The sequence below is a fragment of the Eupeodes corollae genome, chromosome 2, assembly GCF_945859685.1.
Source record: "Eupeodes corollae chromosome 2, idEupCoro1.1, whole genome shotgun sequence".
NCBI classification, from domain to species: Eukaryota; Metazoa; Arthropoda; class Insecta; order Diptera; family Syrphidae; genus Eupeodes; species Eupeodes corollae.
Window position 1 is genome coordinate 148,031,895 of NC_079148.1, and position 144,179 is coordinate 148,176,073.

At 33.5% G+C, this 144,179-nt stretch overlaps 12 protein-coding genes and 1 long non-coding RNA gene across 19 annotated transcripts; 7 read left to right on the top strand and 6 right to left on the bottom strand.

The window, feature by feature from the left end:
* Positions 1-13,505: 13,505 nt before the first annotated feature.
* Positions 13,506-14,775, bottom strand: LOC129946162 (uncharacterized). The gene is made up of 2 exons (XM_056056240.1): positions 14,701-14,775; positions 13,506-14,648 (listed from the first exon to the last, which is right to left on the bottom strand). Exon 2 carries the CDS (start codon positions 14,623-14,625, stop codon positions 13,951-13,953), a length of 675 nt encoding a protein of 224 aa, XP_055912215.1. The 5' UTR covers positions 14,626-14,648; positions 14,701-14,775; the 3' UTR covers positions 13,506-13,950.
* A 3,873-nt stretch (positions 14,776-18,648) lies between these two features.
* Positions 18,649-45,991, top strand: LOC129945410 (uncharacterized). 4 transcript variants are annotated; one of them, XM_056055149.1, is made up of 4 exons: positions 39,695-39,819; positions 39,910-40,017; positions 40,096-40,950; positions 45,876-45,991. In XM_056055149.1, the coding sequence occupies exons 2-3, from the start codon at positions 39,991-39,993 to the stop codon at positions 40,900-40,902; spliced, it is 834 nt and encodes a 277-aa protein (XP_055911124.1). In that variant the 5' UTR covers positions 39,695-39,819; positions 39,910-39,990; the 3' UTR covers positions 40,903-40,950; positions 45,876-45,991. The 4 variants fall into 4 exon arrangements, with proteins under 4 accessions (XP_055911123.1, XP_055911125.1, XP_055911124.1 ...); XM_056055148.1 differs by lacking the exons at positions 39,695-39,819; positions 45,876-45,991 and adding an exon at positions 18,649-18,785 and having other exon boundaries at positions 40,096-41,291; XM_056055150.1 differs by lacking the exons at positions 39,695-39,819; positions 45,876-45,991 and adding an exon at positions 32,118-32,188 and having other exon boundaries at positions 40,096-41,292.
* A 4,126-nt stretch (positions 45,992-50,117) lies between these two features.
* Positions 50,118-52,334, bottom strand: LOC129945409 (uncharacterized). The gene has a single exon (XM_056055146.1). It carries the CDS (start codon positions 51,208-51,210, stop codon positions 50,248-50,250), a length of 963 nt encoding a protein of 320 aa, XP_055911121.1. The 5' UTR covers positions 51,211-52,334; the 3' UTR covers positions 50,118-50,247.
* A 4,329-nt stretch (positions 52,335-56,663) lies between these two features.
* Positions 56,664-58,403, bottom strand: LOC129945408 (uncharacterized). The gene is made up of 2 exons (XM_056055145.1): positions 57,996-58,403; positions 56,664-57,842 (listed from the first exon to the last, which is right to left on the bottom strand). The coding sequence occupies exons 1-2, from the start codon at positions 58,095-58,097 to the stop codon at positions 56,955-56,957; spliced, it is 990 nt and encodes a 329-aa protein (XP_055911120.1). The 5' UTR covers positions 58,098-58,403; the 3' UTR covers positions 56,664-56,954.
* Positions 58,404-66,267: 7,864 nt separating this feature from the next.
* On the top strand, positions 66,268-72,191 carry LOC129945411 (uncharacterized). The gene is made up of 2 exons (XM_056055151.1): positions 66,268-66,639; positions 71,777-72,191. The coding sequence occupies exons 1-2, from the start codon at positions 66,578-66,580 to the stop codon at positions 72,132-72,134; spliced, it is 420 nt and encodes a 139-aa protein (XP_055911126.1). The 5' UTR covers positions 66,268-66,577; the 3' UTR covers positions 72,135-72,191.
* A 1,986-nt stretch (positions 72,192-74,177) lies between these two features.
* Positions 74,178-75,041, top strand: LOC129948308 (uncharacterized). The gene is made up of 3 exons (XR_008781855.1): positions 74,178-74,397; positions 74,451-74,617; positions 74,672-75,041. It is a non-coding gene; the product is annotated as an uncharacterized LOC129948308 (long non-coding RNA).
* Positions 75,042-77,237: 2,196 nt separating this feature from the next.
* LOC129946704 (uncharacterized) lies at positions 77,238-78,268 on the top strand. Its single transcript, XM_056056987.1, has 2 exons — positions 77,238-77,365; positions 77,450-78,268. The coding sequence occupies exons 1-2, from the start codon at positions 77,291-77,293 to the stop codon at positions 78,128-78,130; spliced, it is 756 nt and encodes a 251-aa protein (XP_055912962.1). The 5' UTR covers positions 77,238-77,290; the 3' UTR covers positions 78,131-78,268.
* A 5,607-nt stretch (positions 78,269-83,875) lies between these two features.
* On the top strand, positions 83,876-106,660 carry LOC129947143 (uncharacterized). 2 transcript variants are annotated; one of them, XM_056057586.1, is made up of 4 exons: positions 83,876-84,165; positions 84,272-84,430; positions 104,763-105,398; positions 105,494-106,660. In XM_056057586.1, exons 1-4 carry the CDS (start codon positions 84,014-84,016, stop codon positions 106,566-106,568), a joined length of 2,022 nt encoding a protein of 673 aa, XP_055913561.1. In that variant the 5' UTR covers positions 83,876-84,013; the 3' UTR covers positions 106,569-106,660. The 2 variants fall into 2 exon arrangements, with proteins under 2 accessions (XP_055913561.1, XP_055913560.1); XM_056057585.1 differs by lacking the exons at positions 83,876-84,165; positions 84,272-84,430 and adding an exon at positions 99,987-100,531.
* Positions 87,548-92,334, top strand: LOC129947144 (myb/SANT-like DNA-binding domain-containing protein 3). The gene is made up of 2 exons (XM_056057587.1): positions 87,548-87,977; positions 91,539-92,334. Exons 1-2 carry the CDS (start codon positions 87,795-87,797, stop codon positions 92,325-92,327), a joined length of 972 nt encoding a protein of 323 aa, XP_055913562.1. The 5' UTR covers positions 87,548-87,794; the 3' UTR covers positions 92,328-92,334.
* Positions 106,661-115,265: 8,605 nt separating the features above from the next.
* Positions 115,266-116,615, bottom strand: LOC129947417 (uncharacterized). The gene is made up of 2 exons (XM_056057959.1): positions 116,361-116,615; positions 115,266-116,226 (listed from the first exon to the last, which is right to left on the bottom strand). Exon 2 carries the CDS (start codon positions 116,168-116,170, stop codon positions 115,394-115,396), a length of 777 nt encoding a protein of 258 aa, XP_055913934.1. The 5' UTR covers positions 116,171-116,226; positions 116,361-116,615; the 3' UTR covers positions 115,266-115,393.
* Positions 116,616-119,450: 2,835 nt separating this feature from the next.
* Positions 119,451-125,894, bottom strand: LOC129947411 (uncharacterized). 2 transcript variants are annotated; one of them, XM_056057951.1, is made up of 2 exons: positions 125,707-125,894; positions 119,451-122,277 (listed from the first exon to the last, which is right to left on the bottom strand). In XM_056057951.1, exon 2 carries the CDS (start codon positions 122,269-122,271, stop codon positions 119,518-119,520), a length of 2,754 nt encoding a protein of 917 aa, XP_055913926.1. In that variant the 5' UTR covers positions 122,272-122,277; positions 125,707-125,894; the 3' UTR covers positions 119,451-119,517. The 2 variants fall into 2 exon arrangements, with proteins under 2 accessions (XP_055913926.1, XP_055913927.1); XM_056057952.1 differs by lacking the exon at positions 125,707-125,894 and adding an exon at positions 124,004-124,293.
* Positions 125,895-128,593: 2,699 nt separating this feature from the next.
* On the top strand, positions 128,594-132,455 carry LOC129947415 (uncharacterized). Of its 2 annotated transcripts, none has more exons than XM_056057956.1 (2): positions 128,594-128,947; positions 131,684-132,455. In XM_056057956.1, exons 1-2 carry the CDS (start codon positions 128,782-128,784, stop codon positions 132,388-132,390), a joined length of 873 nt encoding a protein of 290 aa, XP_055913931.1. In that variant the 5' UTR covers positions 128,594-128,781; the 3' UTR covers positions 132,391-132,455. The 2 variants fall into 2 exon arrangements, with proteins under 2 accessions (XP_055913931.1, XP_055913932.1); XM_056057957.1 differs by having other exon boundaries at positions 128,600-128,938.
* A 94-nt stretch (positions 132,456-132,549) lies between these two features.
* On the bottom strand, positions 132,550-134,422 carry LOC129947412 (uncharacterized). Its single transcript, XM_056057953.1, has 2 exons — positions 132,801-134,422; positions 132,550-132,719 (listed from the first exon to the last, which is right to left on the bottom strand). The coding sequence occupies exons 1-2, from the start codon at positions 134,217-134,219 to the stop codon at positions 132,678-132,680; spliced, it is 1,461 nt and encodes a 486-aa protein (XP_055913928.1). The 5' UTR covers positions 134,220-134,422; the 3' UTR covers positions 132,550-132,677.
* Between the last annotated feature and the right edge of the window lie 9,757 nt (positions 134,423-144,179).

Consider the following 144,179-nt stretch of genomic DNA (forward strand, 5'->3'; position numbering starts at 1 on the left):
GATTGTAGGTGGCCACAGCGTTCGTAGCGTAGCTACTACGTCAAACGTCACGTTTCACGTCTCACGTCGGTTGTAGTCGCTCATAGACATCAACAGGATATAAAACAAAAAGGAATAAGGTCAATCCGCTTATTTGAAACAACTCTTTTATGATCTCTGGTAAAATTAAATAGAGGGCGCTTAATAGGAATCCATTATAAAGCCATACAAATTTTTCATTATATTGCCCAATGCATGACTAATCTTTCTCTAAAGGAACGTTTAAAAATCACTGACGGGACTGACCGCTCCGCGTCTTAATCAATGAAATTTTGATTGACTCCATATTGGGAGGATAGTGTATAATTATTGTCGGGGAAGGGAACCTTCATAGCGAGGCCAGTCAAGGCAAGACCGAGGCATCAGTCAAGTGGTCTTGTTCCCAGTCTCACACTTTGTGCGTGGAATTTTTGTTGTTCCCACCAAAGTGGCCGTGTGAGAATAGCAATTGAGTCAATATCCATTCCAGTCAAACGTCACAATCATATACAGTGTATCTTAAAATTTCTCATCAAGGGCCTTCCATATTATATCGTTCGCTCTGTCACTCTGGCAGTTCTCAGACACACAGTATTATTTAAGTAGCGAGTTAAAGTAGAACAAATTGGGCTTATATGGTCACAAAATAATTGCACCCTCATTATCAAAGAATGACGGTTCACACGTTTGGAATGTTTGCAATGTATTATTTTTATAAGAATTTGGAAAGGGAATGTATTTAGTTACTTTCGTCGCCGCCAGTCGTTTTGATTATTTTTTGGCAGTAACTTAAAAATGTATCTATCATAATGACAGTTCCTCGCAAACGAGCAGTTATTTGCCTCGTTAATCGTAAAAAAGGGCGTCTGTCAATTTGTTTACGGAGATTATTATAACGCAGTGTTCAGTTAAACCGACATTAACCCCTATCTTCATCGCACTGCACTCAAAGACGGAGGAACTAGAACAGGGAAGTTTACTGTTTTATCATTGTCAGTCAATAAAGCCATCATAAATCCTTTGGGCTATTGTTGTTTTGTAGAAAAAAGGGATGATTTTACTCATTAGGGTGACCGACAACGACGACGACTCGACTGCATGTGGGCTGTGGCTCGTGTCTCTGGGTCACGTGTGCGTGGGAAAAATGAACGCTTCCGATTACGATTTAGGTACCTACGACATCAATCAGATAACCAAGCGCGCAGTAGAGTAGATACACAAAAGTGTTGTAGTTGTTATCTGATACACAAACGGATAAAGCATTTTACATTGTTTGGAATCTAAAGAAGCATAAACAGATATTTCCATTGGATTGGATGTGTACATGTGCGTTATTTCACTTCCCATAGGAACTATGTCAGCTGCAAGTTCCGGTGAGAAAATAAAACCGATATAATGAAAATGAAGGGAAAATGTTTTTGTGAGAATAAAGCTGACGATTGTGCATTTTAGTTTTTTTGTTGTTTTGGTTTTGGGTTTGATTTTTGGAGAGTGTAGAGTTTTGAGAGGGGAAATTTTTGTGGTTCACAGTGCACACGATTGAGAGTCTCTCTTTCTCAATAAGTTTTCGATTGACATTCTACTCTTGTGGTTGACGTTTAAAATGTTTTTTTTTTTTAATATAACAATTAACTGGTGCTTCTTGGAAAAAGTAGGAATAGACACACTTGGACTAATATAAAAATTCGATGGTTTGATCTGGAAACAAACATTTTAAACATATCTACAAACATGGCACAAATTTCAAACAAACTATTGTTAAGGGTTTTATCATTTTATGTGTTAGTTAGCAATTTACTTAATAATTAGTATTTTACTTTCTTTTTCAAAATTATAAAACAAAAACATTCAAACAATTTAGGTTACTGAACTCGTCTAAAAAGTGACAGTGGAAAAAAAACAAAGCAAACAAACCTTAATCTGGAGAAAGGACCTGTTTACTTGAAATCAGAACTCGTACGGATTTGAAAATTAATCAAGGTTAACGCAGACATTTTATGATTTTAGTAAGATTTATAATTTAGTAAATGGTTTAAAGTTTAGTGTCAATCTGTCTTAAGAATATCTCCAACAATTTCTTATTTTTTATAGAAACTTTGTAGCATCTATAATTCAAATAATAAAAGTATGTCTTAAACAAATTGTTAAGAATGAAAACCAATACGGCATTCAATTTAAACATATTTTGATCCATTTTCTTTGTGAATATTTCACCAATCGATTCCAAGATTGCAAACGAAACCAACTGTCAAATTAAAAGTTTTGACATTTTATAACGTTTCAAGGTCCATCGAATCTAAATTCATGGTTGTACGTAGTCCTTACGTATGTGATGCAGTTTTTCGACATCTGGTCAACCCGATTTCTTTTTTTTGGTATTCCATAGATAGTAGAGTTAGAAATTGCCAACAAAACGATCCGCAGCAGCCAAAATTTTGTATTTAAAAATTGGCAGAACTGAAAGAAGATCTGTCAGGATAATAATAAAATAAAACACACAAATAGAACAAAGTTTTGTGAAAATCGAATGTGTAAATTAACTAAAAAAAACTAACTAAAACTAATAAAATGGACAATTTTCAAAAAGAAATGATAAGCAAACATCTGGAAATTGAGATTCTATGAAAAACAGTTCATTTAACAATATTGCTTCAAAAAGGGGGTTTGTTCGTAGACTACTACATTAACATGTGGTGTTGAAGCGAGCTTGAAGTTTGCCTCAATTCTTTATATAACTGAATCGAGTTGAAATGAACTCATCCCGTCGGAGATCGGAGTCGAGTCACAATTTGAGATGAAAGACATGTGTGGAGGATTGGGTTTTATATATGTATATGGCATTATGGTCTGTTTATTTGCATGTTTGTGTACTAAAAATATAGTTTTGTTTTAATCAAATAGCAAACAAAAAATTGTACACAGAGTAGGTAGCATATTCTTATATAGTTCTGAACTAATCAGTCCTTCATTGTTTAACACGAATCAAACTTTCTCACTTGCACTTCATAAGAAACATCGAAACACCATTTGCATTTTAGAAAGTGCTGCCAAACTTGATCATTTTTAAATCTTTTTGTGCGGTGGAAACACCAAAAAGATTTATTTATTCTAAACTGAGATAAACCTTTGGTGGAAACATAGCAAAACTTAATTATCTTTTCTATTATTTTCTCTTGCAAAATAAGCCCAGTTAGTCCATGTTCATTAACAAAACTAAATAATATCAACAGTAACAGATTGATTTTTTTCCCCAATGGAAAACACATGATTCCAAATGCACAACTACTCAACGAACACAGCCATCGAGATACAAATGCATTATCAATCGTACCCATATTTGAGAACGAAATAACATAAGATCCATTCGAGTCTCGTATAAATGTCAAAAACCCATCCGTATCAAGATTCTACTTTAACTTTTATCGGTAGTATTCATACTACGGATACTGTTTTTTTATTCGTGTAAAATCCTACTTTACTATTGATAGATTTTCCAGCAAAACACGAGTAATATCATTTTTGAAGTCTATTACATTGATAAGACGTCACTTTCGTGAAGTCAAATTGTGAATTATGTTACGATGTTACGAAAAATACCACAACTTTAGTAAAGTTTTATTTTATTTTTTGTTTTTACAAAAATAAAAACCTAATAAAAATATTATTTAAAATTGACTTTCTACAGAAATTTCTTGAGAGCAAAATATTGTTTTTAATATTTGCTAAAATTTCTTAATAAAGTGTTTCTTACAAAAATTAAAGTGCTGCCAAAAATATTTTTAAATTGATGTCAAATCTCAAACATTTGTTCAAAAACAAACTTCACTTTGATTTTCGATTGCATAATTTTTGAAGTGGAAATTTATAAAAATTATCATTAGTAATTTTTTAAAACCACCAATTAGAAGTTATAAGTTTGGGTCGCTTTCCAGCTTTCCATAAAACCATCCTCTTTTTATTTCCACCAAAAAGTTGAGTCTCTAAAAAATTTGTAAATGTCATGAAACACTTAAAGTCTATGAAAGAAGAATTTCATTGATGGTAAACAAAAATTCCATATTCTACGTTTTTCCCATAAAAAATACAAAAGATGCGTTCATAAAATTACAATAACTTAACTCTTTAAAACTTGTATTTCTTATCAAAATTAATTTAAGCATTATTTTTCTATTTATGTAAAAATACTCAACCGTTGGCGCTGCGGTCGGTGGCGGTTGGCGGGTGTATTGATTATATTATGCTCTCTTTATTTATCTGTCAAATGATAAATACGCCTTCTACCATGTGTCATAAAATTAACGACATCCAATCGTTTGGTTCTATGGTTGCGTTCAAGTTTCAAGTCCATTTAAAAGAAAAATCACATTTCTAGCGAACAGATGTTAAGCACCCACTGAACTTAGCAGAGATTCTTTATGTGCTACGCGTTTGGTTATCTCGTCGAACCGAATTTGACTTATTGCTAGAGTCAAGTGCTGACTCCACTATCTTTAGCATGGCTGCCTCCGCCTGGCCCAAGTCATCTCACACATAAATACTGGTTCGATACTGATGGTACACAAAAGAAAGACCATAGATATATGTATATGAAGGCCGCCACTTCCAGAGGATGACTAATGACCCCATCGGTTATCACGCACAGATATGTCATATGAGCGAATTGAGTTCCATTAACGTATGGATAGGAGTCATCGTCGTCGTCGTACGTTGTCGTTTTGTGGCCATAATCCAAGGCGCTGCATGCAAATTCACAATCCTATCGTTTTTGTTTCCCCACTTTTGTTGTTGTCGTTGGAGCTTCGACTCGACTCTCAATAATAATAATCTTTGAATATATGTACGTTGGGGCAACAAAAAAGTTTCAAATTAATAAACATAAATAAATCTTTAAGTTGCACAGGGGCTCGGAATCGGGCTGTGCTGTATAAATATGCATGCATATAGATATTAAGTGAGATAAAAGGAAGGCAGAGCCCCTTTTGGAATATCTCTAGCTTAGCTACTATACCCACTCTAGCCGCTCCGATACCTTTCGTCATTGCTGTCAGGAAAATTAATTGCTTGTAATTAATTTCTCTATCGCCAATTGATGCAACTGACTGCAGCAACTTCGGCAGCACAAACAGTAGAAGCATCTGCGAAGCGTTACAAGATATCTCGTTTGGAGCAGCATTCATCTGCACCGAGCGATGCGCTGCGCTGGCTGGTTGGTTGGGATATTAGATCCTCCAGTTTGTCCCAGCAACATCACCCCACACCACACCCTTTCCTCGTCATTGGCTTGTGGTGTGGTGGACGAAGTGTTGTGTCGTGTCGATTTGTGAAAATTGATGATTCCAATTATGAAACAGTCACAACGTGCTTAGCAGTGTGTTATTACTTCTTCTACTTGTTTTGGGAACAACTACCGGACGACAAAGACGATGACGACGTGGAGCAACCGAGGAGCTAAAGACAACGACACATGGGACTATGATGATGACGGTGGTGATGACGATGATAATGATGATTATAATGATGATGATGGAAGTGTTGATGGTGGGTTCCAAGTCCCAGTCAGCGGGACTTTATTAAAAAGTTAATAGAACCTACCTACAGGAAATGCAATAAGGCATCTCTGCTCTGCACACCTGGTCTTGAAGCAACTTGATTTGATCGATATTTTTGCATAAAGAAAAAAAAATGATGACGTCTATGTGAAGATGAAGATGTCTCACCTATTAGTTGCTGTCCATTCAAATGGTGTTCATATCACTCATGATGGTCCCGTCGTCGAAACGTGGTCGTCGCGCTCTAGAGTGCCATTGATCTTCTAATCAGAAAGCAGGTGTTTTACTTCTTGTTTCCATTTCCAACTGACTTAAGGAATTTAAATGCTTGCGAGTTTTCGGTTTCTCAACGTTAACCCGTGATTTCGTTTAAAGAGTGCCTACAATTTGACAAATTGAAAAGACACCGTCCAGAATATGAGAGGGGCTTATAGAGAATAGTTATAGTTATCAACATTAAAACCAATCACTGTTTTTTTTTGACAGTTAGTTGATAGCGATAATTGAAATTGAAGATTTCTGTCATTAGACAAAATTTTCTAAACCAAACATTTCTTCTGACAGTAATCTGTCATTGGAATTGTTTGAAGTTGGAACGATTCGTTTTATTTACTAACGAAATAGAATCAGCTGTGTATTTTAATGATGAAGTCATGAGCTGTCAGTAGAAAACTGTCAAAAGATGACTTTCAATCGTCCGATCACAAAGTTTTGTCTGATAGTATTGTCAGAAATGTTAATATCAGGTACTTGTCAGACGGACATCTAACAACAAAATATCAATTATCTTACAATGGCTGCGTTCAATCTCTAATTGGATTTGGATAGGGTATCTTGTATAGGTGGATTCTTAGATACCTAGTTCAACGAGTTGGATAGCTGTCAACAAATAAAAACAACTTTCAGCTGTTCAGAAAAAGCAGAGAAACATTTAAGTTTCGAAGTCAAAATTGTTGTAAGATAAATCATTTAATGGATAATTCAACTGATTCGTCGGACGATAATGAATTGATAGGTACGTAACAATTCAAGTCAATTTGGAAGTTTAAAAAATAGATCATGATTACCTTCCAAAATTCGGAGGCAAAGTACAGAACATCCTCAAATACAACTTCAACTAACATTTTGTATCTTTTTGTTTACCACAGCAAATACAAAAAGATGAAATAAATGTTCAATTTTCTTGAAATTCAACCCTGTGTTGAATCAGATGTTCTGTCAGATACCTAAATACATACCATTGGATTCCTTTTTTGACATCTCAGCTGTTTTTGATCAGCTGTTATTTTACACGTAAAACGCTTACAAAAAGGTATCCGGATACCCTATCTGTCTGAGAGTGAACGCAGCCAATCTTTCAATCGTCTGAACACAGAATTTTGATAATTGACAATTGACCCTCAGGGCATTGCCAAACGCCTTTTGTTTTGTTTATTACAATGGAAAATAAAACAAGAACTGTGAACTAACAATTTTCACCCTGACAATATTTTCAGAAACGTCATTGTCACAAAATAGGCTGCTTACAATGTTATAAGTGTTTGGAACAAGATCTGGCAACCTTGTGACCAGACAATTTTCTATTAAAAGGCAATTAAAAATATTCTCAACTCTTTGACAACTATTGCAAGAGCACTGACAGATCTTACAACATTGTGGTATTTGACAATCGTCTGTATTTAGCTTGAAGCTCGGATTCACAAGATGAAGCCATTGTTTTGACAGTGCCTTAATTTGTAGTGTGCTGTGGTTAATTCAGGTATAATTTACGGTAAACAATAATGTTTGTAAAGCTTTACGAGAAAGCTTTTTTCTGCCAAAAAATAGTGTCCATTGAAGACTCGAAATTCACTGTTTTGACATTTTTAAAATGGCTGCCAAAGTCAAACTTTTTTAACTGTTTTTACTCAATCGTTCTCTAAAGTCGTTCCTTAACTTTACGATTCTGACATTCAATCATTCTGTAAATTATTGTTGAAATGAGAAATATAAACAAAAAATTGCAATCCACAACTCAGCATAATAGATGAACTGAAAGTGTTGAACTGTCAAAGTAAATTATTTGTGAATAAACAAGAAATTTAGTTTGGCTTGGAATGTCTTCATTTTTGTTTTTGTTTATTTTTAGGTTTATGTTTATGTTTATGTTTTTTTATTTTTTGTTTAAATCTAGACATTTCGGAACAATAATAGTTAACGATTGTTAGAAAAAGAATAGACCTTACACGAAACTAAAAACTGTGGGTGCGTTCTTTTAAAATGCAGTTCTTCAAAAAAAAAAAAACATTTAAGGCGATAACGCAATTTGAATAAAATCAACAACGTACTGCTAGTTCTTTACCCTTTGATTTAAGGCTTAATTGTAAACAGTAGGTTTAATCCTGAATTTTTACTGTGTAAACATTAAAACAATTCACCCCTTATTAATAGTTTTATACTTCACGAATTCCAGATGCATTAAATAATTCCACATAACAAATTAACACCTGTGAGTTAAATGTGCGTCACATGTTTTTGGTCAATGATATACTCAAAATTCACCCTTAAATTTAACATTTCGATCCGCACTCACATATGACCTTTTTATTTCGATGGGTATAGAACATAGGTATTTTATAAGCACCCAATTCAAGACTCATAACGGGACAGTTTTATTCAGTAAAGAAAAAAAAAGGTGATATTGCGTTTTAAAAAGTGTGCTGTAGGACATGACATTTGCGCGGTTTGCACTCAAAATGTCACATCTGCCAAAAGTTATACATAGGATTCTAATATGGAAACAGCGACATATGTGCGGTGTAATTCGCTTTCGTATAAAATTCTACAACTCACAGCTGAAAAAAGGGAGAGCAAACAAATAAACTAAAGAATGTCCTCTGCATTTCTATATTATGATCCTTTTATCATTCATTGTTCGGTGAAACGCATTTCGTGTATATTAACACCCTATTTTCGGAACTTGATGCAGCTGATAGAAAAGTCATGAAATAGAGTGATTTCGCGTAGCTAAGCTATGCATTTAAAACAAACCAATCTTTTTTGAAAATAAGAGTTCCGCGCATAAAATTTCATTGTTTCTTTTTTTATTGTATTTTTCTTATGTGAAAACAGGGTAAGATTTAAGAACTTTAAGAACTTGCTGCGTAGTTTTTGTTTTCTTAAGATTCTTTTGTTTGAATAAAAAGAAAATCTTCTTTGTAGAAAGAAGAATTGAATTATTTAAATTCTTGCATTTTTTATTTTACCAAACGGGTTTTAAGGAACTATCAACAGCTTTAAGAAGGTAAGACATCAATAAATGTACATCTGCTAATTTTAACATGAAAACACCTATACATTTTTTATTTTTGTGTATGAATATACTAAAAAGGTCAATTGAATTCAGGCAACGAATTTGAAACGTTTACAATGTTTTAAGATCTCACAGTGGGGCGTTCTTTCTCAAACGATTGGTAGTTGTTGTTATGTCAAACAAAAAATGTTGATGTGTCATAGAAGTTGTTGAAAGCTGTCAAACTACTAGTATTAAATATTACAACTTTAAATGACGAAATTAATAGCAAATTCTTTTAAAAGATATAATAGATCAAATATTTAGTTTTTTTAAGAAAAACATTGGTTTAATATTGTAAATAATGATAATCTAAATGAAAAATTACTTTTTAATTCCTTGGCATTAAATTTTAAACAATATATTGTTAAAGGCTTAACATTTTTTTAGCTGCATTTTTCTAAATATTTAGCAATTTATGAAGCAGTTCAAAAATTTTAAACCTCTTACCTTTCGTTTTGCTAACTAATAAATTGTGAACTCCCTTTTATTAAAAAACAAGCATCCGAACATGTCTAAAAAGTGACAGTTCGTGAAAACAGGACTATCGGCCTGTCATCAGATAATCCAATAGAGATCAACAATTCAACATCCAGTGCATGATTCGGTCATCGCAGTTTGGATTTTTCGAGCGGATCAAGATCCTGTCATCAAATTTGACGTTAGTGTTGTATGTTGTAATGAGCGTCCATTTTCCACAGTCTTTTTGAATAAAAAATTTCACTACGTTTAAAATGTCGAAAAGTGCCTTAATTCATTAACTCAGAGATATCTTTACATGCCACTGAACAGCTTCAAAGCTGTCGACCGATATTCTACGAAAATTCTTATAGTCTGCACCATCCTCCCATAGTAAGTCCTTGAGTAGGTGCGCCTCCAAATAGTGAAGTTCCCTTATTTCGAGAAATGGATTCACCCAAAACCAATAACTACCGACACTAAAGGTAAATCAACAAAAAAGTAAACAACAGATTTACCATTTCTAATGTCAAATGTGACATTTGCAATTGCTCATGGCAAGACATAATATGCCCAGTCAAAAAAAAAAAAAATGGATTGCGGAAGAGAAACTGGATTGGATTGTATTCTTGGGGAGTCTCAGGGTAAGGAGATTAATTGGCTGCGTTCATTCTCGTGTTGGATAGGGTATCTTGGTTAGGTCGATTTCTAGATACCTTGTTGAACGAGTTGGATAACTGTATTAAGGGAGTATTCTGGTCTAGAAATAAAAAAAATCGATTTTTTTTGATATTTTCATAGTTTAACTATTTAAGAATATGTCTACGAGAGGATTTTCCCAAATTCAAATTATTTTCGGAGAAATAAGTATTTTGCTGAGCAGCCATCCAAATCGGTTGGGCTGCAACTAATCGAACAAAAGACATATTGGGGTACTTTAAACGCGTTTTTCTCAGAACTGTCTTTTTGAATTTTATACCCACGATTTCTCAGGTTCTGCCGAACCGATTTACTTGAAATTTAAAAAAGTCTTCTTTAGGGACTTGTCTACGTCCGGAACTACGGCCATACCCAAATTTTCATTTTTACTATTTTTAACAAATCGAAGAATGTTCAAAAAAATGGTATTTTTTTTTTCTTTTGGCAGTCGCCATTTTGTAAAAACAAATGTTTGTAACTTTTCCGTAGTTCCAGACATTGCGACATTATGTAGATTAATAATCCTTTTTAGTTTTTGATTTCAGATTTCTAGGAGAGTTAAAATCGTGGGTATGGTCACGCACCAAATTTTTGAGACGTACCACTCCATCAGCTGATAACTAACGGAATTTTTATTTTTTTTGTATGCTTCTAATGTGAATAAATTATGTATACAAAAATTAATGGTGAAATTGTTGCTTGCCTCTTTCTACAGCACTTCAAAAATTACCTAAAATTCATGTCTCTAGACCAGAATACCCTCTTAACCATTGTATAAATGTCTTTAAGTTAAAGTAGCTATTCCGTAATTTTAACTTCATTAAAATGTCAGGTGTTAAAATCGTTTAAAATTATTTAAATCATATTTTAAGGTTAGTAAATTGCAAACATTAGCTTCAACACTTTAAATACTCATTTAAAATTATGCGTCGGTTTTCTCCTAAGAAAGAAAATTGATTGTTTGTAAGCAAATCATTCACTTTGACAGTTCAATACTTTGAGGTCATCGCCTGAACTGAGTTATGGAGTGTTACAAATTATAACTATTTGACACTAACAATGACTTAAGAAAACGGTGTAATAACGTCACATCTAGAAACAGAGTTCATATTCAATTGACTTTGCAGTAAATTGATGGTTAAGCTCTCTGTATGACAAGGTGTGCCGTTTCGTTGGAACTTAATTTCGTCGACTTTAGTTTGATTAATTTTTCGAAACAAAAGTACAGTTAAAAAGATTCGAAAGCGCTTACTATTTGCTGTAATTCAAAAAATATGGACGGATGATGCTTCCAGCTTGTAAACCGCGCCAAACTGTCAGTTTTAATGGATGTAGTGATGACTGGTTAATGGCTTCAGAATTTTCACCATATACCGCAATTTTACAATTTAATATTTAACCAGAAATGAGTTTTCCACAATTTGTTCTGACGTAAAGCGATTCATGATGAATTGCCAAACATTACTGAAATAAAATGTCAGCACTATTTGACATTCTCATCTGTCACATCAAAGACAAAAACAATCGAATCTTCTCATACACCTAGAAAAACACCCTATATATAAACTCCAGGACGGTTATGTAGCTCCATTTCCTTGGTATGTAGGCAGGGATGAATTCTCTGTTGAGGTAGGTCATTTTTAATTATAAGAACCTATACTTCAAAAATTCTGGTTCTTTCATTGAAAAAGTTTCTATTTGCTTCTTAAAAATTCTTCGAAGCATAGATCGACCCAGGTGCTTAAAAAAAGTATCATTTAGCCCTATTCAAATACAAAAATCACGCAGTTTAAACTTTCTTCTTTGATTTCTTAACAGATGCAGATGGAATTGAAGAAGTTCCTACATACCTACGACAAAAACGACACCCCCAGAAGAGGTAAATTTATAAATGTGACCTATTCATATGGAATGCAACAATCAATTCAATTGTGAATCTTTAAACGATATGGCCCCATAAGAGATTCCTTCAACTCCACTTATAGAAATTAATTTCTTAGATCAAAACAAACAACCAACGGCGGCGGCGTCAATGCTGAGGAATCGATCAAATCCCACGTTAAAAGCAGCAAAACCAAAACCACCGAATTCAATAATTCCAGAACTTGAACTCTCTTCTCTGCTATAATCGAACAGACACAACAAAACCCTTGTTTACAAAAAGATGGATGAATCCACTTCGTTCGATCGGCGGCGGCGCGGCGGTACAGTACCGACGACGCTGCCGCCACTACCGGACGAAGGCCACAGCTGTGCTTGAATTTTTGTTTACTTCTAAAAAAAGACGCAAGGAGTATGATGAAATCGAATTTATTTCGACTTTAGAGAATTGTTCCCTAAATATTTTTTTTTTGGATGTGATGCATATGCATGGAAAACAATCTACGTGAACACGTGTTCAAGAAAGTGTTTATGTTTATTCTCGAGCATTCTTCTATTTTAAGTTGAATTCACTGATCAAGTGAGGTTACCTTAATATGGTAACACCCAATATCTGATTAAGCTCCTCCAAAACACACATTGAGTACTTTTTTAATGTTCTCTTAAAAATGTTTTAGTTTGATATTTGTTCAATCCATAAAAAGCCATACAAATGTTTATGTAACATCGTTTCATATTCTAAGAAAACGAGATATCTTAAAATAAAAATCTTATACAAAAAACTAAAGTGGTAACACTATTTTAAATTAATAAAGAACTCTTGGCAGCACTGACACGTTGTCCTCATTTTTATTGTTATTGTTTATTTTCTCAAAAAACCAACTGAGAATGCAAATAAAGAGAAACATTTCCTTCTCTTCTTTAATACATCATTTTTCTTTAATCTAAAAGAGAGAAAAAAAACTACTTTAGTACCAATACTTAACATTTTTTGAGTAACATAATTTTGCAACCAGCATATTGATGACAGAGCTGTCGTGTTATTTGCATTTAAAATGAAATCTATTTTTTTTAAAATTCTTATCATAGCATAAATTCAATTTTGGGTTATTTATGTACATTCATTTTTTAAAGGTTTTTAGAAAAATTAACATTCTTTTTTTTAATGATACACACAATTTTAGAAGGAAGTAAGCCTAAAACCTAATAAGGACTTAGATTGTTCGTCACATCAATTTATTCATTTTGAAACCATAGAAAATACTATTATTTTACCACGTACTGAAAAAATTACGTTCAATGAATTTGCTTTAAAAAATATAGTATATCCCAAAAAAATGTTTTAAGGTTGTCCAAAATAAAATTATATTCCAAGAACTATAACGTACACTAATATACGACAGCCCTGTCAACTTGGCTTTCCAGCATTATTTTCGTACATAAGGCATTTGTATATAGATGTTGCCATATAAATAAAAACAACATTTCCTTGTTCACTTTTATTTTAAGTACTGCCATGTTAAATTTCTTTGATGGAACTATTTTGAAAGTATTAAATAAAAACGCTATTTTTCTTGAAAAGTATTAAAACCTTAATTTTATTCCTTAGGCAGGGATTTAACAAATAAGCTACGAATTTAATTGTTGTTTTACAAAAGTTTCTATTTGATCCACAAACATGGCAGCTTTAAGATTCCGGGAGGATAAAAAGTAATTTTCAACAAGTACCAAACAATCCAAAACTTCTTCATATGACTTTATCGGTTCATCTAGCACATCCACATCCTCCACTTTTATAGTCTCACATAACGTCACTCTTTGCTCAGATCCTGATAAACCGTTCTGGGATTCAGCTCGTACTCGACACCCTTCCGCAATGTTTATATCTTCTTGTTTGCACAGTACACCAAATCGTAATTTGGTTACCGTTGCAGGTGTTGGATCTTGTTTAAGTTTTTGTTCCTTCTGCCATTCGATATACTTCTTTTCTTCTTCTTTTTGCAGACGAATTTTTTAAGCGTATTTAATTCTCGCAATTTGTTGTTTCTGTGCTTCTTTTACCCATTCCAAATGCTTCTTTTGCTGTTGCAACATATTTTCCAGCTGTTTTTGTTGTGTATCCTCGATTTCCTTAAGTTCCTGTGCCAATTTTTCTTTATGTGTCTCTTTTAAAAGCCTTTTGGTTTCCTTAAACTTATTCTCATCATAATTTCTGTAGAAAGAACTATTTTCTGCATCAATAATTGCTTCAATTTTGAACATTTTACTTTTTCCATATTCGATCATTTGTTTACTTTCTTTCAGCTTTTTCAATTTTTCATGGAATCCCATTATCCAAGTGTTTTCACAAAACAAACTCTTATCCAATTTCATCACATTCACTGCCTCGTTGGCTTTTGCTTTTAAAATATCATCAGGCATTTCAATATTTTTGTAACCTTTTCTTGCACGATGTAACCAAATCATAACGACATGATCAATAAAATCCAAATCTTTTTGATGCAAACGCAATTGACTTAGGTTGTCATCTTTTATTTCTATTGGTTGTGTTTTTGATGCCTGGCAATGCTGTTGCTTTCTTACGCGTTGATAGGTTTTATGTTGTTGCGTAGAAGCAACGCTCATCCCTTGTGGCTTTGGCGCTGGTGGCGTTTCATCATCTGAACTCAAATCAATTATTGTTGTCATTTTTGGATTATTAACTTCTGTATCTGTAAACAAAAAGTTTTAAAAGTCGTATGATGTTAATTTAATAATACTTACAAATTAATTCTTATTTGTTTTCTCACTCAAAGACAAAGCACCGATATTTTGCCTCTTCACTCCAGTGTATTTATTTTTTACTGAATTGTGAGAAAGAGCGCTTTATTAAATTACAAATCTGTATAACTAGAAACTCAAATTTTTCGCTCTTTTAAAACTGTGATTAAGAGTTTGTTTAAGAGAACAAGTGTAATTTTCTTTAAGCAAATAAAAAATCCATTCTCTCCCCATTCACACAAGAAACTTGCTCATAGAGTCAGTGCTGTCGGGGTAAAATAAATACTAATATTCGTTAGGTTCACAATTGGGGACAAAATAATGATACATTTTTATTTTAGTTCAAATTTATTTTAGATAAAAGAAGCTCGAGCTAAAATATAGTTAAAGTTTTTTTCTTCAAAATTCAGCTAAAACCTGAGCTTACAGCAAAACGTTGTTTAAAAAATAGAATTGATCTTTTAAGAAATGCCATCTAAGTTTAAAAACACTATTTAAAACATGTTTTCCAATCTCTTTTAGCAGAAAATGTTATATGTATTTGAATTTATGTTCGAAGTACCATTTTTATTTATTAAAATAAATCTTCGGAGGGTATTCAACCCTGACCCTTTCCATTTTTAGCTACGACTTCCACTTAAATGTCAAAATTTAGCTCGTAATAAATGCACCGAAGAACATTATCAGTCTGCTAAATTTTGACAGCTCTATAATGTACACTATGAAACAAAAATATGAAATTTTAGCTAAAGCTGCGAACCACTCGGCTAAGATGATTTTCTTAGTTTCAGCTTGCTTAATTTACAAAGGGCCTTACCAATAATAAATCGGTAAAGACACGTTTAGGTATCGTTGAGTTATTTTTTTAACAGCGATTTAATTGCGTGTATACTAATAACCAAAATAAACACGTCTTTTACTAATTAGCCTTCTATTACAAATTCTACTACATTCTCAGTGAAAAAGACAGATATTTGATTAACATTAAATTTCCAAATGGATTAGAACGATTCAATAATAGAAGATATAAAGGTCTTGGAAGAAGCTTTAGGCTAAGGAGGAGGGCTGTTTTTCGTTTCAGGTTCTGGTGGATTTGATGAGGAGATATGTTTTCCCTGGAATATCAATCAACTCTTGTGACCTGAAAAGTTAGTTTGTGGCGTCTGCTGTCAAAATGACAGTGCGAACCATGGAGCTTAATTTAACTGTCCGTTCGTAGTTGAGTTTCCCAACAATAAAATTTAACTGGGCGTTATCCCTTAACCTAACTATTAAAATGTTTATTTGTATGGCAAAATATTTAAAACCCAGTTAAATATTTAAGTGAGCTTTTATTTCGATTATTGGTAAGCCCCAAAGAGGTTATTCTAAACGTCTTTTACAACAAAAAATAGAGTTAAAGGGATTTCGAATTTTGAGTGTGTCACAATTATAGAAATCTATTTTACTATTATGAAGCAGTTTTTACGTTCTCCGTAACCGAAAATACAAGTTGGAGGTTAAGATTAAGTCACAAGCGTTGCCGTAGCCACAGGAGGTGCCCTGTAGAGTCTTCCCGATAATATCTTACCAACAACACAGACAATAGCCATCTATCTGTCATAATGAAAACTAATTTATAGGTTATAGTTGATTTTCATGTATATATCTGCATTTGATTTCTGCAAAAAAAAGGGATACAGCACATACAATTAATGTTTGTGAGATAGAGAGGAAAGATCAAAATCTAGAAGATATTTATGACTGAATCACAAACAGCCTTCAGCTTCGTTTACGAGTTCAGCCATAGGAATTCAATGCATGCTATTACAATGAAGCTTAGACCTCACGTTTCGTTTGACAATCGTAACGAAAAGAACGTGATGTAACGTAATGTGACTCCAAACGGAAGCTCTAGTTCAATTATCTGAACATTTGCTTTGTCTGACAGCGCAACAGCTGTACAAAATGCTTTGGAGGGATGAAATAATAGAAATGTCATTCAAAGCAACCTCAAAGCAGGCCCACCGTAACGCAGACGAAGCTGAAGCTGAAGTGTGTTTGAGATTCAGCCATCATTTTCACATCATAGGATATTAGAGAAATAAGCTGAAATCAATATTATTGTTTTTATTATAACATCATCGTGTACATCAATTCTGTTCCAAAGTTACAAATGTAAGAAAAGCTTTAACTAAATTTCTTCTTTATTTTACAATGTTGTTACTTTTGGCGTTTTTCTTTTTTAGTTCACAGCTGAGCACTGAGCAGACTCTGAGCGAACAGAGTAGAGTAGAGTAGAGTTCTGAGCAGAGTATGTTCAGAGCTCTCTGATTTAATTATGAAACAACTTGAGCACTAAACTGTCATGATTTCAAATGTCGTCTGTTAAAAGGCGTTCAAAATTTTCTTTAATCAAATTAATTAAAAAGACAGTCATAGCTGAGAAATAAATTTGATTCATAAAAATGCTATATGCAATTAGTTTATTTTTTCCTTCTGCATTACAGCAACCAGCCTCTTCCGCCAATTTTATTGTTTTGATGATGATTTTTTTTAATTTCCCGGCTTTCAAATATCAAATTTTTGTGTTCAGCATTTTACTCCGTTTACTCTGTTATTTTATTCTGAGCTCACAGAGCGCGCTTAACACGTTCAGAACTTAAAAAGAAACACGAATTTGAAGCTCTGAACAGTCAGAGCTCAGAAAGAAACACAATTATTTGTTTGACAGTTCGAGCTTTGCTGTGAACTAAAAAAGAAAAACGCCATTTGTTACATGTTAGGTTTGTTTGATTTATTTCCGTTTCGTGAAGTCTTGCTGCAACACTAAACTGTCAAAAAGTTATAGTTTTTTATAGGAATTAAAAAAGTGTATTTTTTAACATTTTGGGATTTTGACATATATATGTATATCTGTCTCTCTCCTTTTTTTAATTATACAGATACAAATAAATTTAAACATACTTTTACAGAAATTAACCCAAATAGAAACCACCATCCCAAATTGTATTTTTGTCAATTGTTAAAAAGTAAATTATGGCGCCTTTTATGTAATCCAAAGTAATTTGGATCATTTACTTAAATGCACCCCTCTCTCCCCCCTTAACTTATTTTGCTTATCTATCACTAAATTAATGGGATAAAGTGGCCTATATGCAACGCATTTACCGGGCACAACGCAAAAAGAAGCTGAACTTTAAACTTTTCTTTCCGGCAAGTCCGTTGACAAGAGTTGTCTATTCCAGGCATGTTCAATAACATGGTGCATCGCTGTGCTACGCACACGTTCTAAAGAGGTTTGACCACATTTCTAATTTTTTCTTCAAATTGTTAATTTTTTAATAAATAACGTTTTCTGAAGGTTAATAGAAGGTGTATATGCAAAATAATTATTTCTTTTAAATAATTATAATTGCTTTTAAATATATGACAGCAACTTTTATTTTTTTTTTTTCTGTTTGTTATAAATTATTTTGATAGCCTTATGACGCTCATTCTAACAGTTTTTTTAAATCTAGCAAACACAAACAAATCTGAAATTTGACAGTTATGTACTGGGTTCATCAAATTGAACAGAGCTAGTAATTTAAAGTTTTTATTCTATTCGCACTGTCAAAATAACGCAACGTATAACCCAATCCGTTTCGTACGTTAATGTCAAATGATCTGTTGCCGAAACGCATATGACAGATTCTATGGGTTGTCTTTTTCATCTTGGATTACATTTGATCTATATAAAACATGTTTTCTCCATCTTTTTGAAGACTAGTCAACGCCTCCATTTTCGTTGTTTTAAATCAGTCAACCCTTTAATAGTCAACATTTAGGTATATTGGCAAACTGACGGAAGTCCGACCATGTCGTCTATTATATGGAATAGAGACACGTAGTCCGACCTTTCTACCTCGTTGGAGTCTCATGCATTATAAAGAAAAGCTTCTTATTCTCTTATGAAGTCTTGAGCGAAGAATCTGTTTCATTCTCAGATTTAGTTTACTCGTAGTAGTTCTGTGCAACAGGTCGTACCCAACAATCTTTGAGTTTATCTTTCTGTGCTTCGTAGTATTATTAACATAAACTATAAACATTTACGGTCTGATAATAAGGTAAGTTTATTGTTTGTAGTTTTTTTTTTGAATGGTTATGACTGCTGAACAATGGTGTAGATATTTATAATTTGTTTTTTAATATTTTGAGAGCAAGATAGCGGTAGTCAGCCTTCAAGTCTTCTTAAGTGGCGCGACTTCGTTGATAAGAGTTTGTTTTGTAGACTTCACTCTCATATGCATTTATTTGTACATTTTTTTTTATACATACATAAGTGAGTTTCTTAGCACAATTGAGCTTTTGATTAATGCTGATGCTGAGTAAACGTAAGTCAGCTTTAAAGAAAATTATATAAAGTACTTATAGGTACATAAGTAAGTACCTTCAACGACGATAATAATATACTCTTTTTTTAAATAACAAAAATATAGAATTAGTTTTTCAAACACAATATATTCATTTATACAGCCAAGGTAATAAAATCTAAATTATTTAACTTTTCTTTGTTAGGTGTTTTGTTTGTTTTGATTAAGCAGTAAATCAAAGATGAAAGAAATTAGAACTTTTGAACTATCTGGCTATCCAATATTTCCGTTAAAAGTATTTTTATGATATGAGAAATTAAAATAATTAAATATCTCCAAATGTTTTTTTTTAAATTTTTCAGCCAAAACATAAATTTATAGATTTACTGGTATCGATAGAATATTTAACCTAATTTGTTTTGAAAAATGGAGTTTTCCAAAACAAATAAATAATTTTAAAAGTTTTTTGACGAATTTTATTTGGAAAACAAATTAAATTTGTATTATCAAAGCAAAAACATTCAACTTTTTAAATATGACGTATTTGTATGTACACAGCTGGCCAAAAAATTAGGTGCAATTATTGTGTTTTCATATAAACTCAATTATTTCATATCTTTTAATATTCAAATATTACTTTAGAAATATTTTTTATTGGACTATAAAATATATTTAACAAAATATTAACATTTAACGCTATTTAAATTGAGTTATTATATATATGTATATTTCTAAAAATCAAAAATTGTCGTTTGTATACACATTTTGATGCTTTTTATCATAATTTTCACCTTTTTTTTATACCCCGAATGTCCGCCATTATTTTCCAAAACTTTTTGAAGTCGGCGTGGCATTGACTCTACAAGCTTTTTACCTGTTTTTTGGGGTATAGAATACCATTCCCTCTGAACAACATCCCACAATTGGTTCACATTTATAAAATATTGGCCTCGTGGTTTTCTCTTAAGCTCATTCCACAAGTTCCCAATCGGGTTGAGATCTGGGGATTGACTTGGTCAAGAAACAATGGAGATTTCTTTCTCTCGACACCAATCTCGCACAAGACCCGCCGTATGTTTCGAATAATTATCTTGTTGAATTTCGATCCGAGAGGCATATTCTCTTCTGCAAATGGGAGCATAACATCTTCCAAAATATCCCTATACCCGTGTTTGGTCAGGATGTTATTGATACGGAATATAGTGCCCACACCATACCAGGAAAAACAGCCCCAAACAATAATATTACCTCTAACGCGTTTAATAGTCTTTTTGGTATAGCGTGAGTGTCGAGTGATAGTCCTTTCCATTTGATCGTCGGACATTAAGCCCTGAATCCAATGAGAATAAATTAATTTTTGTTACGTCACTCCAGAGTACATTACACCACTTCTTAGCTCCTTCAGGTCCACTCCAACTTCTATGGCTGGAGGCAAATTCTTTCCGTGATATTATATTATTTGCTCTTAGTAAGGGGACTTTCCTGGCTAATCTTCCTGGTAGATTGAAGTTCTGAAGTCTTCTGCGAATTGTGCGTGCACTGACTTCGTTATTTATTTCGGCGTATATAGTCCGTGATGAAGCAAAAGGATTTTATTTCGCTAAAAAGAGGATCCGGTGATCAGTAGTAATTGGTGTTTTTCCCCCCTTTTCGCGCAATGATACGGCCTTGAGAGCATTTGTTACGAAATTCCGAGGTCTTCGTAGGGCTTCCGCTAAAAATGTATACGTTTTACCTTCATTCCTTAATTACAAAACTATACTTTTTTCTTCAGGTGAACAGTGCAAGTTTCTGCTCATATTAAAACTCGAATATATAAAAAAACTTATGTCTTTAGATGAAAAAATAGTTTTAATAAAGCTACCATAAAAGTTAGTACCAATGACAAATTCTCCAAGAGTAACTCTTGTCATGAAAAAGTGCTTCTTGAATTAGCCGTTCGGATTCGGCATATAAACTGTAGGTCCCCTCCATTCCTGAAAACTTTACTCGCACACAGGAATGGTTGAGAGTTGTAAGTCACTAGGCCCTGGTTCTCAACGGACTGTTGCGCCACCCAATTTATTTATTTATTTATAATTTTACATCAAAGTCAACAGAGGTGAGCAAAAATTCAATCACACCTATTATTTTGACCAGCTGTGTACATACGTAATTGCTTTTGAATGATTACTGTCTAAATTTGATAGTTATCTCTTTGGCTCTTTTATTATCATCTACATCCCACAAAACCCTTAGCATAATTTCTAGGGAACCATTTACAAAAACTAGACTTACGGCTATGTTTGTGCGTAGTTGTCATAGAAGAATCTTCTTCGTATTTTAACCCCATCTAAAAAAGGGGGTGTTTGTCTCTCTATACATAGGGCTCGATTTAGAGGTCTAGAGGTCTCGAGGAAATAAAGGAGCGGAGGCCCCCTCGCCACAAATTATTTTCATAATAAAGTAAACCATTTTTTTTTCACTCGAGTTCATCAATAAATATTTTATTGTAAACCAAGTAGATTCCTTTAGTATTGAACAAACATACATAAATATTAGAGGAAAAATCGAATCGAGGACTTTTCCCTCTTAGAACCGATTGTGAAAACCTCAAATCCACAAGAAGGACTCAACCAAAATAAAGAAAATATAAAAAAATGAACCCTGGTTTGATAAAGAATGTCTAAAAGCTGGTAAAACATGATTTGCGTGGTTGAGGATCTTTCAAAACTGCACCCAAGGATTATTTAAGGGTTTTTACATAAAGACCAATAAGAAGTTTAAAGAGCTTTGTAAGACTAAAAAAAGGTGTAAGCTGAAAAGCAAGCAGTCCGATTAGCATCTTCTAAGAGCTTCGCTGATTTTTGGAAACTGGCTAGGAAACTGAATGGGAAACGTTTTACTATCCCCACAAAACTGTCTTCAAATGTAAAGCTTTCTCATTTCAAGGGTTTTTTAAATCCTATAATAACGCCGACAAAGTGGCAATTAGTAGCACCTAGATTCGAAGTCGACTTTCTGGACTGTGCATTTACATTTAGCGAGTTGGAAGAAAAGTTGAAGACGCATAAAGATGGAAAAGCAGCCGGATCAAATGGTATTCCAGTTTTTTTTTAAATATTGGTCTGTTATTCTGAAAGAGCACCTTATTAACTTTTTAATACAGTTTGGAGAGGGAATTGTGGCCAGATGCTATTATATTTTCAATCCACAAAAAAGGACTGTTGTTTGATGCAGCTTACTACAGAGGGATTTCCTTTTTAAATGCATCTTACAAGATATTTACAACGATAATGGATAAGCGTCTTGTTAGTTGCATTGAGACCGGAAACTTGCTGAGGGAGTTCATGGCTGGATTTAGACCAGGATATTCAGCAATAGATAATTTTTTTATATTCAGGAGCTTGGCAGAGAATTCCTTGAAACAAAGGAAAAAACTGTATGTATTTTGTATCGATTTTAAAGCAGCTTTTGATCGAAAGAGGTGCACTATTCTATAAGCTGTATAGTCTTGAGATTTCATTGAAGTTTGGTCGCTTTCTTGAGCACCACCAGAGAAGAACTCTCAGACTGGTTTGAAACTTCATCGGGAGTGAGACAAGGTTGTACATTAAGCCCTATCTTGTTTGCGTTATTCATTGCTTTTAGACTACCTACCTGGTGGAGTGGATTTCGCAGGGATGCGGATTAAGGTACTTCTGTTCGCAGATGATATAGTCATGTTTGCGCAATCACCGGAAACTCTTCAGCTCATGAATAACAGGGTTTACCAGTATTGTCAGCTATGACATTCAATAGTAAATATAGATAATTCCAAGGTTATGGTTGTTAAAAGTGGTGGTGGACGTACATAATGCATCAAATGAAAAATGGAGCTATGATCGCGAAAATATTGAATGAGGACGAGTAAACAATTATGGATATATATAAGGCGAAAATTGCTATTAATATGACCTTTAACCAATGCTTCATGAATAAGTGTATAGCACGTAGTAGCAAGAATAAAGTATTTGAAGCAGAAGCTGAGAGCATACTTTTATATGGATCGCAGGTATGGGGATGTAAAAGTACAATTCGGTTGAAAAACTCCTAACGCACTTTATAAAAAGAATATTTCATTTGCCGAAAAACACGCCAAACTACGTAATAATGCTGGAAACGGGTCTCTTTCATTTGTTTATAAAAACATTGAAGTTGCAAGCGGACTTCTTGCTTAACGTTTTTAAAATTAATGATTCACGGGTCGTGAAAAAAGTGGCCACAAAAGCCATACAAGATCAAAGCAGTTGGCATCGAGAGTGGCAAGATCTTGCTGAGGAATGTCAAATTAATCAACATCTTGTTTGTAGCGTTAAATCGCTCCAAGATATTGTTCCAAAATGTTGCAAACAAAGCGATTTCGAGACCACTCATCTTTTGTAGAAGGTGAGTTGCTTCATTCCTCACGATGTCTTATTACTCTTTAATAGAAGGTACAAAAAAATACATATCAAAGGAAAAGATGTTTAATAGTATTTACTAGTATTGCAATTTGAAACAAAAATTTTCCGAAGTCTATATTATGGAGGCCCCTTGTTTGTGGAGGCCCCGGGACTTCAGCCACTGTTGCCCTCCCCTCAATCTGGCCGTGTCTATACACATGGATCCCTATGCCATCTAAAGTTTTTTCACGGGTACTGCCTCTTGCGAGGAAGTGACAAATTCTCCAAGAGTAATTCTTGTCATGAAAAAGTGCTTTATCAAATTTGCCGTTCGGCAAAAATGTAGGTCCCCTCCATCCCTGACAACAGTAATCGCACACAGGGATGGTTGAGTCACTAGGCCCTAGTTCTCAACGGACTGTTGCGCCACCCAATTTATTTATGACATACACATTAGAAGTAGACGTTTCATTTCCGCTTTGCAAAACATATTAATTACTTCCACTCTGTTAAATTGTATTATTCTACAATGATCAAAAGAAGTTTTCATAAACTATACCAAATACAAGAAAAGTAGGCGCACACCACGCCCCTTTGATGTATATCCTAATGTTTTTGATGTGTGCCTTTGTGTGCACATCGACTCGTTTAGCTCTGCTTATTTTCACTGTTTTATAACATTTAGAAGTGTTAATTTTAACTCATATTTCGTTTAAAAAAGTAGTTTTACACCACTCCCATGAGTGTATAATTTGTGTGTCTAGATTAATTTTAGTGTTTTCATATGTACACCTACCACTCTACTTAATGACTAGTATATTTTTGTGGGTGAATACCACGCCCCTTAATTGAAAATCACAATTTTTCGATAATTTTCTTTCTTTCCATTACAAAACCATCCTTTGTGTGACTATGCGACATCGAGAAGTGCTTCATAATTTTGAAGATAGGTCAATTAGTAAATTACGGTTTTATGCAAATTTTGAAGTGCTGTATCTCAGAAACGCTGAAAGTATTGGAAGTTTTGGCTTAATTGGTTATCTAGTTAGAGAAGGGTTGCGATTCGAGAGCTAGTCAAACATTTGAGAACGTAAACTCTTCTTAAACTAACAAAATCTGCAACAGTGTAACAGACAATTTTGCATTGTAAAGTATTTGGCTACTGTCAGATTTGACAGTTCTGTAAGATCTGAAAGTATTCTGTACTTAAGTGTAATGTTAAAGAGCTTTTTAATTCATCAAGACAGAAATAACCATACAAAAAAAAACTTAAAGTGTCAACAGAATTTTGAAACCCTCAACAAGATGTGCCTTAAGAACAACCTTAAATTTGTTTAAATATTTACATAATGGCTGCGTTCAATCTCGTGTCGGATAGGGTGTCTTGGATAGGTGGTCTTCAAGAATTTTTGAAATTTCTTGAAGAATTGTTTTTCGCCGGGTTTTTGGGTCTCGGAGCTGATCCTCGCAAAATGGATTTATGTTCCCAAACTTAAAAAAATGGAATATAGTGGTTCTTCTTTGGGGTATTGAATCATCTGAAAGAATAACTTACCTTTCCTTTCAGCGACCTTATTTGCTTGTAGCCCCGCAAGCTGTCCGGCTCTGTCTGCTTTTATACATAAAACCAAAAAAGTTTCAAGTTTGACCTGTAATTTGTTCTACCTCTGGAACAGGATGAGGTTCTTCAACTTCAGAATGCTGGATACTAGACTGGAGGTAACACCTAGCAAAAGGGTCATCTACGAAACGCAACATAATAAGTCAATTTTGAAGTTTAAAAAAATATATCATAAATACCACAGAAATTCTCGGATACTTTTGGATTCCTTTTTCAACATCTCCGTTGATTTTGATCAGCTGTTATTTTACACGAAAAACACTAACAAAAAGGTATCCGGATACCTTATCTGTCTGAGATTGAACGCAGCCAATAGCTTAGTTTAAATCAGGATTAAATTTATAAGCATAGGTATGACTTAACTTGTTTCAATTAATTCACCGATATCTAAATAAATGACAGTTAAGAATTCGATCCGCGGGTCGATCCCATTCGCAACTTTCTCTTTTCCACCTCCATTTTCTGATTCACAGTTAAAAAAAGAACTAAACACTATTAAATATAAAATATCTATACAAGCTAATTAATTAAGTACTGAATTTAATTAATCTCAATTCAAATTCGATCTCGTACATGACAAGCAAACACACAACACAACAACCCCTAACATATGGTGGCAATGGCTTAACAGCAACATTTAGAAGATTGAATATGACAAAACACATGGTTAGGCCATGAATAGGTCGCGATCATTACACTTAGTCATACATTTATTCGAGTACTATGTCATAGTCCAATGCAATACTCCATACAATCTACAATAAACGCGACCAACTTTTTGAATGTCCATGTTGACTGTCGAGCATATGCTTATATGCGCGCTTGCTCTAAATAAGTTCAAGAGCCTATAATCCGACAGTTTTGTTAATGAGTCGTTTCGTTCACCAAAAACCATGCCAACAACTTACGAGTATATCCGAATGGGGGCCAAATGGCAGGCTACCCAACCGTTCATCGAAAAAGGACACTTGAATAAGACTCAAGTGTTAACTTTCAATTAATGCCACGATATTTATAGGCGATGCATAGTAGTAGAAAAGCAAAAGACCAAATGTTAAACGCAGCAGCAATTTTATATCCAAACTGTGTCTTGTCTGTTGCGCCATGTCATTTTTATACATTGAATAGGGTATAGTGGCGAAACACGGAGTGAACATATGTTTGACAGAAGTCTTTATACAAAATATTGGTTGACTGCAAGACTGAGACTATTTATCACTATCCATAAATGAGAGATCTTCATAATAGGAAATTTTTTGACAGCTAAGCTTATACCATGACAGAACTGACACTTCAGGGGTGATCATGTAAACTGAGCATAACGTATTCTATTCATAATGAGAAATGCGCTTGGCATGTGCAGCAAATGGCGCTATCTGTGTAACAGATTTGAAAAACATCTGACAGCAACTGAGTTCTGATGATAATGGGTGTTTTTTTTCAAGTGCTTGAGAATAGAAATAATATTGGTGTAAAGTTTGTATTAGTCAGTACTCAGTAAGCTCGGCAGGTCTTTCATCATTTCTAAAGAAAAAAGAAACGTCTACCAAAACCGAGACGTATACCATCGAGACGTTTCGTGCGACTAGAAAAACACCCTCTATATTTGAAAACATGAAGTGAGTGTTAATGTAGTTAAAGCATGTGAGCCTACATACAAATAAACGAATCCAATAGATAGATAATGTTTTAGTGATTTGTTTCTTAATGGTTCTATAATTCGACCACATAAGTTAAACAAATTTGGAGAAGAATCATTCCACGATTATATTTTAAGAAAAACCTTTAATTTCCATACAAAGCAAGCACATTTTTTTACCCATGTGCTTTTAAGTTCAGAAAATTAAATTGAGTACCAAGACTATGGAATCGCCTAAAGTAAACATAGGTCAGGTTAGGATGTCATAAGGGTCTTAAAGGTAAACCAATATTTTAGTATCAGATTGGAAAGCTCTCAAAAATTTTATTCCAATTAAGGGAACTTCATTGGAAAGTTTACTGGAAAGTAAGTCATGAAAAATCTCCCTAACTGTCAAGTCAAAGACTTACAACTCTCAACCATTCCTGTATGCGAGTAATGTTGTCAGGAACGGAGGGTACCTACAGTTTATATGCCGAATCCGAATGCCTAATTTTGAAAAAGCACTTTTTCATGACAAGAGCATAGACAGGGATCGAACCCAAGACCTCTGGCATGACAGTCCAACGCACTAACCATCATGCCACAGGTCAAGTCTACTAATGTCAAAATGTCAGCTAATAATGGTTTTTTTCAACTGAAAGGTAAATTTTCTTACTTTGTGATTTGTTTGTTAAAGTTTTGTACAAAAGTATTCCTAATCATGTTGGAAAAAGAATAATTACCTGTCCAAACGGTGTTTTTCTAAATAATAATTTAATTGTCAAGTAAAGTTCCAAGTTTGAAATTAATGACTTGTTTTTTGTGTTTTTTTGTGAATTCAATTGACTGCAAGTACATAAAGTCCATTAAGTTGTCTGAACTTGTTGTTTCGTCACTGCCATAGTTCTATGAGCGTTCCAAAACTAATCCTTCAAACATTTTAAATTTTAACGACTTTTGTTACATTCTGTCTGTGGTCTGAAGACCAAGTTCTTCAAGTGTCATTGGCTGCGTTCAAACAGATAGGGTATCCGGATTCCTTTTTGTTAGTTTTTTAAGTATAAAATAACAGCTGATCAACAACAGATGAGATGTCAAAAAAAGAATCCAAAGGTATCCAAGAATTTCTAAGAAGCTATTTGGCTCCGAATTTAAGAAGGTACTTATGATATATTTTTTAATTTTCAAAATTGACTTATTTTGTTCTTGTTTTGTAGATGACCAGTTTGCTAGGTCTTACCTCCAGTCTAGTGTCCAGCATTCTGAAGTTGAAGAACCTCATTCTATTTGAATTTTGACTTCGGAGCCAGGCTTGCCAGATTAGGCTATTTATCGGAAATTGGGCTATCTTTTTTTTGCCGACAGCAATTTCAGTGTGTCAGCCCAATCATAATTGGGCAATAAATAGCCCAAATCTAATCTTTGACGATTTTATTTTCCGTACACATCAATGATTTATATATAAATCACTTTTCTGCCTCTAAACATACCCTTAATGCATTTCACAATTTGCCAACACTTTTTATTCACTGAACATACTCATTGGTTTTTACATGAAAAAGAGAAACGAATACCCGAAAACTACAAAATTTTTAAGAAAATTCGTTATTTTAGTCCGAAAATCGGCCAAATTTTAAGGATCTACCCTTGGAGATAATAAGAAAAAGCAAGAAAACAGTACAGAATATTCAAAATTTGGAAGAACAATGGAATAAGCTCCCTTTATTCGATTGGAGTCCGTTTTTTCCCTCTAAATTTCCAACGAAATTGGAAGAATTTCGGACAGAGTTGACTCTGCATGTAAAAAACATTTCAGGTGCATTAGTTTTCGGGGATTTGGCGTATTTCGTAATACAATTGTTAACTTTACCTGTGAGCAACGCTGTAGTAGAAAGAAACTAGTTCAAAACATGGCAACCCTGTTCGGAGCTTTAATGTTTCTCTGCTTCTTGTGAACAGCTGAAAGTTGTTTTTATTTTTTGACAGCTATCTCAATACAGCTATCCAACTCGTTCAACAAGGTATCTAAAAATCCACCTGTCCAAGATATCCTATCCAACACGAGATTGAACGCAGCCATTGTCACGAATGTTTGGACTTTTTATTTAGTTTTACAGGTCGTTAGAAATTATTGAACTATCAAATTGCAAATATCAAAAATTAAATAACGAAAGAAAAATAATGCTAGTTTGTAAAGAAATAATTCACTTTAACAGTTCAGTTTAGTTGCGGTTTGTTTCAAAGCGTGATTATTTGACACTTTAACAATGAGTTTAGGAACGATGCGATGACGACCAAATATCATTTACTATTTTCCTGCCAGTTTTTAAGCAGCTGATTCTATTTTGTCAACAAATGATTTGTGTCTCAATTTCATTTCAATGCCAGATTTCATTCCAATGACAGATCTCATTTTAATGACAGATACCATTCCAATGACAGATTTCTGACATAGTAAATGTTTTTGGATTTCATGAATTAAATTTCTTCAATGACAAAAATTTGTAATGATCGTTAGAAATGAACTGTCAAAATAATTCTAATGAATGGTTTCAATGATATAAACGATAGCTATAATTTTCCAGTTTCAGAAAACATAAGGGACTTCATTTTTTGAACGTACATTTTGACGACTAGTTAGTTTTTAAGTGTAATGTACTTATTTCAAAATCGCAAACCTTCACTTTAAGTTCATAGTACAAAAATTACCAACAAGATTTTTGTCTACAAAACACTCCTAAGGTAAGCTACAAGTCACGATTTGTATTGTAAGGAAATATTACTTTTTTCTTTTACAAATTGACAAACGAACCCTTTTACAAAAAGCATTGAATGAAGTTGTGCCGAAAATAAATAAATCATAGAGTAATAAAGTTCAGCTTTCAGTTGAATAATAAAAACATTATCAATTGTCTTTTTGACAGAAGTAGATTTGACTTGATAGTTAAGGAGATTGTTCTTGACTAACTTTCCAGTCAGCTGGCAGCTGGCCAATCAGATAATAGAAACCCTAACTTATATATCAGCTGAACCTGCTCAAGCTAAAATCTTTTAAAATTTTTAAATGTCACTAAAAATGTTAGCAAGTAAAATCTCTCCAAACAAAGTTGCATATACATGAAATATGTACCACTTCACGATTGTGCCTTTAAGGAAACTACAATCCAACTCAGAGTGTGGGAAAAGTACCAACATTTTTATATTCCAAACCTTTTAATCGCCCCCATTATGCAGCCGGCTGGATCGTTCGGCGCGGCTTGCATGGGACATGACAGTGATTAAGGTCTGACTATGACGCTAACAACATCCACTGATTATACATCTTATTGTAACTACTTGCATAAAAGAGTGTGAGCAGTCATTATCCCACCCTTAACTACCTTTGCAACGAATGTGCAAATTGGAAGACTCGTTGTCCGCCTTAAACTCAGACTCATCCTCTGCCCCATCCTCATCTTAAGCCTTAGCTAGGATTCTTTTTTATATTCTGATGATGCATCATCCAACTGTAGACTTACACTCCGATTTATTATTTATTCTTGGATGCAGCTCGCAATTGTAGAAAATATATTTTACCTAATCACTCTGTCTTGAGCAAATTGCTTAGCCATTTATCATAGCCAGGATCAGTGCCATCAGTGCTCCAAAGCCAGTGCCAATTCCAGACAAACATATTTGGAAGCCTGTAGATAAATTTATCGACTCACACAGTTCATACCTGCGCAGCCCACAATTGATTATATTAGGTGGGATATTCCGTCTTCGGGGAGTCGTTTCTCTCGCATTCGCACGACGAACCTAGTTAGCGAAGTCTTGAAAAGATCCTATTTTTGTATTTATCTATGCGCCAGCTGGGACTTTTGCTATGCACAAATTCACCTGTGTTTTCCAGAGACGATAATAATAGCAAATGAATAACTTCTTGCACCTGCTCATAAAACTAAAAACATCACCAAGAAGTGAGAAAAAAAGGAACATTTTCAACCGACAGGATGCTGAGGCCAAAGCCAATGCCAAACAGACGGCCTCGACTACGACGATCGACTACGTTATAAAAACTCCTCTCTACCTTCTTAGCCTTAGCTGTCTTTATCGAGCCTGGTGATTATTTATTCTGGCTTTTCTGCAACTTTGATAATAATGATAATAATTGCTTCGTCGGATGCGCGAATGGCAAAACGGGCCTAGCGCATTGGTCCATTGGAATTATTAAGATGCGAAGTCGGCTTTCGCATACCTCTGTAGGCAAAGATAGAAAGACACAAGGTGTTTCTCTCCTAGTCATAGTCCAAGTCCTAGGTAGGTTTATCGTGAACCTATGGTATGACTATTTGCCGGGAAGTTGAGACGTTTGATGGCATTCCATTCTAGACAGATGTTCCGTATTTAGTTTCACCCTTTTGCTAGCTCAATCACAAATCTGTGATGTGATGGCGACGACCAAACGTTGGGAACAACACAGTCAATGGGGTTGAGAGGGAGAAGTCAAAGTCGATAACTATTTGCAGGTGCATTAAGCTATTTTGGTTTATAGAGTGAGTGGATTGCCAACGATTAAATATATCCATGCCAGATGAGCTGAAGAACTCTGCGGAGCTCATATTATATGGAACTGAGATGCAGAGTCATGCAATGGAGAAAAGTGCTACAGCGATCTTCTATACCACAAGGAAACCTTAAATGCCACAATTTAAATGATAGTTTTCGAACCCCATTTTTGGCCGATCATCTGAAAGCTATTTTTTCAAAACTGAAGACATGCGCCCCCCATGACCTATTATAACAACGATAAAAGCATATCATTAATATTTCTATGAATGGTCCAATAATATAAACAACTGCACGTCTTCGGCACCGAGATAAATCTTTTGCTGGCTGCGTGGCGGCGGAGTTCCTACAGCTACAGCTACAGTTTAAAACGAGTGGAATGAATTCTCGCATTAGTCCGCCACATTACAATCATCAGCATTGCCATAATAATTTGTCTTTGAAAATGCTATGGGGTCGTTCATTGTAGAACTTTATTCGGCATTCACGTATATGGCTTCTATTACAGGGTGGATCAACAGCGACGAGTAAGTCAGTTCAATTCAATTTGTTTGGTCTTCTCTAAAGCTTTGGAGTTCATTTTAGTAAATTTTCCAAGTGTGTTGCACAGCGAACCTTAAAAAGAAAAGAAACAAAATCAAAAATAGGAGAATTATTAAAGTTTTTTTACTTTTCAAATTAGTAATTAACCTTTGACCCACCCTGTATATGAATGTAAATGTATTGTGTGCATTATTATGAATATTTGAATATATTTTCCCTTGGCCGACCATGTACTCAATTAATTAAAAAAGTAATAAAAAAAAACGTCCAGGCATATTTCCAGCCGGGTTGTATTCAATAAGTTTTATATGAAATAATTTAGTTGTACACAAACTCTAACGGTTCGTGGACTTACAATAAAAGTACATCTGGGAAGCCCTTTTAAATTTTTTGTTTATTATTTCATCCAGCCAATATTGGGGTTCGTAATTTTGTATTTATTGTCATTTTTCTTAATTTAATAAAAACATTTATTTATAAACTGAGTTTTCTATTCTTAAGCTCTCATTACATCGCTTAGAAATAAAAACGTCAAAAAATAAGTAGTTTGACGTTGAGTTCAATTTAAAAGTCAAATAATTTTTAATAACTGAGTAGTTCAGTTCAGCGTTGTCAAAATTAAATTAAATAAAATTAAATTACAATTTTTTGAAAGAAATTTTATATTTTCTATCAGCTGATTATTATTTGACAGAAAACCTTATTTGTGTTTCAATTTTGTTTTCATCCATGAAAAGAATTCCATTTGAAAAAGTTTTTTTTTCTGACATATTTCAATGAGAAAAGATCTTTGCTGTTATATTTTTTGAATTTTGTACTGACAAATTCTTTCTCATTGTCTGCGTTCATACTCAGACAGATAGGGTATCCGGATACCTTTTTGTTGGTGTTTTACAGCTGATCAAAAACAGCTGAGATGTCAAAGAAAGAATCCGAAAATATCCAAGAATTTCTGGGGTATGTAGGTATCTGACAGAGCAGCTGATTCAAATGGATGAATTTCAATAAACTTGAAAATTGATTTCAGCTTTTTGCATACGTTGGTCAACAAAAAGCTACAAAATGTTTTTGAGGATGTTCTGTACATAATAAACGATGAAGAAGCTATTTACCTCCGAATTTTAGAAAGTAATTATTATCTAGCAACTTCTGCTCATTCGGAAATGATATCGAAATTCTTTCAAACTATATCTAGGTATTGTCACTTCATAATAGTCCTCGTTTCTATTAGGATAGTTTTTTGTTAAACGTAAATCGTTTAAAACCGGAGATTTCGCAAGTAAATTATTAATCGTATAGAATTCCAATTGAGCTAAGAGGAAATTTAACATAGAATACAGATTAAGGTTATCTCTTATTTATTTAATTGTTACGCACATATCAATTTATCATCGTCCGACGAATCAATTAAATTATCCATAAAATGTTTTATCTTACAACAATTTTGATTTCTCTGCTTTATGTGAACAGCTGAAAGTTGTTTTTATTTTTTGACAGCTATCTCAATACAACTATCCACCTCGTTCAAAAACGCAGCCATTGCTTAGGGCGCTTATAGCTATCATTAAAAATGTTTGTCATTTAACAAAATTTCCTCATTAAAATTTACCAAAATATTTTTTCTGGCAGAAATCTGTCATTGGAATTGTGTGAAATTGGAAGACAAATCAGTAGAACGATTTGTTTCTTTTTTAAACATAAAAGTGTCAGCTGTTCAGGAAAATGAACTTCAGTCCGGAAAATAGAAAAATACATTTTTAGAGAAAAATAAATGTGCAACTACACCTTTTTTCTCAAAAAAAAATCGTTGTGTAGTTTCCGATCGATCAGCATACATATAATTTTCATTTCTAATCAAAGGAAAACACTGTCAAATATCGATTCAAAAATTGTTCAGGATTGATTTCAATGGTAGCTATAACTGGCCCCTAAATCAGTTAAAGCTTTCATTGGAATTTTGTTTGACAGTTCGGTTAAAGTGATCATTGGGAATTTCTGATTGGTGTTTCTAATTGACTTAGGTGACAGTTATAGCTATCATTAGCTTTCATTATTAAAAAATTTGTTTCGGGATTTAAAAACCATTAAAAGACTTAAATTTGTTATAGTTGGTGTCGAAATGAAGGAACATAATAATTCCAAACTTATCATTTTTTAGTTTTCAATGATCAACTCTTACTTCAAATGCTTGATTTCAATCAAGAAATTTGTGTTCCATGACAGACATTTTCATGAAAGCGAACTGTCAAAAAAATCAAACGATTTGTTCAATGGTGAAAACAATAGCTATACTGGTTAATTATTGAAAGCAAACTCATTGATATAGGTTTCTATGGAAAATAGGTGTCTATTTAATGAGATGTCATTTTGACATTCGAAAACCAAAATAACGGTAAAATATTCGGTGACGTTGAAAATGGCTTTTGGTGAATGTGCCCCTGTCAATATTTTGAGACATTCAATTGAATTGTTCGGACTCTAGTATATAATAACTCCGATAGTATAGATCACAATTTTTGAATACTTTTGTAAAAACTTTATTAAGTTAACAAAACGAGTTCAGCTAAGCGATTATACAAGTTAAAAGGCTGATAGAAAAGCTGATCACATATTTACCCGTTAATTTTGTTTTTATAGTGATAGGAAAAGGAGGAGTGTGATAGGGAATTTACATTCGTGAAGTACCGCAAAAGAACGGTTCTCTTCTATGAAACTGGCAAAACAACCGAATTTGGACTTGAGGGTACACTGATGAGTATTCATAGAGTATTACTCCGTCTCCATGAATATTCATCAATTAATTATTCATTATTTCACTTGAACCGAATCCATTCAAATAATGTCAATAGAGGAAACCTCAAGCTACATCACGATGATGTAAATCAACAAAGGACTTCATTGTCACCAATATTATTATGAACGTTCTTTCTTAATTGTGTTTTCATTATATTCATGTTTGAGTAAAGTTTCGGAAACATCTCAACTAAATCATAAAATTTCTTTATTTAGAATAATATTTCGAAATGCCAGCAAAGTACCAATAACTAAATATATAGAAATTCATTGAAGAATGATTTGTGGTTCTTTCCCCAAGTTGTTTTTTTTCAACTAAGCTCGGGATGTTAATCAAGAGAGAAATTGGCAATGTGCTCTCTGTATAATCGATTTCTATGAGTACCATTTTCACAGATAAAAAAACAGCATCAAAAAAGGGATACTGGCACACTCCTGGTAAGAAAGTGCTGTAGTTGGGGTTCGAGTTGCATTAGCAACAACCAACAAGTCGTAATTTCAAGTATTATTTCTCTTTCGGAAAATCAATGTTTTGAAAACGACTTAATAAATTTTGTTCTGAACTCGAACAATTCATCTTTTGGTAAGATAATCTCCTAAAAATGTTAACCTTTTTCAAAAAAAAAAACAAAAAAAAAATAATAATACTTTTTTTAAGAACTGCATCAACGATCTTAATAAAATTATAAACAAAATGCAAAATAAAAATGATATTCATAGATTTTCGAAACATTGAAAATTCAATACCTCAAAAACTGGATTTTTGTTTTTTCTTCAAATTTCCATAGCGACATTTTATAGTATCATCTCAGACAACGAAGGGTATTATTATTATTATTATTTATTGAACTATACATAAATGTACAAAACAATACTTAAAAGCTAATAGCTACCAGGGCTTCTAGCTGAAATGGTTAAAGTAGTATTTTTGGATGTTATGATGTTTTAAAAAGGATGGGAAACTTTGTTGAGAAGGTGACGGTGGGTGAGCTGGGTGTGTCCAATCCTCAACCTGGTAAAGAATTTGTTCATAATTGCAGGCGTATAGGTGGGGAAGATAACTTGGCTGCAATTTCGGTTGATGGAAGAATAGTGGTGATGATAACGAGACCAATCTATTATTTTTTGATTATGTAAAATGGAGCAAGTCAATTTTAAAATATCGTTTTTGGTAGGTTGGTATTTTGATATAGCTAAATTTCTGTTCCTAGCGGTTATTTTGGCTTCGTTGTCTGCGTGCTCATTGCCTTTTACACCGATGATGTGACCTGGCCCCCAAAAATGGGGCTAAAGTTAAAAGTTATGACTGTTTTTTTCTTGGATTTGCAGGCGAATTGCGTGGCTTTTAAGACCGCTAAAGCTTCGGTTCAGAAAACAGAGAAGAATATTGGTAGCTTTTCTGTAGAAATAAGATTTTTGTTTCAATCCACAATTGCGAAAGATGTACCTTCTTCACATATTGAACCATCGGTAAAGAGGATATTCCAATTATTTCTGATAAAAGGATTCATCAATTCCTGAAAATGCTAAAGATATACCTCTTTCGGAATTAAATCTTTTTTTAATTTGAGCGAGTGTAGTGTTGATGAATTCCTACACTCGTTTTTTTTTTTTTTTTATTTTTGGTTCAAAGCCGATTTTTCTGGCATACATTAAAGTTATGTAGTGGGCTGATAAATATCTTATATGGACGGATTTACTGTTGACAACCTATGCAAACGAATAAAGGACAACGAACTTCGGATATGCACATGGAATGTTAGGTCCCTTAACAGACCACGTGCGGCCGAAGTATTTCCATCCAGGAAATACGATTGGATGGGCCGGAAAAAAAGGGGAATGAAAACTGCGATATTAACCATGGGGACTGCTACCACGAAAACCAACAGCTCTTATTTGGATGCAGCTTTGTCATTTGAGCCAGACTTAGGCAAGAAGTCTTGAGCTATAGGTGCATCAATGAGTGCCTTATGACCATACGCTTCAAGGCTAAATTCGGCAACATTAGCCTGATATGCGCGCACGCCCCCACAGAAGAGAAGGATGTGACCACCAAATATATGTTCTTCGAGCTCTCAGACAAAACTTATGAGCAGTGTCCTAGCTACGATATTAAAATTGTCCTGGGCGATTTTAATGCCAAGCTAGGAAGGGAAGACATCTTTGGTGGAATAACCGAGAAGAACAGCCTGCACGACAACACTTCCGACAACGGATTCAGGCTCATAGATTTTGCTGCGGGGCGAAACGTCATGGTAGCCAATACGCGTTTTCCACACCTCAACGTCCACAAAGGAATTTGGAGTTCTCCAATTCAATCTACCATCAACCAGATTGACCATATTGCGACCGACGCAAGACACGCTTACAGCATCATGGATGTCCAAACTTTCCGAGGAGCTAACATCGACTCGGACCACTACCTCGTTGTAACCAAGGTAGCACTTCGGGTTTCCAGACCCAAGGCAAAACAAGGAGGTGCTGGGAGAAGGTACAACGTCGAACAGCTACAATAGCAAAAGATCGCCAAATCCTTTTCTGACCGAGTTTGCCGCCAACACAATTAATCGAAAACCAGTGGCAACAAGTGGCCAAGATGCAATCAGAGAATCCGCCTCTTACCTGCTGGGTTTCAAGAAACCACCAACAATGAACCCCTGGTTTGATGAGGAATGTCGGCAGGCAAATGCAGCCAAAAAACAGGCACGCAAAGCGGCGCTGCATAAAAGGACAAGAGCTCTATGAGCTGAAGACGCAAGAGGAACCCCGACTACTCAGAAAGAAAAAAAGAGGGCATCAGAAGAAAAGAAAAAGCAAAGACAAAAGTGGAAACATCATAGTGGAACCGATGTCAATGCTGAGGATATAGAAGGACCACTTCTGCAGACTGTATAACGGGGACGACAAACCGAATTCCGCTATCAGGCAGGATCATCCATTCAACAATCCCGTCCTCCCGACTTAGACGAAGTAAAGATTGCCATATCTAAGCTGAAGTCCAATAAAGCCGCTGGAGCGGATGGCTTACAAGCCGAGGTCTTTAAAGAAGCTAGAGAGAGGTCAAAAAAGTTTTTAAACAAGATGGTGCGCTGTCATGTGATTTTTTTAACATCGTGCTTGAAAGAATAGTGCAGAGCTCACACGTCAATACTAGAGGCACTATCTTTCAAAAGTCAGTCCAATTACTGGCATATGCTGATGACATTGACATAATCGGAAGAACTCAGCGTGATGTCATTGGGGCTTTTGAGAGTATTGAGGCAGAGGCGGCAAAAATGGGTTTAACGGTTAATGAGGTCAAAAGAAAGTACATGCTGTCGTCAAGAAAGGACCTACAACACTTGGTCAAAACGTCACCACCGACAGATGTTACTTTGAGGTAGTCAAGAACTTCGTCTACATAGGCTCCGCTGTAAATGCGGAAAACAACAACATATAAGACCCTCATCATCCACGTCCTGCTATACGTTGCAGAAGCATGGACTATGACAAAAGCGGATGAAAGCACCTTGGGTCAGTTCGATAGAAAAGTTCTTGGTGTGATCTACGGCCCCGTATGCATCGAAGGGGAGTGGAGAAGAAGATGGAACGACGAGCTATACGGGCTGTACAGCGACGTAAACTTAGACAGAAGGGTAAAATTCCAACGACTAATATGGCTGGGTCACGTAGAGCACATGGAAATCAATGCTCCGGCCCGGAAAGTCTTCGAATCCACACCCACAGGACAGCGCAGTAGACGAAAACCACTGATCAGGTGGCGCGCACAAGTGGGAGGTGACCTCACGCAACTTGGAGCGTGAAACTGGAGACATCTAGCTAGGGACCGAGCTAGATGGAGCAGTTTGTTGGGTGAAGATCTAGTTCACACAGGAATGTGGCGTCACCTTATGTAAGTAAGTCTACGAAGTTTGAGTAGCATTAAATTCACATACATTTTCGACCCCAATTTAAGAAACTATCATAAACTTCAATGACTTAAAGCTTAAAAACTATAAATCCTAGGGGTATGGTGCTGAAGCCTTTTTTGTAGAAAATTGAATTTTTTATAAAACTGTACGGCACTTTTTTTCTTATGCTCTTGTCATTTTCAAAATAATGGCCCGAAAATGGGAAGTTTATGAAAAAAGCGGTTTAGTGACACGTGTTGGTAAAATGTAAGAATTAAGCCTTTAATTCTGAGAAAACCCCGTCTTGTAAAGTTATAGGAGCTATTTAAAGAAAAAAGATCAAAGTAGGAAACATTTTGGGGTTTCGTGGGCGATTACTAAATATTAATTTTAAAAGCTTAAATTCTCAGGAAATAAAGTCGCACTCTAATATATGTCCTCCAAAGTCTTATTAATTTTTGCTAAAGTTGTCCAAGACCAAAAAATAATTTAGGTCGTTCAAAGTAACCTCTCCTCCTTATTCACTTTTCCAATAAAAGCTTATTATTATGTTATGCCTCTCAGTATATCGATTATTGTTATTATTGTAGTACAGCCATATAAGTCTTTGGAAAAACAATACCTTTTTGCTCTATACCACCTTTTCAAAGGTCTCTGCTTTGCCACTCCAGTCTTTAAAGTATCCATATCTAAGATATCTCAAGCATGTAAAGTGCACTCGTTTGTCATATTATATACATTGAGTGACGATGATGACGATGACGATACTTCAATGCATAAAGAAATATGATTCCTGATAGCTTTGCCTTCAACAGATAGAAACTATGGACGGACACATTGTAGAACATTATAATCTTTTTTGTTGCATGGGTGCGTGGTGGTTGTGGATAGGGCACGGCCGACCTTCCTGGTCTAAAGTAACTATAGGAATTACTTAACAGGGAATGGTGGTTTTTCAAACTTTATCAGTTTAGGGTAAACAAAAACATAGTGGAAGCTGGGTCTGCCTCGTATAGTGTCACAGAGCTCCAAACACAAAATGTACTTATAATTGGAAAAATCAATAATCCTCTCCATGGAACTCGTATATATGCGCTATACCCACCTACCTACCAAACCTACGTTACTTATGGTATGGCCTTTGGTTGGTTTGTTTTGGTTCCAGAACGCACACGCAAAGAGCACTGGAATCTCTTTTTCCGTCTAGAACCGCGATTTTGTAATATAAATGAGTTGTTGTTATCCACTATCCACCTGGTCGTACTCCAACAGCAAAGAGAGTGGTTCGAGGGTTGTCCTTCTTGGCAGTCAAAGTATTCGGGTTGTTATACGAATTTCGGCAGTGAACAGAAATAGTCTAAGAAAAATTGTAAATTAAATAATTTATCTTTCTTGGTTCTTCTAAATAAATAGAAAATGTTTTTCTTCTTAAATTCAAATATACTTTTGTTGTTTTCAGAGAGTAGAGTACTATAAAGCTTTTTGCCAAAGTCAACTTTTATTGAGGACAACCTAACCATCAGAGCCAGACACACAAAGAATGGGGGAAGAAAATGTCCAACAAAGGGTAAGTGTCATCATTTCTTCACAATATTTGAAAAGTGAATTTGTTTTTTAAATTCTCGATTTATCTGCCTTATTTTAGAAGTCTTCTCGAAAACGTCGAGCACTGCTGTTAAGGGAACGTGTGACAGTCATAGAGATGTACAACACCAGACCACGTCCGAATTATGACACCCTCGCCAGAATGTTCAACTGTGGTCGCAGCCAAATCAAAAACATTCTCCGGCAAAAGGGACAGATTCTTCAGGAATACCACAAGAACCCCGAGTCGGAGAGGGTACGTCGGAGGGTACCTGCAATTCTTTTGACCCTAAATCGATTGGTGGATGAATGGCTTAGAAGAGCCTTGGGTCATAAGATTCGAGTCAGTGCAGAAATGATTCTCCAAAAAGCCGTACAAGTTCAACAATTCCTCGACTATGAGGAATTCGAGCCGACAAAAGCTTGGCTTCGATCTTTTCGACGACGACATGGATACTATCGAATAGACCTGCGCACCCTCGAAGTACCCGAAGACCGAAGTAAATCTCTCAAGATCATGGACATCTTTGAAGAAATCAAAAACAGTATTGATTTTAATGTAAGACGTGAAACCGAACAGAAATTAGTTCGGGAAAATAGTTGTGATCTAATTTTGGACCAAGATTCAGAAATCGATTCGAAAATAATTGTGAAAAACCAGAATTGGGATGATTCCTTAGAAGAATTTCCATCCTCGGAGAATAATGAAAATGAAACAGTTGTGCTAAAGGACAATTCCGATGCACTCGACTACCTTAGACCTCTGGAGGAATTTGCTATGTTAACGGATAATTTTCGTGCAATTGGTCTCATATCGCAATTGGAGGCGATATTTCGATCCAAGGCTAGAGCCACTGAAGATGTTTGATGTGAATATAAGAGATAATTATGTCAAAAAAACATCTGCAAACAAAACGTATGCTTCCAAAAATGTTTGTTTTGAAATTCTTCCGTTTTTGAAAATTCACTTCCATATATTATTATTATTACTATAGAATTGTATGTGAGTTTGTGTGTGTTAATTATAATGTGTACATGTAGATATATTTTTTAAGTTTTTTAATTTTGTTTTTAAATTTTAATTTAGTAAAATAGTAAATATGTATAACAATATCAATATATATACATAATATTTAGTGAAATGCACTTTTATAAGAATACAAACTTGTTTAATTCATTTTTACAAAAAATAGAACAATTTAGCGTACTCGAGTGTTATGTGAGTGTGGATAGAGAAAGCAAAGCAAATTCCTATGTGATAGAAGAGTGGAACTATGTGTTTGTATTTAAAGGGTGTTTTTTCATTAACTTGAGATGCCAATAATTTTTTTACGTTTTAAATAGATATTAAAAATCGGTTAGTGTTTGTTGTCCAAAATTAATCATTATCATTTAATTTTAATTTTTTTAATTTCGTTCTTTTACAAAAATAAATCTCAAGTTACTAAAAAAAATATCCTCTGCAAATGAAAAATATTTCACAGCTTTCGTTACTTAGTCACGAGTTAACTCACAAAAGGTCGAAAATATAAAATAAGTTTTAAATGCATGCTGTTGCCCACATAGATCAACAATCGTAAACTTCCAGTTTTTAAGGTATACTCTCAAAAATTCCCTAGTAATCAAAAACAGAGGCATGCAAGCCTCCTGATAGATCACACTATAGGATTAAAGGTAGGTGCGAAGCTCCTAGATAAAATCTCTAAAAAAGGTGGAATATTGTTTATCTTTTTATTTGTAAAGTTTGTATGTGAAGATTTTGTTTCATTGAGTTTGATACGCCATATTTCGGTCCAAGCTCTCACTCTGGCGACGGCATTTTGTAGTTTTACTGCTGCCTTAGACTTAGAGACACATTTGTCGGGTACCAAAATTGCGGTTTTATCAGCAAAAATAGCTATTGTGGTGTGATTACCAACTGGAATACCCCTTGTGTATAGTAAATACAGGGTAGGACTTAGGTCACTTCCTTGTGGTACACCGGCTTCTATTTTCTTCAATTCCGAATATTCTAAGCAATCGGTCTGAGATGTACGATTTTAATATTTCAAAGTACTGCCTGGGAAGATCCCTTTGCAGTTTGTACTCAAGTCCCTCATGCCAAACCTTGTCAAAAGCTTAAGCAACATCTAAGAAAATAGCTGAACATATTTGTTTTGTCTTCTAATGCTTTTTCTATTACATCTGATATTCTATGAACTTGGTCTATCGTGGAATGTTTATTTCTAAAGCCGAACTGATGGTTTGGGATTAACCTTCTTTCTTCTATGATTTTTCTTAGAGTCTTGAGAAGCAGTTTTTCAAAAACTTTTGCCATAATTGGAATAAGCGATATTGGTCTGTAAGCCGTCACTTCTGTAGGTGGTTTACCTTGCTTTGGTATGACAATTACCTCAGCAATTTTCCAATGGTGCGGGACATACCGTTGCTTAAGGCATGCATTTATTATATATTGGAGTTTTATGAAGGCTTTCAATGGCATATTTTTCATAACCTGAGCAGTAATTAAATCGTAACCTAGTGATTTTTTATTTGATAGTTGATGTAAACACATACTTTTTATTTCTTTAAGTCTTACAATTGGTATTTGATTTTCATCTATGTTATCAACAAACTGTAAGCTATTTTCAGCCGCGTTTGATGAGTATGGCTTAAAAACATTGACAGGATGTTCAGCGAAAAGGTTAGCTTTTTCTTTCTGGTTACCGATCCATTTCCCATCTTGAGATTTCAACGACGAGTTTTGTAACTGCGGTCATTTCAGGCGCTTGGCTGCTTTCCATAGCGAAAAATCGGTTGAAACATCAGTCGTTAAATTCCTTAGGAATGTACTGAGTGAATCATTTTTGAATTTGTAAATTTGTTTTTTAAGATTGTTACTTATACGACTTAACGTTGTTTTATCATCTGGAAATCTAGTATTTTGCCATTTTCTTCGAGCTCTTCTTTTCTCTATTATCAACTCTCTTAGCTGTAAAGGATATTATATTTCATTTTGTCTTCTATTTGAAAATGTTGGAGTACATCAGCAATAAATTGTTCCACTTCATGGTCAATTTGCTCGATTGTATCCATGGGAGATCTTAAATTTATAAAACTTAAAAGCCTTTCTCTAAAATCACTCCAGTTTGTTTTCTCATTTACAAGCTTTGGATTACTTTTTTCTAGTACTTCCGATTCACTTAGTGATAGAATCACAATTACCTTCGACTCTAATGTGATTTCGTTTGATTCCTACGAAAAAGTCAATAAGGTCTGGTATTTTGTTAGTATCGGAAGGCGACCTGGAGGAATAGAATTCGCAATTGTTTTTACGGCCTGCTTGAAAAAGTCTTTTGCCTTTTGTTGATATAAGTCTTGAACTCCAATGGGTGTGTTTCGCATTGAAGTCTCCACCGTCCAAGAAAGTTATGTCCAAGAAGATTAAATAAATCTGTATAGTAATGTCATCTTCTGTCGGGAAGCGCCTTGGTGGGCAGTACATAGCTGCTATCTAAACTCTTTCTTTTTCATACCAATACTAATAATTGTTACTTGCATAATTTCACTAGTAAACTTGGTTACTTCATAATGTTTTAAGCTTTTTTTTATTTGAATCGCCGATCCACCTTTTGCCTTGTCAACAGGATGTGGAGCGTGGTAACATGAATAGTGTTCTATTACATTATCTAGACTTTGTCCATTGGAGAAATGAGTTTCGGACACCAGGCAAATATTGATATGTTCTAGATCTAAAAAGATTTTTAATTCGGACGATTGTTGTATAAGACCGTTTGCATCCCATGTAGCGATCTTAAGTGTTCTGTCCATCATTGTTTTTTAAGAGCGACTTTTTCGATTAGTTGTTTGATATTAAAATCCTGTTTATCAATTCTTTGAAGAATAAGTTGTAGCATTTCTTTTATGGAAGTCTCTTCATTCTTCCACACATTATTAACAATCTGAGAATAGGGTTTCTTTTCATCGCTTTTACTTTGAACAGCCTTTGTAGGCGGTTCCTTCTTAGTATTGTTTTCAGCAGTTAAATCGATATTTATTGTGTTTCTGGGTTTGTCTCTAGCAGATGTATTTTTTTTAACTCTGGGAATTTTTTGGCAACTAGGCAGCCTCTATAGCTTGGCGGGTTATTACCCTGGTAAACGTTTGCACTGCGGAACAACTTTAGAATTCGGAGTGGTTCAATTTTAACAGCTCTGCACAAGATTGATCTTACTTTATAAATCTCGTCGAGACTTTGTTTGCTATCAAAAGTAAGCATGATTAAAGGCAGTAACCTCTTACTTGTCATCGATTCTCCAGAGGAGTTCTTAATTGTTATTATTAATTAAATAGATTGACTGCATCAAGGGCTTGGAAGCCTTTTTGTACAAGATCTTCTACTACTTCCTCGGGAGAGCACAAGGAATAAAGACCTCTGACTACAACTTTTATTGACTTTGTAGCTATGTTCTCATATGAGTGCGATTGTATTTGGTGTTTACTCAGTTCTTCAGTGACAGATCTATACTCGTCAACTTCTTCAACTGTGAATTTCCAGTTGTCTTTGTTGTACAATGTGTATTTGCAAGCTTTTTTAGTACATTTTAATGTATGGCATCACTGAAACAAAAAAAAAGTAAGGAAATGTCAAAATAAAGCATATTTGCGTATGTTTTACTTGTATAAAAATAACGTACAAAAGTTCCGTCTTCTTTAAGGAAAAGTTAAGCCACATATTTTCTCAAATTATTGATATTTCATAATTCATATGTAAAATTCGATCGCATTAAATTCTTTGACACTTGAATCCTTCAGTTTTTAAAGTCACATTATATCAGAAAAGGCTTAGGCACTAACTTTAAGTCTAATAATCCATTTTTGAAAAAGTTTTGAATAAGCTAAGAAGGTCCCTTATTCTGATCCCACCGATTTATTAATTTATAATGGTTTAAGGTCCAAGTACACGTTGCGTGATAGTTGGTGCGTAGGAATATTTTCAAGAGTCCTTAGGTTCAATCCCTTCCGGCTCCACCTAAAGTTTTTTTTCTTGCAAGAATTACCAAAACTCCAACATGTATTTTTTATCATGAAAAATGTTTTCTCATGGGGTTTTCATATGTAAAATCAGATTTCCACCGAAAGTTGATTTTTTTGACGCATGGAACACAATTGGAATTGTTTTTATTTATAATTGTTTTAGTATTAGTGCAAAAAAGGTTAATCTGCCGAAAATCCAGGTCTGCAGATTTGTTCTTAAATAAAGAATAAATCAATTCATTTGTCCTCATGGAATGCAAAAAACAGGAGATTTAAGAGATCTAGATCAAAAATAAGTTGATTTATTCTATGAAAAAACCACATCAGCATAGAAATGTAAATCCGCTCCATTGCTGACACTTGGAAACAGGAATGGTCGACAATCATACTGCTATAAAATTCTTCAAAGATATCTGGTGGTTGAACTTCTGTTGTTAAAATGATAATGACAGATTTCGAGGTTAAAGGGTGTTTTTTTACTAACCTGTGTAGTCCTGACACTATATAGACAAGTTTCCTTTAAAAGAATGATAACTTTTTTAAATATGATTTGTCTCTATTCTCAACACGTATAAATTAAATCAGTTTTCCTAAGAGATGTGTCCAAGTTTTAGCTGCTTCCATTTATGAAGGTAAAATACTTCAGCACTTTACAGGTTTTAAAACACAAACACAAAATACTGTGAGTGAGCATCTAAAAATGTCTAAAAGTATACTTACAGCAAGAGTGAAGTACAGTTTTGTGATGAATGCAGCACTGGTGTTCTAGTTGTTGGCACTAAGTATTAAAAAAATGCAAAGTGACTTATTACTTAGTATTTTCAGAAATCATCACCATGAGGACCTCAAAATGGCCAAAAAAATTTAAAATTCAATTTAAAAACTGGATAGAACATAACATAAGCCACTTCTTTAAGAACATTTTACATAGGTACTCAAAATTTGTTTATGATCTAATAGAAGCATGTTAATAAAGTGAAATACAAAATAAATAAAAGTGTCTGATAGACCATATTCTTGTTGTTGAAAAAGACCTTGACTTTTCAATCATTGATGTGTTAAGCAAAGAGTTCGGGTTTGGGAAAACCGTTCCTTCTACAAAAGATTTTTAAAAGGTTCTCATTTATTCCCTTTAAGTACGAGTATGTTTTTTCAAAGTGTCTTGATTTTAAATTTTCATTTGATAATTTTCTTAGGACTTCCAACATCCATGGCTGCGTTCAATCTCAGACAGGTAGGCTATCCGGATTCCTTTTTGTTAGTGTCTTACGTGTAAATCAACAGCTGATCAAAAACAGCTGAGATGTCAAAAAATGAATCCAAAGGTATCCAAGAATTTCTGGGGTATGTAGGTATCTGACAGAACAGCTGATTCAACACACGGTTGAATCTCAAGAAACTTCAAAGGACCAGCTCCGAAACCCAAAAACCCGGCGAAGAACAATTTTTCAATTGTCAATTTTCGATGAGAAGGAATAAGAAATAAAAATAAAAAATATGAAAAAGCGCTACAATATTATTATAGAAGCTTAAATGTTTCTCTGCTTATTGCGAACAGCTGAAAGTTGTTTTTATTTTTTGACAGCTATCTCAATACAGCTATCCAACTCGTTCAACAAGGTATCTACCTATCTAAGATACCCTATCCAACACAAGATTCAACGCAGCCCATAAGATCTTTGAAGATGGATCTTATTGTGACAGCGGTGTTATATAGCCATCTTTTATACAGGTAAACATTCACTGTCATTTTTCTCCAAACTACAGTTCATTTATTCGATACTGAAATATCATTCAAGCATGTCATAGAAAAGATGACCTCATTTCCTGTGTTGATTAATATTTTTTTAAATATAAAGTGGGTCACAAATGATGAGTTAAAAAGTAAAACATATGGTGTGAAAAGTGTGCTAATATGGATTCTCTTTAAAATGAATTCAATGGTATGTCATCATCTTCTCCTCATCGAAAATTTAACAGTAAAACTCCTTTGAATCGACACACTTTGACGTCTCATAATTTTATGTCGTTTCTACCTACTGGATAATTACATTGGTCAGGTGCAGACGAAATAAGGGAAATAAAGTAAGGCAAGATTCAAGTATCTAATTGGCCAGCTGCCAAAAAAGTATCAAGTCAAGTCCACTTATGTCAAAATGACTGCTAATCATGATTTTTCAATTCACCGAAAGCTGAGCTTTATTACTCTATGAAATATTTATTTTATGCACAATTGCATTTAATGTTTTCTGTAAAAAAGTTCCTTGTCAAATTGAAAGAGGAATAACTTATATTTCTTTACAATACAACATACAAATCGTGTTGGACTTAATCAATCATTATAAGGTACGAGTAGGGCTTGTGAAGTAACGTTCCGAGTTTGAAATGTATGACACTTGAAAAAGTAACTAGTTGACTTGGTCAAAATGTACGTTCAAAGAATGCAGTTGACTGCAAATGAAGTCCCTTATGTTGTCTGAACCTGCCCATTGTGTAAAATCCATCTGTCAATATCTCAAGGAAAAAATGACCAAAGTGAGACCTGGTCAACCGTCAAAGAACTTATTTTGGTAAAGTTTAAAATGGGAAAAAACTACTAGCTTTAATGCACACACAATATTTTGTTCCATGAGAGAACTTTAGATTTTACTTATTTAATATGTACGTACAATGGTAATGAGAAAGTATGATAGACATTTTTAAATTATATAAAAAAAAGGAAATAATGAAACGTCAAAATTAGTTGTTTTAGACAGTCTAAAGGGCATGATCAATATTACTTGTCAATTTAGCTTAAAGGCTCTGGATTAATGTAATATTGATCGTTTTGTAAGTCCATCAATGTTGCTCATAACTAAAGCTGAGCCATTGATGAGCATCAACAAAATTTTTAATTTCTTTAATTTTACTTGGAAGAACTATAATGTTGTGTTGGTGCATCAAGGATTACCTCAATGTTTGTGTTTACATTTGTGAAATGGTACTAATTATTGTGGCAAGGTGTCTCATTTTCGGAAGTCTTCACTTAACTTTTTTTAATGAATTCTATTAATTGAATCATTGTCAATGTTAATTGATACTTGTATTAGTGGATAATTTACTTTACTTGACAGAAAGAGGCGTCACTAGTACTTGGCAATGATAATTGATCGTGTGTAGGGCCCTTTAGTTCAACTAACAGGAAATAATACGGGGCCAATTATACCTATCATTGAAATCAGTCAAACAAATTCCTTAGGCTTCGAAATTTAATACCAACAATAAAATAATTTGCTTTCTTAATCGCTTTCGCAAAACAAAATTTGGAATGATCAAAACCAATGATGGCATCTTATACAAAAACAAAATCAATTTTCAAGTGTGTTCTATTCGACACGAAAAAAATCAATTTTTCCATATTTACCAATGAAAATTTCACTATCAATGGGAACATTTTTTGTGAAAATATTATTTTTCATATTTTATGCTTACAATAACGTCAAAAACTGAAACTTTAAAATTGAAACAATGGGCAGGTTCAGGCAACATAAGGGGTTTCAAAGTTAGGCAAGTTTCTATTATCTGATTGGCCAGCTGCCAAAAAATTACCTTCCAATTAAGGCAACTTTAATGGAAAGTTAGCCGAAAAATCTCCCTAACTTTTAAATTAAGCCTACTTCTACCAAAATGACAGTTGATCGTGTTTTTTCATTCAAGTGAAAGCTGAACTTTATTACTCTATGATTTATTTATTTTCTACACAGCTTCATTTAATGTTTTGTGTAAAAGGTTTGCTTGACAATTTAGAAATAAGAAATATTTCTTTACATCACAAAATACAAATCGTGATGGACTTGCAGTTTGCCTGAAGAGTGTTCTGTAGACACAAGTTCTGAACTTGAAATTCATGACCCTTGAAAAACTAACTATAGTTGCTTTGGTCAAAATTTACGTTCAAAGAATGAAGTTGACTGCAAATGTAGTCCCTTATGTTGCCTGAACCTGCCCAATCTTAAAAACGTTCGTGTATTAACAAATGTCAAAAGGTGTGTGAAGAAATGTCAAAGTCTAAACATAAATTACTATTCTTTGGTTCCTCAAGAACAACAATAGTTTGAAAACTTATGAAGCTCTTCTTCTAACTTCTAACACCGATAAATAAAATATGAAATCTAATTAAAAAATTCAAACTTACAAAATGAGTTTTTATCAGATTGGCAAATTGGATCCACCTACTTCATGTTTTCCTTGTACAGCATCATAAATAATCTCTATTGTTCTGATAAGTAATTACAGACCAATTTAATGTTAAGCATATAAATAAAATGCCAGCTCCACAGCCTCATCCATATGTCTAATGATAACATTTTTATCTGCGCTAAAACACAGATAAGGTACATGCGTACATGACATCTAACAAAGTACATAAATGTTCGACGCCTATACATTTAATACGACCTGTGAAGACTCAATTCGACATCAAAACCCTTAAAACCTTACTTCGCAATATACCCTTTTTAACATGGTAAAGAAGGTATTTCTTGAGAGTCTGTCACTATTCAAAATGCCTTAGAAAACAATTTCTTTGAGCTCTTAAAATATTCTGTCTTTAAAATCTCAAGCCCAAAGACGTCATAAACTTCTTTCTTTGAGAACTCGCAACATATTTTTTTCTGGAAATCCGATTTTATATACATACTTTGAAATGTAATACTCCTACGTACCTAGAAGTCAAGGATTTACATCCAAATATCCCTGCTGTGAGTTTGAGTTCTTGTCCATGTATACATAGAACCCAAAAACGCCTATGCACTATACACACATATACTTTTTCAACCCCTGCTGCTGGTCGATAAATCTCAAGCTCTATGACATCAACACAAACGCCTTGAAAAGTGCTTGAACTAAAGAAAGATTCCACTGAAACTCTTGAGCTCTGAGAGAGCCCCAGATTTCTTCTGCGCAGAAGCTAATTTGGGGGGAAAAAACCTGTACAAAACTTTCGTCACTTGAAATATTGAAAAACAGGAATAAATCTCTGCTAAACATTAAAAAGGCTTCTCAATTTTAGATTCTTTTTTATAAATACTATATTATTTCTTATGCGATAAAACTTACAAAACTAATTACATGTAGAGTTTGTGCTTTAAAATTATTTACATTTACATTTTATTTTATTACAAATAGGTTAGAAATAAAACCTAAATACATTTCTTCTTTACTCCTGCTGCTTGAAAATAGCTTCGAGCTGTGTCAATAAGCCGATAGCCCTGAAATCTTCTTTTTGCAAGGCAAAATCTTCGAGGGGCTTCATATATTTCAAGGCATCCCGGTATGTGGAGATATTTTTCTTCTTATCGCTTGAATCTTCTTCATCGTCCAGGTCCAAGAGTATTGATTGGAGTTTTGGCATTTTAGCTTCGGGCTCGTAGTAGTCTTCGTTTTCTTCGTCCACCGTCACTGAAACCTCAAGCTTTGAGGATAAGTCGGCATAGCTATCGCTGAAATCACCGTCATCATAATCATCATCATCGCTGATTTCGATTGAATTATCAGCTCCCATCAGATGATCTTGAACGGCCTTGAAATCTTGCTCTTGCTGTCTCAAGTCCCGGATGACGTCAGCCATTTGGAGTGACAGACCACACGGTGCGACTTTTCCCAGAAGTTTTGAGCCAGGTGCTGCAATCTCTTCGTTGAAATCCTGCAGCCAAAGTTTGCTGGGCGTGAAGGTTGTAATGTCTAGAAGGTCTGCGGCCTCTTTAGCTTTTGAGAGAAGCACTTTGCCATAGATATCTCGATACGGCCGGTTTCTCAACAGCCATTCTTCCATGACTTTGTTCAAAAACTTCATTTTCTGCTTATTCTCCTGAATCAAGACATACTCCTGCGAGGGGATAAGCCTCAATTTGGGGTACGACCTCGGGTTGAGTCTGCGACCGCCGACATCTTTGGGATCGAAGTGCAGCGAACAGACAAGAGGCTTCTTGAGAACCCGTATTTGATTGTAGGAATCTTTGCAGGCCGACAGCCATACTTTGTAATCCGGTGACTCGGGAAGCGGGAAACGAAAGAACTTCAGATCGGGGTTGGTGATTGAGGATGAACTGCATCCGAAGATAATGCATCTTCTGTTGTTGCGCATTGGCATCTTTTGTTGTGTTTTGTCCATTTTGTCCATTTTCTATATGTATGCGAATTTGTTGTTTGCAATTTTCCAAAATACGCTCAAAAATTATGTACTCGTAAATTCCCTCGCGTCGTCGTTGAACGTCTGCGATATGAAACTAACTCAACCAAAAGACTCCAAAACACTGAAAACCGTTCGAACAAACGAAGAAGACGAACAGGAACAGAAACAGAGTCCGACGCAACGTTTTGTGGATTTATAATATTCTCCTTGATATACTCGACAGTCGACTCGAACACCGTACACCGAAGTACATAAAAGCAAGAGCAACAGCAGCTGGCTGGCTGACAACGACGACGACGGGCTTCAGGCTGGCGTACTTGAAAATGGTTTCACTTCTTCACGTTCGGTTCACACAGCCTTTCCTTTACTTTCCTGTGACTGTGCGCTTGTTTGGTTCTTTCTATCTTGCTGTTGCTGTGCTGTGCCGTTGTAATATCTGCTGTGCTATTGTTGTTGCCTCATCCGGTTTTGCTCTCTGTAGAGTCTCTCGAATTTCGAATCTCGTTGAAATGTTATTCTGGGGTGGTTCTAGTTTGTTCGTCGTTGTGTTTCAGAGACCTGAAAATGTTCAACTGAGAACTGACGGCCGTGACTGGATTTGAATTGCTGCTGCATTGGCTGCTGCTGTGCTGCCTGAGACTGAAACTGAGAGCCTGACGATGGTGATGTCGTAGTCGATGTCGATGGCGGGCTGACGTGATGACTGCTTGAGTTTTGAGTTGTTGTTGTGGTTTACATAGAATTTCCTATATAATAGAAGTTGTCTGTGTATGTACTGGACACTTTACAGGCAGAGGCACCTTGAATTTTGTTGCTGAGGATTTTGGTGAGATTTCCGATGAACTGACTCTGTCTCTGACACAATGTCTGTCATCCCCAAAACCAAAACACAGCTGCGAGTGGCATTGGCAACGGCAAGCTGACAAGGGAAAGGAAAAGGCAAAAAGGAACCGGGAAGACACAAGATTCAAGATTAGTTCACTTGAGTTGGTTGAATTGGCAAAGGGATTGGGAAACAGAAGTAAGGAGCAAACGGCTACGGCAACGGCAAGGGATAAATTCTTATTTCTGTTTTTCGGCTACGGACACGAAGTATTTAGTTTCGTTTTCGCAAAAGTTTTTATAAAATTATGTTCTGTTCATAGTGCCGGACGGAATAGCATCTCTTGAATGGAATATAAGGGTTGCACGAATAAATGTCCTGAAGTACAACTGTGTAAGTATTGGTATGAAGAACTTTGAGCGTTATTAATCACAAAAGGATTTCGATTTTTGAAGGAATAAAACAAGAAGAAGATGCTGAAGGAGAGAATGAAGAATTTCTTTTTAAGAAGGCAAGGAGTGTATCCTTGGGCGAGTATTTTGTATCTATACATATATCTATATATATATCTATATAGGTCACACATCTACATTTATGTTTATCTAGGATATTTTGATGTAAAATATTATGTACCTACCTAAGTACCTATATGTTTCTTTAAGAAAATAAGTTTCCTGTAGAATATAAATACAGGTAGCTAGGAAGATAAAGGTAATTGACCGGTCAGTCAAGTTATTTGTAGACTTTTAATAGGAAATAATTAGGCTTTTACAATTATTAGACATATGTATTTAGGTTGGTGCGTTGCATCCAGGTAGCGAGGATTAAGAAATTAATTAGGATGAATGTAATAATTTTCATAATTTCGCCATAAGAAGGTATGCAAATCTGATCAACGAATTTAGAGTTGATATTTGAGTTTTTAGATAAAGTAGGTCAGGTCCGAGGAAGATGCAGCAGATTAGAGCGATAAAAATAGTGAGTTTATCATAGAGGATTATTAAATTGGTAGTAGGTACCTATCTGTTAGAGGAAAGTAATTAAAAAGTAATTTAAATTCATCAACAAATAGGCAAGGATGTATACCTAAGTACCAATTTGATAGGTACCTACCTATGTGCTTTAAAGTTTTGAATAGATAATGTCCATTACATATTAAAATGCACCTAATAGTCCTTCAAATTATAATTAGTTGACTTATAGCAAGATTTATAACTACCTATAGAAGATTACAGACACATAAGGTAGTCATGGCTTGATTTTAGGAAATGTTGTCACACCTGTCAATTTTTAATATTTTTAAAAAGTGTAACGCGGATTATACTTGGAATGAATTGAGTTATTATACTCTGGGATACATGAGTACATAAAAGAAAGGATAATTTTTTGCAAAGAGGAAAGGAATGGAAAATTGCTAAGTTCCATCATCCTTCCCCTTCGTTCTGAAAATTTATTCAGAACGAAAAATTCCATGAAAAATTAGTCAAGTTCCGTTTAAACTTACCATTAACCATCTTACATACAAAATACTGTTTTTGAGAATTCTGTATAAAACGGTCTGCTCATAATGCTCTACACTATGGGCAAAATAATTGAAACACTTCCTTATTTTTTTAGGCAATATTGAGTTTATAACGTTTAACTTGTTTTGCGAGACCAAAGCTTTGTTGACTTTGCAATATGCTTAGATTCGTTGGCTTCTTGGACTTAAGTTTTGCATATTTGGTACATTTTAGCAAAATAGATCCGCTTTCTTGGAGATCGTGCATGAAGGTTAATAACCTGCAAGTTACGATTAGAAGTGACTGGAGTCCCTATTTATCGCTGCCGATCTTTTGAGGACATAACTGGATTAGTTAAGGATTTTTTCACCAACTTAGCCATTACATTCATTTTACAACGACGCCCTCTGGTTTCATCATTGAAATGATATTTAATGTAGGTATAGACTTTATAATCCAAAGGGTGTTTTCTTAGATGTGAGGTTTTTAAGGAGAAGTATTTCATTTAATCTGTGTGGCCAAAAATATGCATATAGCTTTGTTATAAGGATAAGGGTTTCCTATTATGTTTAAAAATGATTTCGGACAAGTGGCTGGCTCACAAAAACACTAGCCCAAAAGCCCAATTTTAGGCTGTGCCGGGCAAACACGACCCGATGAACCCACACAAAATATCACACAATCAAGGACGCCACCCCACAACGCGAGAAAACCCGCTCACCAAAAGTTTGCACTCACGAACTGAACCATAATTTCTTAAAACGAATTTGCACGATTTTCAAACATTGGGCAGGTGCATCCGGTTCATAAGAGATTTGAAAGTTAGGCAAGTTTCTATTATCTGATTATCTCATTGGCCAGCTGCTAAAAAATTCCAATTAAGGCAACTTTAATGGCAAGTTTACTGGAAAGTTAGTCAAGAAAAATCTTCCTAACTATTAAGTCAAGTCTACTCCTATCAAAATGACAGTTGATCATGTTTTTTCGTTTAACTGAAAGTGAACTTTATTACTCTATGATGTATTTATTTTTTACACAATTCAATTTTATGTTTTCTGTAAAGGGGTTCCTTCGGAATTTAAAAAAGAAATAAGTATTATTTGTTTATAATACAAAATACAAATAGTGATGGATTTTTAGATTGCCTGAGGGATGTTTCGTTGACAATATTTTGTTGGAACTTTTTGCACTAAGAACTTAAAGTAGAGGTTTGCGAAGTAAAGTTCTGAATGTAAAATTCATGACACTTGAAAAACTAACTAGTTGCTTGGTTAAAATGTATGTTCAAAGAATGAAGTTGACTGCAAATGAAGTCCCTTATGTTGCCTGAACCTGCCCATTGCTCAGAAGTAAAGCTATGTAAGTAAACCCGATTGGAAGATCTTCCAATATTGGCCGAACTGTCAAACATCTTCCAATAAATCCAATTAGATGGCAATTGTCAATTTTCTATCAAGTAAAAAGTGTCCACTTGGTTCGTTGGTTGATTTTATCCAAATATTAGACAATTTTTTTGTAAAATAATAGTTGACAATGCCGTCAATTTTTGGTCTTTCAATAAAAAACTAAAAATAATCAATTTTCAAGTTCCTTCAAATTCAACCAGCTGTTCTCTCAGATAACCTCATATACCACAAATTCTTGGACTCTTTTTTTGACACCCCACCTGTTTTAAATCAGCTGCTCTGTGACACGTAAAGGATACTCGAATACCCTATGGTTGCGTTCAATCTCAGACAGATAGGGTGTCCGGATACCATTTTGTTAGTGTTTTGTAAAAAAAACAGCTGATATGTCAAGAAAGGTATCCAAGAATTTCTGGGGTTTGTATGTACGTATCTGACAGAACAGCTGATTCAACACATGGTTGAATTTCAAGAAACTTAAAAATTGAGATCAGTCTTTTGTATTTGTTGGTATACAAAAAGATGCAAAATGTTAGTTGAAGATGTACTTGGGAATGTTTTGTACATAATAGACGATGAAGAAGCTATTTGCCTCCGAATTTTAGAAGGTAATTATGATCTAGCACCTTCTACTCATTCGAAAAAGAGATCGAAATTCTTTCAAACAATATCTAGGTATTGTCGCTTCATAATAGTCCACGTCTCTGTTAAACGTAAATCGTTTAAAACCGGAGATTTCGAAAGTAAATTATTAATCGTATAGAATTCCAATTGAGTTAAGAGGAAATTTAACATAGATTACAGATTAAGGTTATCTCTTATTTATTAAATTGTTACGCACCTATCAATTTATCATCGTCCGACGAATCAGTTAAATTATCCTTTAAATGTTTTATCTTACACCAATTTTGACTTTGAAGCTTAAATGTTTCTCTGCTGTTTGTGAAAGGTTGACAGTTGTTTTTGTTTTTGGACAGCTATCTCAATATAGCTATCCAACTCGTTCAACAAATATACCTATTCAAGATACACTATCCAACACGGTAATGAACGCAACCTATTTGTCTGATATTGAAGGCAGTCATTGAAAGACAGTTTTGCAACGATTGGCTGTCAATTTTTTTTTCTGTCACTCTTGACAGAAAAACTTGTGTGTGTGACAGAAAATTGCTGCGAAAAGCATCCAGTATTGGAAAATTTCTAATCGCTTATATTTAGCTTTAGTCTATTTATTACGAAATGACAAATGAAACTGAGCACAATTAGAGTGACAACTGTCAAAAAGAAAACTCCAGATTAAAAACCAAACGTATAAGAAAAACACCCGTTACACACAATTTTTTGTTATGCACAAGAGCAAAAATACTCCATTAAAATGGAGTATTTTTGCACAACAGTCTTGACTTTTCAATGTTAAACTTTGGAATTTATCAATTGATAGTAGACACTCGATGATTGACTGATAACATGAAGGTTCGTATTTACTTCAACAAGCCCGCTGCTATCCCAAAAACTATGCCCGTATCCGTATTACGACTTAGACGGTTATGGATGACGAGAAGGATTCTATCCATTTCAATTATTTTTATTTTTTCAAGTAGTCTATTGTTGAAAGTAATCTTCCAATTCTCTCTTCTCACTCTGAAAATCCAATAAGGAATTGTTATAAACACTCTTTAAATTCATCTATATTTATTTTCCACATACCTTATTTTAAGATAAATTAATACTAAATTTCAAAATATATATATTGGGATTTATAATCTTTGAGAACTAGGTATAAACTTTATGACTTTTTTAACATAAATATGATTAATAATATGAAATATATATAATTCACACTAAAATTGGAAATTTATGAAAAATTATTGTGCGGTAAGTTTAAAACAGATATAAATAGGTATTAAGTCCACTAATAAGTTTAAAAAGAAAAAACACACACACTTCTTTTGTACTTTGTTTTCTAAAACACTTCGAGATCAAATGGTTGCGTTTACAAACCTAAGATTCCAATTGACCCGTATAAATTTTTTCCAATTGCTCAATTAACCCGATAGCTCTATAATTATCCATCAACATTGAGTACTCTTCCAATTTCTTGAGACAAGCCAAAGCCTGCTGGTCATTGGTTATTGGTTTGTTATTGTCATCGTTATCATTATCGTTGTTGTTGGTGATGGATTCATGCCTTCCATTTCGGGTAAATTGTGTTTCACAAAAGTTTTGACTTTGGCCGTAATCATTATCGTCATCACTATCATCAATTTCACAAACATCATTGTTCGAACTGCTCATTGTATGATCATAATTCATCATGCTATCAAAGCTAAAACATTCCCCAGACCCAGATTGATCCAAAGGTGGCAGCTGAATTAGATCATCATCTTTGTTCAGATCGATGGTATGCTTTATTTCCTCATAGATATCACGCAACTCCAATGATCTTTGAATTCCATCGTAAAAATTCGAATTTGGTGTGAGCAACTCCTCGTTTTTGATGCGATACTTTCTCTTAAACCTGTCCAACCATCTTCGGTTCGGTCTGAATTCACTGTACTTAAACAGGTGCTTGGCTTCGTATGCCTTCTCCAAGATATCAACATCGGTGAGGGGCAATTGGGCGCATTTGCAACGATAAAGCCACTCGTATATCACCTTGTTAGTGGTAATCGATATCGCAGACGGCCGTCTGCGAAGTCTATTCGGGTCGCCATTATTGGCCCACTCCCTGAGGAGTCGTTCCTTCTGCGACAGAATCGACAATATTTGGGTTCGACCGCAATCAAACTTCAATGCCAGCTCCCTTGTGTCACGTCGGGTTTCCGCAATTCTTATAACTTCTATCCGTTCCTTCAGCGACAACACTCGTCGACTTCGCTTTTTTGTTTGCTGAAAAAATTGGTTGAACATTGATTATTCAAAAAATTGTAAGTTTTTAAAGTTAGATAGCAAAACAGTAGGTAAACAGATAACGGTAAGGAATTTGCTCGATATATGTACATAAAAATGAAATACAAACTAAATTAGAAGAAAAAAACTTACTTGTTCCATATTCTCGTATCGGACAACGGTACTATTCATGGTGGTGTTTGGAGTATACTGATAAAATGGCTGGCCAAAATGTAACTGCTGAGGTGACGTCATCGGTGACAGAGCGTCGGACAAGTAAAATGCTGCTTGTCCGTGAGCTGAGCTGAGAAATTATAGACTGATTCATGGCATGCGCACTAAAATTAAATCGCTCTCTATCACCATCGTCGTAGTTCGCAGGTTGCCGTCTACGACCTACGTACATCAACGAACCTTAAGCACCACAATCTATGGAAGAAATTTGGCAGCAATGCGACTCTGGCAACTAAACGGTCGCTCTCTGTTTGTGTATTCAATAGACGGCAGATGATAGAAAGCAGAGTGGACGGGACGGGGAGGCAGTTTGTCCGATAGCTTTACCGATTTGAACGTCGTCGTCGCGTGTCGATTGGGAAGAGTACATGATGGGTCATAGCTTAAAGCTATATAGAGTTTTTGTTGCCTAAAAGCAGCTATGTACATACATTTTATGTGCTGTGGTTGAGGTTGACTGCTTGCTGAAAAAAAAAGATGTGCTATTTGGTTGGTATCGCTTTCGGGGTATATAAGCAGACCGTGCAAGATAAACAAACACGAAGGGGGTTGTTTTACTTGGAACATTGTTAGTGCCTCTCGAGTATTTTTCGCAAATGATGTTTGGAAGTAATCAGCAGTCAGCACTCTTTTTATATAATATTTATTTTTCAGAAAGAATGGAACAGTGAGTTTGTATTTTGTTTTGGGTCGATATGGAGGTACCTGCTTCCTACGTATGTTAGGTAGCTACATAACTACAAGTGTTTGAAAGTTTGAAGAACTTTGGGGTAAATGTTTTGTGTTGGATGGAAAATAATAGGAGAACTCTTTTTGAAAAAGGTAAAGGTAGATACATAGGAACCTAACCCGTATTAAGCATCTTGGGATCTTATTAAATTCATTTTTTTTAAAGGAGTAATGGATGAGTTTGTAAGAAAGTAGGTATGTATGTACAATGTACATATCTTCTATAGGATATTTATTTAAGAGCCTGAGAACTTTAACCAATAATAGGAGCTTACCTACAAGATGGAAATATTAGCTAAATAGCAAATTATAATTAGCACCATGAACTTATCCGGATCAGATCATGATAATAAAACAGCATTGGATCATCATATTTTTTTATTATTTAAAGTTTGGTAACAGTGTCAAATTCGATCTTTCAAAAGTGACATTTCAAAATACAAAATTTGATGAATGTAATAGGAGTTAGGGATATTTATTTACAAATTACCTACAATTTATTCGTGTTTTCCATTTTGTGTGGTTGCAGATTTGGGAATTGTTTGACGTTTAAAGCAGAGTTGCCAAAGAACATTTTATTTGATGAATATTTGTTCGTTGTTCTTTTTAAGGAAGAATGATATCCATTAATTGGGCTAAATATACATTTTTGCTAAAGATAAAAAGTAAATAAAAATGAAATTGCTTACTATCTATTTTAAATATTTTTTTTTCAGTCGGATGGAAATGTAACTATGGCAATATGGGTTATATTTTAAATAGTTGGTAGTGGTACCAACATTTACATGTAATATTACAAATTCCATCCCTCTTTGTGTGAAATAGAGAAATAAATGTTGTATTTCAAATTAAGATCCAAACACAAAGCTGGATCTTGATTTGTTGTTGTAATAAATGTAAATCCATGATTTGGATTAGATCATGGTGATAATAAAACGCTGCTATTATTGAAATTAATTTTGTAATTTTGGCTTATTGACGAAGCTTCATTAAACATAATTCTTAGCACAAAGTGCTTAATAAGCTTTCCAAGCAGATTTATGTATTTATAAGTTTTTACAATTTGAATTGATGTTCTAAAACCTTACTAAACTGAAATGTCAATATGCTGAACTTTCAAAGCATCAAAACTTCGTATGAAGCTATGAAAAAACACCCTTTATTCACTTAAAATAAAACATAAAAGCTTAAGATTGCACCAATACAGATCGTACAAAACATATCACACAAAAAAGAGGTTGTTGTACGAGAAATATTGTTATAGTTTTGGTGTGAGGTGGCGTATGTGGAATATAATAAATTAGATGGCGCAACATTCCGTTGAGTTCTAGGGCCTTTTGACTTGAGGATTTGTTAATTTGTTTGCAATAAATATAGCTACAATTTGTCTTCTCTGAAGAATGGTAGCAACCATATAATTCACAGAAGCTCTATGAAGCTCAGATTATATGGAATCTCGATTTATTCGAAAAAATATGCGTCAAGATAAGGTATAATGGTCATCTTCTGATGAGCCCAACCATTACATCGGGGCGAAACGCATATATGAACACCTATGGTGGTTTATTTTCATTTTCATGATTTTAAATCATATTTATTAAAATAAACGGTGTTCAGAAAAAAACAATTCGACTGTTAACATAGTCAACTATTTCATAGGTATAATATAATTTCTTTAATTCTTTAGGTTAAAAATATCATTTTCAAACTCCATTGCAGTTTAAAACCATGAAAGATAAAAAAAATCTGCAGGCAGTTTCTACATTTGGAAATGTGTTCCCAATTTCCATCTTTATTGAATTCTTTTAGTACGAGGTGCAGGCATTCTACCTCAAGTTCTTCTGCATTAACATTTCTATGGTATTTTTTTTTTTGAAAACTGTTCGCAAGAATTTTGCAACTTCGCTGAAGTCAAATAAGGCAATCGAAAACAATTTGATATTTTAAACTTTTCTTTCCCAATTAGCTGAGCGGGGTGGATGGTGGAGGGCCATCAAAATATGTGACAAGCGAACTATTTTTCGTTGCATTAAATCTTATCTACAATTACAGAGGCATCAGTCTTCTTAACATTGCGTATAAGATCCTCTCTGCCGTATTATGTGAACGTCTGAAGCCATTCGTCAACAACCTGATTGGTCCTTATCAGTGTGGCTTCAGACCAGGAAAGTGCACTATCGACCAAATATTCACACTACAGCAGATCTTGGAAAAAACCCAGGAGCTTCAAATCGATACCCACCATCTCTTTATCGATTTTAAAGCTGCGTATGACAGCATCTATTGGGAAGAGCTCTACCGATCAATGTCTAGTTTTAGCATCCCTGTCAAACTTATCCGTTTGTGCAGAATGACGATGGAGAATGCACGCTGCTCTATCAAGGATCTTACCGATGCATTCGATGTCAAAAAAGGTTTTAGACAAGGCGATGCACTGTCATGCGACTTCTTCAACATCGTTCTGGAAAGAATTGTGCGAAACTCAAGCGTCAACACTAAAAGCACAATCTTCCAAAGGTCCATCCAATTACTCTGATACGCAGATGATATTGACATAATTGGAAGATCAAAGCATGATGTCAGTGGAGCGGTTTTGAGTATTGCGACGGAAGCGAAGAAGATGGGTTTAGTGGTCAATGAGGGCAAGACCAAGTATATACTATCATCAAAAAAGGACACTGAACGACGAAGTCTTGGGCAAAACGTCACCATGGACAGCTATAACTTTGAGGTAGTTAAGGACTTTGTCTACCTAGGCACTGCTATTAATACAGACAACGACACCAGCGCTGAAATCAAACGAAGAATAACTCTTGCAAATCGCTGCTTCTTTGGACTTAGAAGGCAATTGAGAAGTAAAGTCCTTTCTCGAGCATCTAAAATCACCATCTATAAGACACTCATCGTCCAGGTTCTCATTTATGGCGCTGCTGAGGCCTGGACCCTGTCAAAGAAAGATGAGAGCTTCTTAGGATGCTTCGAGAGAAAAATTCTTCGGGTGATTTTTGGTCCCGTACGCATAGATGGAGAATGGAGGAGAAGATATAACGACGAACTGTACGGGCTGTACAGTGACACTGACCTAGATAGCAGAATTAAAGTCCAACGGCTTAGATGGCTAGGTCATGTAGAGCGGATGGACATCAACGATCCAGCCCGGAAAGCCTTCGAATCAAATCCCAAGGGACGGCACAGCAGAGGACGACCGCGAATCAGGTGGCGCACCCAGGTGGGACAGCTAGCTAGGTACCGAGCTGGCTGAGACGCATTTTCATAGCTTTGTTCTCTACAATCCTCTATTGAATTATCATGATTTTCCAGAAATTTCAAGATTGTGATTTATGTTTTTGAATAGGTATACATTTTATGAACCTTACACAATTTTTAGCATACCGAATTACAAAAGTCAACTGGTCGATATGGGAAAGGGCGGGAGTACTGGCAACTCTTGTGCAAAACTGTAGAGTAGAACGAAAGCAGAGTTGTTAAAATAATGTTGACAGCGTGTGCAGGGCAGGTGTATGATTAAGGATGCATGTTGCCAGAACTTTAACATGTTGAGGAGGAGAATTTTCAGGGAACGGAGAGTAAAATGAAACTTGTTTTTCTGTTACTATCTACTAACCTTTTTTCGTTTTCTATATAATTTTTGTATATATTCATTCATTTTGCGTTCGTAGATTTAGGTGCCAAATAATTGCAAAAGACGCCACTGGATTTGTCAAAACATTTTGTTTGTTCTTACATTCCATTGAACAAAATGTGAAGAATCTGAACATCTGGATTTTTTCCACAAATTAACCCCTCTTTACACTTATACTGGGTTATCTATTGTGCGGTTTTAAAAGTAAACGTAAATAAAACGCTCAAAATAATTTTGTTCATGTTTCTTTTTTATTATAAGGTTTGAACGTTGACATCATGTGTCAGATACTACATCATTTAAATGACGACCACACGAACTGTTGCAAGCATCGATTTGGGTAATTTTCGACCACTTTTTGACACATATATATATATTCGCTCGATTTGTGTGGCATGTGACAACGTCTTGTTGAAACCACATATTCTTCAAGTCGTATTTTTAAATTAACGGTGACATTCTTTTCAACGTCGTTTTCAAAGAAGTAAGGTCCAATCACAACTCTGGACCAAAGAGCGCACCAAATAGTGACTTTTTGTGGATGTAATGGCCTCTCTTCAATTACTTGAGGATTCTCAGAACACCAAATACAACCATTTTGTTTAATAACATACCCACCGAGTGAGAAATGTGCTTTTCCGCTAAAGAAAATTTTGTTCGAAAAATCGCCACCCAAGTCGCAAGTAGTTAAAAAAAAAAATAACATTAATACTTACAATTTAGTATTATACGGTTTTTTAAAGCCAACATTCTGTTCTATTAGCCAATTTTTAAATAAAGTCAAAATTATGCAATTATTTTTTAAGTGAACAATTAGCCAATGCCCGAACGTCGCCGCTGTTCGTGAAAGTGTGCACCACAAACCAAACCGAGGCAGTCAATTCGACGCCGCTCACAAGAACTTCGCCGTCGCAGGATAAGCCAAATTACCGGATTTAGGAAGACGACATGACCATCCAATCGATATTCACGAAGTACCGATTCATCTAAATAAAGTCACTGTTTGTGTGGATTTTGGGCGGGGGGCGTTATTGGATGGCCAGGTTATAACCGTCAACGTTGATCGCTATAGTTTGATGATCACCATCTTCTTGTAGCCTGAATTGGAAGATATGAAAACCGAAGAAATATGATTTTAACAGGATGGCGCTGTGTGCCACACAGCTCACAACGAGTTGACTTGAAGATCGTGTGATTTGACCCCTCAAGACTTTTTCCTGTTCGACTTTAAGCCCTAAGTCTTTCCTTATAAGACGCAAACCACCAAAACCCTCAAAGACAACATAATGAATACCATAGTTAAATTCAACCTGATTTATGCGCCAATCATTGAAAACTAGATTTTATCAATGCCCACCACCGAGCGAAGCCACGTCAGTGGCAAATCCAAAATCATTTACATGTCTACGAGTATTTACGTAACGTGTATATTCTTTCAGCAGTTTTAATAATTCTTAAAAGACAAGCCAATTCATCAAAAACAAAGAAAAATCTTTTGAAAAAATATAATTACAACGACATCTCTGTTTCTCTCCCAGCTTTTTAAACCTTACATAAATTTCATTCTCTTTAGCAAACTAAAGTTCTCTTTGAAATCAATAAAAATAAACCCACAGCTGTTCGCCCACATTTATTGTTGTATGTACGGTATTTTGTAGTTATAGTCAAGTCAACCAACGCATCGATTCCGATTGGTGCGGATACCGCTGCCAAAAAGTGGAATTGATAAACAGAAAAAAGTAAACAAAGTGTATTTTTTAAAGTTAACTTATAAGTGTCAAAATTTATGTAAACTATAAACAATTTTTCATTAAACAAATAAAACTCAAAGTGCACCAAAGTTTTTCATCAAAAAATACCCCCCTGTCTACGACTATTTACCTCCCTATTCCTATATTATAAAGAAAAAGGAAATGTCTACCTTAAAAAAAGAAAAACGCCTTTGCTGCGTGAAGGGTTGTTCTACGCCACAGGACTTTGTACGCGAGACATTGTTCATATTCCCAGAAAATTCAACTCGACGCTCCAAGAGATGGTTGGAATTGTATCCCAACAGTTTCGTATTGAAGCCGAATGCCGAGAACTACATATGCGGCCGTCACTTTACCGCCGAGTGTTTCAATAAAAACGGCGCCCTTCTGCACAAGTCCAATCCAAGTGTAAACATCGACACCAGTTATGCTCAAGACATTCTTATGAAATCGTTCATCATGAAAATCATCTACGAATGGGTGCTGAGGAATTGCATTAAAGACTATTTACTTGTGATTTGGGATCGAGTGGAGGAGGCTAAGACCTTATTGGGCATGCAAATATACACCCAACAAAGTATTTGGGTTTCAAGGTTTCGAAATTTTAAATATGCAATACAGAAACACGGAGCACGCTTTGGACAGGGACAAAATGGTCCTAAGGATATACTTGGAATTGTTAAGGATATTCGCCATGAATTGCCAAGTAATTTCTTACTGCCGGCGGATAAGATTGTTCAGGCAAATAGTTCCGCAGAGGAGTCAGTAGTTAAGATTGAACCTGAAGAAGATACGGTTATTGAGGTGAAACTCGAAAACTCCGATCCAGCCGATGAACCGATTTTAGAACAAAACCTAGACGTTGTACCAAATAAAAGCTTGGATACTTATCAAGAGGCGCTTGAACTTTTGGAACCCCTTAGAGATTATGTTAAACGCGTTAACAATGAAAATGCTTCAGTTCGACTGAAGGAAATAGAAAATGTTCTCAAACAAGTCATTAGAAACGATTCTCAACCAAAGAGATCTTTGAGAAAAAGACGAAAGTGATAGAAATAAAATAAATGTAGACAAAATAATATTGCAATAAAATCTGTGTTTAATAATAACATCTATTAAAAACTTCGATTTATCATTTACTTGAAAAAAAAAGCAAATAAATAAGTTCTTTTCACGAATGGCCTACTTCCAAAAACTGCCTAGGACCGTACATGAAGTTGAAATTTGAAATTCATATTTTCTGTTCAAAGAGCAATTTCTGCTGAATACATTAAAATCTCATCATCGTTGGTTTTGTTATGATGAGAGAGGGAATTGAGAAACGTGATTTTAATGTCTCTCGTGTTTTTTCTCTTACCACTACGAAAAACCAATAAATTCTCTATATTTAAACAAACCAGAGCTGTCTTCCAATATTGTTGGAGTTAATGCTATAACAATTTTGTTATTATATGTTCTAAGAGAATTTTGTTCAATATTTGATGATATTTTGTAATATTAGTTTATGATTTTTCAAATTAAAAAAAAATACGGCTTTATAAACTTCAATGCAAACATTTCAAAATAATTCAAGACTTTTAAAGAATTCAAGAGAATTTAAGGACTTTGCAGTATTTTTAAGGTCAAATAATTGGAGAAAAATGATCAGAATCTTTTTATGGTCAAATGATTGGAGATTCCAAAATTGTAAGTGTCAATCTTTAGGCGCCAATTGTAGCTAGCAACAAATATTGGATTTTTTTTGACAAGTCGTTTATAGCTATCATTAAAAATGTCTGCCATTGAAAAATGTTTCCTGATTGAATGTCACCGAAAAATGTTTATTGTCAGAAATCTGTCATTGGTTTTGTGTGAAATTGGAACACAAATTAGTGAAAATTTAGTTAAATCTTTTCCTTTGTTGACAGCACACTACCTGCCCCTTTCTACTGGTAGGTTCTAATAGTAGGTAGGTAGTATAAGAAATAGTACTTATTTGACAGTTGTTGACTTTAAATTCTAAAATTAAAGAGACGAAGAGTATTTATTTTTATTGTTAAATCCAGTAACTCTACTCTGCTTTCTGTGCTTAAGTATTAGTATGTGCATTGCGTCGACGATGGCGGAATTTCAACTTATTTTTGTTTGTTTATAATAAATAAATAGTTATATGGTGTAGTTTACTTTTAATGACTGATTGAGGAGAACGGAAAATATTAGTTTCTTCATAACATTTTTTGTTTTGATTTTGAATTGAGTAATTGTTTTTATTTGCCGCTTAAATAAAACAAAATAAATTAATATCTTTCGTGATTTGATCATTAAATAAGTGTTCCCTTCTCACAAAATTCAATACATATTATAGTACCCATAATAAAAAAGTGCTATACATTTTCAAAATGCCGAAAATAACTCGGCCGCATCAATATTCAAACAGACGTCTACGGAACAAGAACCAAACGTAAGGGTAAACTTAAATTTAGATGTGTCCCACAAATATCAAATTTAATATCGGATAAACCTAATCTAATATATGCTAGAAGAATGTGTCAAATAACATACATACATAAATATAGTTCTACATTTGTTGGTGAATGTTATAAATTCAAAAGAAATCTGACAATTGCGGAGAAAGAAAACGATATTTACAGGGTGATTCCAAATTGAATTATTTTTAATTTTGAAATTTTTTTAAGAAGTACTATAAAATCTTATTAATAAATCCGTACAAGCGAAGGATTAGGCTCAACTCTCTTTTATCGCTCAACGAATTTTCAAAGGCGTTTTTATTATTTGATAATAAGAATAAGAACGAGCAAACATTAAAATCTATTTAAATTTACATTCAAAGTTCATTTGTTCATATAAAACATACAAAAAATAGTTTGTTCTGACGTTTCTTACCTATTTTTTGTTTCAGTGATGCCATACCTTGTTTTTTTGTGATTTCATTGTTTCAAACCAAAAATTGTTTGGTATTATTTCAAATTACTAATGCATTCTACTTTTAAATAAAATTCAATTTATTTTAAGGTATGTGCCTTTTAAATAGAACAAAAGTAAACAAAAAAGGTTTTATGTGGTCTAGTACTAAAATACAAAATAAACTTTGAACATAGCCAACATTTACCCCAAAACCTTTAGTGGGACCGAGATAGGGGGTTGCATCCCTATCTGTTTGTACCCCATACTTTTTCTATTTAAAAAACAAATTGTTTTAGCTGGGTTCAGTAAGGTAAAAATCAAATTAAAAAAAAATAGGGTTGCATTCGAAAAAAAAAAGTCTTTTTTATGAACTAACAGTGTTTCCACCACGAAAACCCATCTTACTGTAAAAAAAAGGACATGACTCGTGCAGCGGTAATGGAAAGCCGCCCCTAAAATAGTTCAACAAAAGCATAAGCTATCGCATTAAAATCGTGTGTAATAATTACACTAGTGGACAAGGCTTTGTTCTTGGCAAATCCAATAGCACTTTTCCAATGGGTGTTAATTCAAATCCGATTTTAAAAATCACTCTTATCACGCCAGGTTTTATGAAATGATTTTAAAATTTGTATAATTTTAAAATTTTGAGGTTAGTTAAATTCATGAAATAGTTTTTCCTCTATAGAATTCGTGATGGTCTTTAAAACCAATAATCCATCTGTATTCAAGAGTCACTTTAAATATTTATGGCAATTCATAAAATTTTCCAAGAATCATAAGTTATCAAACTCAACGTTTCAAAAGTCTATAGTTCCGTCCGGCCTGTATTTTGTTTTAAACACCCATTTAGATTTTATGACTTTCCGGTCAATTGGTCTGTCAGTTTGCATTGCATTTTTCCATTCTATAGCATCTTCCAAAAAAAATACTTCTTTCACATTTTCGGGATCAGTTCGCATCTTATTTGATGTTGCTTGTTGAACGATGTTTTCTTCGAATTCTTTTGCATCTTGCCATTCGTCTGAATCTTTTCTTTCGATGTCATTTTCAAGTTCATTCACTTCATTTTTTGGGGTTTTATTTTCTTCATTGCTTTCCGAATTATTCGAGTTATCTGTGAACGAGAAGTTATAAAAATTACAGCTTTATAGATCGTTGTCTTGGTATTTGACGGTTTGCCCATTGTTGATAAGCCTGATGTCTCTGCTTCGAATTACAATTCGCTTGTTTTTCATCCAAATTCTGTAAGGCTTAGACTCTTCCGCGTAACATACTAAAATTCCTTCTTTGGATCTGTTTTCGATTCACTAATTCAGCCCACATAAATTCGGGAAGTTTGCCTTCATCCATTAAACATCTTGCCATCTCGGTTAAAGTCCGGTTAGCCCTCTCGGCTAAACCATTTTGTTGCGGTTTCTGGTGAAATATTCCGAAATCTTCTACGAATTTTTGGAAGTCATTGTTGCAGTATTCTAATCCGTTGTCCGTTCGGAGTGTTTTAACTTTCTCACCAGATTGAGTTTCAGCAAAAACCTAAATTTTTTTTAATGTTACGAAGGCTTCGCTCTTCCTATTCTAGAAATAAACATAAATCTTTCGTGAAAAGTCATCGATGAATGTTATAAAATATTTTGCTTTTCCCAACGATTCTGTACGCATCGGACCACATATGTCTGAGTGGACAAGTTCTCAGCGACGGGATGTCTTTTTTTCATTGTTGCTTGTAGGAAATGCTGTTAAAGTTTGCTTAGCTCGAATGCAAACAGTACAATCATCGATGTCATCTTTAAATTTATCAGGCAGTCCATGAACCAATTTCTTTGCCAAAAGCTGTTTCAAAGAAATTAAATTTACGTGTCCCAGTCTTTTATGCCAAGACAAGGATCCATAATATATTTCAGATTTTTGTTGTTTCATTTGTTTTATTTGTGACTAATTGTGTTTATTCATTTGTGTGTATATACTACAAATCGTTCTGTTTTAATGCTACTGTGACCAAATTTCCTTTATTATCTAAGATTTTAGCTTCAGATCCTTCAAAAATTACCTTGTATCCATGATCTTTGGCCTTGCTGATTGAGATGAGATTGTCAGTCAATTTTGGAACAAGAAGTGTATTGTACAGATATAGTGGCTGTTTTGAGCTTTTAACATTGATGTTTGACTTAACTGTTCCTGTTCCTTGAACACTTACAAGATCTGCAAGTTTTACATGGTACGCATCTTTGTTTGAATTAAGGGTGATACAACTAGATTCATCAGCGCACATATGTGAGGTTGCCCCACTGTCCAAATACCAAAATCGCTGATACAGTTGTTCATATGGTAGTTTTGAAAACGCTGTACATTCCTGTACGATGAAACCTTGTTCTTGCTTTTCACCATTTTAAGTCAATCTTGTTTGGTCAGTTTAAGTCCAGCAATCCTTATATCCATTTGACCTCGCTTGCCACATTTTCTGCAAGTAAAAGGAAAATTATTGTTTTCGGTTCTAATCTTACATTGAGGTTTCTTGTAATGCTTTTTCGAACGGTAATGCTTGGCACCGAGTACGTTATTTTTCAAAAATTCCTTCTTTCTATCCCCAACTTCAAGTAATCTGGTGAAAACAGTACAAACATCTGGATAATTGCTTTAAAAATCGAACGCAGATCTTATGTCCTTGTAGTCATCGGATAATCCATCGAGAAGAACTACAACTAGTAGATCATCGTCTAATTTGGCCCCCAACTCCCTTAATCGATTGGTTATTGTTTTGAATTCGCGAACGTGTTTCGGAGATAAAATATTTTATTGAACAATATAATGATGTTAAACAAACGAAGAATAAATTAAGAGTAAAAAATATCGATGACAATATTAATTAGAAATCAAAAAAGCTTATAGATGAAAATAAGTTGAGAAAGTGAAAAGTAGTTTAAGTTAAAGTATTTTTACATATAACTAACAATATGTTTAACATCTGTAAAAAGAAAAAAGTATGGAATGTAAAAACATCAATTTTTCTCTGGACACGAATTTAGCACATTTAACAGTTTCTTGGCAAAATTTTACTTACCATTATCAATTGTAAGTTTTTCTTAGTATTTGGTAGGAAACCCTTTGTTTTGCAGTACAGAAGCAATTCTTCTTGGCAAACTTTTAACCAAAGCCTCACATCGTGACCTTGGAATTGCATACCAAGCATTTCGAATCTCTTGTCACAATTTTGTAAAATTGGCTGTTTTTTTTTGCTCAAAGTGTGTTTAGGGTCGTTGTCCTGCATGAAGCGCAATAATAAAGGCGAATTGTCTTCTGTGTAGGGTATCATATGATCCAACAGGATATCTCTGTACACGTTCTGATCCATTTTAGTGCCAATTTTTACGATGGGACCAACGCCGCGCCGTGCCATGAAAAGCAGCCCAGACCATAACGTTGCCTCCACCGTGTTCCATCGTCTTAATAGTGTAAATTGGATCATATTCCCTGTTTTTTGGACGCCATACATATTCTCCCATCCGAACTGAACCGGCAGAATTTGGAATCATCGCTCCAGAACATGTTTTTCCAAAAACTAATTGGTTTGTCTAGGTGAGCTTTGGCAAGCTGTAACCTAGATTTCAGATTTTTTTTGATACAAGTGGTTTTCTCTAAGCAGTCTTCATTTAATCGGCGTCTGGTCCTTGAGGTTATTTACTCCATAGTTTGTTGAAAGTTCGCTTCGAATGGCACTGGAGTTCTTGAACGAATCTTTGGTCGGTAATTTATAAATTCTATCTTCATTTGCAGTTGTCTTTCTGGCCCGAGGGTTTTGTTTAACTTTTTTTAATTACGAAGGGCATTATAAACCAGCTTCCTGCAGCATTCTAACAAATTAGAAATGTCTGTTACCGGCCGCCCTTTTGACTTCGTTTTCAAGATCAGACTTCTTTTTTCCTTTGAGACCAATTTTCCTTTTGTCATGACTAATTCATTTTTTTAATTTTTTTTAATAAAGATCATTTAAGGAATATTTAATTACCTCAAAAATTATTATTTTATTTTAAAAAAAAACACGCAAAAATTAAAAACACACTCTTTGAATGCAAAACGGGCTAAATTTATGTTATTTAAAAAATTTCCAGGAGATCCAGACATTGACATGGCCGTATTTTGTTTCACATTTTGTCAAGGATAAAATTGAAGGTTGTGCTTAGGTTCAACCATTTCGCTTTACTTTCGTTGACGGTCATCTTAATGGCGTCGCCAACGTCTTACCAAACCACATCTCAGGTAGTTAATACTCCGCACAACCTGCGGTCCACAAACTTCGTCGGGTCACAACGTCCTGAATACATTGTTAGGTTCGTTCATGCGTCCAATCCTTTCTTACTTTTTTTGGTATGACTTCTTTTTCGTTATTTTGCTGAAAGGCGACTTTTTATTTATTTCTAGTTTTTAATTTTTTTCAAAACTCTGTAAACTTTTGTTGTTGTTTCCTACTCGAAAACTTTCTGTCAGTTATTTGCATTTTTTACTACTTCACCAAACTTCTTCTAATTTTTAATAATTTTAATTATCAGATACTAAATAAAATTATCAGTTCAATAAACGTTTGTCTTTTATTTTGGAACCACCCTATAAATTTCGAATTTTTTACACTTACAATATGTACCTATAGATATCTATCTATTTTTTTATTTTTATAGGAAAACTGAAACGGTTGATGTACCAGAAACCATCAACACACCTGATACTATCAATCTTCCCGAATCCATCACTTTACCACCTACTGAAGCCACACCTTCTGAAAGTCCAACGGAAAATCAAGAAAAAGAAGAATCCGCTGAAAATGAAGCTCAGGGAAAAGATGTTTTACCAAAAAATGGTCTTACCAGCTATCAAAATTGTGTCGAAGTATTGAAACCACTAAAGGACCACATCAATCGAATTGGAAATAAACAAGCTTTGTTGCGATTGCGTGAAGTTGAAAAAGTTATTAAATATGCTATTAAAAATGAAAAAAGAGCAAGGAAAAGCTTACAAAATACGAGCGTGACAAATTAAATTAATATCTAATAATTTGTATGTAATTTTTTACTAAACATTATTTTTGGAAATATGTAATAAAAAGAATAAATAATAAAAAGGCTTGGAAGTTATTTTAGTTAGAACACAAATCAAAAGGTAAGGCGGATCGTAGAAAATTAGGAAAGGTTCTAACATTTTGTCCAACATTTGTGGCCGTATCACGGCGAAAGTTTTCCTCAAAATAGTAGATCTTCGCGAGCTTGGAGGAGAATTCACAAAACTTTAATCGGAAACGATATCCGTGTTTTGTTGGAAAATCTATCAATAGTATAAAAGAATTTTACACGAATAACACAAACTACTACTGATAAAAGTTAAAGTAGCACCTTACTACGGATGGGTTTTTGACATTTATGCGAGTCTCTAATGGATATTGTGTGATTTTTATTCTAAAATGTTGGTACGATTGATATTGCGTTTGTATCTCGATGGCTGTGTTCGTTGAGTAGTTGTGCATTTGGGATCATGTGTTTTCCATTGGGGAAAAATAAATCTGTTACTGTTTATATTATTTAGTTTTGTTAATGAAAATGGATTAACTGGGCTTATTTTGAAAAGAAAACAATGGAAAAGACAATTAAGTTTTACCATGTTTAAACCAAAGGCCTATCTCAGTTTAGATTAAATAAATCTTTTTGGTGTTTCCACTGCACAAGAAGATTTATAAATGATTAAGTTTGACTTACTTACTGAAGGTGGCACAAAAGTGACAACATAAAATCTACGTAATAAACTTAAATTGAAAGATAATTTGCAGAAAGCTAATGATTCTGATATTGCAATTAACAGTCAAAATTACAGCTTGAGAAAGCGACGTGTAAACACTGCGAATAAACTAATTTTATATTAAAAGCCAGAAAATAATAATATGAGTGCTAGAATAAGTAAGAAAAGTGGGAAAAATTGCGTTGATACAAACTGTGATTTCTCAAACGAAAAAGGTGTGATTTCTCAAACGAAAAGGGTGAATATGATGTAGGAAGTTCCTGTGAATTTGTGAACCAGGAGGATCTTGTAAGTACAACGTGTAAATCAGCATTTGATGGTAGAAATGTGTCAAATTACGATCAAACTGTGTGTGACTGTTTAAGTAAAAAACTTAAAAATTTAGAAATAAGTTTGAAATTTGCAAAAAGCAGAGAACAACGTTCAAGGAGACAAATTTCTCAACGAAAATCAGTAATTAAAGAAAAAAATAAAAAAATTCTATTTTGGAAAGCAAAATATTATAGATTATTATCAAAAAATAAAACCATTAAAAAAGTAAAGACAATAGAATTCGGAAATAGGAAAAAATATACAGTGTAACAATAAAGAGTAAAAAGAAGTTATTGACTGTAGTATAAAAGATTCAATTGACAAATTTATTTTATCAACGCCTATTTTTTAAAACATTTTTATGGCACTCCACATCAATATTCGGCATTTACAAAGTTACAACCAAACTTGCAATTCCACGAAGTGAAACTAATAATCGATTTTTCGGAAAAATTCGTTTGTAAATATTCAAGTGAAGTACAAAGTGTTCATTTCGGAGCATCCAAGGCTCAGTTAACTTTTCCTACCAGATCTGAAAGCTATTTATTTTCAAAGTGATAGGCCATCTAATCAGTACAAAAATAAAACAAATTTCGATCTATTTGAATATCACTGTCGTAAGTTTCAGCTAAATAATGCTACTTGGAACTTAAGCACGCCAGGACACGGAAAAAGTCTTGCTGACGGTTCTGGTGGAACTGCTAAAGCATTGTGTGACCGAGCTGTAGTCAATGGAACAAAAGTTACTTCCGTTAAAGCTGTAATTGGTGTTGTCAGTAAATCGAAAATCAAAATTGTTCATGTTACTGAAGCTGATATTAAAACTAGGTTCCAGAATTCGAGTGAAATGAAAGTGAAATCGAAATTGCAAATCGAGTGAATTAATTTTCAGTGTTCTACATTTCGAACGATTTGGTACCTTCGAGTTTTTTTCGAAATCACTTTTCGTGAAATTGAAATCAGCTGATATCTGTCATTTTTATTTTTGCAAATTGTTTTCCTGTAAATAATTTTTATTTTTCACGCGTTTAAAAATATAAAAGTACTAACTAGCCACTACAGATTATATAACGGATCGTATAATGAGTGCTGCGTTAATCGTTTTGGTCTTGCAGACTGAAAGGAATAAATATGCACTGGAAAAAATAAAAAGACGAAGGCTGCGAGATGTATCTAATCCCTTGGAAATTGCAGATGCCGCGTATGTTGTTAGACGTTAAAGCCTGTCAATTACTAGTTTTTTTGTACATGTAGGTTCATTTCATACTACCGACTTAATAAAAGTGCTTTCTTTATGGTGCTGGAAATTGTTGAGCCACATCTTAAACAATCTTCAATTCCTGCGACGTTGCAGCTAGCCGCAGTTTTGCGTTTTCTTGTCGAGAAATAGAAAGGGTCACTTTTCAATGAATGCAATGATTGTAAGTTGTTTTATTTTTTAAAGATAGTACATTATATACGTTTCTTTTCAACAGATATGCGATTACAACTTAGTAATAAAAGCTGTCGACGCCCGTCGTCCAGGATCAAGTCATGATGCTCTGATCTGGAGCATGAGCAAAGCTTGGAACTATTTCCAAAGAATATATGACGGAGGGGAGCGTTCTTCATGGCTTTTAGGAGATGCTGGTTATGGATAAGAGCCTTTTCTTCTGACGCCCTATAGAGATTCTCAAGCAGGAACCTTAGAGCACTCATTGAACCTAAAACATTCCTCGGCTCAAAACGTAGTAGAGAGGACAATCGGCGTTTTGAAAAATCGTTTCAGGTGTTTAGCTCGGTCTCTTAAATACCAGCCAAATAAAGTGGTGCAAATAATAAATGTTTGTTGTGCATTACACAACATCTGTAGACATTACAAGACACAAAACGAAGATGATGAAAACATTGCGCTAGAAAGCGAAACAAATGAGTTCTTAAAGATACAAAAATACATTTAAAGCCCTTGATAGTCAGTCTTGTGGTCCACTTCCCTTGTAGATATCGAGCTTCATTTCTTTAAGCTCTATTTCCTTCTTTTTTAAAAGAATTTCCTCCAGTCTAAATTTTTCCATTTCAACGTTGTGTCTCTTCGTCTCCTCGTTTCTTGCTTCCAAACAAAAATTAGTTAGAAGCTATTACCTCAAATGTTTGAAAAGATATTTGAGTCGAAAATCAATGTTTACCAACTTTTATTATTTTTTTTGTTAGGTTTTTATTTTTTGTAAAAAATTGTCGATTTTTCTCAACATTTTCCAGAATGTTAAAACAATATTTCTTACAAGAAAAAATAAGTTTGAAGACTAAATTTCAAGTTTTTGAATCGATATTCAATTTTTACCAACTTTGAGTAATGTTTTTTTTAGATTTTTATTTTTTATGAAAAAAAAACTGTCAATTCGATTTTTCTCAACATTTTATCAGATGTCAAAAACATTATTCTTCGTTGCACAAAATTGTTTTGGAGATGAAATCATATTTTAGTCGCAAAATTTTCGAGGTGACAAATTTTTTTTCGGTTTTTTTGATTTATAAAAAAAAAACGGATTTTTTTTCAAAAAAGAATACTTCTTTGATATCACCTTAAAATATATTATATACAATTTAATTCAAGTCTCTAGCGTTTTTGGTTCATAAGATATTTAGGGTCAACCAAAATGTTCACCTTTTTTTCAAGCTGCTATGGTAAAAAACCACCCACGCAATTTTCTTGAGAGCCCCTTCTGCTTCCTCTGCCTTATTATCTGTATAACAAAATTTATTTGAAATCGATATCTCTTCTGGTTCTTGAGGTATGGACGACGAAAAAAACGTCGCGAACGTACAGACTTATGAACGTACGTACACATTTACGCACAGACATCTTCCTAAAAATATTTTATTTCAACTCTAGGGACCTTGAAACGTCGAGAAATGTCAATTTGACAAATCGGACCCATTACAATAACTTCCTATGGAAAGTTGAAAATTTCAATAGTTGAAAATGAAAGATTCTGTGGATATGCCTATATTTTATAAAAAGATTTTACTGTTGGATATCAGAGCCGGTCTAACATTTAGCAAGGAAATAAAAACAGCTACAATTTATCTTCTATGAAGACTTGTAGCAACCATATAATTCGCAGTAGCTCTATGTAGCTCATATTATATGCAATCTCGATTTATTCGAGAAAATGTGCGTCAAGACAAAGTGCAATGGTCATCTTCTGATGAGCCCAACCATTGCACCGGGCGAAACGCATATTTGAACACTATGCTGGTTCATTTTTATTTTCATTTAATGATTTTAAAAATAAAAATATTATTTTCATGATTTTAAATCATATTTACTAACATTTAATCTAAAACCGGAATGAATTTAAAAATTCTCCTTGGAGTAAAACATTGATGAGCCTAATTCCTAATCTTAGACTTCCAAATTTTGGGGCCTATTAAATCGAAGTTCTATCTCAGACTGAGATTTAAATCGGAGTTTTTAAGCTTGAGTTCGAGTTCAAATTTACCAAATCAACCGACTTTTAGAGAATTTTGTTAAGAAATTGGCTGAAAGTAATATTGATCAACAAAAGTTCAAAAATTCAATTAACCAATATTTTACTTTTTTCAAACTTTTAACATCCCATTCATAAATAAATAACACAAAAGTAAACAAAATATTTATTTCGAATTATACTAGACTCGGAATTTAAGTGTTGTCCGGCACACTTCTCTTTATTATCAAGTTCGCAATTAACACTCAATTCGCAACTCTTTAAAAGTTATTGTTTAAGCTTCAAGCTCGTAGATTGTTTACTCAAATTAATATGTAAAAACTTACGTAACGTACCTTTTATATATAATTATTCATACAAATTCCTGCTTAAATATATATGTATGTAAGTCAATGTCTCTCAAAAAGTAACATACCGTACAAAAAACAAACAACAACTCTCAGCTAAAGAGAAAACAAGTTTTTTAAACAGTTTAAAGTATAAACCAAAGAGCAGGTCTCACTGCCACTCGTACTAAAAAATAAAAGATCTCCCAACCCAATCCCAATATCACACATTCTCAATGAGAAGACTGAGTCAGTGAGAGGTGAGTCCCCGACGACGACGAGAAGCATATTATACTAAATGAGATTCAAGATCTCTTGCGTTATGGAGAACAACAACATTAAATCCACACATTCGTTCCATAAACAGAAAAAGGTGAAATATCTTATTTAACTTTCTAAATTATTTTAGTTTAAAAAATCAAAGACAATAATACAAAACTTTTTCTTCCCCATCCAGCTTCGATTTACAAAGCTTCCAATGACAAAGTGCTGTATCTCAGGTTGTCCAGCAATCACAGATTCTTTGGTCTGTTTCCCACCAAAACACACAGAAGAGTATTCATGTTGGTTAAGGGCATGCAAAGAGTCGGAAGCCAATATAATCTTCAAACAGAATCCAATGATCTGTGTGCTCCACTTTAGGAGCATGGACAAAATGCCAATCAGATATGTAACGGCAAAAGATTTAGCAATGTTCAATGACGATGTGGATCGTGTCAATCATTGTGTTACTGAGTGGTTACTTTTGGCGAGGAGAAATGTCCCGGACATAACGATTAGCGACGATGATGTGTTGAAAAAGGCTAAGGAAATCGGGAGGGTCTATCAACTGCCATATTTTGAATTTCACGATGATTTTGGTTGGATTAAAATCTTTGCAAATTATCTTCAGTCAAGGGAAATCGAAATGTGGAATCCTAAATCGAAGGCATACCACATGATGGACAACAACAGTGAGTATGAAGAGTCTTCGATGATAGATGATGGTGAACCTGTACCTGTTGGAGAATCAATCAGAACCTATGATGAAGCACTGAGCAGAGTTAAGATTTTGTATAGTTATTGTAAGAGAACACAAAATAAGAGTGCTTTGGACTTAATTGAGCGGCTAAATCATGTCTTGAAAAAACGGGTGTAGGTGCTCCGCAATTTTTGTTTACTGTAAATATTTACATAAGTATTTTTAAATTATTATATTTGTTAGATACTTAAATCACTTATTTTACGTAGGTGCATATTTTTGTATACAATAGAATTAAAGTTTAATGAATTATAATTTGTCTCTCTTTTGTTTGTTGATAAACTCTGAGATCGAGAAATCCAAAGGTACATTTGTACGAGACGTGGATAATTTCATTCGACATTCCGGTTGTAGGTACTTACAGTGAAAATCCAGTAAGAAGGAAGATCTCTTCGTTTATTTATTAATCTTATTCCTTAAATGTTTATGGATTCCCAGTCGGTGGCGGTTTAAACTTGGCTTGATGTAAATGATGCGTGCAACATACTCCAATTAGAATAAATATTGTGAGCTGCAAACAAGCGTAACATCTATACACTTCTATGTGGGTCGAAGAGTTTCCTGTAACTACATATGTGATTTTAGAACAACCATGCTTAACATTCTTGATTTAAAAGACGTCTTGGCCCATTTAAATTGACATTTTAAAATATTTTAAAAATTTGCATTTTTATTTTATATTGATCTTCGAGTAAATTTAGCCAGGTTTCTGACCTCGAGCGCGGAGCTCAACATTATCAAAATTCTGGAAAAATAAGAAAATATCACGTTTCTTCAATTAGTCCTTTACCCTAAGTTAGGTTTCACGGAGTGATGCATCAGTAGAGGCCGAAAATGTCTCACTTGGAACTCTTTGGATCAATTGGAACATGACGGTTTGTGAGGATTTAGGTTGAGGATGCCATCCTGAACCATCCTGATTTCTGGAAAAATCTCATAATGTCTCTAGGAGGCAAGGACGAGACGTCTTTCAGCTGAAGACAAATTTGTTTTAAAACAATTATGTTCGAAATTAACTAACATTTTTCATGCTGATGATGAAGAAGGTGAAGTACGAAGTTTTGCGTCTGCATCTGCATCTGTAGCCTGAGTTCGTGTTGATGTATGTCTGGATGCAGTCGTCAAAGTATTTGGAAGTAAATTGGGCTGGGAAACACCAATTGGATTTCCGTTCTAGCATCTCAAAAGATAATATTTGCAAATGGGTTGGACCTATTCCAGTTGCTTTTATTTCTTTTGAATTTTGAACTTAAAGTCGACCCAAACATGATTAAAGCAAACATTAAAATATTTTGTACATTAATGAAATAAACGATTCAAACCTTTTGCCTACCATCTCCATCTCTTACTGGAGGACCCTTGCTGTTCAGCTGCTCAGCTATGGAATTCCATTCCCTTTTTATGCCAGTTTTGTTGATTTCCTTAAAACATCCCCTTACCAACTGCTCGTTGCTATTCCATCAGCTCGACTATGGCCTGGAACTGATTCTGATTTGTTAGTTTCGACTGCAAATGTTAACAAATATTTTGTTTTTTATTTATCGCAAATAAGGTACTAATAAATACCATACAATAATTCAACAAGAAAACTTACAGTTTTGCGAACTTCCATTTCTTAGTCGTGAGCAAATTTTCAAACGAGAGATACCGTCGTTTTTTCACTGTCGTCGTTTCCTTTCCTTAGAGATAGAGAATGCTGAATGAAAGCTCTCAACATACTTGACGTTTACACACGACAACAAAACGAGTGAAAAAAGTTGAAAACGCCTTATGGAAAGCAGATTGTGTCGTGTCGTATATTTTGCTGTCGTTTTCGAAATAAATTAAGTGTTCCGACTCGACATTAATGCAACATGTCAAAAATAAACAAATGTAAACCTAATTTCCTCACCATTGAAATAATATTCTACGTTGTCAATGTAACTTTTCATTTGAGCCCAATCCCGTTTCAATTTAATCAATACTTGAAGAAGTTGTTTTTAAGAGTAATATATATCGTTTTATCGAGCTTAGACATTCCATAATTTTTTGTAATCCTAGCCTTAAAAAAAAAATACGCTGTGTAACAATTCACCCCTTAAGAAATACGACTCAAAAGTATTTATACAGGGTGTCCCACAATTATTGTTACAGGTGAGTTTATTTTAAAATGTAACTCATTTCCCTTTACTTATCAACGGGTTTCATAATTTTTTGAATCATTTCTTAAATTGGTTCTAAATTTAAAAAAGAGGATGGGATGCGACCCACACTGATAACTTCCCATCCCTTCTGTCGATTTGTCTGATTTTTATATAAAAATTACTAAATATCGAAAACAATATTTTCTGTGAAATAAAATAAGTTCGAAGCCAATATTTTTGATTTTTGAAAAACTATTTGAGCCGAAAGTAAATTTTTACCAAGTTTTGGTATTGTTTTTTTTTAGAGTTTTATTTTTTGTAAAGAAAATGTCAATTCGATTTTTTTCAAAATTTTATCGAATGTTGAAAACAATATTTCTTATAAGATAAAATTAGTTTATAGCCAATATTTCAAAGTTTTGAAAAGATATTTGAGCCGAAATCAATTTTTACCAACTTTTGTTAAATTTTTTTTTTAGGTTTTTAATTTTTTGTACAAAAAATGTCAATTCGATTTTTTTCAAAACTTTACTGAATGTTAAAAACAATATTTTTTGAAAGATAAATGTAGTTTAAAGCCTATATCTAAAATTTTTGAAAAGATGTTTGAGTCGAAAATCAATTTTTACTAACTTTTATATATTTTTTTTGTTGGTTTTTATTTTTTGTAAAAAAAACTGTCAATTCGATTTTTCTCAAAATTTGTTCTTATGTTGAAAAGAATATTTCTTATAAGAAAAAATTAGTAAGAAGCTATTATCTCAAATTTTTGAAAAGATATTTAAGTCGAAAATCATTTCTTACCCACTTTTGTTAATTTTTTTTTTCGGTTTTTAATTTTTTATACAGAAACTGTTAATTCGTTTTTTTTTTCAAAATTTTTACTGAATGTTGACAGCAATATTGTTTGAAAGATAAAAGTAAATTAAATAAATTAAAGCCGATATCTCAAAGTTTTAAAAAGATATTTGAATCGATATTCAATTTTTACCAACTTTGAGTAATGTTTTTATTTTTTATTAAAAAAAACTGTCAATTCGATTTTTCTCAAAATTTTATCAGATGTCAAAAACATTATTCTTGGTTGCACAGAATTGTTTTGGAGATGAAATCATATTTTAGTCGTAAAATTTTGGAGGTGACAAATTTTTTTTCAGTTTTTTTGATTTATAAAAAAACCGTTAAATGGATTTTTTTTTCAAAAAATAAACTTCTTTTATATCACGTTACAATATATTATATAAAATTTAATTCAACTCTCTAGCGTTTTTGGTTCGTAAGATATTTATGTTCACCTTTATTGCAAACTGCTATGGTAAAAAAACCACCCTCTCAATTTTCTTGAGAGCCCTTTCTGCATCTTTCTGCCTTATTATCTGTATAACAAAATTTATTTGATGTCGATATCCTACTGGTTTTTGAGCTATGGACGACGAAAAAAACGTCGCGAAAAAAAATATATTATTTCGACTCTAGGGACCTTGAAAATTCGAGAAATGTCAAAATTTTCAATTTGACAAATCGGACCCATTACAATAACTTCCTATGGAAAGTTAAAAAAAATGTAATTTTATATAAACAAGAATAAGCAATTGTTTTTATTGTCTCTAAAACGTTTTTTCAATGCGGATAAAGGTTTATAGGTAATTTATTTAAAAAAATGTTCTTAAAGTTTTGTTTGATTTTGTTCGTTTCTCCATAATTTTTTTTCACAAAAATGACACAAATTCCGCCATCGTCAATTTTAAGATGTTGTTGGTTTAAGAAAGTCTTCAAAACTTTGAGGTTTCTCAATTAATTTTCCAAGTAAGATTGTAAATATTTTTTCCATGAAGCAGATGGGTATCTAACCCTTAATTTTAAAAGACGAATATTTTTGTAATTTAAGTTGACTTCAGTTACTGATATAATCCATTAGAACAATACATTTATTGGACTTTTTAGAGTAACACTGAAACAAGGTTTTAGTCCTAGCAGTAAAATTAAATTTTTCCAAATAAGCTTTGAAGGCCTTCATTGAAATCTTACTACAAAATCACTATTACGTCCAGTTTTTGAGATATTAATTTTTAACTGTCTAAAATAGCTAGGGACAGTTGAGGTAGTTGGAGACAGTTTTTGCAATTTCAAAGAGACACAAATTTCAGATTTAAAGAAAAAAATAATACGATCAATTTTTAACTTCAAGAGTATAAATCAAATAATGAGAAGAGTTAATTATCGAATAGCTAAAACACGTTACCTTTGAATATTTAGTGCAATGCTTTGGTGATTTCAATTCCTCCCGAAGCGTTCCCATTTACCCTATTTGCTTTATATAGACTTCGGAATGGGGCAAATGTTAACATTAATGATTCTTCTATAGAATACAACCAGTCTTGTTTATTATAAATAAATGTTTCCATTTACCCCAAATTCATGTTTTTATTTACATCCCACGTTAATTTTACTGGTGTGGGCCTTACCAATAATCAAATAAAGTGACGACTTAAATATTTAAGTGGACTTTAAATAATGAACCATACCAATAATAAAATTTTAGAGTAGAGAAACGCGTGTTTAACTTCGTAATTAAGTGTAAACGTCATTTTTGTGCTGCCATTCTGACAGCTGGTAGCAAAAGAAATTGTTCGTATGTTTCTTTTATCTGTTGCAAATTCATTTTTGGTTGTGACCGTGAGCTCATAAAAATTAACAAAACTAAAAAAGGTAATTAAAATAAACAGATAGATTAATTTATTTTAATTTAAATATATAAGTAATATTTCAATTTATTTCAGAGTAAATTGTTATTCCAATGGCAACAAAGCGAATTCGGTCCGTTAACTGGACACCAGCAATGAAAAAGTTGCTGGTTGAAGCAGTGAAGCTTCATCGTATCGTTGGAACTCATAATTAATTTGTACTTTTAATAATTTTACTTAAAAACTTGTATGCTGACATTTCATAAATAGAACAAAAGCCCGCATTCGGGTATGTAACAAAAGGTATCTAGATTTGTTCGTGTTGTTGTAATTCCTTGTTAAAAAACAGCTGATTCAACAAATACACAAAAGAAATCTGAAATTTTTTTCAGATTCGGATAGGTATCTGTTAGCATCCCAAACGTAGGGAATGTCATTTCGACATCAGCTGTTAGTTTGGCAACAAATGCACATAGTAGATAATGCAATAGAGCAAAGTCTAGTTAAAGACGTGTTTAATTTGGTTATTGGTTAACACACAAATAAACTCGTCTTTAAAGTTTAACGTGGCGTTTATCTAAACGCCTGTTTAGTCAATAATTATTGGAAAGGCCCATTGACTTTGAAACAGAAATTTCAACGTTAAACAGAAAGAAAGGAACCGAAGGCACTGGCTGCACGAAAATTTAAAATGTATGGCTAATATGTTTCTTCAATTTAAATTACTATTTTAACCCCAACCGACCCTGCATAATATCAAAATTCAAAATCTTTACTTAAAATGTACGTACAAAACGTATTTTTCATACCTTCTATTTTACGTACGAAAAGTATTGTTATTGTTGGTACTAAGCAATCTAAAAATCCACGCTCACGCTTTCCTGACAATGACAAAAAGAAACAGCCAAATTACTTTTTCTCATTCTCATATCTCTTTTTAACAACAAACAAGAGTAAGTAAGACAAAAATAGAAGAAATCATCCCTCTATATGCATAGAATATATTTCTCGGATTCAAATATATCGCGCACTCTTTTTGTTGTGTGTTCAGTTCATCAGTTGGTTGTCGTTCACATTACAAATGAAAACAACTCGCCGTGTTCGGGTTTCTATTAATAAAATACCAGAGAAACCTAGAATCGAAATATCTTATTTTTCGCGTTAAATTACTTAAATAAAAACAAAATACATAAATGGCAAAAAGAGAAAAACAACCTAATCCCACCTGTTGCGTCACAAGATGCATAAATAATAAGTTAATTCCGGATAATAAAGAACGTTTCTATAGATTTCCAGTGCAATATAAACAGCGAAGAAAATGGATTGACGCAGTAAGAAAGATAAAGTAAGAAATATTCATAATATATCTACTATAGCTCTTTAACTCTCTTATACAATACAGTAATCTCTCTCTTACTCTACTTAATACTAATACTATTTTTTAATTGCAGTGGTGTCAATAAATATTGGAAATCATGGGAACCAAATTGCTGTACTCTAATTTGTTGTCAACATTTTGTTGGAAGACGCAGATCAGTTAATCCAGAAAAAATACATTATGCTCCAACAATTTTCAAAACAGCTCATCAAATGCAAAAGGATGCCACGAGGTATGTAGGTTTTTGTTTTGTCTGTTAAAAAATCGACTCTATCAAATTTCGCGGAGGTAGCATATTTTTTCTAATCAATCTTAAAAGTGAAGCTGCAAATATTGTCTGTATTTTTTTAAACAAGCAGTGTTTATAAATAATATTATGACATTGGTCTAAATTGTTCAAGTTACCAAACAGACTCACAAAATTATTAACCAAAATTATGACTTTTGTTTTTAAAGTTATGTCATTTTTCTTCAAAAGTGAAGCTTGAAACATTATTTGGAGTTTTCTTTTTAAGGAGTAGATAACTGAGCTGTCAAAAAAAGATCTGTGTTTCTTTCAGACATATCGGAGCAATGGAATTTTGTTTCTTTTGTTCAATAAAAGTAAGTTTGGACTTGAAATCTTAATAAATTGATCAAGCTAAAGTAGTAAGAAGCTGAATGTGTTTGTCTTCATATTTGTTTTGCGTGACAGATGGCAAGTTCAAAAACTATTGACAGTTTAGTTATCAAGTGTGGTGTACTTTACTTTACTTTAGTTGGGGCTACAGGGCATTGTGCTCCTGGGCCTCAAGTAATAACTTTCGCCAAATTATTCGATCTCTAGCTTGCTGCCTCCAGTTTTGAATACTAAGTTGACGTGCGTTGGCCTCAACTTAATCACTCCACCGGAGATAAGGCCTGCCTCTGCTTTTTATTCCCTCAGGCTTGGCGTTGAATACCTTACGGGCTGGAGCTTCGATGTTCGTTCGCTCGACATGCCCTAGCCATCTTAAGCGTTGTACACGCAGGTCTTTGACCAGTGGCAATACGCTGTACAGCTCGTATAACTCCTGATTAAATCTTCTGCACCCTACAGCAAGACTGGGATGGTTAAAGTTTTGTACAGTGTCTCTTTGGCATTCACGATAGGGCCTTGTTCCTCAACTGCTTACATAGGCCAAAGAAACAGCGATTAGCAAGGATAATTCTGCGTTTGATCTCCGCGCTGATGTCATTTGCAGAATTAACAGCAGTGCACAGATAAACCACCTCTAAGTTTTACCTGTCAATTGTCTCATTTTGACCAAGTCACACCGTGAATCGAATCTATTTGATGACAGTAAATACTTTGTTTTGTCCTCTTTAAAGTCAAGACCCATTTTCTTCGCCTCAGACTCGACATTATTGTTATGTTATCTGCATATCCAAGATATTGTGTGGATTTTTGAAAGATGGTGTCTCTTTTATTGACGTTAGTGTTGAACACCACTGTTTCAGGAACAATATTGAAGCAGCTACATGACAGCGCATCGCCTTGTCGAAGTCCTCTGGTGGTTTCGAAGGTTTCGGTCAAGTCTTTTCCAATTTTAACGCAGCAACGAGCATTTCAATTTGGTAGGATACCAAAACTCAACATGGCTCGGTATAGTTCGTTAATGTCTATTCTGTCATAACGTGCTTTAAAATCGGTGAAAAGATGGTGTGATTCGATGTTATGTTCTTGGGTCTTTTCCAGGACTTGGCGTAGAGTGAAAATTTGGTCGATGGTAGATTTTCCAGGCCTGAAGCCACACTGGTAAGGGCCAATCAGTTCGTCAATAATGGGCTTCAGGCGTTCACATAATACGCTGGAAAAGATGTTTAAAAGGCTAATGCCTCTGTAGTTGGCGCAGAGAAGGCGGTCACCTTTTTTATGGATCAGGCAGATGGTGCTTAAGTTCCACTCGTCGGGCATGCTTTCTTCCGACCAAATTTTAGTAACTAGCTGGTGCATGCTCCTTACCAGATCTTCTCCAGCGTACTTAAAAAGCTCCGCCTGCAGACCGTCATTACCGGCCGCTTTGTTCGACTTCAGCCTGGTGATGGCTAGTTTGATCTCAATCTGATCGAGTGGGTGGAACTCTAGATGGTCAACCAAATGGATTTGACGTGGCTGCTTGCTGTCAGAATCGTTGACTTCATCACCATTAAGCATTATCTTTGCAGGCTCCAAGGCGGCTAGTGAATCCCGTTGTTTTCTTCTTGACTCTTCTATAAAAGCTCTTGAAAATTATAAACATGAATTTAAGTTTTTTCTCGAGACTTACAAAATTAAGGCCTCAACAAAAAATGAACATTCCTCAAAATTTCTAAAAAAAATAATATGTAACTTTCCAATATCTCCAAAGAGAAAATCTATGTACATAAAATACTCGTAAATCTTTAAGTATTAAATTTGTATTACCAAACTGACATTTGTCTTTGAACTTCAGGTTACCAAACAGGCATTCAAAAGTACGAAATCTCCAAACAAAAAATGAAATCAACATTAGATAATATCTCCAAGCTAAATCATATAACTTGATATTGTTTCCAAGAAGAAAATCTACATGAAATAAATCTCTAATCAGTCAGTCTTATTGTTAAACTCCAGAAAAAATCTCCAAACGTCTACTGCCACTTTTTCTCTTGTGTCATTTACATGACGTTTTTTTTATCGTGATAACATGATATATCTTCTCTATATTCAGAGAGATTTCGGTTGGGAGCTTTAGGTACAGGGCTTTCAGCTTCTTTCAGCAAAATATTGATGACATAAGATGAATTCTAATGTCAAGTATATTTTAATAATGAAATTAAATTTTTACAGAACAGATGACTGTAAAATAGCAACACAATTCCATTTCGTTTTACTGGTGGTGTTCCAATATTATACTGCTCATTAAAAAATACTGTTAATCCAACACTAAAATCTGTTTCAAGCTCAAAGCTCTAATTTGATGACTCCAATTTACTGATTGCCAATAACGCTCATCAGTAAAACATTTCAGATTTCTCCTGTTTCAAATTTTAATGATGGACTATACTGTTAGCTATTATAACTGGTCCTTAGGGATAATGTCATGGGGAGGGAAAATGTAATCAACCCTTAAAAAATCAACGAGTTATTTATTAAAAGTAACATTATACAAAGCTAACCACTTATAATACTACTTCAATACCAAAGTAAGGGAAGGGATAGTAAAAGGTATTGTTTTTTAAAATCTCTTACTCTCTTTAAAAACATCTTGCTCTCAATTGCATGTGATACATAGGATTTAATAGAAGATGTTATGTGTCTACTGTTTCTCTTTCGTACCTTCACTCATATTGATTCTCCTCCATTTAGTAGTGTTTCTGTTGAGTTAAAACCGCCTTTAAGTATTAGAAACATTTAAATACACTCCATTAAATTTTCATTTAATTTGCTTTTCGTTATGAAGTCGGTCGCAAAAATTGATGAAAACTTTTTATTGAAACAATTTATTTATTGCAAAATCCTTGATGATAAACTTTTAAACTAATTTGTGTATAGTTGTAAAATTGTCCTAAATTTGTGTGTAATTATTTTGTGTGAAATTATTAAAAAGTTTAAAATGTTAAAAAAACGTATGCGTTCATCTAATTTCAACGGGCATGAAGAAGACACCCTTATTAAGTGCATTTTGCGACATGCCTCAGTTATTGAAAATAAAAGAACAGACGCATACACTTTGAGAGAGAAAAAACGCGCCTGGCAAGAAGTCGGACATGAATTTAATTCGTTATGTACAAATGAGGTTGGTATTATGTACTTCTATTGTTATTATTATTAATTTTTTTGAAATTGTTTTCCTTTGGTTTATTTATTTATTTTTGATCTGAAGTTATTGTAAAAATGGGAATTAAAATTTTAAAAATATATGAATTGTATTAAAATTGAGTGATTTTTACACATAAGAAAACAAAGAGATTTGAATGTGTTTTATTAAGCACCATGTTCAATGTACACACATACGTCAAAACAAAAAAGAAAATACACAAAATGTTCGGCTTTTTTGTGGCTAATTGGTTTTGCAGTGTTCACGTTTGATTGTTTTGAGGCTACTTAATTTGACGTTTCATCATTTTATCTCACTCACATTTAATGGTTAAAAAAAAGACAGATAAGTCAGATAGTTAAAAAGGGGATTCAGTAAAATTGAATTGTTTTGAAAAATGAGTGGGGAAGAGATAAAATGATGAAATGTCAAAATGAGTCTTGTCAAAAAAATCTATTGTAAACGTTGTCAAATAGTTAAGGTCAGTTTATATTTCTAAGATCATAAAGATTTCCGTATGCTCAGGATTATGAAAAAAAGTGATCATACAAATTTCTCACTTTTGCCGTGAGAAATCTGAGAACTTGAGAATTTGTATGATTCGAATTCTCTATCTCAAACTTCAAAAAGGATGAGAAGATATGCAAAGCTTATTTGATTGATGTGAGAATTACGGAATTGCGTTTGTATTTTATTCTCCTGGTATATGTCAATCCGTAGAAACTTCTCAAAATTGTTTAAACTATAAACTGGCCAAATGCGACGCCCATAGATTTTAATGATTTATACGGCCAAAAATTATTTTTGGGGTTATTTTAGTTCTAAGTTCAACTAAAATAAAGAAGAGATATGTATATTTCTCAGGTTATAAAGAACAGTAATATTAACAGAGCTATATTCACTAAAAATACAAATTAATGAAAACAGAATTTAAAAGTTTTTAAATATAAAATTACATTAAAAATCGGAATCTTCAGGTTCAGATGTCTCTACTGATTTTGTGTTTGGGTCAGCAGGTAATAAAAGTTTAACCGTTTCAGGTAGAAATGCGTCTTCTTCAATTTTTCTTTCCCTGTATTTTTTACTGGCAGTTCATACGAAAGGTATATAATGCTTTCGAAAATTCAGATCTGGACGTGTGCTACTGACAAGCCAAATTCTAGAATTCCAAAGCTTGGGGGTTTACACTATCGATCGATCATTAAAGGTTTTACAAAAATAGCTCCACAGATGTAGCACTGGGATGTTAACTTTGTGTCTGTGGCTGCGTTGCACACCTTTCCGTCAATCATACTCATTTTGAGTTGGTGCCCGAACGAAAACTCCTCTTCATCCAACGTTTCTTAATGGACTCCTGCACATATTTCTTTAGTTATGTCCGTTGTTTCTTTTACAAATCGGAATTGAATCCGACGGCAAAACCTTGACGAACAAGGAGTTTGATTCTACCAAAAAATTTTACTGCCTTCTTTTTCACAAACAATGCGCAAAGGAACAGATTAATTCATAAAACTGGCTTAGAGAAAACGTAATATGAACTTCTGATATCCGCATCTTCTCTGACAGTCAGGCTGCTATTAAATCTCAAACGGCCCTCGATTGTCGATCGTCTCTTATGGAGATGGCGCTGCAATTTAACATTCACCTATGTTGGGTGCCAGGCCACAGAGACATCACGGGAAATTCTAGGGGCGATGAAGTATGAACTCGCTGAAAATGGAACCGACATGCCTATTTCACCTGAAAGGTATATATATACATACATATGTATACCGATAGCTACATGTAAAGTTATGCTAAAAGAAAGAACTTTTGCGATAGCAAATTCTTGGTTTCTCAATTTACCAACATTCGCAGCCACAAAACTCATATGGCCTTCACTGGACCTAAAGCGCTCTAAAGACTTGTTATCTCAAAACAGACTCCATATTAGCTCCCTAATAGGTGTCCTTATGGGACACTGTCTTATAGGCAGACACGCAATACGACTTGGTGTAGCCTTAAATGACTTCTGCAGGAGCTGTATGGACGAAGAAGAAGGGGAAACAATCTCTCACCCTTTCTGCACTTGCCCTATTCTTTCACTAAGACGCAAACTTCATCTGGGAGACTACTCTTTCGATAATCCCAGTGAACTAGCTAAAAAGGATGATATCAAATATCTTCTTCGCTTTATAAAAAGCTGGTTCGACTAGTAAGAAGTAATTCTTTAGATTCATGTGGTATCACAATGGGCCTTTTCTTTTGGCCTACGTGTTTGGATTCTTAATCCGCAGCCACTTAACCTACTAATCTAGCCTTCGGTGGATAGCACTCTTGTTTTGATTTCAAAACAAGATCATAGCAAGGGAAATGTTTTGGATTTGTTGCCCTTAGAAGCTTCAACAAACATGTTAAGTGCTTGCAGAGGAGTCAATTGAGGTACCTCATCGTTGTTGGTAACTCTACTGTAGGCTTTTCTATATTTACTAGCCCTTGTTGGTGAGATCGTAATATCTTTAAGCATTTTCGAGGTCCTAAGTCCCGTTGTCTGCAACACAGATGTAGCAGCGTGAACAATAACTTCATCACCTACGGAGGCCCTTATTTCTTCCGTTTTTCTTCTTTTCCTACGCTCACTTAGTTCTTCAAAAGTTTTGGATAGTTGACCTCGCATAAGGAGGCTGATTTAATGAGAATCTCGAATGTTCCCTCTAACCATGATTGGTTTATTTTCAGGAAAACATCTTGGTGTTTATTTTGTGATTTTACATAGAAATTCTTTTTTTTTAGTCTTCCTTAGCCTCTTTGTTGTGCCCATAGCGCATAAGGAGAAAATTCTAATAGTCAAGTTTTTCATTTGAAGTTGGTAAATTTTGACTCTTTAGTTGGTCAAATATGTATTGACGAGTCACTACTTTAGTACCCGATGTAGTAGGTAGACCTGAAACGAATAAAAAACAATTTTAATACAAAATATTGACACTCAATATTTCCTATATTTGACAAAGAACCTTTCAAAAGGGCTTAGCTAAAAAAAGCACAATTTTGCGCGGCTATTTCTTATGAAATTAGTTACATATATGAACTATATAGTAGAATGAAAGTTATTACAGGGACGGACTGACAAGTACATTAAAAAGGCACACTTACCATTATAAAGATTTTTAAAAAAGTACTTTTGGCCGTCTGAATCATTAATCATCAAAAGCAGAAACAAAATTGTTTTTGGAGTTTTGCTGTTTTAAATCCAAGCGATATTAAACTTTCTTTCTTTAAAAATTGTTACCTATTATAGAAACTAAAATATTGGTTACGAATGGATTCAAAATTATATTTTGACATTTTTAATATGGCAGAAATGTCAAAACTGACATTTGATTCCCTACTCATCAAATTCTGTGTATTTTTAACACAAAGTTAACAAAAAAGTGATAGTATTAAAATACGAAGACAAAATTCATAAAAATCCCTCTAAAATTTTAGATCAAAAATATTTTTAACCAATGGAAAACGCCTCAAAGATATCATTATTTATAATATTGCACGATTTAATTACAGTCTCGTAATGTCCAAGCTCTAAAGGATAAATACACAAATTTGAAAACATTACTGCGTAAACAACTTGCGACTGACAGAACATACCGCAATTCCACAGGCAATATCAGAGATGTACCAGAATGGCGTCCAAGAAGCGCAGTAATGGCTCAATTGGCCACTTTTTTATCATCTCCAAAACCTGATGCATCGCCACCTATTGGCAATGATTATGATCATTTTGAATGCAATGATTCACATGATGCCATATTGCCATCTGTTGAATCCGCTTATACAATTGAGTCCGATGATGGAGAAAAACCTCTCGATTCCATTAATCTCCAAACTGTTGAGATCCTACCCAACAACAACAACGATGACGACGACGACGAAGACGATGATGATGGTGACAATAAAGAAGCTATTTTCCCTTTAAAAATAACACAAACTTCATCAATCAAATCTTTTCCAAAATATTCACCAACAAGGATACGTAAACCAAATAGATTAAAACAACGGCGTGTTATGTCAAATGTATCGTCATCTTCACAGAACAATAAAGTGGAAAATTCATTACAAAGTTTGAAAAAGCAAATGTTGCAAAGGACATTGGAAATGCGTGAAATCGAACATCAACAGCGTTTGGATCGACAGCAGAGAGAACACGAAGCACGGATGACTTTGTTAGAAGTCCAAAGAATGGATATTGAAACTAGAATTCAGTTGCGGCAGTTGAAAATTGCTAAATTTGCTAACAAAAATAATACAAATAATAATAATAATAATATTAAAACTGAAATTGATTATGAATAAATATTATTCCCAGTATACATTCAAATTCAAATATGTTTTGTTTTTTTAGATTAATTTTTCGAAATGAAATAATCGCTTACGTACGATCGATCAACTTGTCCAGAAAACATTTGAGTTTTCTTAAATTTTAGTTACATACACAGGGGCCTGATTATGAGGCGCGGATCGTTTTCAATTGGACCTTTCGAATTCGACTCGCGTCGTATTTCCTTATTAACGAATTCGCGGCGAAGTGAAGATAGTTCTTAATTTATTCCAGGGATTTGACACTTTTGGTTTGACTTTTTCTTCCTATATTCCAGTGCTTTGACAGCTTTCCACAAATTTTGTTTTGATTGAGTTTGTGAGATTGGAGGTGATTTATTCAAAATTTTATATTTTACTGTAGATAAATTATAAAAAAAATTAAAATAAAGCTATCACACATTTTTATATAATCACAATCAAGAAAGAATCTACGAAATCGAACAGTGAATAATAATAAACACCCTTTCGTCTGTGAATCCGCCAAAAAAAGCTGTCGGATTTCAACTCGCTAACAAAACATTATGACATTTCAAATTCGCCTTTCGCTTTTGCCTTCTTCGTTTTAAATTTGACCAATTAACGAATTCGAAGGCGAATTTGAAATGTCATAATGTTTGTCGGCAAGTTGAAATCCGATAGCTTTTCTTTGGCGGATTCACAGGCGAAAGAGTGTTCATTATTATTCACTGTTCGATTTCCTGGATTCTTTCTTGATTGTAATTACGAGTATATACAAATGTGAGTTAGCTTTATTTAAATTTTTTTATAATTTATCCAAATTCCAAAATAAAATATGTAATAAACTGGAATATAGGAAGAAAAAGTCAAACCAAAAATGTCAAATCACTGGAATATTGGAAGAACTATTTTCGCTTCGCCGCGAATTCGTCAGTAAGGAAATACGACTCGAGTCGAATTTAAAACGATCCACCGCGAACCTCATAATCAGGCCCCTGAGTATCCTTCATTATTATCCAAACGGAGTCCTAGCGGCATTGACTCTATTAACTTTTGGCATGTTTGCTGGGGTATAGAATACCATTCTCTTTTAACCGCTTCCCACAATTGGTTTCCGTTAGTGAAATATAGACCCTCGAACTTAAGCTAAAGCTCATTCCAAAAGTTCCTAATAAGATTGAGATCAGGGGATTGACTTGGTCATGGAATAACGGATACTTGTTTCTCTCGAAACCACTCTTTTACACGACCTGCGGTATGTTAAGGATTGTTATCTTGCTGAAAGTGCCATCGCAGGGGCAAGTAAAACAGTAACTTCCAAAATATCCCTGTATCAGAATAAAGGACCTATTCAATTTACTTTTGTTTCATCACTCCACGGGATATTTTCCCATTTTTGTACGCCCTCTGGTTCGTTACAATTAGCATGGTTTAAGGCGAATTCTTTTCTGTACCTTATATTGCTAGCCCTAAGGAATGGAACTTTTCCGTCGATTCTTCCTGGGAGATACAAATTCTAAAGCCCAATTTGAGAATCTATAGTCCTTGACGAAATAAAAGGATTAGATTTAGCTAGAAATAGTATGAGGCGGTCAGTGGTAGCTGATGTTTTTTTCGGCCGGAATAAGTCGAAGAAATAATTTCCTTTCTTCTGGCGAGCATTGTACTTTACGACCCATATTCAAATACTAATGAATAAAAAACTATTGTTTGAAGCTAATAAAATGATTATAAACAACCCACCTCAAGAGTTTATACCATAAAATAAAGAAATATGTATTTGGAGAACACCTATTTTTATGGTCAACGCAAATTATGTATGTATCTTCTTATAGCATTATATTACTTAAATGCAAAAAGTTTGGAATCCTAAAAGAGAGAATAACAGTTCTTTCTTATAAAATGTTGTTAATATTGCTTGCAGTCAAAACAACCGCTAATCAGCAACAAGTCAACAGTGGATATCAAAAATTTTCTCACACCTATTTTTTTGACCAGCTGTGTAAATCAAATTCAAATCAGAGCAAAGTTTCAGACCGTGGATGAACTGTCAAAAAACATAAGAAGTAAAATTAAAAAAATTAAAACTTTCTTAGTTAAAAATGCAAAGTTGACTTTGATCAATGGTGACACCGGTCTCACGGACCGGTGTTTTCAACTGAAGATTTTTCGAAATGTGTTACTAATATTTAGTGTTTTTTTTTTTAAATATATGCTCCTTGACAGTAAAACAATGATTCATTTTTTTTTGAAAAAAGTTAAAAATAGTGGAGTTATTGCGAATCAAATTGTTCACATCTTCAAAAATTAAAAACTCGAATAATCTCGGCACATAGTTTCAAATTAGTTTCGGTGAAATTAATAAGCTTGGTAGGTAGAGCCACTTTTAGATATATTTAAATTATTTTTGTATAATAAAACTGACAATTAGATGTTTCCAAAATTTTAATACAATGTTAAAAACAATATTTTTGAAAGATAAAATTAGTTTGGAGGCAATATCTTCAGTTGTTCAGATATTTGAGTCGTAAATCAGTATTTACCAACTCACTCCGATTTTTTCTGAAACTTTTACCAGATTCTACAATAAAAATGATCGAATTCGAAAAAACGCAACTCTGTGACTCGATAGCAAATTCTAATAAACGAAAATCGAAAAGCTCTAGTAATGCCAACTATTTTTGTTGTGGTACTACTTAATTCTTATTTAAATGTCAAAGTCATCCGAATTCGTGAATAATCATTCTATATCAAATGTGTTTGCGAGCGGTCGAAACAAGAAGTTTTCTTTCGATATGTAAGTAAATGGAAATTATATATTGTTTATATTTAGTTGAATTATTGAATAAAAATATTTATATATGTACATATGTTTCCTGTTTCAAAAAACCTCAAACACGAATGCCGCACAAGTCGAAATGCTCGTCCTCTATATGACGAAACATCCAGATTTGCCAAAAGGCTATCTCAAAACACCTGAAGCAAGACAAAAGTCCAACCATATATATTAACAGTTCTCTTTTGGTAGAAGAAAATATCGAAAACCCTTTAAATTTGAATAATGAAGTTACCAGAGATCTCATTATTGAAAATGAAGTAAGAGGTATAGAAAATCTGAGTGGTGAAGAAGAAAATATTCCACCCCCGCGAATAACAAAAAAAAACGGCAGATTACACTATAAGAAAAACAAGTCAATGATCAAACATCCTGCCAGATCAATTCCTTGGAAGTGATGAAGGAAGTGAATCAAAATCTGAAAGGAATTTTAAAATATAAAAGAAGAGACTCTGAATTAAAGGAAAAAATATACAAACTTAAAAAAGAAAAACTCGAACTTAAAAAAGAAAAGTTTGAATTCAAAAAGAAAAGTTTTATTGAAAAAAAATATTGATTGTGTTTGAAGTTTCATTCTTTATGTACATAATTTTTTTAAGTTTAGAAATTGAATTCATTTTTACTTTTATAATGTGATTGTTTTAGTTTTTTGAAGTACGTACATTAAACATTTAAATATGTACTATAATGTGTGCTAAAAAAATACTGAATTTTTTTTTTGTTTCGTTCTTTTTTTAATTTTTTAGTATTAAGAGTTGCTTTTCAAAAATAAAAACTTTATGAATTTGTTAAATAACCTTTAATTTTATTTCTTATTCTTTTAGCCAAATTAGAATGTTCCACGGTTTCTAAAGGCTGTTCTTCCAAAGAGAAATGGTTCTCGTCTTCTTCCAAAAATACTTGTATTGAATTTGTGAGTTCAACTCTGAACTTCAAACAGAGATTGTGGAGAGCGAAACACACGTTCATAATTTGAGTAACCTTCTCGGGTGGATAATGAAGTTCCCTGGCTACCAGACAGAAGACATAGAAACCTTGCCTTTAGGATACCAAAACGCGCTCAATTATTGACCTTGAAACTTTAAATTTTTCGTTGAATTTCGATTCCATAAATCCTTCAGCTGCCGTCCTGTACTGTGTCATAATCCAAGGCTCTAACGGATATCCTGAGTCTCCTTAAACAATTTTATTTTATAATGTATGTATGCATAAAGTATAGGTGTATGAATAATGATAAATTGAACACACCACCATCACATTAATACTATGCTTAAGCTTTCTGTTGAAACAAAGTTGTTCTCTGGTAGCAGGCTGAATCAGTTGAATGTGTGTTCCATCGGCAACACCAATCACACCAGGAATTCCAGATTTTTCCCAAAAATGACCCTTTAACTTTCTTTTTTCTTCATCTGACATTTTGAAGGTGATAAGTTGAGGTCAAATTCCTTTTTCTACTGATGTTAAAACCTCTTTTATAATTTTGGATAAAGTTTGTTGAGCAAGCCCAGCATGCATGTCTCCACCGATCTGGTTTTGGTAACAACCTGTTGCCAAAATTTTCAATACGTGCGTTTTGTTCGCATTTCATATATAGTAAAGTGAGAAATTCCCAACAAAACGATCCGCAGTGGCCAGATTTTTGTATTTAAAAATTGGTACAACTGAAAGAAGATCTGTCAAAATAATAATAAAAAACTTCAAAAAGAAGGTTTGTTCGTAGACTACTACAATAACATGTGGTGTTGAAGCGAGCTTGAAGCTCGCCTCAATTCTTTGTATACCTGAAACGAGTTGAGATTTATCTATTCTAAACTGAGATAAACCTTTTTTGGAAACATAAATATATTTTCTATTGTTTTTTCTTGCAAAATAAGCCCAGTGAGTCCATTTGCACTAACAAATCTAAATAATATCAACAGTAATAGATTCTTTTTTTCCGCAAAGGAAACCACACATGATTCCAAATGCAGAACTACTCAAGGAACACAGCCATCGAGATACAAATGCAATATCAATCGTACCAACATTTGAGAACGAAATCACATAAGATCCATTCGAGGCTCGTATAAATGTCAAAAACCTATCCATAGTGAGATTCTACTCTAACTTTTATCCGTGTTATTCTCACTATGGATATTGTTTTTGTTATTCGTGTAAAATCCTACTTTACTATGGATAGATTTCCCAACAAAACACGGGTAATGTAGCTGATAGCTTTATTATGTTGGGAACAGAATTTTGCCTTCTCCGAATATTTATGTAGGTCTGTTGTTATATTGTTAAATAAATACATAAAGGCTTCTTTTGAAAGGCGGTAGTTTTAAACAAAGCTGAAATAAAGTAATTTTTTTGATTAAAAATGCGACGAAAGGTTTCCCTTATTGAGTAGTTATACATCATTTTTATTTGTAATTATTTTCCGAAAATATTGGTCGCCAAATAAACATTTGTTTGTTTTTGTTTTTAACTTAACTAATGTCAAACATAATGCGAGACGCGTTCGAAATACGCAAATTTTTAAGCTAAAGGGTTAGCATTACCAGCATTCGAGTCTACTTTCATAGATAGTTACATTTCAAAGTAGAATCGAAAATAACTTTCGCATAATATCAATATCAAGTCACTAGAGTTATTGGTCCGTGAGACATTTGGTGTCAACCATAAAAAACCTTCCACTCAAATTTTCTTGAAAGCCGTCTGCATTTTTTGATGTTATTATATGTAACACAGCATTTACTTCAATTCGATATCTTTGAGAGTTCTTGAGATATGGCCGACGAAAAAAGGGATAAGGTATCACGAATAAACGGACGTACGAACTTACGTACACACGCACACATAGATATTTCTTTAAAAATCTTTCATTTAGATTCTAAAGACCTTGAAACTTAGCGAAATACAATAACAAAGGAAGTTTATACTAATATCTTGTTCAAGTTTTACAGAATTAGTCGTCACATCGGTTGAAAGTTAATCCTGTGAATGTGTTTTAAAGCAATTGCCTTGTGGATTAACTAACTAAGAAGTCTGTTTACAGCTTTCTCCAAAGGATACAAAGACGCCTGGCAATATGGTTCCCCACCAGTAGCTGTGGAATTTTTTTTTATTTTGAGCAATTTTTGGTTTGAGTTTTACATTGTAGTCCTTCGTTAGCCATATCGGGCTTCGTTTCCATCAATTATACCATCCTAGCAAATTAATTTGCATTTTTCCTTGAAAATACATATAATTTTTGTATTTTCTTTTTTGTTATAATAATAGAAAAAATAATTTGCGAATATCTTTTTCTTTTTTCACTCATTTTAACAAACAAATGGAAAACTTTAAACTCGGTAGGGTTATCACTGAATACTTTCATTCGATAGAATTTGACGTTCGGAGCCGTTAAATTAGCGAAACTTCGCTAATGATAATTTAGCGATAACAAAGTTCGATAATTTTTTGACAGTTGAAGCGAGTTTTTAAGCTCGCTTCGCTAATCATAGAGTGCTCAATGCTCATAGTCCAGATAATAAAGGTTTTCACCTCAAAAACAATCCAACAGTTTCTAAACTTGGCACAATAAGGGATATCTGGTGATGACACAAAAAAAGTCCCCAAGAATCCGACGTGAGCTCTAGCGGCAGTTAAGAGAAACACGGAGTTTGTTTGAAGTTTGAACAAAATTGGACAATTTTGGTTCTTAAAAAATACGGTTTAAGAACTTATAACAGGGATAATTATCCTGGTTTTATTGTATCTCCAATACGTTATTTAAAGCAAAACATGGAAATTAAATGATTATTATTCCAGAAGTCCTTATTATTCGAATGTTTTTAATTTACTACAAAGAATTACTTTGTAAAATTTAAAGTTAGTTAAAGTTAAAGTTAGTTATAGGTTTGAAAATATTTTATGTGTGGGTAGAAAACTAATCAGTTTTAATCAAGGCCTTCAGGCCTTCCATACTAAAACTTTATTTTTTATTTTCAAACTTAAAAAGGTCTACCTGATGAAATTTAGGAGTCGATCACTTAATTTTTTAATCTTCCTCCGAAATTCCGTTTTTTGAGTTTTTGTTAAAAGATGTATTGTTTTGTGTAATCTCATTATATGGAATATCAAAATTTAAAAACTATTGTTTTATTTGGCATTGGCCATCCAAAACAGACTATTTATTTAATTGAAAGTGTGAACCTTGTGTAGTCGACCCCTAAGCTCTAGTAGTTGGCCAATTGAGTTTTCAGTAGTTGGCCCATATGTTTGTTAAGTTTTACATTTTGACGAACGTAAACAATTAAATACAAATTATATCTAAGCAACTTAGCAACTATTTTTATAAAACTTCCAGCGCCATCTATAGATTATATACAAGGATGACAGTCCAAAAGTAGTGGAGCTATAAGTAGCCCAAATCTTATTTTTGAGGATATGACATTTTTCTCTTATGAACTAATTTCAAACAAGTCTGTAATAAATGTTAATTAATCACAAAAAGTTTTTCCAGTTACAGTTAAAAACGTTAACTGTGTTAATATTGATAACTCACCTATTTTGATGAACGAAAACTACGTAGGATTTTTTCCATTGTTATTGTTTAAAAAAAAAATTAAATTCTAATTGAATCAACTAATTTCTCCTTTTCAATGTGCTATTATATCATGGGCTACAAATATTTTTTAATTAGCATATTGAGCTAGTAGAGGCTATGGCAACCCTTTTAATACCACTAATATTCCACAACACAGTTTTTGTTTTTGTGCATATAGGTACCTTTAAATTCAGAAACTTCCATATTACTATTATTTAGTATTTCTCTTACTTGTTGTTAAACGTATATTGCTCTCTATCTCTTTAACGAACTTATGACGTCAATTGTATGGGGAAAAGAAATGAAATGTAGATAATTTTTGTCAGTCTATTTCTGTTGTTATCCTACTCGACTCGTGTCGTACACGTAACGTACTGTGTTTGTTTTCTTTTTACTTTTCAGTTTTTGTTTTATCTATTTAACTAAATTCAACAAGAGACACACAAATAATAAAACAAAAACAATGACGTATTGTGCAGTAGTTGGTTGCAACAACAGCAATGATAAAAGACGAATTAAAAATCCCGTGAATAATGTTGAACCTAGTTTCTGTCGATTCCCGGACGATGAACAGTTACGAAGAGTATGGTTATACAGATGCGGTCGTCCAACTGATTGCACAGCAAAACGTTTGTTTGTTTGCCTAAAACATTTCAAAAGTTCAGACTATGTGCGAAATTTGAGACATGAACTTTTAAATTATCATCCAAAAAATTGCAGGAAGATTAAAATGTATGCGGTACCGTGTTTGTTTTTGCCACCTTCTGTAATTGTTCCAGATTCCGAATTAAATGAAACACCCACGAAAGTAATGTAAGAATTTATTTATTTTTTTAATCTTTTTAAGACTTTTTTTTAGTTTTGTTTCATAGATAGTCGAGAAGAATGAAAGAGAAAGGTGACTCATATGATTAAATTTAAGTTTGTTTTTTACTCTTTGGACTTGTCGACAACTCTTTTTTTATTCTCATTTTGCGTTTATGTGAGTGCGAAAGTGAAACCAGATTTTTTATTTCTTGTTTTCTCCTTTGCACTCGTTCAATTTTGAAAAGAGCTAGAAACACAGTCATTGTGGTTTGTGTGTTAGTTAGATTTAAGATGTTGTTGCATGTGTATATGGAGTAATGATTTGTATAGTGATGAAACTTTAAGACAGGGTTGCCAATTAGCTTAAATTTTAAAATATTTGTAGCCCGAATCGGATTAAAAAAGTAGCCTATTTAAAATAAACAAAGTTTTTTTTACGAGTACTGCCTTTTGCGAAGAATTGACAAATACTCCAAGAATAATTCTGGCCCAACTTTCCATTGCCGCAGCACAAAATTCGATTAGCAGATTTTTTCATTTGATAGATAAGTAATAACTAAATAAATAATAACTATAGCAATTTTATTTCTATTTTAAATTAATTTTCAAAGTTCACTTTTTCACATACAAGACACTTAAATATGGTTGATTTTGACATTTCTTCCATTTTTTTTCTTCAGAGTTGCCATACTTGTTTTTTTTTCTTGGTAATTTCTTTTATTTTAGTGCTCAAATGAAAACGTACTTTGATACTCGCACTCATCCAAAATCCTATAGTGACCCCAAGCAGGGGGGTTGCAGGGGGGGCAGCATGCACCCCCTTACATACCTAGCTGTTAGTACGCCGTGCTATCAATTAAAAAAAAACTCATTTTAGGCTTAAAAAATACAATACAAAAAAAGTAGGGTTAAGTCCGAAAAAGAAAATATTTTTCTTTGTATGACTTAAAGTTGTTTCCTAGCCTTAATATTTAAAACATGTTCTATTGAGACCCCTACCTTACTGTAAAAAAAAATCAGAAGGAAATTCGTACTGCGGTAATGAAAAGTCGCCCCAATACTTCTTGTCATGAAAAGTGCTTTCTCAAATTTTGCGTAGGGATTCGGCATATACGAGTACATATACAGTAAGGTTCAAAACTGTCCCAATTGTGAAAGAAATTCAACTTTCAATAAAAATATAAACCAAAAATTGCTCTTTAATAATTTTATTTTATTTTTTATATATTAGATACAAAATTAAACACAATAAGGAAAAAAAAATAGTTACACTTTCGTTGCGTATTTTAAATCAAGAAATTATATTGGACCACTTTTGCACCGATTTAGAAAAAAATAAATTTAAGACCCCTTAATATTTTGTCCATAAACCTTTTGCCTTTTTTACTGCTGCCAATCGCCTTGGCATACTTTTAACGAGTTTTTCGCAATATTCAGCAGAAATATTATCCCATTGATCTTGAATCCGTTCCCACAGTACTTTGATTGAAGATGGTGGTGATTCATAATTGTTTAACAAAGACTTTTTTAAGTGTGACCACAAATTTTCTATCGGATTTAAGTCTGGGCTTTGTGCCGGCCATTCCAGTACCTGAAAGTCTTGATTTTCATTTTTTCATCTGTACAGTATCTGTTAATTTTTGTTTCGTCTGACCATATGACACGACTCCAATCATCATCTGTCCAGGACGCATACCTTTTTACGAACTCAAGTCGAGCTTTTATATTTTTTTTGAAAGCAAAGGTTTCTTTTTTTTCTCTAAGGCTCTGAAGCCGACCGAATGTAGGGCTCGTTGCACTGTCCACTTGCTTACTTTTTTGCCAGTATCTCTGCAAACTAGGGCTGCTGCTTTTGAAGCCGAAGATGCTTCTCCTGTAGCAAGATATCTGACAACATGTCGAGTATCGGTAGCGTTTAGTACTCTTGGTCTTCCTCCAACATTCTTTTTCAGTTCTCCTTTAAACTTTTTTCTTATTCTCTGCACAGCGCTTTTGCTTACTTTTAACGTTTGCCCAATTTTTCTAACGGAATCTCCTTCCTTTAACTTATTCAATATGCTTTCATTTAAAGATTTTGTAAATAGTTTCATTTTCTCAGTTAGTCACAATGATTTAAATTTTATTGAATAAAACAACTGATAACTGAATTTTAGACCACACTTATAAAATAAAAACTAAATTTTATAGAGAAACAACCAGTTTTGGCCAAGTACTAAACTGAAATGGCGTTCAAAGCATGATCGTTGCATAACTGTCCCAATGTAATGCTGTCTTTTTTTTCACGGATTTCAAAGATAACGGTTATTTTTCTGATTTTTGTTATTGTACCATTCATGACGTAAGTAATTACAAAAATTGAATTCCTTAATACACAAAAACAAAAATAATGGCACGTATGGAAATAAAAAACCGTTGACTTGGGACAATTTTGCACCTTACTGTATATACATAGGAATGGTTGAAAGTTGTAGTTCACTAGTAGACTAGTTCTTTACACCGCATAATTGTATGGACCGATGCTTTATATTTATATTTGTGTATATAATTTAAAAATAAATAAATTAGGTGGTGCGAAAGTCCGCTGAGAACCAGGGCCTAGTGTCTTACGACTCCTCTCAACCATTCTTGTGTGCAAGTAATGTTATAAATTATTTGTTGAAAAAATATGTTTCAAGATACTTCATTTCACCTAAAATTTGTGTCTATTTTTTACATGCGACATATAGGAACTAATGGCAAGTTTAGCATTCGTAAAAAATTTCGAACTCGAGATTTTAATCAAACATGATATTACGATGGTAGAGAAGTAGAAACAAGTTGGTCCCGCAATTCCGTCCGGTCTGTTTTTACTGTCCGTCCAAGCTCCTACAGCCTAAACCATTGGGTCGATTGAGTTCAAACTTAGAAGTTAAAGTATTGAGCAGATTGGCGTTAGGAGTTTTTTTTAGTTTTTTTTTTTTAAGATTAAAACTAACAGTGGCACCCATCAAATTTGTTTGGTCAAAAAACGATTATTGGAATTTTTTTTAAAACAAACCGATAGATTTTCTTTTAATTTTTTTTTAATAAGAAATCAAGGGTTTTTTTCAGCGATTTCTTGTACCTGTTCGAATGCTTGTTTTTTTTAACTTTAACGAACAAATTAAACTGAACGTAATAACTCTATGTTGAAGCTGAAAACTTGTAAGAAAGAATGAATGTGATTGGATTGTAGTCAGCACCTTCTACCACCAATATATTCCTTCGTTATCATCAAAAACATCTTTTTATTTATCTATCTGCATAAAGCTGAAAACGCCAATGAACTATTCTTTATCCATTTATTTATTCTTTGCAAACTGCAGTCGACGAGAGAGATTGCACTAAGAGACATGTGGTTTTTTTTCTCTCAATTCGTCCAAACAAATTTTTTTCACTTAAACGATTTTTAACTGTACTTAAAGACACTTTAATACGATGATCTTGTTCAATTGTATTTTTTATTTTTGGAGCCGTCATGAATGGATCAGCTTTGCTCAGGCGGGCGACGATGGCAATATCAGTTCGAGGGGTGGTTTTTCTTGTCCGATTCTTGCGAATTTTATTTTGAACACTCCCTTCTTCTCGGCAATGGTTAAGAGCATTAATTACCTTCTTCCTTAAACATTCTAATTTCCGCGCTACCTCCAAGTTTGTGTGTCCTTCTTTCTTAAAATCAAGAACTAGTAGCCTGAAGGCTTCTGTTGAGTGTTTGACACGTCCCAAATACTATAATTTATTAATTCAAATTGAAGAATCTACCAAAAAATTTATAAAAAACTCTGAACTTTATCACTTACCTTTTAAAAAGTAAGAATATGTATGAAAACTTTACTTAATTTGCAACGAAAACCATGTGTGCTATTTAAATTGACTTAGCACCTTGGTACCATTTGACTTCCATTTGGCTTACGGTATTGAGAGCTGCCCTTTCTGTTAGAGCCCTAGAGAGAATTTTTAACACAACTGTGCTATTTATTTTGTCGCCACTGTATGTTAAACGTAATCCCAATTTGGAATTTACGAATAGTTAATATCAATTTATTTTTCAAAAGGTAATATCGAAGCAACTTTTAAATAATGATAGGTAATTGCTTTTGAATGATACAGAATCTTCAAACCATCGTCGATTTTTTAATGTATTAAACATTGTAATTTAAAAGCCAATTTGAATAAATTTTTAACAATTTACAACTTAACTTCTCTGACATTTTTTCAGACCAAGTAAAAAATCTTTTGAACCGAATCCAAAAATAAAAAGCAAAACAGACAAAATTGTAGTGTCAACGGCCACTCAAATTATAGCCTCATCCTTAACCTCAACCATAGCCTCAAACTCTACTCCAACTCTAACTCTTAACTCAACTCGAACACCTGTAACGAAAAAGTATTATGCCACATGGGAGAATAAGCCTACCGATGCAGATCGACTGCAATGTGAGTTCATCGATTATGTGGTTATCTCATATTTGAATCGATGCCGATCCCGAGCTGGTAATCCTAATGTTGGCATGCCTGAGTATATTTTAAAAGGAAAAGCTCTGGAAGCAGAGGTTTTATTGGGTGCACGTCTGACAGATCCATTTCATTGGGTTGAAAATTTTAAGCGAAAACTTGCTGAACATGATGCAAAAGGAATAGTCTTATCACCATTGCCTCAATCACTTAACGTGGCCGATATAATAAGTGATGAGTGGCCAAAATTTGCCAAAGAAAAAGGTTTGGATATAGGCGAGGACTCAGAAGAAACTATCAGTGCACATGAGGAAATTTTAAAACCTGTGGTACCTATAAATAATGAGGTTGCTTCACAAAGCAAAAATCAACAAGCAACACATTCTTCAAATTTACCAAGGTATGTTTTGGAACTTATTTTTTAAATTCAAAACAATGATTGGGTTAAATACTTTTTTCTAAGCCAAATATATTTTCTTTTAATTTGTCTTACAGAGCCATAATGCGGCCGAAGCGGGTAATGGAAGAAACTCTCGAAGATCAAAATCAAGTAAAAAACGAAAAGCACGAAGAATTTCTAAGACATGTGTTGATGTCATTTATTAGACGTTTTACTGCAACATGGCCTCATGCTGAAGTTCCCGATATGGTATTGAGTGCAAAGTATAGAGAAGCAGCCATAATTTTGCAAACGAATATCAAAAACAAAAGCGTATGGCTTGCGCAATTAAAAAATACGAGAAGGCACATTCCCGATCAATTCCCTTACACCGTACCCAATCAATCTTTGGACATGGCCGACATTATCGAAGTAGAGCGGTGTAAATTTGATTTTGAAAAACTTATGGCCAACGAAGAAACAAAATTAACTCCAGAAGAAATTGAAATCATCACCAGCGATGACACAGGATTAACTGCGCAAGAAATTCAAATCAACACCAGCGAAGAGACAAGATTAATTGCTGAAGAAATTGAAATCATCACCAGCGAAGAACCAAGATTAACTGCTGAAGAAATTGAAATCATCACCAGCGAAGAGACAAGATTAATTGCTGAAGAAATTGAAATCATCACCAGCGAAGAACCAAGATTAACTGCTGAAGAAATTGAAATTATCACCAGCGGAGACACAACATTAACTGCGTATGAAGATGAAATCATCACCGGACCAAATCAGTCTTTGAACGCGATTATTGAGGATAGTATCAATGAAGAAGATGAAGAAGAAGATAATATAACATTAATTTTAGTAGAAGATAGTGAGCCGGAAGAAGTTGAAGATACTATAACATCAGTTTTATCAAAAGGAAGTCATTCAGAAAAAATTGTAAATAGGAAAACATCAGCTTTAGTAAAAGAAAGTGAGCCGGAGGAAGTCCATGTTATTACCAGCGAAGCATTAAGTATTGTGGATGAAACAGAGGAAACCTCTGATTTAATAGAAACCTATGAAGAGGCACTAGACTGTTTGAGTTTGTTAAATAACTATGCGTTGGAGTTGGGCGATTTCAATGCTTTGACACTTATAAGACAAGTAGACTCATACTTGAGAAGTGATGATTGTAAATAAAAGATGTTAAATTAATCATAAGAAAACTCATATCTTTAAGAAAACATATTTGTATATTTTTTAATTAATAAAATTAAGAAATTGTTACTTTATTTACTCGTCTTGATACTTACTTTTTTTTTAAACTGCTATTTATTTATGTTTAGCAACGGTTTCTTGGATCGTAAGATTTTTATTATCATTTCCTAATTATTCGTTCAAAAACCTTACAGAAAAGGGTTTATGTATTTAGGAAAAGTACCTAGTACACTTTCGAATACCTACCCTTCAAAAGAAAACCGAAATTCCGTTAAATACCCTCAAGTCCCAATTTAAAAGAAAATATCAGTGAGTAAAGGTGAATCGATGGTCGAAAAATTCTTCACCTGTGTGGATTAAAAGTTCGTTTTTTTATAACTATTAATTCTATCTTATTTATTTAAAAAATAAACTTAAAAACGTCTTAAAAATAAATTTTTTGTTTTGACCCTACTCCTCGGTTGGTCGATGATTTTTAAAAATAATCTCCAGTGTTGACAACAAACCGATAACTCGATAATTTTCTTCACGCAACGCAAAATCCTCCAGAGGTTTGAGGTGCTCCAGAGCTTGCTGATATGTTTCAACAATCGGTTCCGACATCACCACCGGACCACTAGTGTCTTCCGAATAAACATCAAAACAACCATCATCATCAACATCATCTTGACTCGTATCAATCGATTCCTTTTTTTCTACTTTAAAGGCAATGTTAGAATTCTTATATTTTGCCTTACCACCATAATATTCCTCCAAAGTTTGTTTAAAAGATTTGTTATGGGCGTATTGGAATTCGTTCTTGCACTCTGAATAATCTACCGGCGGACAGTGGTCAAATGGTTTTCGGTTGTAATTTCTTTTTAGATTAATTTTTTGGCATGCTAATTTTTGTTCTTCATCGACTAAGATTGCAATTTCCTCTTCGCTGGAAATTATGGCATTGGGGTCAATGGATTTTATGATCTCGACCAAATCTAATGATTGGGGTGGCAATGTCACAGCATCATAATGATCGCTATCACTCAAATGTGACTTTCGAAACTTTCTCAGCCAATAGTCGTCTATGTTGAATGTGAGGGTAGCACCTAATAGATTTCGTATCTCTGAACCGATTCGCTGGAGTTCTCGACGCGATGTGCATAGGGTTTTGTCAAACTCTGGATGACATTGAGCCCTCTTTGACCACTCGTAAACCGATTGATTAATCAAATTGTAAAGATTGTCCTTTTTCTTTTGTGCGGCTGCCAATTCCTCTGCCCAGGCTAGTTCCTCTTCGGCGAAGCCCGGTGGTGCCTTAAGGTTTAAAGAGGGTACAGCTCCCAAAGATAAACGTCGGAAACCAACATGCCACGGATGGAAGTGATTAGAGCAGATGTAAGGGCGTTTCAGAGATCGAAGACTGTGCTCTGATTCATGACAGATCGATAGCCAAGTATCGTACAATGGACTATCGCGTGCGGGAAAGTTGAAAAATTTCAAATCCTTATGATCACGAGAGTTACCCCTGCAACCGTATATGGCACATTTTCTTACATCTGGCATTATTTAGTTTGAGGTACTCTTAGGTATAATTTATACAGCAAGAATCTGTGATACTTAAAAATCGATGGCGCTGCACACTTTTAAAACACCCAAACTATCTCGATTTATCAAGAAGAAAAGCCAAAAATAACTTAACGTTCACGGGTTTAACGAAAAAAACAAATGACCACAAAGAAATAATCAAATGAAACAAAAATAAAAACAATTTGCTTGAGTCTTCAGATCCGCACTGACTCAACCAGCAAAGCAACTACTCAAACTCAACGCTAACGCTCGTTCTGTTGTCTCGACTACCAATACCAACCTAAATGATGTAGTTCGCTGACATGGTATGACATCGATAGGTCTCCCTCTTTCACACTGTATTCCTGCCAGCTGGCTCTGTTAGTACGGTCATTTCGATTCAAAAACTTGTTGTTAATGCAGGGGCTTTCGATTATTTTCTCTTTGTTTGGCCGGGGCTGTTACATGCAAAGCAAGTTCTCTGAGTGTGAATGCGATGGCAGCAGACCTATCTACAAAATATATACTCAATTTAGCTGTACCTACATACTTGGGAGTATATAAATTCATGGTACCATAGAAGCTATATACAAAAAGACTGAGCATGAAGCATGAAACGAGGCATTTATTTCTATCGGTAGATACCTAGGAAGATAGGTTTAAGTATACGATGCGAATAAATAGAAAGAAGCTACCTACCTTCCTACCTGCAGTTTATACCTATATTGAGTAGAACTCTATTTTAAATCGGGGATGAAGGCTGTGGAAGACTGGTTTCTTTGAAAATGATGTCTTAGATAGAAGCACGTGAGAAATTTATAATACCGAGCCATGGAAATAGAGTAAGTTGTTATTGTTTTAAGGTTACTTTAGTACCTACTATTTATTTTATATATTTAGGGCTGAAGGGCATTCATCTTACAACATTCACATAGAGGAAGGAACCAAAACATCTTAAGAACGTACCTATATGCATGTATGTAGTACATACCTATGAGATATCTAAAATGACCCTAACATAGTTTTTTGAGAATGCTTGCGAGGGGAAGCGATTATTATGGCTACAGAAATGGTTCAAGTACAAAACTTTCTTAAGCAGAAGGAAAGACAGGGGCATTTCAATTTAAAATTATTTTTGAGGGATTTTTGATTTCTACAGTGAAGAAGACAGAATAGGTAATAATGATAAGTACCTAGTAAATAGTAAATGTGGATAGGTAAGTACAATTTGTTGGAGTACTATTATAATTTATGTTGACCTATTTATTTCAATACAGGGTGTCCCATAAATAAAGGTTTTAACTTAATATTATTAGAGGTCAGGTCATGGTCTAAAAGAATTTGTTATTTTGTCTGTATGGCATCCTAAATGACATTTAAGGAAAATAAACACCTATAGTTTTTGTCAGTTTTTACCTTACTTACCTAATTTTTAATGTTGTTGTAAGTTTAAAATTAACTTATTTTCTGTAGAAAAAATATTGGCATAATCATTTGGCTAATAATAATGAATACGTTAATACATCTTTAAATGTTTATGACTTAATGTTGGTTACTTATTTCAATAACTTTTCTTTATTTTTAAAGATTCTAAAAAAATATAAGTTTTACCCTTTCCTAAGCTCAAATCTAAAGTCAGGTACATACATATTACATATACATACCTTAATTCAAAAGAGATGATTTAAGACCAAATAAAGTGAAAGGATTTTAATTTGGTGACTCAAGTTATTAATTTCGTATTTAATTATTTTCGTGAATTTCACCATTTTACTGTAAGAGCACAATTTTAAACGTTCTTAAACAATTTTTGAAGAAATATTTCGTCTACAGACTAGAACCCAGTCGGACGGGTTTAAGTTCTAAACTGGGCTCCATCGACTGCTTAACTTGAAGATTAAAACTGAAAATGATTAACATCTTCAAGAAAAAGCAATCAATGCAGCCGGAGTGTGTAATTAAAATTAAATGGCAACTTACATTCCTCTTACTTTGATTGTAGCCTTTTTGGATAAAAACTATATTTACGAGAGTAGGCGCAAAACTTTGAAAACCGTAGCCTGATAGCATAAAGTGATGCCTTATTTTTTGTTAAAATATTTTTAATTGCGATAAATAGGAACTACAACCTGTAAAGTAAGAAGTTTCGAACTCAATATTTTAATCAAACACGATATTACGATGTTAGAGAAGTCTAAAGAACTGTGCCCGGCCATTTTGTTAGTCTTTCGGTCATCTTCCCAACAAACTAAACTATTGGATTGATCAAGTTCAAACTTGGATATGATTGTTTTGAACATATCTTTACTATGCATTAATGCCCAAATATGCCCAAAATATTAAAAAAACAAAAATTATTTTTGGACAGCTTGAATCCAAAACTCAATTAAAAATAGAATTCATTTAAAACAACCCTTTCTCAAAAACGACTTGTATGCGGTTTAGAAAAATTAGTATACCAATATTATGTTAGATCATGACCTAATGTTTCACACCATATTCAGTTTAAACAATTTCTTGTGGAACACCCTGTATTCTACATACATAATTAAATAATGCATATTCATTTGGGTTGGTGAGTACTCTCATTCCACCTGTTACTTACTTTGGTGGAACTTAAATAAAAGAGATATTTTATCTGGATAGGCAGACATTTTTTTAGAATCAATTTTCGCAGAAATACCTATAAAACATTTAATAAGACTTAAATTCTGATAACAAAATGTATTTAATCGATATGTCTACATATAATTACATACAGAAAAGAGCATAAGCGAAGGTTATCCTTATGATGGTAAAAGAATTTTTATCAACAATGAAAACTAAGAAAATGGGCAGGTTCAGGCAACATAAGAGACTTTATTTGCAGTTAACTTCGTTCCTTGAAGGTAAATTTTGACTAAGGCAACTAGTTAGTTTTCCAAGTGTCATACATTTAAAATTCAGAACTTTACTTCACAAATCTCTACTTCAAGTTCATAGTACAAAAACTACCAAAAACTTTAGTGTCTACAAAACACTCCTCAGGCAAGTAGTCCAGTAAAAATAGACATTTGACTTAGCCAAAATTCGCATAGAGCTGAAAATTGGCAAAGACGTTAAATACCTCATTATGATTGAAATGTCAAAACTCCTCTTCGAATCGGAAACTTTTTTTCATAAGACTCACCATTCGTGAGATATCGCGGTTTTAAAAATTACAAAATTCAGATTTCACATAATATGCACTTAAATGCAGCCTGAATACGTCATCGGACGTTCAATATAAATAAAAATAAGAAACTATGGTTTGCTTTACTCACACTTCGTTGACTAAGAACCCTTTTTACAGAAAGCATTAAATAAAGTTGTGTAAAAACTAAATAAATCATAGAGTAATAAAGTTCAGTTGAATGAAAAAACATCATCAAGTGTTATTTTGACAGAAGTAGACTTAACAGTAAGGGAGATTTTTCGTGACTAACTTTCCAGACAACTTTCCGTTAAAGTTGCCTTAATTGGAAGGTAATTTTTTGGCAGCTGGCCAATCAGGTACTAGAAACTTGGCTTACTTTTAAGTCCCTCATGTCGCCTGATCCGATCCTGCCCAATGACTATGAATTCTGCCGATGGACGTTAGCTTGAAATAAAACACTACACAATACGCAAGGTTTATTCTATAAATTATTTGTATTTATTCATGAAAAACAAGTTAATTTTTGAATGGGCTAAAAAACTGTGTTTTTAAAATTTAAATTTTCCTCGTAAATTAGCCTTTGTAAAAAAGTATACCTTAGCATGGGCCTTTAATATTGTTTACACATAAAATACTTTAAGTTGATACCTAATACTTGACCTTTTAACCTCGAAACTTCACTTAAATTCTTTAACATTGATTGGATTAGTTTCTCTGTTACTTAGAAGTTTTGTTTTTCATCCCGTGATTCCATATACGTTTTTCCAGAGAGTCCCAAAAGTGTGGTGAATGTGGAGTGTGATAATACCGGATTCACATCTAAAGCACTGATTCAAATCATTGTCTTGTTGGAAATACATTTTTTATTATTAAAAATATTTAAAGAACTAGCTTATTTCCATATTATTGAGTTTCTATAAAACTCATTTTACTGTTAAACTAAGTTTAAGGAAATTTCTAGTTTTTCAAAAATTTGATTTATATGTCGAGGCTGGAATGCGACCCACCATCTCATCGTTTGTCTTGCTTAAAAAATTTATGGGTTCTCATTATCAGTTAAATTATTCTTAAAAAAATAAATAAAAATAATGTTTTCCATATGATTAAAAAGTTTGATTCTAAAATCTTTTTTCGTTAACTAGATTTTTAGTCGGAAACTAATTTTCACTAATTTTACAAATATGAAAAAACTGACTGTTGGATTTTTGGATATTGTCATAAACAATATTTTCTGTGAGATAAAACAAGTTTGAAGCTAATATTTTTAATTTTTGAAAATATATTTGAGTCGAAATTCAATTTTTACCAACTTTTTTTTTTTGGTTTTTATTTTTTGTAAAAAAGTGTCAATTCGTTTTTTCTCAAAATTTTAATGAATGTTGGCAACAATATTTTTTAAAAGATAAAATTAGTTTAAAGGCAATAGCTCAAAGTTTTGAAAATATATTTAAGTCGAAAATCAATTTTTACCAACTTTGAGTAGTGTTTTTAAAATGTTAAAACCTTATTCTTCGTTGCACAAAATTGTTTAGAAAATAAAATCATTTGTTGTTCGTAAGATTTTCGAGGTGAGAAATATTTTTTTTTTTAAATTTATAAAAACCCGTTAATTGGAATTTTTTCCAAAAATATATTTGTTTGGAATCGTAGTACAATATATAATATAATTTAATTCAAGTCTCTAGCGTTATTGGTTCGTGAGGTATTTTGGGTTAACTAAAATTTTGACTTTTTTAAAAATTACTATGGTAAAAAAACAACCGTTCAATTTTGTTTAGAGTCCTTTCTGCATTATTATTTGTATAACAAAATTTATTTGAAGTCGTACAAACGCACGCACAGACATTTCTCTAAAAATCTTTTATTTCGACCCTAGGGACCTTGAAACGTCGAAAAATGTCAAAATTTTCAATTCGACAAATCAGACTTATTAAAAAACTTCTTATAATTTGATTAACATTAAATATTAATCTATTTTCTAAAAAAATTTAAATGTTTGTTAAGAAACTCTATAATATGGTTGTAAATGTACATACAGACATGGACATTAAAATAAGACACGGAGCCAGTTGCTAAGAGTAAAACCAAATTAAAACAACACATCCATTGGAAGTAGTTTTAACCGTTTTCAAACAAAAGTTAGACTTTTTTAGGTATGCAAAATAACATGGGTTTTATTTTTGTTTGCTTTTTGATTGTTTGGAGATCAACCGTTTCTTAGGTAAGACTTGGTTTTTGGTGGACATTAAAGTAGAAACGCATTGGAACACAGAGCTTAATATTTAACTAGTATCAAAAATATTAGTTTTTAATATTTTTGTAACTTTTATAAAACAATAAGTTCACTTTAGGAAGTAAATTCAAATTATTTTAATAATATTACAATTAATTCTAAGGAAAACATGAATCGCGGAAACCATTGTTCCCTAGAAGAGAAAGCTGTAATTTTAGTTCTACGAAGCAAGAGAAATAGTCAGAATAATGAATCAAGTTGATTGCAAAAGCAACTTAACCGCTGAGAGCTAAAAAAAGAGAGGAAAACCAAGCAAAATAAACCAAGAAAGGCTGAAAGATAATTTGCGCCTCAAAAAAATAGTAACAAGTCTTCAAGGGAAATACAAAACAAACTACAGTTTCCAATAAATTACAGAACTGTTTGTAGAAAACTTGTTGAAGCTAACTTACTCAGAAGAATCGCAAGAATAGTGCCCTTTCTAAGGAAAACAAATTTAAAAACGCAGTTTAAATTCGCCAACGATCAATTTTATTGGAGTCGGCCAGAACTCAGAAGGAGGCAAAAACTTGATGAATGTTCAATGTTTTGTGGATGGACTAAGCAAAGATAAATTTGTTCGGAAGTGATGGCAGACAAAACATTAGAAGTCTTAATCTGAAAGAACTTGATCCCAAATACATCCAGAAAACGGTCCAGAATGGTGGCGGCAGTATTATACTTTGGGGTTAATTTTCTTGGTATGGCGTTGGACCAATACATTTGATTGAGATTTAATTGGAAGGAAGGAATTAAATATGAACGTGAATGTCATGAAGGAAACGATGCTGCCTTATGCGGACGAGAATCAGCGACCCAAATGTGTTCTACAGCAGGACAACGACCATTAGCACACATCCAAGTCTGCTCAAAAGTATTTTAGGGACCAACAAATCAGCGTATTGGAGTAGGCGTCCTAATTGCCTGACTTCAATCCTATAGAACATTTTGGGTGAGATTTAAAATGCGCGGTTGGGAAACATTTCATTAAAAATGTGGAGGATGGTTCATCAGGAGTGGTACAATATTTCAATTGACAGATTTCGCCGATTATTTGACTCAATGGCCAACAGATGTCACAATGTATTTAATGCTAAGGCCCAGGCTACCTGATATTAAAATATTTTTTTAATCCGGAGTAGCTTTGCATTAATTTGTTTAAATTATTGTATATCTATTTTAACGTCCACGAAATTCGTTCCTTTTTTAACTTTTATGAATTTAAAATAATTTAAGTTATAATTTTACTACAAAAAGTAGTTAATTTAGTTTGATAGAAAAAAAAATAAGAAAATGAAGACCAAATTTGAAAAAAAAAAAATTAAAGACATTAAGCGAAAATTGTATATTTTTTAAAGTCGTTTTGTAAAATTGATATCAGAAGCTTTAATTTTTTTTATAATAAGCGCACACTTAATAAGATATTACTACCCTTATAAAGACACAGTGTGAGTACTAGGAAGAGGAGAGAGAGGTTTAAACCTTAATTTTTGTATTTCTTTTACTTAATGTGAACTCCTACTTCAAGTTTCTTTTTAATGGATATCGCCTTTCGATTTCTCTCAAGCAGAATCTTAAGATTTTAAATACCTTTTTTGCATACCAACCTCTTTCCCCCCACCGAACAACTCCACCGCTCCACTTTTGTTTCCCAAAAATAATGTAAAAAAAATGTATCATCGAAACATTTTAAAATAAACAATTATTTAAGTTTTTTATTTTAAATCAAAACTTTGAAAATTAATGAAAAATAGAAATAAATGTTTCTTCGTCCTAAGAACTTGTTTAACAATAAATAAATTAAGTAGAAAGTCTTCAAGCAGTCCTTCTTTCAAAGTGATTTTGAAGTCTCTCTACAAATCCAATCAATCGAAAATTCTCCTTACAAAGTGCAAATGATTCCAAAAGCCCTATCAATCTTATAGCTTCATCTTTGGTTTTAATCGATGGTATTTTAGAAAATTTCGTTCCTGAAGTCAACATTCGTAAACTATCAAGTTTTGCTTTATCCCCTTGATCTCTTATAATACTTAATTCTTTATTTATTGGTTCTTCGATTAAAATAGGTTTTATAGTAGAAATTGTATTTCCATTCGTTTCACAATCATATTCAATCTTCACTTCGTCATTTAATTCTAGACTATATTGCATTTGTTGATTTTGTTCGGAGGACTTTTCTTCAAACTCATCTACTTCTTCGATAAGTTCTTGTTTTACAAATGGTTCAATGTTTTCAGATTCTGTTGTCGCTGTCGAACATGGAACTTTACGGGAGTTTGCTCTATCCTTTTTATTGGATTTCTTTATTAAAGTGGTATTTTCCTCGATGCTAAATTTCATCCGTTTTAGCCTGATTTTAAACATTTTTAGTTTGAAATTGGTTTTTTGACTCCTTGCAATGTTTGGCTCTCTTTGTGGGGGACTTCTAATTTTTGTATTTTTAGGGGTTTTTAAGGCTTTCGATTTAGACCCCTTCTTTTCATCTTTCTTAGCATTGCGTCTTGTTGCCGGTGTTGTTTGTTTTACTACCGCACCACACTGTCGCGCCGGGCGACCGCGACGACGCTTTCCAAATTCTGCTGCTTTCGGCATTGCTCTTATTTGGCCCCTTTATTTGAGCACTTCTATTCTTATGAAGTTACGAACACCTGGTTTTTGATAAACAGAAAAATAAGACATAACTTTATCTTCTTCTTTAAATATTTATAAGTAAATATATATGAATAGACATTTTTCAAGGTTTAGGTAAATAAACAATAAATTATTTAAAAGAAACACGTACAATTGAAAAGAGAGAGCACTCAGCACAAATTCTTGTTTTCTCTTAAGTGACTTGGCTTTGTTTACATTTTTTTCACAGCTTTTGCACTAATTTCAAAAAGTAAAATAGGTTTTTAAAGGAGTTTTAATGTTTGTTTTTATTTCTGTGGAACAGGTACTTAAAATTGGACTCCTTTTAGTTCTTTTTAATCAAAAAATATGACGACCAGGTGAGCACACGTCTACTATTCTGCTTACAAAACTTATAATGAAACCAAAATGTTTGTTTTTATTAAGAGATGATGGTGTTCATTGACAGACAGAGCTTGTTCGCATGGGGAGGGAACTGTTGCTATGACGAAAGAGATTAGTCCAGAGATGTCGTTTGAGAAAAAGTATGTGGTTCGTAACTGATTTGTTTTATTTTCAAAGAGTGTGATGCTTGAACACAACATACCAGAATGCTTTAGTGGTGGTAGATTTAGTGGCATTTGCAGATCTTTAAGTCAGGTTACAAAGGGATTTGGTTGAGTTAAAAAAAATAATCACTTTGATTAGAAATCCGATGAGTAGTCTGTGGAGAGAATCAAATGCCAATTTTGACATTTCTAACTTAGTAAAAGTGGGCAGGTTCAGACGACATAAGGGACTTGAAAGTTAGGCAAGTTTCTGATATCTGATTGGCCAGCTGCCAAAAAATTACCTTCCAATTAAGGCAACTTTAATGGAAAGTTAACTGGAAAGTTAGTCAAGAAAAATATCCCTATCTATCAAGTCAAGTCTACTTCTATCAAAATGACAGTTGACAAGGATTCCTTGTCAATTTGGAAAAGAAATAACTAATATTTCTTTACCATACGAAATACAAATCGTTGTGGACTTGTAGCTTTCGTGAGGAGTGTTTTAAATACAGTAATTATGTTCATGACGCTTGAAAAACTAACTAAATGCCTCGGTCAAAATGTACGTTTAAAGAATGAAGTTGACTGCAAAAGAAGTCCCTTATGTTGGCTGAACCTGCCCAGTGCCAACAAGTTGTGATCAATTCATTCATCGGGTTCTAAAGAAGGGTTTTTAAGACGTATGGTTTTCAAGAATAAATAAAACGCTTCTAATTTAATGTTATGAATGACTAATAATAAAGATTCATTATAAAGGTAATGGTTTGCCATTATATTTTAAAAGTAAGTGGCCTGCACGAGTGGGTGGTTCGAATAAGTTTCAGCTGAGAAGCCCAATATCCGAAAACTTTTTCAAGCAACGATTTGCAAACGTTGTTTTGGGGAAAGTCTGTTCACTATAAAATGGCAAACCAATTTGAATATAAATCAAGTGACAACTGTCAAAAAGACTAGTTCCCAAAAGAGTATTGCTAGATTCTTGAAAAGCTTCCACAATCAAAACTCAAACAAAAATTACCAAATCATTTTTCTTTTGCATTAGGTTTTTCAAATATACCTCTATGAAAATGTTCAAAGCAATTACAAACTGAGTTTCTAAGTTCTTAACAACAAATGTTTGTATTGTTTTTCAAACTACAATTCTTTACCGTTTACATACAATTTATATCATTTTAGAATCCTACTTAGTTTCTAGAAATGTTCATTAGTTATGACTATGAGTCTTATTTTCTATACTCTATTTGGGAAATTTTGGAAAACCTTGAATGTAATTCTGTCATGGTTTGCAAAATTACGTTTTAGAGTTAATCTCTAGATCTTATATCTGCTCAAATGTCAACCATTTAACTTATGTATTTGGATGGCTATATAAAAATAAGTCTTAAAGTGGTAACCAAAGTAAAATGGTGATAAGATGATTTCTTGTATTTTACTTAATAATTTGCAATTTTTCCCAACATTTTTCGAAACCACTTGAAGATATCTTAGTTATAGTGGCGTTTAAAGACTTTGACTTTTTTTGTGGTAGGCAGTGTCTCAAAAAAGTTTAGTAACTTTGTTTCATGTATCATAAATATTCTAAAAATATATTCAATTTGGATAAAATTGCACCTATTCGCTCTCAACAGCCGAACATTTCGATGGAGCTTTTCACTCAAAATTTAGAGGTGATCATTCACCTATTCACCTTCACTTAATTTATATAACAACAATTTCATAATTAAATATTCATATTCTCTGTCATCTGTCAAGAAAATTGTCTTTCCATGAGTCTACCAATTTTTTGTTTTTAAAGACTTCCAACCGTGTAAACAAATGTGGGCAACTGTTAGCGAATTTTACCAAAAACGGCAAATTTTCATGTGATAGAAAATTGCTAAATGTTACTTAAGCTATTGGAAGAGGATATCAATCAGGTGACAGCTGTAAAAGATACAAAAATAAGGTTTTTCGTGGTAAATTCTTGACAGATTTATGATGTTGGACTTTGTGACATATGAAACTAATGAATTCTGATACTTACCTCGTTTTGAAATAAAGTCCAATAAAATGAAAGAATATCATTCAATTATGAATAATACAGCGATCGGAATTAGGGTTATCGATTAAGTTGGCGAAAATGATGTTTAATACTCTTTCAATTTCACCACTTTTATTTAACTTTTACCTCTGTCATTAATCTTTCACCCAAGTTTTGAATTTGGAATGAAATTTCAATTTCTAGTTTGTGACAAATGGTTGCACGGTCTTTCCACAACTCACTTACCTGTACTCTGTAATCAGCATGATTTGTTAAAACCACAGCACTGCTTTGCCGCTTCTTTGCTGTTATCTTTCTCTACTACCTTCCCTGCTCTTGAAGATAAAGAGCACCAAATGCAAAGAAAAAAAGAGAGCTGGTGTTTCTTTATAGATATATCGTTTATATTGAGTATTTTAAGTTGCTGAATTGCAATGGAACTCAAAAAATGTGACTTGTGTGCATGTAAAATAAAATCAGTATTATGGTAACCAGTGCTGTCGAATGCAAACAAAAAATATGTATGCAATTTGTTTGTAGGTATTTAAGTCTACAAAATAACCTACAATTTTTAAAGAATCAAAACCACTTACCCACATAGACAAAAATTAGATTTCTGAAATTTCAAATTCTATAAGATATTAATACAAAAATTTACTGTCGATATCCTACAAATTATTATAAGCTCAAGTCAATTTCAATATAATATATAATTTATTTACTTAGCTAACTTAACAAAATATTAAAGTTTTGTTTATTTATTTATTATTAGAAATATGCTTTTCAAGCCTTTCCAAAAATCCTATCAATCGAAAATTTTCATTCATCATTGCAAAATCTTCTATCAGTTTTATACACTTAGAGACTTCTTCCTGATTTTTGAGAGGTGCCCTCCGAGCAAATTTAGTTCCTTTTTTAGCAGTGGCACTAGCCGCATCTGAGATTTGAGGTTTTAATTGCTTTGTGATAGTAACTTGCATTTGGGTTGTTGGTTTTGAAATTTGAGTTAAATTTGAGACATGTGTGGGAGTTTTTTGGACTGAATTTATTGATGGTTTTGCTGTTGATGTTGAAAGTACCGGTGGTGTTTGAATGCGTGGTGATGTTGAAGCTGCCGGTGTTTGAATGCGCGGTGTTGGTGTTAGTTTTGAAGATATTGGTACTTGAGTGCTTTGTGAAATCGTTGGTGTAATTTTCACAGGAGTAAAATTCAAACATCCCGTTCCTGTGGCTTCTGTGAGAGATGATTTTGAAATTGATGATGTTGTAATTGTTGGTGGTTTTGTAGATGCAGGTACTTGAATACGTGTTATAGTTGTTGAACGCAATTTTACTGGCAAAATATTCGTTGAGGTTTCTGTGGGTTTTGCAGGAACTGAATTTAAAGCTGCTATAGACATTGTGGATAGTGGTAGTTGAATGGGATTGGAGGTTTTTGGCATAAATGTAGTTGACGCAAAATTTGATGGACACGTTATGGATTTTGTCGGTAAATGACTCATAGCTGGATGTTGAACTGCTGATGGAATTGATTCAACTGTCGGTATTGAAACTGTAGGTAATGATGAAATTGTTGATGTAACTGTTTGTGTTTTAGTGATTGCCGGTACTTGAATGCGTTTTATACTTAACGATTTAGACTTAGTTGGTAAATTGTTTAAAACACCTTTTGTTGGTATTATAGTTGACGTCAAAGAGGAGTTAGAAGTTGCCGATTGCAGTGTTGATGTTAACATTGTTGATGTTGCTAAAGTTGATTGGGTTTGAGATAATGTGGAAATTTGTTGATCGGTCGTTTTTATCGATTGATTATTTGGCACGAATTGATCTTGCATAAGATTTGTCAATTGAGTTGGCTGTTGTGTTAAATCAATGGATGGTATGAAAGTTTGTGATGGTATTGTTGGACTTTGGGTTAAATTTATTAAATCTGAACTTATAATTGGTGAATTAAATTGCAATAAAAGTGGTGACAACGTTGTTGGTTGTCCGAATTGTGATGTTTGCATATTTGTTGTTATTGGTGTAATATACGGCATAGTGAGTTGATTTTGATTTGGTGCTGCCATTTGGAAGGTATAAATTATTCCACCTGGGCCAATTACTGATGTTTGGGATTGTGAAGTTGATGTTTCTTGAAGATGATTAGATGTTATTATATTTACTGGAAATATTGGATTCCATGTCTGGATGATTGTGGGCATTTGATTTGTAATTTCTGATGTTTGTAGGCTTGTTTTAAAGTCTACTAGCGGATGGTTTACATCCATAGTTGGTTGTTTTATTGCTGAGGGAGATGGTTTCTGATCAACAGGTTGGTTTTTGTCATCATCACTAATTGTTTCTGGTAATTCAACTGAATTCTCTTTAACTTTACGCTTACGATTCAGTTTTGTTAGTTGCTCATACTCGTGTATGGCTAAATTCATAGAAATTGGGTTGTCAATTGATCCAGGTGAAGAATTTGAAGGCAACTCAAACATTTGCTTTGGTTTTACTTTTTTGTTTCTTATTTTAAACATGGAAATTGGTTTAAAAATTGGTTTATCGTTAATTGTTTCTGGTGCAGGTTGATTTGAAGGTGCTTTGTAAATGATTTTATCATTTTCTGGAACACTAACAATTTCTCTTAAATATTGGTCTATATACTCAGTTTGATTTAAAGAATTCGAGTCGTTTTCTATTGTTTTTCCACTTATTAAATCCTTAATTTTTTCTACTTCAGGTATATTTGGAGATTTAAGTTGGGTTTGGTCCTGCAATGTCGTTGTGCCCTTATGTATCACATTCAGACTCGGGTTTTTAGGATCGGTACATACAATCATTGGTTGAAATGTTTCCTCTTTAGAATTTTGATTGGATGATATTATATTGGCTACATTCTGTACAGTTTTTCGACCAAAGATAGTACACACCGGAAGCTCATCTTCAATATCAAGAAAATCTGTATTGTTTTCATCGTACATAGAAGAGTTTTCTTTTGCCTGAATATCTTCTATACATTCTTCTTTTCTTGTTTCCTCCTCTTTTGTGCAAAGATCTTTTTTACAATCTTTTTTTATCTGATTAACATCTATTATTTCCACATCACCGAACTCTTCCTCAATGTCATAAACTTTAACGCCATTTTCATTCGCAATTGAATTCTGCACTCGATCCTTATCCAAACATAGTTTTGGATCAAGAGATGCCCATTTGGGTTGTAAGTCATTAAAAATATCCATTGGAAGTATTGATTTGTTGAATTTATAACCTTCAATACTTTGTTGCCTTGTATGTGCATCTTTTAAATCATAGGTTTCGCGAAATTTCTCCAACCATTCTTTAGATGCAGAAAATGATTGCAAATTCAAAATAGATTTAAATTTAAGGGCAGTTGATGTTAGAATTGCATTTGACAAACGAAAGTGTTTAAAATGTATTGAACGCCTTATCCATTCGTAGACAAGTGTCTCCAAAAAATCAACATCATATTTAAGTGATGAACTATCTTCTTTTTTGTTAAGATACATTTCAGTCTAAAAAAAAAAACAAATAAAACAACATTGTTAACGTGTAAACATTTCCATAATGATTTTTTGTTTTTAAAAGCTATTCACTTTACAAATTTAAACAATATTTTTTTTTCGAAAACTTTGTTTCCATTAATTAACTACTAATTATAATACATAACTGATATAGTGACTTGTACCAGAACCAATAAAGTTTGAATCCGTCTATTTAACTGATAAGTTTTGAGATTTTTGGTATTATTCTAAATTAAATTTAAATACAAATTTAACTTTACACCTCCAAAAATGAAACAGTTTTCCATTGGCCGCCGAATAAGTCCTTTTTCCAAGGAAACACCAAAAGTTTGTTCTGTCTATTTTGCGCACGAACGATAAACGTTTCTATCGCTTTAATATTGTATGTTGTTGTATACAAACAAATATTTGGTTGTTTTTATACCGCTCATTCAAATATAACTCTCCAAGAAATAACCCACCAAAAAATATGAAATATCGCCCTAAAAATTAAACGGTAATGGAGAGTTCTTTCATATAAAAGAATAAAGAAATAAGTTAAATAACATCAAGACCAACCGTCGGAATACCCCCCACCCCGGATTTAAATCAAGAAGAAATAAAATGGTAAGACAATTCTTAACTAGGGACGTATTTCACTTCGTTTTGTGGACGTATTTAATTTTTTGCAGGTACTTATGTTACACCGTTTTTGTTAATTTATTTCATTTTCAAGTTTGGGGATTAATTTCATAATTCATATAGCCCCAATTTGGGGGGTTATGTGTTCGGGAAGTTATTTCACAGATCCTCCAAGAACATCTATTATAAAATCTGCAGTAATCTAATGGTGAATGAAATGTAGGGTGTGCTTTTAGCGCTGTTGATTTCCTCCCATTCTCAACACTACTAGCATGAGTGCCTTGACAAATGAGAGTATTACAAATTTTTTGTATATAAAATCACTTGTAAAACGTGAAAGTGATGAAAAATCGGACTAATAATTCATAAAATAAAGGAAAAACTCAGATTTATATAAATCCCGTAGTTTACCACAAGATTTTACTTTAACAATTTAAAAAAAAAACTTTGGGGCGATTTTTCATTACTCCAGCACTAATTTCCTTCTGATTTTTTATCACACTTAGATAGGGGTCTCAATAGAATATGTTTTAAATATTAAGGCGAGGTATCACCTTTAAGATAGACAAAATATTTTCTTTTTCGGACTTAACCTCTCATGTTTTGAGCCTAAAAAAAGTTTTTTTGAATTGATAACACGGCGTACTAACAACTAGGAATGTTACCCCCCTGCTTGGGATCACTACAGGATTTAGGGTGAGTGCGAGTTTGCGTATACGCAAAGTACTTTTTGCTTTTGAGCACTAAAATCAAAGAAATCTCCAAGAAAAAAAAACAAGTATGGCAACAATGAACAAAAAACATGTATAAAATGTCAAAATTTTGCTTGTTTTGTATGTGAAAAAGTGAACTTTAAAAATAGAAATAAATGTTTCCTCGCTCTAAAATTGCTTAAGTTATTATTTATTTCCAAATATCTATCAAACCGCGAGTCGAAATTCGTGCTGTTGTAATGAAAAGTTCAGCCAAAACTTTAAAATTCTAATAACGGATCTCTTTCAATGTTTGTAGAATTAATTATAATTTTATTTTAAACCACCTTATTAAATTTTGATACACCCTGTAATTCCAAAATCACTTGAGTTTGGTATCTTACCTTTACCAAGGAATTTGTAGATGTATTTATTGATATGTGTAAACTTCATATACAAGTATATACATAACTATACATAGATTTGCATTTCAAAAAATCCAAAAAGTTCTCTTTCAAAAATCCAATGCGCTGCGCTGAACGCTGAATGAACACTCAATTTTAGCACCTATTGGTTATATTTTTCACTCACTTTTAATAATTCATTACTAGAAAACATTTAATATCAATTTTAAACTAAGTGCCTAATTAATTTTATTAAATACTTTGAGCAAAAAAATTCACTTAAATTAATTAAAAACTGGGAGCACTTTGTCTTTTGATATAGAAGTGCAATGAAAAATGAGAAATAGATATGCAATTGGAATTCGGAATTGTGCTGAACTGAAAAATGCTCTCTTAAATTTTGCCGAATAAAGTATACATACACAAAATTAACTCACGAAAAGAACACAAAGCTCCCACTTTATATGATTTATTTTGTTGTTTTGATAGAAATAATTTGTTGCAAACTTATGTTTATTGTATGCTATTGAAAATTTACTTTTTATGATATACTTTAAAACTCAGTTTTCAAAAATCTTAAACCAAGCTCAAAACCTGACTTTCAGATAAATTTTAAAGTTTGTGAAAAATTTCAAACAATAATTTTATTGTATGGCAAAGTTTTTAAGTTGTATTTGATTCATTTGAGACATCATCAATAGTGGATGAATAAATTGTGGAAGCTTTTGTTTTTCAAGAATTCAGTCCATATCAATTATGTAGAGTAAGTGCGGCAAATTTGGGCTAAGTGGCTAGAGCGAAAAAAAAATGTTGCATTACAAACACGTTCAAACCGGTTTAGCCTCAGTCTTCCGTGCTGAATGTGGAGCGAAGATTGTGAAAGAAATACGGGGCACTTTGTTTTTTTACTTTGGTTGTAATTTTTTGGTAAACCCCTTTATAAATGTTTTAACATACATTTTGAGTTAAATTGGTCTCTTTTTTTTGAATTAAATTGTGTTTAGTATATTCTTAACATGTGTGATATCATGGTTTTAAAAAATTATTTAATCTATATATGTATGTATATAGCCCACCCTGGGCCATATTAAACACCTGGTGGGCAATATTTGCCGCAATTTTTTGTAATATGATTTTTGAAGCTAATCTAAGTTGTTGTTTTAATCTTTTTGTTGTTTCTTTTTTAGTTAAAGTTTTAAAAACTAAATTAAAAATGTTTTTTTTAGAATGTTTAAAAAAATAAAGAATTAGACTTGAATTTATGGATTTATTAAAAAAAAGTTAAGGGTGTGCCATATTTGCCGCACTTACTCTATATATTTTATTTTTTTCAATATCACACCATTCTGTATGATTTGCATCCGTCTTTGAAATGCAACTTTTTAAACATTTCCAAGATCAGAATACATTAAAATTTGCGGAAAAGTGGTAGCACTGTTACAGAGCACAATCAGAAATGAGGCTTTTTTCATGAAACATTGGTTCCCCATTTGCAAAAAGAACAATCTAATCTGCCTTTGAAATGTAATTTCTTAAAACATTTACAAGATCAGCCTGCAACAAACTATGCGGTGCTAAAATTTCGATTTGTAAATTTTAACAAGTGGTAGCACTGTTGCAAAACACAAACAGAAATGAGGCTTCTTTCACCAAACATTCTCTCCACATATGCAACAAGAAGAACCTACTTTTACTTAACTTACCTCTTTTCTGATTATTACCGAGAACGAGAACACTATTTTTTAATTTTAGGTTGGATGAACAGCCGTTTGTAGAATTGAAAATTTTTAGTGTAACTGAGCGGGATGACTTGATTTAAGTGGTACTGTGGCTTAACTGCTTGAGACCAACATTTTGTAACAATTTTCGTCTTTTGCAGTGAACGATTTTCTCTTAATCTTCTCTCAGAAGTCACTACACATAAATTAAATAATTAAATTTCGGATTTGCAAAAAATGGAAAAGCAGGGCTGTCGTTTCAAAAAAAATGTTAACATTCAATGCAACATAGTAGTAAACAATTCTGTATATGCTTATTTTAAATATACAGTAAAGAGAGGGACACATGATGATGAATATAAGAAATTTAATTTTAGGAAAAAACATATATTCTAATATTTCGACTTGGCTACTGTCTTCTTAAATTACGAGACATGCACCTGATTGAATTGTTGGCTTCAGAAAATTAATGGAGATTTTAATAGTTCTGGGATATCTCTTGTATTTTGAACTGTTGATTATATTGCAAATTTTTGTAAATGGAAGCTTTAAGAGTTTTGATGAGTAAAAGTAAAATGTGGTAAAAATCCAATAAATGTTTTATTTTGAGCACTAAAAATCATTTTTGAATTCGCAATCACATAAACTCGGTCATAATCATAATAATAATAAATTAAGTAGTATCAGAATTTTTCTAGACACCTTATATATTTTTTGAAGTTTGCATTCAGGGAAATAGCAGTTGAAGCTAAAAACATGTGTAGGTTAAAAAAAGATTTTATTTATCCAAAACTATTTTTTTTTTATTCGCAAGACTTAGAAGTACTTAGGATTTATGCCATACATCCATTTTTTGGCTAAATTAAGCACTTATAAAGTCAAAAAATTACCTAAAAATCGTTACATAATTCTTAATAATCAAGAATTGACAAATCCTCCCAGGGTAATTCTTGTCATGAAAAGTGCTTTCTGAAATTAGTCGTTCCGATCCGGCATATAAACTGAAGGGCCCTTCCATCTCTGACAACATTACTCGCACACAGGAATGGTTGGGAGTTGTAAGTCACTAGGTCCTGGTTCTTCATGGACTGTTGCAGCAAATAACTTATTTATTTATTTTATAATCCACCGTACTTCTATAAAAAATAAATTTTTCAAGATATGATTCAAAATTAAAGTTAATCAGCTTTGATGGTGTTGATTCTATCTTTTGAATAATATATTTAAAATATGATAATAAACAAAGTGTATAATTAAAATCAAAGTTTAGATTCGAAATCATTAGTAAAAATTAGGTTCAACACGTATTTTTGAAAACTTTGAAAGCAAAGGTGTCATGATGCATAGAACATCGGCTCCGTAAACGACTTGTTCAAAGTTCGAATCACAGTGACGGTAGAAAAGTTTTTCAAGTAATAAGAACGGACCAAAGATAAAATTGAAAGATTGCTCAAAACTTCATTAAGAGTCAAAATAAACCTAATAACAATTTTCAGAACATAAGTAAGATGCTAAAATAATTGTATCTAAATTTGTGGTTTGCAAAATCACTATACATTTTTTTGTTAAGGCGGATAAATTGTGCTTTAACTTAGCCTTAAAAACCCTTGTTTTTGTTGTCTTTAGCAATTTTAAAGTATTATATTTTGAAAACTTGATATGATGGACAATTTTTATGGTGATGTTTGAATTCAAAACCAATTAATCCTTTAAAATAGTATTTTTTTTTGTTCATGTGCCAGAAAATATGGGTCCTGCTAATTTAAAAGTTCAGTATTGAAATAAACACTTTTGAAGTGTTTTCAGTATTAGCAAATAAAGGATAATTTCTTAATACCTTTAATATTTAAATTTAGAAACGGAGTACCGTAAAGGTTTTCCCATCCATATTATATTTTTGGAAACAATATTCTTGACGTTCTACTGTAAAATAAAAGTCTTAACTTTTAAACCTCTATTTATATCCGTAACTTAAATGCACTCAATGTAGAACAACTGGTGTCTTTTTATACACTTCAATCTAATTAATTTCCGATTTTGCGAACAAAATAATATTGTGATCATTAATAAATTTTAATTTTCTTTTCTCTTACGCACATTTTACATCTTTTGTTTTAATATTATAATATAAAAATAAAACGATTTAATTATAGACACACATAGAAAACAGGTTCATTGGATATCAAAGAATAGTACATCAACAGCCCTGATTTCAGAGAATTAAGCAAAAGCAAGAGAAACTTGATCACAAACTCATTACTCAGTGTCAATTGTTATACTCATTAGTCATTACTCAGGACTTCATGAGCAAAAGAGATTGTATTGTATTGCTCTCCATTATGTGCGACAGGTAGTTTCTTTTTCTTTGCTTCGTCGCCCTTTTCATTAATATTCTAGGAGTACCTTTATACTTTTTTATACTCGACTTTCCACCACAATTAATTCACTATCAAGAATTCAGGGAGGTATCCTGATTTCAATTTAATGTACCTACAAAATTTGACATATGAGATGTCAGAGAAAAATTTTGATCTAAAAGTTAGGCGTAACTAAATGTCATTACAAATAATGCAACTTCAAGATAAGAAGCTATTCAGACAATGTTTACAATGGCCTCTTTTTGAGAGCTTCAATTCGACGTTTCATTCTTTTCTCTTGCTTTCACTTGATAGTTAAAAAGATATAGAGTAAGAGCTTCATTCATCCAAAAAACTTCTCATGTCAAAAGGGGAACTATGATTTTCTGTAAAATTTCAAAAATCTACATGGCAACCTTAAGGCAACCACACATTAAACAAAGTTGAAATTGAGAGAACATAATACAACCTTAAATTCCGCTCTTCTTTATCACACAGGGATATCCAGCTTAAGTTCAGTATCTCACTTCTCACCATCTGCAGCTCCGGCTGTTGCTCTCGCTCAACTGACAACTATAACTGTTTACTTTACTCGACTCGAATCGTTATTTTTTGAGAAACAAATAAAAAATTGTAAATAACTTTTGTTTTGATATTATTTTTAAGTAGTGTTTGTTAAAAGTTATAACTTTATTAATTAATTATGCCGAAAACAAGTAAAGCGGTTAGTTTAAAACAAAAATGTGATCTGATTGCGGCGGTTAGAGCGGAGAAATCTTTATACGACCCAAGGAAAAGTCACTTTAAGCCGAGGAATGGTTTATGGAGTCAAGTAGCTGCACAGTGTGGAATGAAGAAAGGTAATCAAGGTACAGATTTATACAATACATATATTATATACATGCAAACATTTTTTCTGAGATTTTTTAACTATGTACAGACTAGAGACTACAGACTATGTACATACCTATTATAGTTATAGAGGATTTATTGTGTCCTTTGGGTAAAAAACAGGGTGTATCATTTTTTATTAAATTTAGAAAAAAAATGTGTGAACCGATAACATTATGTTTATATTAAAACACGTGGTTTGTAATGCATGTACATTAGGGTGGGTCATACATTTATGAACAATTTTTTTACCAGCGCAGTGATGACATATTTCTTAACTATGTGTATAACAATTATAGCCTTTAGTTTTATATAAAAATTAAAATCATGGTAGTAAATGGTGCTTTTGTTAGACATGTGGTTTTCAAGTTGAAATATAACATACATACATATATAATTTAATGTTATGGCCAAGAATTCAGCTTTATTATAACAAAAAGTTTTTGCTATGATGGTAAAAAATTATGTCGAGTGTGGCCGCCAAAGCTTGCTTTCGGCCACTTTTAGCTATTATGTTGGAAATGAATGTGCACGATTCTCGAATATTATTTAGCAGTAAGTCTGTTAACTATATAATGGCAAACCAAGCTTAACATAAGAGTAGTAGGTAAGTGCGTTGGACTATCATGCCAGAGGTCTTGCCTATGCCTAAATGAGATCCCTGCCTATGCCATCTAAAGTCTTTTCACGGGTACAGCCTGTTGCAAGGAATTGACAAATTCTCCAAGAGTAACTCTTGTCATGAAAAAGTGCTTTTTCAAATTAGCCTTTCGGATTCGTCATATAAACTGTAGGTCCCCTCCATTCCTGACAACATTACTCGCACATAGAAATGGTTGAGAGTTTTTAGTCACTAGGCCCTAGTTCTCAACGGACTGTTGCGCCACCTAATTTATTTATTTATTTAAGCTAAGCATAAGTCAAGTGACAGATGTCAAAAAGTAAAATCCTGAAAAAAATATTGTTAATACTTATACTTATTTCAGTAAAACTAAGGTACTTTTATTAGGTTTATTAATACTCATTTGAGAACTAAATTGTATTTTTAAAGAAATTGCTTTTGACAGGAGAGAAGTTTTATTATACTCTTTCAACTTTCATATTAAATAAATTTTAAAAAATCAATGAGTTTTGAACGTTTTGTATGGGACAGAATAGTGGTATAAGACAAATGCTTTTTTAGAAGCAGAAACACAACTCGGACTAACCAACTAATCTGTAATATTACTTCGAATAAGAACAAAGACACAAATTCTAGCGAAGTTGAAATTATGGATAATATCGAATACTGTACTCGATGGATTGTTTTGTATTTTTAGTCTTTGAAGTAAATAAATTACTTTTTCATTGTATCAAATTTAATTCTCTACAAAATTTTAACTATAAAACTCTATCGCTTAAAAAAAACAGAATATTTTAGTTAAAAATGTCGCTTCATTCACGAATATGAAAAATGTTGTAACAAAAATTGTGGAGCTCGAATTTCCTATATTTGAGTATTTTCAAAGTTTTTTTTTTCTGTATATAGCGGTCTACGCTATTGAAATACAAAATAATAAAATTCGTCTATGTTAGCTAAGAAATCAATACTACTGCTTTGAACTTAACTAAAGTATAATTTTATTTTCTATCATTTGTTAAATAGATACATTTTAAAACTAAGCTAGACATATGTTTTTAAATATATTTTCTTAACTTGTTTTATTTTGTAATAATGTAGTTTTAACGTTTAGTTGGTAGCAGCATCCAATTTGCCATAGAATTTCGGCAGAACTTTTTTTCCCTCTACCAGGTTTTTGATGAATCGTTCTCATTTGTTTTATCTTATAAAATAATTGAAGATTCAGCCACAGCTTTCACTGCCCTTTAATAAGCCTAAGTGAGACAAGAAAGACGTTACTTTTAGTTTAAATAACTTAATAACATAGTCGAAATAATTTAAGTGCCAAGACTGGAAAGTTTTAACCAGAACGTTCTATTATCACTTCTAATTAATATTTAATAACTTAAACGTATTTACTATGATATCTGATTTAAATAAGCATAGCATGTGTAACTTAAGGACAAAAGTCGGCTTTTTTAAAAATATTACCAAAATCCGTAAAAAAATATAATGAACATTCCGTCATACCATTTAACACCTTTTTTATCGCTGAACCTTTTTAAAAAACAATATTTAACCCACCCTAATGTGTATTCAGTTGTGTAAATCTTCTGTTTCCGTATAAAACAAGGTGTTTTAGTTTTATTAAATGGCAACAAAAATGTATTTACAAAGTCATAATAAAACGAATGAAGTTTAAAAAGAATAAAAATAGTTTTCCCTCTTTGAAAATTATTTAAATGAATTGAATTTAGTTATTCCGACTCTCAAAACTCGGAATTGGAAAATTTAAAAACAAAACTATAGATTTTTGGAGAAAATACATCCCAAAAATAATAGTGATTGTTTCATTAGCTTAAATTTTGTTTTTTCTTAATATATGGCAAATAGCTAATTTTAAAATGACAGCTGAATGTAATAGATTTCCCCCTTTTAGTAATTTTTTGACATATTCACTGCATAGTTGTGCTTTATAGAAAAATATTGTATTAATACAATTAATAATGTTAATGTTTTTATCTTTTTGAAACTTTTGCAAAAGAATTTTCCACTATTTAAACCCATTATTTTAAATTCTTTACAAATTAATAGTTTTAAATTTTTGTTTAAGGTCTGGTGGCAAAATTGTTGTGGAAAAGAATATACGAAGCTTACCTTGACTTTCGGGAAGACCCTGAAACCAATAAGCATAAGGCAAATTTTGAACTGTTTAAACGTATGAAATTTATCGATCAATATTTAGTAAAAGACAAAGATCAACCTCCTTCGCCGTCTCCTATTACCGTTCCCGTCCCCCTTCCCATCCAAACCTCCACAGACAAATCCACATCATCTGTAACCAATTCCGAAAGTGTCCAAATTAAAGAAGAAGAAAATGAAGTCGTCGTCGGTGGAGATGAAGTTCAATCCTCAAATGCAACAAATATAAACGAAACAACAACAAATGGAGAATTTACAACAATCCAATATTGGAATGACACTATTGAAGATACTAATTCTACAAATTTAAATCAGCACGAAACAAATGCATCAACAGTCCAACCACAACAAACTCCAACACTTAATTCTGCTTGCTCAGAATCTGGTTCAGGATCAGGCATAGAAAGTTATGAAGATATTCTCCTGCCTGACGCTATGAACAACAACGGAACCCTTGACAATAGTTTGAAAATGTTTTTTGACGCAATGTATGCATCAACAAGTCAAATGCCGCAAGTTTTTCAACGTATAGTTAAGAGTAAAATTTTTGCAGCCGTTCTCGAAGCAGAGGGAGAAGCCGAAAAGCATAAGACTAGTTCATCAATCTCGACAAGTTGAAATTATTAACTTATTTTTTATAATTTACCAACAACCGTAATTCAATAATCATTGTTTGAATTTTTATGATTATAAAATAATGTTTATTTTTAAACAATTCAGCTTTATACATTTTTTGATTTATTAAATCAGTGTTAAAATATTCATAAAGAAAATAAATCCAATGTCACAACAACAAATTGTATACATACACATTTTTTATTTAAAATAAAAATAAAACAAAATATTGGAAAAGAATTACGAAACACTCTTTACTCTCCTTTTGTTCGACCTTTTGCACTTTACTTCTAGTCAATTTCTATCACTGGAATTGCAGGCTGTGTCAAAACCTTGAAAGGGACGAAACATGAAATTAAAATACATTATTTACTTTGATGATTTGAATTGAATTGAAGGTTATTCCAACTTACCGGTTCCTCCGGGTTCAATTGTATGGGCTGACAACTTTCCATATCAAAATACGTGATGTACGTAGAATCTGCTTTGGTTTTCGGTGCGGGCAAATTAATATTTTCAGGAAAAAGTACATCCTCGCCACTGTCGTCGCTGTCAAAGTGTATGGGAGAATCTTGTATTTCTACTGCTGCAGCTGGAGGTGGTAAGCTTACACGCTGCTGTTGCACTGTTGGAGAAGTTATGTGTTGTGTTGTTGTTTGTTGAGCGGGTCTGGAATATGGACTCGGTCGTTTTAGTGAACTCTCGAAGCCACCAAAACTTTTTGGAAATATTTCCTGAGGATTAAGATAGATGATTCCTTTCTGGTTATTCAGGGGCGATGTCTGAGGATGCGTAAGCGAGTCGCGCTTGCTTGTTGGTGTCGTAGCTTGTTCAGAAGAGGACTTGTTCTTTTCTGGACTCATGCTTTCTATATGAGCCACATTTGTGATTTTTAGCATTGGACTCGTATTTTGAGTTTGAGATTTCAGGTAAATAGATGACTGACGCTTTGAAGCGGGGGATTTAGTGGTGTTTTTGCGAACTGTATTCTTGGCAACATCTGGATTAAGGTTCTGAAATTGAACGGTTACTTCCTTGAATCTATTGGCAGTGCTTCGGGATGTTTCCGACGTCCTAGTGGGTAGCTTGCGGCCTTCTCCAATGCTATGACTCTCGGTCAAAGTTTGTGCACTCATCCTTTTGGCCGAATTTACCGGAATGTTAATTTCTATACCTTTTGATCGTGGTCTGCGTGGCCTTAATTTGGGCATTTCACTTGGTATTGCATTCGTTATTTCAGTCGAACTTTTGACTGGCGTTAGATGGGGCATTGGCCTTAAAGTTGGTGTTGATGTTATTGAGTTATTATTATTATTCGTTGATTCTAATGGCCCTTTTCTCCCTGATGCCGCACCACTATTTGCAGGTATTTTTTTAATAGTGAGCTCACGTTTCGATCTCATTAGTTTTTGAACATTTGCATTTGTTTGATCATTCATCGCGCTGGCTTTCGTGGCCGCGGCTATTGCTGTTTCTGCTGCGGCTTTGGCTGATGCTAATGGTAATTTTGGTAATGGTAAATTCTGTTGCTGATTATAAAATTTTATTTCATTAACTTTTTTAACTGTTTTCGAGGATGATTTTTTAGTTTTTCTCCTCGTCGAATAGGAGTAATCTTTTTTTAACTTATCCCTGGGTTTTGTTGTTAAATCAAAATCTGCATGTTTAAATTTTCTATACCATCGTTCGCAAGTTCGCACACCAAAGCCAACGCAATCGCCAAATCTCTTTTCAATATTTTCCTTTGCCTGTGTATGAGGCACGCCACTCTGAAAAGCCCGAAGTATCATTCTTCGTTTCTCCATATCCATGTCGATGTTGTTTAACTGCATTTTGAACGTGAACGGGAGCACAGGGCACAGGCACACACTTCAAAAAGGGATGTTATTTAATATTGTCCGTATCTGTATAGTGTGTATATTTTTGTATGTATCTACGTGTGTACTATTTTAAGGAACACAAAAACTGAATTGTGTTATGCCACCTTAGCTGAGCTGAGCAAAGACCTGAGGGAAGGCAACAGCGAGAAGACAGAAGATTTAAGTGCGACTGAATGTTTTGTGTATCTACCGTTTGGTGAATCGTATATTATTGGAAAAATGTGTTGTCAGCTATTCAGCAAATTGTCAAAGAGAATGCAGAGAGTGGGGTACTCTTATTTGTTATATAAAATTGTGAGAGGGTTGGTATTTTTTCATATTTACTTGGGTATGATTCTGACAGTTGTTTATATACTTTGTTCTTTTGTGTTTGTAAGTCAGCTATTCAGCTATTTTCCCTTCTTACGATTAACCGGTTGAACTGTGAAGACTGAAGATAGAGAAGAATTGCGTTGGTTGGCATTGGGCAAGGCGTCAAAAATTGTGTTTTTGGGTTTCGATTGATAAGTTTTGTTGTTGTTGTTGGTTTTATATTGTTTAGTGTTTATTGATAATTTGTCACACAGGGTGGAGGTGGATTATCAATTTGAGGTGGTACTTACGTAGTGAGTCATAATTAGTCTTACTGATATTAGGTATAAATCAATTGAAAATAATTTTATGTTGGTAGATATCTATGATTTTCTGCTTATTAGTCTACATATTTTATACAGTTTAACCCGATTATAACGAACTGAATGGGACTGGAAAGCTAGTACTATCAGGTGTTTCGTCGAGATCAGTTTTTATTTTTGTGTTCCTTATTAAAAAAGAAACGGCTTTCCATTACCGCAGCACGAATTTCGACTCGCGGTTTTTTTTATTCGATAGATATGTGCAAATAAATAATAACTATAGCAATTTTAGAGCGAGGAAGCATTTATTTCTATTTTTAATTAATTTTTAAAGTTCACTTTTTTCCATACAAAACACTCAAAAATGGTTGATTTTGACATTTCTTCCCTTTTTTTTGTTCAGTGTTGCCATACTGGTTTGTTTTTTTGGTAATTTCTTTTATTTTAGTGCTCAAATGGAAAAGTACTTTGGATATACCCAAACTCGCACCCACCCCAAATCCTATAGTGACCCCAAGCAGGGGGGTTGCAGCTGTTAGTACGCCGTGCTATCAATTAAAAAAAACTTGTTTTAGGTTCAAAAAATGCAATACAAAAAAAGTAGGGTTAAGTCCGAAAAAGAAAATATTTTTTTTTATGACTTAAAGTTGTTTCCTCGCCCTAATATTTAAAACATGTTCTATTGAGACCCCTACCTTACTGTACAAAAAAAATCAGAAGGAAATTCGTGCTGCGGTAATGGAAAGTCGCCCCAAAGAAACAATATTTTGTATTTTAGCAAAATATTTATTTATTTATGTACAACAACAGGTTTTAAAAATCTTAAGGAAAACCAAATGCGGTGTTTTTCAAAAATACAAAACTTAGTTTTCTAAATGAAGTTAAAATTTTAAATTTCGAATTACATAGCGACAAGTTCCCATTTGAGTCTATACCTACATAGTTTTGGGAAACTACGAGTTTAATACTTTCATGGTTTTGTAAAAATACATTTTGGAATTAATTTCCGTACTGATTTTTAAATCTAAAGTTCGATTTTAGAACTTAGTGCATACATTTCAAAAATATCCGTTTCAACATTATATAGGTACCTTTTCAAAAACTGGATGTGATAGCTTTTAATTCGTGTGATTTTTTTTTTCATTTAAAAACGTTTTAGCGTAAATGGTATAGAGATTTTTTAAGATCCATGTAAAAGAGAACAAATCTAAGAACTTGTGAATGTTTGTTTTAAACATTTTTCGTACCTCAAACTGCAATTAAATATTGAAGATAGAGATCATAGATTTGAGCTTCAGCGACTATTAGCTTTGTTTTTAAGGACAAAATGCGAAGTTTGCGAAAATAAGTAATGCATAAGGGATATCGTCACAATTTGTAATTTTAACTGTACAAAAGTTGAAATTCCGATATTTTTTAATTCGTTATACAAAATTTCATATTTTCAAATTATTCGTCATACAGAGAGACTTAAAAAATAGTTCGCAATAACCGATACTTTCTTAGGTATAACCGAAGTCATTATAATCGACTTTGACTGTATTATTAAAAATAGTTAATCTGTAGAGGAAAATATAGCACTGCTTACCACATTTGTTTCAAAACTAAAAAAAATACTTTTTTAAAAGGTTTTGATGTCTCAAATTCGATTTTTACGGCATAATTTCCATATCAGCTCAAGTTTATATAATACATAATAAACTCCTTGAGGGGCGTTTAAGTACTTTTTTAATTAGGTTTCCGCAAAACTGTAAAAACATGACTCACTAATAAGTTCTGAAACTTGAAACACTACTGTTTTCAAAAAACATGTACCCTCTGACACATATACCTTACCTACACATAAATTTGAAGAGTTTTCTAAAACAAGGAACAGCGGTTCTGAAATGCATTAGTTTCAAACAATGCTGATCTTTAGAGGCCCCTATATATAATATCCTTGTTTTTTTTTTAAATTATTTTTTGATAAGTTTTTAAATAAAAAAATAGGTGTTGTTTTAAGAAATTTTTTTGGTAAGCAATTATTCAGTACTTATGAAAAATGTTTAGCCGTTTTTGAGATATCGTATTTTGAAAAATATATATTTATAAATACAATATTGGACATTTTTCATCATCAAATGTTATGTAGACAACATAAAAAGAATAATTTAAATCTTAGCTCCTTCGAAAAATTTAAAGCCACAAGAATGGTTCTTTGGGGGGCTTACTAACTGGAGAAATAGCAAACAAATATAGGAGTCAAGTTAAAAAAACTCAGTGATAATTTCATTAAAATCTATCTAACCGTTATAATACAATTTAAATTTTAGATTTTTGGCCAAACATTTGTATCAGTAATTAAAAAACTGAACCTGCTTAAAACCTTAATTTTAAAGTTTGAACTCAATCATTGGCTTAGACTTTAGGGACGAGAACAAACATGTGGAATTGCCAACTTCTCTGCCATCGTTATGTCATATTTGATCAAAATATCAAGTTCGATTTTTTTTTACGAATGCCTTATTATTTTGCATATTATGTTAATCTTCTAGATACAGTTCAAATCGTTTTAGAAACTTACTAATTGTCTGGAAATTCCTTTACTTTACATGAAGTTCTAAAAAACCTGAACAAATATTTCTCGGAAACTAAAATCCAATTTAAGCTGCCATCTCGTTGAAAGAAAATCACATATGTATGTAGGTATTTTTAAAGATTTAAAAATACATTTAAAACATTTTATGTGATAGCCATGTTTTGAAAACGGATTCGGTATATTTTGACAACAAAATACTTTTAAATCATTTCTAACTTTTTGTTTGCAAAAGAAAAGACTCTTGAATAAATAGTTTAGCGTTTTATTTTCAGATTTGTGTGCGATGGGTGCAAGACCGGATTGAGGGGAGGGCAACCGGGGCAGAAGCCCCATGGCCTCCACAAACGGGGGGCCCCCACTATAGATACTTCGGTAAAATTTAGTTTCAAACTCCAACTAGTAAACATCTTTTCCTTTGATATGTATTTTTTGTTGGTCTTTTATCTTCATATATTTTATTAAATTAACCTTAAATACCAGAAATTATTCATCTATATTTTTTTACTCCAATCAGGCAATCAGGGAAACATCAAAATCATACGACAATGCTGAAAACATGAGTGGCAAACACAAGGGGACGCAGGCTCTTTTTTAGGAGACAAATCATTTATCGGCGTTCGTACCTTGTTGTGGTCATTCTCTAAATTTAATGGGAAAGGTAGCTGCTAACTCTTGTCCATTGGCTGTTCAATTCTTTGATTTCGTGCAGAATTCGTACACGTTTTTCACAGCCAGTACAGAGCGGCACCGAATTCTGATTGAGAAAAGCGGCCAGTTTTTACTTTTTTAGCTCAGCAACACTCATTGGTCTTGTCGAGCTGAAGCTACGAGGCCTTAGTCAACGCTTATTCGGGAATCGAAGAACTCTAACCAGCATATCTTCCAATAAAGAGCAAAAATACATCGTGAGGAATGAAGTGGTCTCGTAACCGCTTTGCTTGCAACATTTTTGAACGATAACTTGGAGCGATTCAACGCTACAAAGAAGATGTAGCAAGAGCCGAAAATGATTCTTGAATCGCCAATGCGTGCACTAGAATCGTTGAAATATTCACCTGTCACCCAAAGAAAAATACAAAGTATCCGCCTTCATCCCAGTGATTGACCAGCTATCCGTTTCTCTTACTGAAAGATTGCATGCCTATGAAGCTGTACGTTCGAGATTTGGATTCCTGAATCCCATCAAGAAGATGGATGCTAAAAATGTTCACGCTGCAGCAGAGGAATCTGTGTAAGTGTATCCGGATGATTTAGAGCCCAGCCTTGGTAATGAGTTGGTTCAATTTGTGTCTTTGATTGACTCATACAAAAAGGAAAAGAACTATGGAACAGAGCAATCGCCGGAACTATTTTACAACCAAATTCTCGAAAATCAAAATTTCAGAACTACATTCCCAAACCTCGAAATTGCATTGAGAATGTATTTGTTTTTGATGGTAACAAACTGCACTGGAGTGCGCTCATTTTCAAAAATGAAAATTATAAAAAAAGGCACTATGGGACAAAACCGTCTATCGAAGCTCTCTCTCCTGAGAATTACAAGCGATTTACTCCGAGAACTGGATTTCAACGAAATCATCAACGACTTTTCGGCGAAAAAAGCTCAAAAGGTTTCAGATAATTCTGTATGTGTTTGTTCAATACTAAATACTACTTGATTTCATAAGAAATTATTCATTGAAAAACTCGAGTGAAAAAAAATGGTTTACTTTATTTATATAATTTGGGGCGAGGGGACCTCCAGTTCTTTATTGCCCCGAGGCCTGTGTACATCTAAATCCGGCCCTGGGTAAAGGACTAACAACTATTCAGGTTTTTTGGAAAAGTAATTAGGTGGTAATTGGAAAAGTAATTTGCTGACCATTGAACCATAGGAAATATGGCAGGTAGGAAAGTGAAATATCATTAAATTTGGCACAAAATGGCAGAGGATTAAAATTACCCTTTCGAGAAATCAGAAGAGAGACGGGTGCTTGGGTAGGTACCTAAGAAAACTATGAATAAAATAAAATAATCATAAATCATAAAAAAGGAAGATTGATGCTTTTGATGAAGCCTTGACTACCTGCAGCAATATGATACATTTTAGTTAAATTCGTACCACCCTAAAATTTATAAAAGAAGGTTAATGAAAAGAAAGAAAATCCGTTGTATTTTTGTTTAAATAAAATTAATTTTAATTTCACTTCAATTAAATATAAAATAGGACTGGATTACATAATTTAGCACATAGGAAAAGTTACTTAAATAGGATTATATGGCTTTATGTATGTATTTATGTACATATTTAGGTTTATAACTAAATTATAGGAAATTCCTTAACAACAAAACTGTAAATGTAACAACATCCACCCCTGAGTATTTGGTTACAATTACATCCTATTTGTTCTTCGAACTATTTAAAATAATCTCCAGTTGCGAAAGTAAGCCAATTACTCGATAATCCTCCTTCATGAGTGCAAAATCTTCCAATGGTTTCAAGTGCTGCAAAGCCTGTTCTATAGTTTTTATAGAAACCGTTTTGTCTGCTTGTCCATGTCCAATGCTATTGCTATCATCATCATAATCCTCACCATCATCATCACTTTCGATTTCAATAACATCAATCGGTTCAACTTTGGGATATTTCAAAGGGTGCTCCTCCTCTTCATCATCTCCATAATCAATCTCAACCATATCCATAGCATTTGTACTACTACTTGCCGAGGAATCATCATATCCCATAGAATATCGCTTCTTTAAAGACTTCAGGTTGGTTTTTTCCCGAACAACAACTTCGGAGATAATTTTATCAATGTCCAGTTCTGTAGGTCCGGGATCATTCGATTGAACTTTCATATCTGAATCGGATATGTTGAATTTTTGACGGAAATGCAACAACCACGAATTGTTGGGGAAGAAGTTTTCAACATTCAGAATTTGCTTGACCTCCAGGGCAACATTTTGAATTTGTGTGTATGAAATTATACAAATACTTGGATTACGACGAGCTCTTTGAAACCATTCATACATTATTGATCCAAGTAGGGCAATTTTCTTGCGTCTTCTTATGTGACTTGGTTTGTCTTCGTCAGGCATTTCGACTGCATCTTTTGGTAGCGATGCATATTGGGCCAAGATTTTTTCCTTGTTTTTAACAATGGTGCGAATCTGCTTGGCGCTGCATTTGAACATCAGTCCGACTTTTGAATAGTTGGGAGTCCTTTCATAAGCGTAAATCGCTTGAACCTTTAACATAAAGGGAAGTCGATTACGGGCCTTCGAGTCATTATATTCGTCAAACTGTAATAAACACAAAAGAATTTTTTAAATCATTGAACTTTAAGCAGAAAAAAAGGTATCTATCTACTCAAGCTTCAAAAATTCCTCAAGACAGATCGTAGTCTGACCTTATTTTTAAAGCCTGAGAGCGACCAACGAGCACGCAAAAACAAAACTTCTTACCTTCCACATGTTTGCTGAGAAACTGATTGTTTGTTCAATTCTCCTCACAAAAGAGAATCGTTCAAAACAAAAACCGGCCTCACCGTCGTCGTCGGTCGTCGCAACGCACACTACAAAAACAACCCTCTGCTGAGAGAGTAGCACGAAATACAACGAGCGAAGCGACACGATAAGTCCACAGCCAGCTAAGCAAGTCCCGACGGAATTTATAGACACTACAGTTATATCTTTGTATATAAAATCTTCATTGTAGCACTCTATAACCATCTCCACACCGCACGTAGGTACATAGATAGGTATAGCCTGTAAAAATGAAATGAACGGAGAACTGGCCTCAAAACACTTTAGGCACGACTCGAAGCAGCCGGCGCGGCATCATCGCTTATACCTACACAAGAAACGTAAATGGAAAACGAAAACCTAATCGTATTCGACTCGAACAGATGGGTCTGCTGTAGCTTACTTTGCCTTCGTTGCTTTTGGTTTTTGTTTGGCAAGGCAATCCGGTAGAGTGCTTCATTTGACTCGATACGACTCGAAGTCTGGCCGTTTGACAATTTCCCCACTTTGGTCCGTCGTCGTCGTCGGTCCACAGCCATACCAAAATATGCTGTGGACTCATCCAAATATGTATGTAGCTATGTACTTAAAGCTGATATGGGTGTGTATATAAATACAAAAGTAACCCTGACCAAACGAAAAGGTCTTTTCGGGTATCGAAAAAGTAGGTATACCTAAAGATGAGTCTTAACGATTGAGAGTCAGAAGAGATTTGGTCTACTTGATTTTGGGTTTTTTCTTTTTAAGGCATTTCTTCTTTGTGTAGTCATCTAATACCTACGTCATATCTCATAAACACCCGTGAGATGTGTTTTTTGTTAGCCATTTGTTGTTAGAAAGATTTTGTTTCCAACTTGACGTGGGGTAGAGAAGGGCTAGGGATTTAAAAATCCATCCGTTGTGGGTTGTTCCTAAAGTTCCGGCCGTAGGGGGTTATAATAAGGTTCATAAGGCTACAAGGCATACCTAGGGTAATGGTAATGTGATATCCACACGTTATGAACACCTTCTTAGCCTACCAGTTTTCATAAGCTCGGTAAGAAGATGGGGAAAGCTTTTTGTAGATTCGATACGTCTTCGTTTTAAGGGTAAAACTTGTGTTACGAGTATATTCCTTTTTAGAAACTTAATTATTTTTTTATCTATAGGGTTGGCCTTTTTGGACTTAATAGCTTTTTAAATAGAATAGAAAAGAGGATTATTATTGTTTACCATATTACGAACAACATAAGTTTGGGACGAAGTTGGGAAATATTGATTTCTTTTCATAATTGATTTGAAATTTCATTTCAACTGCAAGTAATTAGTAATTGGGGTTTCTTCCATTACAATTTTAATTACTTGTAATTTCAATTGAATAAAGAGGCTGGGATGCGAATCGCACTGATAATTTCTCATTCCTGCTCGTTTTTTCTAGTAGTACCCGTGGCATGATGGTTGGTGCGTTGGACTGTCATGCAAGGGGTCTTGGGTTCAATCCCTGCCTGTGCCACCTTAATTTAAAAAAAAATTCGCGGGTACTGCCTCTTGCAAGGAATTGACAAATCCTTCAAGAGTAATTCTTGTCATAAAAAAGTGCTTTCTCAAACTAACCGTTCGGATTCGGCCTAAAATTGTAGGTCCCTTCCATTCCTGACAACAGTACTCGCACACAGGAATGGTTGAGAGTTGTAAGTCACTAGGCCCTGGTTCACAACGGACTGTTGCGCCACCCCATTTCATTTTGATTTTTGCTCGTTTTTTCTAAACTTCAACAAAATTTTAATAACAATATTTTGCTTTCGTGTTGGGAGAAAAAGTTGTCGATTGAATTTTTCTTAGAACCTTAACTCAGTGTTAACAGCAACTTCGAGTGTAGCTTCGGCTGTGTGGCACGTAGCGCTGTCCTGTTGAAACCAAGTGTTGCCAATAGCCTCTTCTTCAATTTTTGTAAACAAAAATTCGTTGAACATGGCCCGATAACTCCTTGCTCATATTGGAAGAAAAATGGCCCAATTATGCTCTGAAGTTCTGGACCAAAATCCCCACCAACAGTGACTCGTTTTGGGTGTATCGGCTTTCAATGTATACGTGCGGGTTTTCTGTGCAAATGGGACAATTTTGCTTGTTTACATGCTCGTCAAAATCAAAATGAGCTTCACCTGAAAAGATAATTTTTTTGACAAAATCGGCATCTTTTCTAAGCGTTGTTCTCAGCGTTGTTCAAACGCTTACACAACCATATTCGTTAAGCGGAAGGATAAAACTATTTATCTGTCAAATCAGACATAAGCTAAGTGGTACCATTAACGAAATAAGTACTAGTTGAAAAAAACGTTAGATGGCGCACCCTATAAAATAAGTTTGATTTTAATAGTTTATTTTGTTCGTAAAATATTTTAGTACCAAAATCAATTTTTAACCAATTTTTTTGTAGGTTTTTATGTCAATTAGATTATCCTAAGGAAATTACGGGGAGACTTTCCATTAGCGCAGCACAAATCTCCTAATTTTTTTTACAGTTATGTAGGGGTCCCAATAGAACATATGTTTTAAATATTAGGGCGAGGAAACAAATTTAAGTCATAGAAAAAAATATTTTCTTTTCCGGACTTAACCCTACTTTTTTTGTATCGCATTTTTTGAGCCTAAAACAATTTTTTTTTTAATTGATAGCACGGCTGGCGCGGCGTACTAACAGCTAGGTATGCAACCCCCCTGCTTGGGATCACTATAGGATTTGGGGTGGGTGCGAGTTCGGGTATATGCAAAGTACTTTTGGCATTTGAGCACTAAAATCAAAGAAATGAATGAAGAATGGCAACACTGATCAAAAAACATGGAAGAAATGTCAAAATCAACCATTTTTGTGTGTTTTGTAATTAAAAAATTGAACTTCGAAATTAATTAAAAATAGAAATAAATGTTTCCTCGCTCTAAAATTGTTGTAGTTATTATTTACTGGCACATATCTATCAAATAAAACAAACCGCGAATCGAAAGTCGTGCTGCGGTAATGGAAAGTTGAGCCGAAATTACCTTTTGTTAGCTTACCTTTATTTTATATCGAGACATTTGAGTCGAAAATCATTTTTAACAACTTTTAGTAGGATTTTTTTGTTAAAAATCTTTTAGTTTTGTTTCTAAAAATTGTACCAGATGTCAAAAACGTTATTCTTCGGGCATACAATTTGTTGGCAATTTCTATTTTGCAGTTTTCTGATTTAAAAAAAGCCT

Excerpts from the sequence above, each read along its gene's own strand:
- LOC129947412 (XM_056057953.1), bottom strand. The coding sequence starts at position 134,219 with ATGCAGTTAAACAACATCGACATGGATATGGAGAAACGAAGAATGATA. Across the intron at positions 132,720-132,800 it reads AATTGAACCCGGAGGAACCG|GTTTTGACACAGCCTGCAAT; the intron begins GTAAGTTGGAAT and ends GTCCCTTTCAAG.
- LOC129945411 (XM_056055151.1), top strand. The coding sequence starts at position 66,578 with ATGCCGAAAATAACTCGGCCGCATCAATATTCAAACAGACGTCTACGG. Across the intron at positions 66,640-71,776 it reads CTACGGAACAAGAACCAAAC|GAAAACTGAAACGGTTGATG; the intron begins GTAAGGGTAAAC and ends TTATTTTTATAG.
- LOC129947417 (XM_056057959.1), bottom strand. The coding sequence starts at position 116,170 with ATGCCGAAAGCAGCAGAATTTGGAAAGCGTCGTCGCGGTCGCCCGGCG.
- LOC129946162 (XM_056056240.1), bottom strand. The coding sequence starts at position 14,625 with ATGACAACAATAATTGATTTGAGTTCAGATGATGAAACGCCACCAGCG.
- LOC129947415 (XM_056057956.1), top strand. The coding sequence starts at position 128,782 with ATGCCGAAAACAAGTAAAGCGGTTAGTTTAAAACAAAAATGTGATCTG. Across the intron at positions 128,948-131,683 it reads AATGAAGAAAGGTAATCAAG|GTCTGGTGGCAAAATTGTTG; the intron begins GTACAGATTTAT and ends TTTTTGTTTAAG.
- LOC129946704 (XM_056056987.1), top strand. The coding sequence starts at position 77,291 with ATGAGATTCAAGATCTCTTGCGTTATGGAGAACAACAACATTAAATCC. Across the intron at positions 77,366-77,449 it reads CGTTCCATAAACAGAAAAAG|CTTCGATTTACAAAGCTTCC; the intron begins GTGAAATATCTT and ends TTCCCCATCCAG.
- LOC129947144 (XM_056057587.1), top strand. The coding sequence starts at position 87,795 with ATGTTAAAAAAACGTATGCGTTCATCTAATTTCAACGGGCATGAAGAA. Across the intron at positions 87,978-91,538 it reads ATTCGTTATGTACAAATGAG|TCTCGTAATGTCCAAGCTCT; the intron begins GTTGGTATTATG and ends ATTTAATTACAG.
- LOC129945408 (XM_056055145.1), bottom strand. The coding sequence starts at position 58,097 with ATGACGTCACCTCAGCAGTTACATTTTGGCCAGCCATTTTATCAGTAT. Across the intron at positions 57,843-57,995 it reads GATACGAGAATATGGAACAA|CAAACAAAAAAGCGAAGTCG; the intron begins GTAAGTTTTTTT and ends CAATTTTTTCAG.
- LOC129947143 (XM_056057585.1), top strand. The coding sequence starts at position 100,182 with ATGACGTATTGTGCAGTAGTTGGTTGCAACAACAGCAATGATAAAAGA. Across the intron at positions 100,532-104,762 it reads GAAACACCCACGAAAGTAAT|ACCAAGTAAAAAATCTTTTG; the intron begins GTAAGAATTTAT and ends ACATTTTTTCAG. Across the intron at positions 105,399-105,493 it reads CATTCTTCAAATTTACCAAG|AGCCATAATGCGGCCGAAGC; the intron begins GTATGTTTTGGA and ends TTTGTCTTACAG.
- LOC129945410 (XM_056055148.1), top strand. The coding sequence starts at position 39,991 with ATGGGGGAAGAAAATGTCCAACAAAGG. Across the intron at positions 40,018-40,095 it reads AAGAAAATGTCCAACAAAGG|AAGTCTTCTCGAAAACGTCG; the intron begins GTAAGTGTCATC and ends GCCTTATTTTAG.
- LOC129945409 (XM_056055146.1), bottom strand. The coding sequence starts at position 51,210 with ATGGACAAAATGGACAAAACACAACAAAAGATGCCAATGCGCAACAAC.
- LOC129947411 (XM_056057951.1), bottom strand. The coding sequence starts at position 122,271 with ATGTATCTTAACAAAAAAGAAGATAGTTCATCACTTAAATATGATGTT.